At 45.4% G+C, this 144,179-nt stretch overlaps 1 protein-coding gene across 3 annotated transcripts; it reads right to left on the bottom strand.

Moving 5' to 3' along the window:
- Positions 1 to 38,956: 38,956 nt before the first annotated feature.
- Positions 38,957 to 107,141, bottom strand: ZBTB2 (zinc finger and BTB domain containing 2). Of its 3 annotated transcripts, none has more exons than XM_069608134.1 (4): positions 106,709 to 107,141; positions 82,946 to 83,086; positions 75,639 to 75,820; positions 38,957 to 43,453 (listed from the first exon to the last, which is right to left on the bottom strand). In XM_069608134.1, exons 3-4 carry the CDS (start codon positions 75,809 to 75,811, stop codon positions 42,088 to 42,090), a joined length of 1,539 nt encoding a protein of 512 aa, XP_069464235.1. In that variant the 5' UTR covers positions 75,812 to 75,820; positions 82,946 to 83,086; positions 106,709 to 107,141; the 3' UTR covers positions 38,957 to 42,087. The 3 variants fall into 3 exon arrangements, with proteins under 3 accessions (XP_069464235.1, XP_069464236.1, XP_069464237.1); XM_069608135.1 differs by lacking the exon at positions 106,709 to 107,141 and adding an exon at positions 105,986 to 106,175; XM_069608136.1 differs by lacking the exon at positions 82,946 to 83,086.
- Positions 107,142 to 144,179: the final 37,038 nt, after the last annotated feature.

Raw genomic sequence — 144,179 nt, forward strand, 5'->3', positions numbered from 1 at the left:
CGATGTCACCCCCCAGGCAAGGCCCACTGTTAAGGCCATGTACACCAGTCTGGGTTACACCATTCTGCAAGATCAAGAACTAAACTACAGCTGCAGTTCCAGATGGCTGCCTGAATTGCTCTACCCACAGCGACCCCACCATGGAGAAAAAGGCTGTGCCTAGGGTAAGCACTGCAGCCACGTGGCTTGAGGAAAAGGAGCACTTGCCCCACTTAAAAAGGGCACCTACATTCTGTCATGTCCTCAGATCATTCCTTCGGCCATGTCCCGCCAACCACTCAGATAACCACCTTCTCCCCCCAGTCACCTGTTTCCAGGGGCTCACGCAGGCATTCCAGTTTGGCTCGCGCGCTGGCGAAGCAATCGCCATACACCCTGCAGTCGCGCTTGCGGCCGTTTCTCCATTGGCAGTTGCCATGGAGATTAGGCAGCCGCTCGAGCAGGAAGACAAGTGCTCGTTCCGTTGCAACCCGATCACGTGACGTTGTGCGGTCATGTGCCCCAGGCTCACGGTCACGTGATTCCATTCCGTGTCATATGACCAGGAAGTAACTGTATTTAAGCCGGGCAGTGCTGGTATACCGCGCTTCACAGCTGTTTTCCTCGGAGACCCTGTTTTTGCTGAATAAACCCGCTTACCTGGCTTCCTTGAATCTGGCTCTTGTTTTTGGACTTCTTGTGGATCACGTTCGGCTACGGCGACTTCGGCTCTCCTGTTTCTCACGGCTTCTGACCTCGGATTGAATCACGGACTTCTTCTGGATCTTGCTCTTTGTTCCTCCACTGGATTCGGACTGCCTTTCCTGGCTTGATACCTTGTTTTTGCTCAACGGACACCTTTTGGATTTCCCAGGCCGCATCCTTGTACAATAAATCATACTTCCCAAGTGGTAGTTGTCACCCAACTATCGAGGGACCACAACACTCTTCAGGTGGAGATTGGCTAAAAAGAAAACATCCTGACCTATCCTTTAGGGTGGATTCCTTGCCTACGTGAGTCCCGGAACCATCCCTCAGGTCCATCTTCCCTTTCATCAGATATCTGGTAAGAAACTGGCCATTCTTTGTTTTATGCATATAGTACCCTGCTTGCTTGGTATTTAATCATTGTATTTTTTACAGCTGCCTTGGGGCTCCCAGTACTTCGGTTCCGGCCTCGGATCTCTCCACCTGTGGCCTCAAAGGTTGCACAGGGAGTGATTAGTGATTCTCCCTGTGCGGCACTTGGGGACGGAGGTCTCTTATATCTTCACGACTATCAACGTATAACAGACTGTGAAGCCTGTCGTGTAAGATATGGAGGGTGCCGCCGAAGACCCCCTGGCCGCTGTCATCCAAGCACTTACGGTACTACGGGCCGACATGGTGGCTGCTAATACTGTAGTTCATCAGCGTCTCGACCTATTACAGAGCGCCCAACACCCCTTACCCGCAGATCCGGAACTCGGTGACGCCAATCCAGCACCAGCACCCCTTGCACACCCACTCCCGGCTCCCCCAGCACCCGTTCCGGTGGTTCTTCCCTCTCCCTTTCCTTTGGCCGCCCCTGAAAAGTTCCATGGGGACCCGAGGAAGTTTAGGACTTTTCTTAATCAGTGCAAACTGCATTTTTTGTGCCGGCCCCTTGCTTTCCCGGATCCTACCACCAAAGCGGCGTTTACTCTGTCCCACCTAGCCGGTACGGCTGCTGCTTGGGCAAACCCCCTGTTAGAAACAGATCATCCAGCCCTCTATGATTTTGACCAGCTAGTATCAGAAATGTCCAGAGTATTTGACACTAGATATAAAGCTCAATCACATGATCTAGAATTGCTGGACTTGTCCCAGGGTAAGGGCTCCCTCATTGAGTATATCACACGATTTAATCAACTGGCCGCTGAGACCTCATGGCCTGAAAGCAAAAAAGCGGTTGTATTCTACAGAGGGCTAAGCGACCCTATGAAAGACGCTCTAGCCGTGGTACCATCCCTACCTGTTCAGTTTCCCGCTTTGGTGGATTTAGCTCTCCAAGTGGACGCACGGCGTTCTGAACGCAGGGCTGAGGCCGGGTTTTCCCAGACTACCAGCTCTGCCGTTACTTCGTCTTACAATGAGTCCGGTGAACCTATGCAAATAGGGGGTGTTAGGAGTCCCATCACCTCAAGAGAAAGGGAGCGCAGAAGGGCTGAGAACGCCTGTTTTTATTGTGGCTTGGGAGGTCATTTAGTAAAGGAATGTCCCCGAAAGCCCAAACCCAAGAAGCAGGATTTTCGCCCAGCTCGATCCTAGATGCGGGGGTAGGATCGAGTTCTCCATGCCCTTCCCCGGATATCACCCCATCATTTGGTCAAATCAGGCCTATACAAGTAGAAGCCACCATACAGCCTGCCCCGGGTATCATTCATCCCGTACAAATCACTATTGACTCCGGGGCCTCTGGTAACTATATTGACATCACTCTAGCCCACACATTAAACCTACCTTTGATCAATAAATCCCGACCCGAACCAGTGCAAGCAGTCGACGGGACAGAGCTTGTTTCTGGCCCCGTCAAGCAGCAGACCGCCCCTCTCACCCTGAATATCCAATCAGTCCATAAAGAAACCCTCCACTTTGATCTAATATCCATGCCTCAGTTTGGCATCATCGTAGGAATACCCTGGTTACGGGAACATAACCCGCACATCGATTGGGGAACAGGACACGTACATTTCGAATCCGAGCTCTGTCAGACCTTTTGCCTACCTATGGACAGAGAAACGGACACCCCAGCATTGGCCCTTGGTGCTGTTGCCCAACTGGCAATACGGGGCGACGAAATTCCCCCTATTACACACATAGTGGGTTCAGTCACCAATCACATACCTATGGACTATCAGGATTATGGTATGCTATTCGATCAGGGCTCCTCCGAAGTACTCCCTCCTCACCGCCCATACGATTGCCCGATTGATTTGGTTCCCGGGGCGGTGATACCTTCAGGCCGTATCTATTCCTTGTCCCTGTCGGAGGATCTGACCCTCAAGGATTACATCGATAAAGCGCTGCGTCTGGGCCACATACGACCGTCTAAATCATCTGCAGCAAGCCCCATATTCTTCGTGCCCAAAAAGGAGGGCGATCTTCGTCCTTGTGTTGATTATCGTCGGCTCAATGCCGTCACTATTAAGAACCGTTACCCAATCCCACTCATTTCTCCTCTTTTGGATCGGTTGACCCATGCCTCCGTTTACACCAAGTTGGATTTGCGGGGGGCTTACAACCTCGTCCGCATCCGAAAGGGAGACGAATGGAAGACCGCCTTCTGTACGCGGTTTGGCCTTTATGAGTATACTGTCATGCCTTTTGGTTTATGCAACGCCCCGGCCACTTTTCAACATTTCATGAATGACATCTTCTCGGATATATTAGACATGTTTGTGGTAGTGTATCTTGATGATATACTCGTTTTTTCTCACACTCTGAAAGAACACATACAACATGTACGGGAAGTGTTGTCCCGGCTGCGTAAGCATTCACTGTTTGTGAAACCCGAGAAATGTTTGTTCCATGTATCCAACGTGGAGTTTTTGGGGTTTAACATCACACCTGGTGGCCTAGCCATGAATCTCACTAAAGTACGAGCGATCCTCGAATGGCCAACACCTAAAACCCTAAAAGCCTTGCAATCCTTTTTAGGTTTCGCTAATTTCTATCGGCGTTTTATCTCTGGGTTTTCTTCTCTTGTATCGCCTCTCACATCCCTTACCAGTCCTCTTGTCCCGTTCGAGTGGCAGGAAATACACCAGCAGGCCTTTGAGGCATTAAAAAACGCCTTTACCACAGCCCCGGTGCTCCAACACCCCGACCCTGATCAACCATACGTTGTCGAGGCGGACGCCTCTTCTTTCGCATTGGGGGCGATCCTGTCACAAGCCTGTCCCACTACCGGGCGGCTTCATCCTGTAGCTTTCCATTCACGCAAGTTCAACCCTGCAGAAACCCACTATACCGTCACCGAAAAAGAGCTACTGGCGGTAATGGACGCTTTTCGTACCTGGCGTCATCACCTGTTAGGGGCCAAACACAAAGTTACGGTTTATACCGACCACAGAAACCTGCAAGACCTGGCGGCATTAAAATGCGTAAACAGCAGACAGGTCAGATGGCACCTGTTCTTCGCCGCTTTTGACTTCCAGATTAAACATCGTTCTGGCTCTGAGCATAGCAAGGCCGACGCTTTGTCCCGCTCCCCCGGAGGGGTTTCGTTACCAGTGTTCCCTGATACACTCATACCTCGGGGACATGTTGTCTGCACTTGTACACCCCCTATGATGTTATTGGAGGAGATCCGTTCGTGGGTCAAAAAACACCCCGACCAACTGTCGGAATGGGATCCCTCCTATCACAACGGTCTGCCATATGTACAGGACCGTCTAGTTCTCCCTACCACTGACACCAGAAACTTAGCCCTGGAGTGGTCTCATGATGCCCCGATCAATGGACACCCGGGCCAGGCCCGTACCCTAGACCTCTTGAAACGCTGGTGTTGGTGGCCTTCCATGAGACGTGACGTGGCTTGTTACGTGGACTCGTGCTCAGTCTGTGCTCAGGGCAAACATCGTAGGGGTCGTCCATTGGGTCTTTTGCGCCCCTTGCCTTTGCCACCAAAACCCTGGCACACCCTGAGCATGGACTTCGTGACCGATTTACCCAAAATCCATGGTTATGACACTATATGGGTGGTGGTCGATGTTTTCACCAAGATGGCCCGTTTTGTCCCTTGCCGAGGAATTCCTTCTGCCACTACCTTGGCCAAGCTGTTCTTTGACTCTGTTTTTTGTCTTTATGGCCTTCCATCTGTCCTAGTGTCCGATCGTGGCTCTCAGTTCACTTCCCGTTTCTGGCGTGCCTTGGTCACTTTGCTAGGCATCGATGCACGGTTCTCCTCCGCTTACCATCCGGAAACCGATGGTCAGACGGAGCGAACAAATCAATCCATGGAACAGTATCTGCGTTGTTTGTTGTTACAACAGCAATCGTCCTGGTTGCAGAACATCCGGTATGCTGAGTTTGCCTATAACAACGCTACACATTCTGCAACTGGTTTCTCTCCATTCTACACCATGTATGGCCAGCATCCCCGAGTCCTTCCTGTTCCCGACGTTTCTCCCTCCGATAACCTCGCCGCAGCCACTTGCGTTAGGGATATGGAGTCCCTCCATGCCCAGGTCCTCATTCATTTGCAGGAAGTGCAGGCTTCCATGAAGGCCTCCTCAGACGCTAGGCGCACCGTGGCCCCTCTGTATCCCGTTGGTTCCCGAGTTTGGTTGTCCTCCCGGCACCTCCACTTGAAGGGTTGTCGAAAGCTGTTGCCCCGTTTTGTGGGTCCCTATGTTGTTTCCCGGGTCATCAATCCGGTGGCCTATCGCCTGGTTCTCCCATCGTCCTGGCGGGTTCATCCTGTGTTCCATACTTCCCTCCTCAAGCCCTGTCCCTCCTCGACTCGTCTTCGCCCTTCTCCTGCCCCTGTTTCCCTGGATTCTCCTGATGTTTTCGAGGTCTCGGATATTCTGGGTTCACGTTTCCATAGGGGTCGACTGCAGTACCTGGTCGATTGGTTAGGTTATGGTCCGGAGGAGCGTTCTTGGGTCCCTGCCTCTGATGTCCAGGCTCCCCGATTGGTTTCTCGTTTCCATCGGGAGCATCCTTCGTGCCCACGAGGTCGTGGGCCTTTGGGGGGGGGGCTCTGTCATGTCCTCAGATCATTCCTTCGGCCATGTCCCGCCAACCACTCAGATAACCACCTTCTCCCCCCAGTCACCTGTTTCCAGGGGCTCACGCAGGCATTCCAGTTTGGCTCGCGCGCTGGCGAAGCAATCGCCATACACCCTGCAGTCGCGCTTGCGGCCGTTTCTCCATTGGCAGTTGCCATGGAGATTAGGCAGCCGCTCGAGCAGGAAGACAAGTGCTCGTTCCGTTGCGACCCGATCACGTGACGTTGTGCGGTTATGTGCCCCAGGCTCACGGTCACGTCATTCCATTCCGTGTCATATGACCAGGAAGTAACTGTATTTAAGCCGGGCAGTGCTGGTATGCCGCGCTTCACAGCTGTTTTCCTCGGAGACCCTGTTTTTGCTGAATAAACCCGCTTACCTGGCTTCCTTGAATCTGGCTCTTGTTTTTGGACTTCTTGTGGATCACGTTCGGCTACGGCGACTTCGGCTCTCCTGTTTCTCACGGCTTCTGACCTCGGATTGAATCACGGACTTCTTCTGGATCTTGCTCTTTGTTCCTCCACTGGATTCGGACTGCCTTTCCTGGCTTGATACCTTGTTTTTGCTCAACGGACACCTTTTGGATTTCCCAGGCCGCATCCTTGTACAATAAATCATACTTCCCAAGTGGTAGTTGTCACCCAACTATCGAGGGACCACAACACTCTTCAGGTGGAGATTGGCTAAATAGAAAACATCCTGACCTATCCTTTAGGGTGGATTCCTTGCCTACGTGAGTCCCGGAACCATCCCTCAGGTCCAGCTTCCCTTTCATCAGATATCTGGTAAGAAACTGGCCATTCTTTGTTTTATGCATATAGTACCCTGCTTGCTTGGTATTTAATCATTGTATTTTTTACAGCTGCCTTGGGGCTCCCAGTACTTCGGTTCCGGCCTCGGATCTCTCCACCTGTGGCCTCAAAGGTTGCACAGGGAGTGATTAGTGATTCTCCCTGTGCGGCACTTGGGGACGGAGGTCTCTTATATCTTCACGACTATCAACGTATAACACATTCGGCACAGCCCTGCCTGGGCTGCTTTCAACACCGACCCGCCTTTACTTGCACTCGATAGGCTGATGCCAGCATTGAAAGATCCAATCACTGGGAGCCGGCAGGCAATGCCGGCCTCCAGGCAAGGCCCACTGTTCAGGGCATGTACCGCTGTCTGGGCGTGAAGGGGGCTATCGTTACAAAAATATCACTTTTGAAAGTTCTATACTCTGTTCCGTGCCATGCGATGATCGTCTCCCTTTAAGAGAACCTGCTATCTTTTATCAAGGCTCTCCAAGGTAAGGAGTGCTATGTAACTTTGTACCAACGTAGGCAATATCACTTGGCAGCGGGGGCGTTAAAGCTGAATGAGCAGCTAACACCTACCACATGTCTGCTGCCTTTACCGCCTGCACCTCCACGTACCATTTGAATCAACCATTGTATACACCAATGATGTATCACCCAACCGATTGGGCACGGTTTCTCCAGTGTCTGTATCATATTACTTTTTCCATATTACTTTCTGTGCCACTGTTTCACTGTTCCACCACCATTCTTCGTGGGTCGCAGTACCTTGAGCCTGCCTTCAACCTACCTACGTGACATGCCAGCATAACGTCCTGCAGCTTTGCGCTACCATGATGTACGTGATTATGCTGCTCACCATACTGAGCTCATTTTCAGGCTGCCTTCGGCCACCTCTTCTTCGTCTCTCATCTCTGACTGTCTGTCTGCTATCCAGGAGTGATATGCCGCCAATGATCTCTGCCTTAATGCCAGCAAGACTGAGATTCTCCTCATCGGCACACCCTCTTCCTCCTTTCCTGTCAATATCTGGCCGGCCTCTCTTGGCCCTCTTCCTGCTCCAACCTGTGAGGCTAAAAACCTTGGAGTCATCTTCGACTCCACACTCTCCTTCTCTCCTCACATCTTTGACGTCTCTAGGAAGTCTCACTACCCGCTGCACCTCCTTAGAGGTATTCTTCCTTTCCTCTCCTTTCCCCAAAAGCTCACCGTTTCCAGAGCTCTGGTTTTCTCTAGGCTGGACTACTTCAACAGCCTCCTTCTAAATCTGCCTGCTTCTATTCTCCGACCTCTGCAACTCCTCCAGAACAGGACTGCGAGACTTGTCCTTGGCCTCAAGCTCAGGGATCGTATTTCTCCAGGACTGAAATCTCTGCACTGGCTCCCAGTGGCTGCAAGGATTAAGTTCAAAACCCTCTGCAATGTCCACAAGACCTTCTGGGGCATGGGACCTCAATACCTTCAACTCTCTCTTCCTAAATATGTTCCTTCTCAAGCTCTTCACTCACCCGCCTCCAACTCCCTCAGGGTCAGTCGTTTCTCCAAGCAACGAGTTGGTGGTAGATCTCTTTACTCGGCTGGTGCCTCCCTCTGGAACAGCCTCTCTGAAACTTGAGAACTAGCTCTGGTTCCGGAAGCACCTCAAAACCTTCCTCTTTGCTTCTGCTTTCTCTCCTCTTCCCTGATGAATTTCTGGCTGAAACTGTACTGGTTACCTGGCCACCCTCTGATCTCGGGCCCAGGCCCTCCTCCGCCAGTAACACACCTACACCGCCTCCCTGGCAACCCCCGCACTTGGGGACTGTTTTCTGTATCCGTACAGTTCCCCCACCAGCACATGACACCTCCTGATGTCTGCACTTGCCACCAGCAGGCCCTACTTCTCTTATTGTTATTTATTCTATTACCTCATGTACTGCACTGTCCCCTTCCTACTTCCCACTCCGCACTTTTCCTCTTCCCCTGCACTTGCGCGATCTGAATGACACTCGGCCTAGTAGGATCGCTGTCTTGGTGTTCCCTCTGTTCCCCCTCCCTTGCTGCGTCGTGCCTTGAAACACTTGTGTATAGGCGCGTAATAACTTCCATATAATACTGCTTTATTCTGAAACTATGCAATGGCGATCTCTGCATTAGCTTACTTTGACTCCTACCAGCATATTCACTGATGTAGCCCCCAACCACCTGGGTGTGGCATTGCCAGTGTGTGACCCTTATTGTTCCTTTATTACCTTACTGTGCTTTGCAACGGTACATCCAATGTAGCCCCCCACACCCTGAGGTGAGGCTTTGCCAGTTTGTGCACACGCACTAATGTTTTTTATACTTACCAGCACATGTATACCTGATGTAGCCCTCTGCACCATGAGAGGCTTTGCCAGTTTGTGCACCCACACTAATGTGGTTTTCTGCATACTTGATGGAGCCCCCCCACACCATGAGATGAGGCTCTCCAAATTGTGCACCCTTACCAATGTCGCTTTTTACCTACCTGTAGCTCCATACTTGACGTAGCCCCGTACCATCAGGCGTGGCTTTCCCAGACTGTGTGCCTACACTAAATGTGTCTTTCTGTGTAGCTTCACACCCGATGTAGCCCCCCCGTACCATGGAGCATGGCTTTCCCAGACTATGTACCTATTCTAATGTTGTCTCTCATGCATTTCTTTAAATTGGCAGCTTCCCCCGTACCATGAGGCTTGGCTCTGCCAGTTTATGCACTCAAGATCTACTGTATGTTTGTAACCGTATGTCTGGTAATGCACTTGTATTATCTCACCTCACACTTATGTAACTAGCACCCTGACGCCTGAGGGTTTGGTGTGCTGCTATAAATGCAAAAAATAAATACATAAATAATGAATACAAATAAATAAAGATGCACAAATCGTACAGACTTCCAACACTGAGGAAAAAAAGAATAGGTGGCAATGGGATTTTCCCAGACACCCACACGGGAAATAAGTATGTTTCTTAACCGGGCCCAGCGCCTCACCAGCCAAACTGCCAAACTGCAAGCAACTTGTCCTCAACTTGCGCAAAGCGTGATGCCATCAGTATTTATGCTGCTTTGAAGACAGCAAGTGAGCTCAGTGTGCAGAGCTCTCCAGAGTGCAGGAGACACAACGACCAGAAGGGCTCCTGCCAAGCTGCTGAACTCCAAGCAACCTGTCCTCGACTTGCGCCGAGTGTGGCCAGTATTTATGCTGCTTTAAATACAGCAGGTGAGTTCAGTGTGCAGAGCTCTCCAGAGTGCAGGAGACACAAGCATAAAGGCTCCTGCCAGGCTGCCAAACTGCAAGCAACCTGCACTGAGCACGCCAAGTCAGTTACTTCCATAGAGATGTGTTCGCACAATCAGCGTCAATAGGTCAGGTTGGTGTTAAGATGGCTCTACACCGCAGGTCCAGTACCTGCTCGGAGTGAGTCAAGCACGGTCGAGCCAGCTCAAAAAGCCTCTCAAGGCAGGAGGCAGGCTTTGGGCTGCAGAGTTGCTAGGAGACCCAGTCCAGGGTCTACAGGGGCATGGTGATCCCTGTGTTCTGCACAGCCATGCCAGGAACGCTTGCCAGAGAGCAGCTGCAGGGATCCTTTACCTCCGGTGAGCAGGATCCTGGTTTCAGTGTTCAAGCAGCAGACACACCTTGGTCCACAGCAGTTGCTACAAATATTCCCTTTGGATGGTTGGGTGGGGGAGCAAGATAGCATTTTCCTAGGAGATCTCTGCCTTCAGCTCTATGTCATAGGACTATGGATCAGTCAGGGCTCCAGGTCAAATCCCGCTTTCAGAGTCCAAAGATGATTCAACTAAGGGGAGGTTCTGATTAGCAGATCTCACTCAGAGGCAGAATTTCGGCATCATTTTATTGTTAAAAATCAAAAATGATCCAGCTATTTCAATTCTGCAAATTGCATTCCATCACAGTCAACTACATAGCAGTCACACCCAAAACACCACTCTACTTGGTAGAAGAATTCCCCACCTGTGGAGGCCAGAGCACTGCCAGAATCCACCATAGCACCAGTCTGAAAACAAAGAACTACAAGAGTATTAATAGGCCTTTTCCTGCGACACACCCTGCCTCTGGAACAAGTTACCAAGGCAGATAAAACAGCCCCTCTCCATCCTACACATCAAGAAGGATTTGAAGACCCTACTTTTTAAGGAACATCTCACCAATTGCTAATTGCTCCACCCATCCTTTTTCTCAACCTGTGGATTCCCCCCCACACACACTATGACAGCCTTCCCCCAAAACATAAGAGCTCCTCTGCTAGACACATACCCTACTTGTAACTCCCTGGATGCATACCTCACATGCAGCACTCCACTGCTTCCCAACTCGGTTTCGCCTTATAAATCCCATACTCAGAAAGGGAAAACCTTGCACCAAAAACCGGACATGCCTTTAGCAGTAGTGGTGACTAGGAATGGAAATGCATGATCATGTGATGAAGTGAATGACCTGCAGTACAGTAAATGTACCAGATTCCAAACTTTAACAAGCCAGGATCTATGATAAAGGATGGCAAAAAGTGTCCTACCTGGGTGAAAGGTGGTACAGAGTGCCCGTTCCCTGATTCAACAAAAAACTATGGACATGCTCCATGGCACCTTTAGAAAGTAGCCCTTTTGAAGAATCAAAATAAACTGCAGGTTAATCCCTGAGGCATGAGGTTTGGAGAGTTGTGTTGCTACTGAACTGGATATCAGACCCACAAAAAACATCCACCTCTCTATGGCCATCTGTTGCCACTCTTGTGGTTATGCCAACTGCCATGTACTATGACCTCCTACACTCAGGGCTGCTGTTCTATGTGCCTAGGTAATGTCTTCACATATTCTATTAATGCAGAAAGTCTTTTCTATTCAGGGGCACTGCCAATTTGTAGAGTATGTGGGAGAGAAAGGAACACTTTCCTGACCCAAAGGAGATGCTACCATATTAGTAAAGTGATCCACCCTGTGCTCTAGTTGATACCACTGAATGTGATGGCAAGGGAAGTGTTGTGACAAAATGCTTACAATGAGTAGCCATAATTACCATAAAAACAGACATACCTCTTGCATGAACGCACAAGTAGAAGTAACACAGTCCGTTACTCTTTTTATTTTTTACTCGTAAGAATGGAAAACAGTGATCGCTGACCATGCTACAGTAATAAGATCCCAGGTGGTGACAAGACCACACTACAAAGTCAGAAGCGGAAAATGCTGGGCCTCAAGGTGGAGCTAAATTCGAATGGCCAATAGGTTGAGGTCTTCCCACTGATTGGGTGAAGTCCTGAGAAGTCTGGGACAGGGAAGAGGCAAAACAGAAAGCGAGACGCGGCGGAGATATGAGAAAGTTGAAGAGGAGTACAGTAGTAACTTGCCCTTACTCCTACATCCTGTCCCTTTTCCTCCACAACATATGGGCAATTACAATGCACTACCCACAACCAGGAGGATCATTCCTACCTCTGTAGGAGACAAAATTCTTCAAAACTGCAAAATGCAAACACATCCACGCAGTAGTGCCTACAGGAAGCAGACTGGGAATCCTACATTGCTGCGTTACCAATAATGCCCAAAAAAGCATGATGCTGAAAGGAGACGGCCCCAGCCTTTGCTCTGCCCGAATGCACAAGCTAACTCTTAGGTGGAATTTGCTTCTGGATCCTATATGCCTCCTGAATGCCTGCTACCATCCACCTAGCAATAGAGGCTTTGGAAGCCTTTTTTTGGGGGGGGGTTGACAATATTATTTCTTCATTTATGCATAGCGCAGAGACTACTTTCGGGAGACAGAAGGTATTTGTAAGTAGCACAAGCTTGTGAAAAACAGTGCATGGTTCAGTGCACAGGTGTTTGGATCTCAATGACTTTCCTGGATGAATCAAGGGCAATCAACAGCAAGTCTTCCAAGTGACTAACGTAATACTGACAGATGCCAATGGCTCAAATGGCTTGTAAGCGAAGGCCAAAAGGGCCACATTTAAAAACACAAAAGGGGTGTGGCCACCGAACCGCTAATTAAAGTCTGCCGAGGCACTCGCGTTGCTCTTCAGCACTGGATTGGCAGAGGAAAACAACATACTTCGAATTCCTGTATGCCCTGATAGTTGCTGAGTCCAGCAGGTATCCGCCTGTACCCCCAACTGGGCCAGATGGGTAGAAAAAGATAGTATGTCATCTAGTGAGCATTGAAGTGGGTCCAACCTCTTCTAAGCTGCTCAATTACAGAATAAAAAGAAGACAATGTGTGTACCGGTTGTAGGCCGACTTTTCTGACTTGCTGAATAATATGCACATTTTCTCAAGGCAGGCCCCAACGAGGCAATATCAATCACCCCAGGAACAGCAAAATAGACTGGAGAGGGTTGAAGAACGGTCCCTTCACCTGCTGTGACATGTCCTGGATACAACATGACCAGACCCTGATCAGGCAGCTGCTTCAAGTCTGAACACCACACCCTAGTTGGCTAGTGCAGCACCACTAAGTTCACTGCGCATTCCCTGGACGACCTGAAACTGATGACCCCACTTTGAATGAGAGCCATCAGAGGAATTGCTTCTAGGCTTCTGTGACTCCCCCCCATCTGAAACAGCTCCTAGAGAGCCCATCCCCTATCCAACCCAGGAGGCAAACAAGTGCACGTGGCAAGGATTGAGTTGTGTGGCAAATAGGTCTATTTCTGGGTGATCACAAAGGTTGAATATTTCCTGAATTGCCGCTTGATGGAGTTACCATTCATATTTGGCTGCTCTCAGCCTGCTGAGTTTTTCCACATTCCGGCTGAGATCACCCAAAATGTGCACCGCCCCAAGTACAATCCCCAGAGTGATATCCCACTCCCACATTGGTTGTTAGTAGCCAGAGGGACAGGGAGCTGGTCCCCCATTTTGTTCATATAAAAACATTGATGTGGTGCTGTCCATGAGGAGCAGCACTGCATTGTCGAATGAGTGGAAGAAAATACTTTGAGTGCCAAAAATATTGCATTGAGCTCCAGAACATTTATTTGCTTTTTTCAAGTCAGTCCCTGAAAACAGGCCTAGTGCTCCTCCAGAGTAGGGCCCCAGACCTCCAGAGAAGGGCTGGTGAGCTGGACTGAAAGGCACCCCCAGCCATTAAGTCGCACTCTTTCTGCCATCAATGACAATCCCCCCTTCAGGCATGGGGATGTCCCCACCCTGTCTGACTGGACACCTGTCTCTTGGTCCCAAACTAAAGCCATGTGAAGCAGAAACTGGCCCACCTTGAGCCTAGCAAGCAAACCTGTCAGACTACATGGTGTCAGGGGGCCCAAAAGATGTCGAAACCACAAAGCAGATTTATGGTCCCTGCAAAAAAAACAAAAAGTAGTTCACTGCACACAAGATATCCCGCACGTCTTCAGGAGGCTGAAGGGGAACCCGACTGAAGACTGTCCCACCTGAACCCAACGAAGGTTAGAGACCGAGTAGGTGCTTGCTCCAACATCTGCCAAGTCTGTAGCTTCTGCTGGTGGCCTGGCCCTGACAAGACAGGCATCCAGGTATGTATAAACATGCCGGCCCTCAGAGAGCAAGCATGTACTTTCATGAACTTGGTTAAGACCAGCAGGACTGAAGGGAGGGCAAAGGTTAGGACTCTGTGGACAATGTCATCCAATCATATGATATGTTATTCATAACGTGCTTAATACTGAGAGGTTTCTAAGTGCGGAAATCATTGAAAAGTATAGAAATTGGTGATGAGGCTCCCATCTCAGGACGTAATGGCAATACTTGTCTAGGGCAGAAAGCCAATACCCTGCACAAAAGGACTGGGCAACCAGGGTGGGTGTCACCATCTTGAATTTTTCTGTAGGTAAGAAGAGGTTGAGGAAGGAAACATCCAGCACCAATTACAGACGTGCCTGGTTCTTTCTTGGCCAAAGCCAATATTTGCACATAAAATCCCCCGCCCCTGTCCGAGGGAGAACCACTTTACAGATGGAAACAAGAGGAACTGTGGTACTTCTATGAGCAGTGCTATGAAACCGAATTGCAGAAGAGAAGGGCGTGAGGGGAGCAAAAATCATTTGTATCCACCGAAAGAAGCCAGTGGTTAGAAGAGAGGTGACTCCAATACTCCAGATGCAGAGCAAATCTGCCTCCAACTGGGGAGCTGTGGACCCAGGCACAACCATCATTGCTTTTTGTTATCAGACGCCCGGGAGGAGGAACACTTAGATGTGGGTCCTGTACGTTGGCTCTGGATCGGGTGATAACCCGTTTTCAATTGACAGTACGTTAGGTTCTTTTTCAATAATATTGTACACCTTTTAGGTTTTATGAAAATATTTAATTTTATTGTGTCAGTTGTTTACACACGTTCGTTGGTTGACATTGGTTGTTACTATTGTGACATACATCCTAGTGCGTACGTTGTTCTCAATACAAATCATGAAGCTACATGCTTAGGATTTTTAAGTGCCGACACGTGTTTCAACCAATGCTTTTTCTCAAGGCAATTTAGGTAAATTCTGCATCCCGTGCAGGTGTTGCTGGTCAAAGTTGTTTCAATAGCGACAACCAATGTCAACCAACGAACGTGTGTATACAACTGACCCAATAAAATTCAATATTTTCACAAAACCTAAAAGGTGTACAATATTATTGAAGAAGAACCTAACGTACTGTCAATTGAAAACGGGTTATCGCCCGATCCAGCGCCAACGTAAAGGAGGGTTCCAATCCCAGCAAACAAACGGTTTGAATACAGATTTCTCCCAAACAATTGAAGGAGCTTGTCCTCTCTGCTCAGCACTGGCGTGGAGGACATGGAGTCACTGAAAAATTAAGTATTTGTGTAAAGTGAGGCCACCACCGATGATGGAGGCTGAGGTTGTGCAGATAAACTAAAACACTCCGAACCAGATTGTACCTGGCTTCAATTTTCCCACTTGTTCACTGACAAGTGTTGATCTTCTGCCAAATCCCCTGCCACAGACAGCATGTATTTTTATAAGGATTGCCCGTCTGACCCCCTAACCAAAGGGGCCCAGGATCTGTGCTTTGTAGGCTTGTCCTTCGGAGGCACTGGAATGCCCAGGGATTCTGCAAGTCTATTGAGAAATGCCTTGGTAGAGAAGGGGGAAGTCACCCTCTTCCTCAAAGTTGATCTCTTGCCAGCCTGAACTGTCTAGAAGGGGGTTGGGGATGTTGGCACAGCGCAGGCATAGTTTGGTGACAAAAGGTCCCCTAAGGAAACGACACAGGATCTGCTGGAGGCAGCTGTGGGTCTGTTGGAGGCTTCAGAACCTGGATATGGGGTGGTGGGGGGCATGGAATCTGGAGGAGGTGGGGACAACTAAACATTTCAGCTAGTGTTTGTGTGATAACCTAGACTCATGCAGCATTCAAAGATCAACTCTTCAGAGATGTTATTTGCACCATGCAGGCCACAGAGGACAGCGTCCAGGCAGCCGTAACAGGCCCCAAATGGGCCTGCCTTCCAGGACAGGCCTCAGAGTTGGCGGTGCACCACCAGAAACCAATCCACCCTCTGGGAGAAGTCGTGCCTGGGTGTCACTGGGTGGGCTGATTATATGCTGCCACCCAGTACGGCTACTCAATTCAGTCGCCACCTCTGAAGGAGCAGATTTGCACAAGGAGAGCACATATGCATCACCTTAGTGTGAGTTACTGCTTTCCCACCATTCTGTAAGAAGTAGGCCGCTATGCGGAAGAGGGATTACGTAGGAAAACATCTGGTTCGAAGATTGAAGAGAAGATCAATTAGAACCCTCTGGACAGAGTTTGGTACTCCTAGATACTGCGGCCGAACCCCAGGAGGGATGGTAACCTCGGATCAATGCCCAGAAGTCTCCTTCCATGAAGACACCGCACTCTGTGTGGACACAGTATCAGAGCTTGAAGGCCGCACTGGGTAAGTCCCGGGAAGACAGCCAGATGACCTTTCAATGCAAATGCTGTTATGAGCCATATGAAGGGCCCAAGTGGGGGGGCCTTGGTAAAGAGTGGGGTGCTTACCTTCTCTGATTTTGATTTCCTACTGGCAAAGGTCTTGAGAGGGTTTGCAAAAAAAAGTCCCACTACCGGGCTAACATTTTCTTTAAAGGTCTAGGTGTTCACGCATCAAAGGCTGCGCAGGAATCACACCGGGGGGTCAGGGAACAGACACTCCAAGCAGAGCACTTGGGGATCCTACACCTGGAAAGGACCCCCTCCTAGGACCACACCTAGATAACTGGACAGACTGATAAGCGCTAGCGAGACTGAGGCATTGGCAACAAGAAACTAAGAAAAACAAAATACAGGGAAAAAAGAAGCAACACAATATGCTCCCATCAGCATAGAAAAGAGGTAATATGGGCGCATACAAGGTTAGTAGGGTGTGTGTGCATGCATCTGCCTGCAAATTTAATGGGGGTGCGACGGTAAGGCAAGGGTGCTAAACTGGCAGTGCAAAATGGCTCTAGTCCCATCCCATGGTGGGGCCGTCCAAAGACTAGGAGGGAAAAAGGACAGGGCGTAGGAATAAAAAGGACTATAGTCTTATGAGGTTCTTTTTTAAAAAAAATGTTTTTATTTGTTATTGGTTCAATTACAAAAAGTAGAACCTTTACAAAATGTATAATAAATACAAATTTACATCATAATTCCTATCCAATTTACAACTCAATTAAAACTTCCTAAAACAAACAGATGTCATTACATTTCAATAAAATCCAACAACAAGTCCTTTTGCTATTCAATCTTTCTACAAGCTAGTCGTAGATCCAGATCTTAGTTTGACCTAAGCATCAGATGATTCCTTCTTGTCCCTAGCAATGTTTAGGTCCAAGAGTGAATCCAAATTACACATATATATATATATTCCAACAATTTAAAATCAGATTACATATAATTTCTAAAAAGGTTTCAAATTCCCTAAACCACAGCATTCTGAGAAATATTCTCATCAACAGGTTTTCAGTCATTAGCATGGATTGCAAGTTCTTTCCCTATAATTTTGCAAAAGCTTACTAATGCATATATTAGTGGTTTATGTGATCCTTGCATCATTCTTGCCCACAAAAATTTTAAGCAGTCTTCGTATTGGATATCCAGAAACTGCATCAGTAATTTTGTTCTAGTAATCTTAAAACGGGGGCAGTATAAAATCATAGTTTCATTTGATTCAGTACATAAGGCAAAGCGACAATTGCTTCTATTTGTTTTGTTCTCTTTTTCCTTCCAATTTACAATCCTTTCTTTTGTGTAATATAAATTAAATGTGTACCATAAGAATGCTTTTCTACTGCGATTACATGGAAATAGATTAATATAGTCGTATCTAGGAATACGTTTCTTAATATACACATTATACTCCTTATACATTTTATATTTTGCAATTTGTTCTATAGTTATATGCCAATCCATTTCAAATAATTTTTTCTTTGCATAACCTGGTGGTCAATGCACATCATCAATCGTAATGTGCAATTCATTCAATATTGACCATATTCTAGGGTGATAATGAGCAATTGAAACAGAACTGGTAAATTCTAGAGTTTTTTTCATATCAACATATAAGGAATTCTTTGGAGGAAAATATATTTTTGCGTAGTTTGTGACTAATCTCCATTTCCATCGACCCGATAGCGCCACTTACCCTAATTTGTGGCATAATATAGCATTAGGTAAAGACATTGGGAGGTGCATAGCGGATTTCAACAAGGTACCCTGTAATTGATCTAGGATCACACTCATATCGCATAGACATATATCCAATGAGTATAAAATTACACTTTCAATTTTAAGTGTTAAGAAGTCGATACGTGGAATTAATGAAAATGTGCAATATTTCGCATATATCATTTTCAATTGCGATAGAAGTGGTCTACTCTTGCATTTTATTAAGTTGGACCATGCCTTGATTGAATTTTGTTCCGATAGATTGTATCCCAGATAGATCGTATTTGTAATACAGGGTATCATAGTTTCCAAGATCTTCCACTGATATCTTCCATGTTTTTGCTTGGGGCCGAATTTCATAATAGCAGTCTTTGCAGGATTAGGAACTAAATTATGATCCATGGCAAATTCTTCAAATAGCTGTAGTTTTAATTGGAGTCCTGTTGGAGTTGGATCAAAGATGATATCATCAGCGAATACAATCCATTTTAGTTGAATAGCACCAACCTTCACAGAGAATACATTTTTCTCATGCCATTTCTTGTCAAGCTCCGAAAGGTATAAATTAAAAAAAGTCACCACAAGATTACATCCTTGTTATAGGCCCGCTAATTGGCTTGGTGGTTCTTCCTTCTGCTGTTATTTTTATTTTATAGGAAGTATTAGTATGTAATTTAATAAACCAATACAATAGCACCTTTGGGATTCCGATAGTAGTCAATTTCTTCCAGAGCAGGTTCCGCACTACATTGTCGAATGACGATGTCATATCAATCAGGGCTATGTAGACAGGGTTCGAGGTTTTCTTTTTTGCTCCCGCAATTACATGCGCCATGATTGTGGCATTTAGTATGGTACTCATTCCTTTCCGGAAGCCGGTTTCATATTTAGAATATAGGGCGTTATTTTCAATGTACTTTTCAAGGTCATATAGCAGGAGGATCGCAAAGATCTTCACCTCCGTGTCTATGAAGGAGACAAGGCGGTAGTTCTGTGGGAGGGCAGGATCTCCTTTTTTGAAAATAGGAACAATGTTCGAAGTTTAACCAAGATGACGGGGTAGTTCCCGAATTGATAATGGTTTGAAATTTTGTTTTTAAGAGTACAGCCCATACGTCTGGATCTGCTTTATACAAGCATGGTGGAAAACCATCCGGGCCTGCCGCTTTAGAATAGGTGAGTCTGGAAATAGCCCATTTGATATCGTCTGTTGACCAATCCAGCAGCAAATCTCATTGTAGTCTAATAATATTTGTGGGACATTTGTAAATTTATGCGGGAGCTGACATTTCTCTGTAATGTATTCTTGCCATATCTGTTCTGATATACAGTTTGGCATGGCTAATATCACTTGTTTTCTATTGCTTTTGATTGTGCACCATATCGTGTGCGTGTCATGTGCCGTTATGGCTCTTATTAATGTGCAGTTACCTTCATAGTACCTTAATATCCATGCATGTTTCAGATCCTGTTTCTATGCGCCCAAAATTCGGTTTGCGCAATATCTGATAATTTTCTGCAGTCACCGTTTTGTTTCTCCGCTGCCTCAGAGCTTTGTTATTTTCCGGCTTCAGTGATTTGCAAGTATGGATGCAAATGTTGTTTGTCTGATTGTTTTTTGCTGACATATACTAAGGCAGCTTTTATTAATCCCGAATATAAGTCTGCCATTTCTGTTATCGATTTTCCTTTTACCTGATTTGACTTTTCAATTTGCCATGCTACATGTTTGACAAAGCGGTTACATAAGCCCTGGCTCCACCTAATAGATAATTGAGGTCAATCTATTTTTGCCAATACTACGGAGGGATCGATTTCAAGCGATGGACATTTCAGTTTCAAATTGGTGGAAATTTGAGCATGGTCGCCATGTACTATTTGATTAATTATTAATGGCGTAGTTATTGTTGAGAGATTGTGTGTTATAAATATAAAATCTATCGTAGAGCTCTTTGTGACCCTTATCCATGTACTCCTTGTATTTCTAACATCGGTCTCGACCATGTCCATGTCCCAATCACTTAGGAATTCTATCCACTTTTTTCCCCTGCTCCTAGACAATGCATTAGCTTTTTTTCCTTCCTCCGCATTGATTTTTCTGAAGTCAGAGTTAAAGTCCCCGCCCAATATTATCTCTGCAGCTTGGTATTCTTTTGTTAAAGTTTCTAGGCAATTGTCTACTTCATCTAATATAATTTTCGTTGATGTAGTTGCCGGGTTCCAATATGGATACTTACATATATTTGTATTCAGCAGTATCCCCAAAAAACTCCCGGATTCCCATATAATCTTTGAATTGAGCTTTAAAGAATTGTCCACAGCTATCGCTAGGCCTCCATATGGGCGACCTTGGTTTATTCTAGTAGCAAGAGAGCAATGTATGGTGTATCCAGGCAGAATGAAAATGTCAATTTTCATGGATTCCTGCATCAATATAATGGCTGGTCGATCGTTATTTGATAAGGTTGCATGCCATTTCATTAGATTGAGGGATCCGCATGAATTCCATGAAAGAACTTTTAGTTGGTTGCCATTATATGGCTATGTTGTGGTCGACATTTCTTTACCTTTGAATATTGAGTTCAGCATTGGTTCAAGCCAGGGTATGCCTTTTGTGTTGGCTGCTGTGTTTAATAATTCCTGAATTGCACGATCTACACCACCTTGTGGGTTCTGTGCTAATCCTACAGTCTCCCTGGTCTCTACAACAGAAGGGCTTGAGTATGCAATAAATTCTTTTGCATCTGCCTCGACTTCAAAGGTACTTAAAATAATACCTCCGTCTTTTATTCCATCTATGCTAAACCACAGAAATTTCATTACTGCTTCAGAGGTAAGATAGCATATAGCCATGTAGTTGTTTTTTATTGCTAACGAAACTCTTAGAATATCCTCCGATTTAATCATCCTTAATTGTGGTATTTTTGTAAGTAATGCAAGGAGAAATGGTTGATTGATACGGTTATTTCCCAGAGATGCTCGATTACCTTCAAGACCAATGATGTATGATTTTTTGCTTTCAGCTCGTTTGTTATGTGCTGAGCCCAAATCCGCTACAGGTCCTTCAGGTAATAGTGTTTTCATAGAATCAATCCCTTCCGTGCAGGCCAATCTAGATGGAAGGACCTTTGATAACATTTCCGTATTAATGGTTCCATCATATAATGCTTTCCGCAATATTTCCAGTGTTTCGTAATGATTGGTTGGAGAGTCGATCCTAGTTTGAGCTTCTGGTTCAGACTTACTCAATGCTGGACCGAATGTTGATATTCTCTTATTATCAAGTAAGGATTGCAGAGTTTGAGCTTCTGCTATGGATTTACTCAGTGCTGGACCAGGTATTGATATACGGTTATTGTCAAATATGGATTGAGAAGCGTTGGTGTTCATTCCCAGTTTTTCCATCTCCTTATCATTAGATTGCAGAGAAGGACCATTAGCTAAGTTTCTTATTTTACCTCCTCCATTCACTACAATTGAACGTTTTTGTCAAGTCTCTTTATGGTTCGCCATTTTTCCCTTTGATTCGTTAAGGCATGCTTCACTATATGATTTCCTTATAGGCGTCTTTGTTGTAGGGCTTTCGTCGTAGGAAATGTTAGCAATTTCTGTTCTGGTGGTATAACTTCTACCACATATGGGGAAATAGTTATCCAGATTGCTTTTCTGTCTGTTCGGTAAAGTAATTTCTTGGATGTTAGGTATCGTACTTTTGTAGGGTTCTTTTTGTATCTCCGGTACTATTTCCAACCTTTTCAAATTAGGATTGTCCTTTCGATTTGCTTTGATGGTTGTTCCTGTGTCTTTATTTTTAGACATTTTTTTTTTTTTATTGGCAATTCTTTTGGTTTCATCTTTGGTGTCAGTATTAAAGTCTCCTGGCTTTCCTTTGTCAATTGATGGAGGTCTATGTGATCCTCATCCATAATTTCTATTTCTGATTCTCCATTAGCTGCAACTAGAGTCACTTCAACTTTGTTCTTAGTTCCTTTTAGGAAAGGAACTTTTCGTCTTTTTTCATATCTTTTTACTGCTCTTAAATGTAACTTTTTAGCGCACCGAGACATAAAGAAGGAATTATCTTCATTTGATGGGGCTTCTTTTTCCTTTTCCTCTTGCTTCAGCTGATCTAATACTTTCAGCAAGGCTGTAGGACTGTACGGACGATCATTAGGCTGAGCTAATTTCGAAAGTTGATAAGCGATTGTTGTATTAATCTCCTCGACTGATGCTTTAAGTTCTTTCAATTCCTTCTTGCAATTGCTGGAGTTGAATAAAGGTGAAGTAGGTAATGGAGCAGTGTTAGGTGGATGCAGTACCGCCAGGCATCGTTGAATATTTTTATCCTTATGATCAGGGAGAATGGTTATCTTCTGGTTCAACATGGATTCATCCTTGATATTTCTTAGGGTGTCAGCTGCCATTATGAATCCTTCCATTCTGTCCATGTTGGAACATATGTGCTGTAGCGTTGCTTTTATTTCCTTTAGTTCCAGATGAGTCAGGGCATGCCTTTTATCAAGGAGATCTAATATTTTTAATTATCACAGGAAACATTCCGAGGGATCGCTGTTTATTGTCTTCCATTGGACAAGAGCCCACAAAAAATTTGGGCTGGGAAGCCTTAATATGCACGTCAGCCGATTCTGGGGAATATATTAAATGCGATGGTGGTAATTCTTCATTTATATCTTCCACTGGTTCTTTGTTTGTCTCCATATCTCTCTGATTTCTCGGATATTGCGATGATAATGACATTTTTCTTTTAATGGAGCCAAATACCAAAGGAGTTAGCATGCCTATAGAGCGGCTCACTTGTTCATCCATAGCCACCATTTTCTTCATTGTGATTTCATGGTGTTCTTTATCCCGTATGTAATCAGCTGGTGATTCAGTACAGCTGCAAAAGTCTTCAACCGCTCTCCGAGCTTCAGGGCTATTAAAATTTCCGCACGAGTAAGATTCCAATAGCACAGAGATGGAGGTACTAGTCGGATCAGTAGCATGTATTATGGCTACATGTGACGCAAGTCTCATGTGATCCGTGATTTCTTTAGAAGTGCTCAGCTCGAGTTCCTCCAGCACTGCAGGTTCAATGTAAGATGTTCTCCCATGACAAATCAGGGAATCGATGCTTGTTGATGTTAATGGAACTGTTATAGCCTCATTACACCGCCCACTTTGCAAACCGCTTGCCATCTCTTTTATGTAAAGGGCCGTTATAGTAAAAATGTTTGTTAAATTTATCTGATGGTGTGCTAATAGTTATTGTTTTTGTAAAGCATACGTCATCAAATTACAGCCTTAGAATAGCCACCGGAAATGGGAGCAGTGTGGGCAAGTGAAAAAAGAGGTTAGTTTTTACCTTACAAGAGTAGCTCCCAATTCTCCCATTATCATCCCCCAGATAGAGCATGCAAGGGAGGATAATTCAATTTATTGAATTTGTTTCTGCCGGACCCGACCAACAAACCTGCAAGCCAACAAACAGCAAACAGCGCTACTTGATGCGCGTGCACCCCTGCTGATAAAGGCTTCTGGGAAGTAAGGGGCGGGGCCACCTAGAGAATGGTAAATATAAATAATGTAACAGATATCAGAGTTATATATTATTTAGAGGGTACATCTTAAGAGTCCTTGTATGAGTAAAGTATATGTATACCCTTAAAGTCCAAGAAAAATCCAAGAGAAGAAAACAACGTGATGGTCTCACGGCGTCCTCATGCACGGACCGGGTCCAGTGTCAGCAAACAGCGCTACTTAGAGCACTTACTTGATGCGCGCGCACCCCTGCTGGTAAAGGCTTCTGGGAAGTAAGGGGCGGGGCCACCCTTAAAGTCCAAGAAAAATCCAAGAGAAGAAAACAATGTGATGGTCTCACAGCGTCCTCATGCAGGGAGGTTCTTTTGCAGGTTCACCTGTGTTTGGCAACACAACATGCATCCTGTAATATGGCTTTTACCTTTTCTGTATGTTCAGTGACAAAGTTACACTTGGAAACAATCAAGATGTCTCGACAGTTCTGAACAATTTTCAAGTACAATAATTTCTGAGGATGGCCACACTGCTATCGTTTGGAAGTAAAAGAACTCTTCTTCAAAAAGGTGACAGTGACAGATGATCCTCAAAGGCAAAGTTTTGGGAGGCGATATAGAGCCCAACAAAGATGGTCACAAGCATGTAAGCTCCCGAGCTACCTCATAATCCCAGAAAAACAATCCTGCACTCTACCAAACCGCCACCACAATAGCCAGTGTGTCATCTGCCATGTGAAGTCTGCAGGAACAATGTGAGGGTGTTTTGCCTCTCCACACTGAGCTGCCTCAGAGTTCTGAGGCATTACGGAAGACCTGCATGGTCCCTGCGGTAGTGCACATTGGGAGCAGGCGGAGGTCGAGTCAGAGGGAGGGACATCCGGGAGCATCACTGAATCGGCTTAGATGGAAAGCGAGTGTCTGTGTCCCTGGCATTACGGGCCTGATGCAGAGGTTCAATGGGTGCAGGGGAGATGCTATGCAGCTCTGTGGCTGCTGGGAGAAATAACAGTGGTCAGGGGTCTGTGTCTTGTGCTTGTCTGAACCACGCGCAGCAAACAGGGACAGCAGCAGGCCACTGGAGTAAACTGTAGTGCCAATGCCCAGGCAGGTGAAGCGCAGGTGACACCGAACGAAATCCTGAGAAAGAGGAGAGCATATTGGCATGAACGCGAGCATTGCAGGGGGATTTGACTACGGAGAAGGACTTGGCTAGATTGCAATTCCTGTGATGCAGTCTGATTACGGAATCTCGTTGGTGTAAGGGGGCACAAGGAGCGTGGCTTTGTGGGGTGCTTGTGCAGTGTATTTGTGTCTATTTGGCATTGGGACAACACAAGGCACACACAGATTTGTCTCTGCAGTATCCTTGACTGAATATTGGGACAAGCTTGATGCGCCTGTTATAACAAGTAGATGCACCTAGTGATTGGTGTATTGGATGTAGCTTTAACTGCCAGCACACCATTCAAGAAATTAGACAGTGAAGGTAATTTTTAGAACTGTAAGTGAGGTAGATGTTATTTGCTTGGTCTTACCTTTGGTTCCTCTTACTACAGAATTTTGAACTGTAGCATGGGGGTATATGTATTTAGTATTCTTTTGACCCTATTCTCAAGTATTTTCCCCCCATTTTTGTATTTTAGGTACATCCATTTTTGAGATGTGAAAATTGACCCATTATACACAGTGTTGAAGCAGTCTACAGCATATTTTACAGAATGATTCCCCTGAAGAATGTTCACCCGTTTGAGGCTTTAGAAGAACAGAAACATGTTGGGAATTATTTTTACAACATATGTAGAATGTTTATTGTTTTAGTTACTTGTCTGTTGTGTTTGTGTAATCACTTTAGGAGCTTTTAGACGATAGGTCGAGGTATTAGGTTATTTGTTCCACTGTGTCCATGAATAAATTGATATTATATATTTTTTGGTACACTACAGCTTACAGTCTATTTTTTACGGACTTAGTATGCCGGACAATCAGGGATTTTTTTTTTTGGATGGAAGGGTCCAGTAAAATTACCGTTTGTATAATATTATCTCCTTTATAGAAATATATGAATTTATATCCTGTGCCATGCAAATGTCCAAGATGGGTAAAACAGGAAAGCAACAATCGAAGTTGCAGTTCGAGACGACCTGTCACACCAAGAGCAGCAAAGTGGTGGAAGACTTGCCATGTCGAGTTCACTGTCATCAACACTTGAGTGGGGTGTTAAATGACATTAAAGTTATGTTTAGTTAACTACAATCTAGTATACAATCGCTAGATGGCAAAGTGGACACATTAACATGCAAAGTAGACCACATGTAGGTTAGACTGGACAAACGCGGAGAGGGGTTAGACAAAGCTGAGACAAGGCTATTGTGGTTGAGGATGAATCTTCTGCGTCAAGAGAACTCATCCAGGTCAAGAGGGCTCTCAAAGAACTGGTTGATAAACAGGAGGGTCTCAAATCCAGATCCAATAAGAACAACTTAAGAATAATGGGAGTACCTGAACCGACAGATCAACAGTCAATGGAATCACTGATGAAATCAATTTTATGTGAAAAACCTGGGGATGAAGGCTTCTCTACAGTGTTTATCGTTGAGAGGGTCCATCGGACCCCCAGTGGTAACAACACGGTTCTTGGTGACCCAGCCCAGTCGATCATAGCCAAAATGCTGACCTACCGGGACAGGGAGCTTGCTCTCCATAAGGCCAGGGAGAAAGGTGCATTGACCTATAAAGGTGACTCCATTAAACTCTTCCCGGATTTCTCCGACAGGATCCAGGCGTCTCGGAAGACACATATTGACATTTATTTTAAAAAGGCTGAGAAGAGGGTCATGAAGTATGCAATGCTCTTTGCTGCAAAACTCAGGGTGGAGCATAATGGAAGGGTGCTGTTCTTTCAATCTCCGGAAGACAATGCTTTCCTTGAATCATTGCTGAGGGCTCCCAGACAAAGCGTGGTGGCGGATTCTCTTTAAGAGCTGATGTATAATGCTGGCAGGTGGAGAATGTTGGGAGTTATATATTGGTGGTAGTGTAGGGGCAGAACCTATTGTTGGTCAGGTCTGATGGGTTGGTTGGGCAATAGAGTAGTCCTCAAGCGGTAGCTCAGTACAGGCTTTGTTTATGGGTGGGTTGGTGGTCACTGGCATTTTGGGGTAGCCAGTGGAGATGTGAGGGGTTGGGAATGTTTTGGTAAAGGAAACTGTGGTCTACGAGTCTGCCTTAATCATGCTCTTAGGCCCCATTCTTTGTAGGGTTGCTCCGAGGTGAAAGACATTTGAGTGGGATGTAATGGAGTCTTGGGAAGTGCAAAGACCTTTTGGGTATGCGGGCGATAGGTTATGTGACTGTGCAATGGCATGGCTAAGGGGTTGCCATGTAGGACCTGGAACGTCAAAGGCCTGAACTGCCCTCATCCAAGATTCATAGGGTATAGCTATATATGAAAAGGCACCGAACAATTATAGCTTTTTACAGAGATGCAACTTGCTGCCTCTGGGGAAACGCTCTTTGGGTGAGGCTGTACTTTTCATTTTACTCCACGTATTCTAGAGGCGTTTATACATTGATGCAGTTCTGTAGGGTTTCATCTAACAGATGTGATGAGAGGTCAAGAGCGTTGTTAGTTACTTGGATTGTGCACAGGGAGGCGATAACCATGGTCAATTATTATGGTCCTAACATTGATTCAGTGGATACTTTCGAATGGATACACCAGCAAACGGCTAAGTGTTCTTCTAATGTATTTGTGTGGGCAGGGAGACTTCAATGCAGTGATGGATCCTGAAATAGATGGAACAGCTAGTGCTCGTAGACCTCCCCTAATTTTGACCAGTAAATAAAGGATTTGTGTTGGGCCTGGGAACTGAGTGACATTTAGAGGGTTAGGCATGAGATGTATAGTGGATACACCTTTATTTCGAAGGTACATCGGTCACCGTATCGGCTGGACTACTTTTTGATTTTGCAGAGTGATAGGATGGGTAACTCAAGTCACAATATTAGCTCAGACTCTATCGGATCATTCACCTGTGGTAATGGTAGTTGAAATTCTTGAGAAAATGTGTAATAGACCAACAAGAGTGTTTAAAAATGAACGTGCGTCACATCGGTCACCCAGGTTACAGGAATTTCTTTTAGAGAGAATGCAGATTTTGGTCAATCTCAGTATTATGGGAAACCTTTAAAACACATGGTTAGAAGGGAGTGCATATCGAAAGATCGGGGTACTGAAGGTAGTTAGGAAGGAACTGGCAGATAGTGAAGCCAGGATTCAACAAATACAAGCGGAGTCAGGCTATTTGGGCAACCCCGTTAAGCAGAAATCTATTAGTGATGAGCTGGACAAATTTCACAATGCAGCTAACAAAAAGTGAAATTCCTGATGAGGAGGACTTCAGTTCAGCAATAATGAGAGGGTAAACGACCCAGTAGGCTTTTAGCAAGGGCATCAAAAGCTGATACCCCGAGAGCACATTTCAGTAATTAATGACAAACGGGGGATCCGAAATATACAGAGGGAGACATTGTTCAGGTGTTTTGGCAATATTACACAACTTTTTTCCTCACAGATTCATGTTTCTCAATCCAAATTAGATATGTTTCTTGACCAAGTGGTGCTATACTGGTGTGGTACCAAAGAGAGAGACTGGTTGGGTCAACCCATTACGTTGGAAGACATTTTGCAGCCGATTAAAGCACTGTGACCACAGAAAGCTCCAGGGCCCGATTGCTGTACAGGTGAATTTTATAAACAATTTGCAACAATCTTGCCCCACATCTCCTAGAAGTGCATCAGCAGGCCTTGCAGAATGGGAGACTGCCTGGGTCTATGAGAGGGTGTGGTCACCATACTGTTTAAACCAGGGAAGGCTGCAGGTGAATGTTCTACTTACTGCCCGATTTTGCTTATTAAACTAGAGAATAAGATCTTTGCCAAGTTGTTAGCTGGAAGACTAGCACCACGGATGCACAAATGTGTTAAATTGGATCAATCTAGCTTTATCCCAGGGCAGTCTACCTCTTACTGGTTGCGGTGTATATTTTGATTGTTGTCAGCGTCAAGTCCAGATGGCTCTTTAGTAGCTGCACTGTTGGGTGCTGAAAATGCATTTGATTTGGTAGATGGCCCTTCTTTTTGCAGTACTGGGAAGGATTGGAGTGAGGGAGAGGTTTATATAGCTTCCTTGTTCTAAATACCAGGATCAGAGTAAACGGTCAACACACTCCACTAGTTCCTGTAGGTACAAGATAGGTGTGTCCCCTTTCACCTTTAGTGTTCCCCTTGGCAATGGAGCCATTGGCAGAATTAATTAGAGACAAACATCTACAAAGAAGGATCCATGTGTACAGCCTTAAGTTGGTGGTGTCCCTATATGCGGATGACATGGTGATATACGTGAAGAACCCGGAGTCCAACTTGTTGCCTATCATGACTGATGTATTAGAATTTGGGGAATATTTGGGATTGAAAATAAATCCTACAAAATCTGTACTTTCTCCACTCAATGATCACACTGAGAAATACAATGACGGATTAGATATTCAGTGGCACATGGATTGTACTTGATGCATGGAAATTGACATAGCCTATTCCCTGGAGATTCTATATCAACGCAATTATGGAATGGTATTGGAGCAGGCCAGGACGGTAGTTGGGAGGTCGATGGGACTGCCCCTCACTCTATACGGAAGTATTAGAATGGTCAAAATGATCTTGCTACACAGGTTATGTTTTTTGGAACGTACCGCTGGTGTTACCTAAATCCTACTTTAAAGAGGTGAAAACAGTTGATTTAAATGGGCAGGTAATCATTAAGTGGGGGTAATTGGTGGCACCACTGGATAGAGGGGTCTGGCGCTGCCGTATTTCGAGGCATATTATTAAGCAGCCCAGGCAGCGTTTCTGGCATATTGGTTTACTACTGATACAGACAGGGGTCATGTGGGGAGAGAACGATATTATTATTATTATTATTATTTAACGAGCCATAGTGACTCAGTCTTATCCAAGGGCAGTTATCTGTCCAAGCCAAACATTTTTTTTAGAATTTACATGTAGGACCTGGGTGCACATCAAAGTTAAGGGGAGGGAAGATGTCCTCTATTCTCCTAAATTGCCGGTTACACATATTCCAAGCATACCTTTGACTATGGAGACTGGTTTCACACAAACTAAGGGGACGTTGGGTACCCCTCAGTTTCAAGATTTTTTTCCTGCGGGGCAGTTTCTCTCTGTGGAGGCATTCAGGGAGAATGGGAGTGTCACATCCTTGGATTTATTCTTATACTTTCAATTGAGCGATTCCTTGAGGAAAATATTCCCAACAACTCCAAGATCACCAGAGGTGACTACTATTCTAGACGAGTTGATATGTATAGTTGATACGGGGGCAACGTGTGCCTAGTCTGTATGATAAAACAGTAGCTAGTAGGGTGACGTGGGCAAAGACATCACAAAAGAGAATGGGAGACAACATTGGGTTACACCATCACTGGCGAAGTATGGCGATACTGTTGCACACAGACCAGGGAAGTGGCTATCAATAGTCGGTTTAAGCTCATAGATTTTAAATACCGTCACCAGTTCTATTATTCACCCACGACTTTGCATAAATTCTTTCCAGACACACCTGATGACTATGTAAGGTGTGCAGCTTCACCTGCAGATTTTTTTACATGTGGCATCGAGCTGCCTCAGTGTTACACTTTTGGCAGGATGTCTTAGCTATAATCAGTGTCATTACAAAGGAGAGGGTGGACCCCACACCAGATGTGGCCTTGCTAGGGTACAACGGACAAAACGCTGGTCGCGTGAGGCGGCTGACCCGATTGTTGCTATCTAACAGTGGTGTGGTTTTGAAAATTTAAAACATAACTTCTCTTTTTCATAAAATCACACAAAGAATCCTCAACAAATATACCTTGAGATGTTACATCATTACTTATCTTGTGGCCAACCAAATTACCCTGGATGGTAAGACATTTTTTTGAAGGATCTAAGGAGTTATGTCTATATGTACAAATTGGGGACTTCATGCTACATTGTACTGTGGGTAGGGGTGGATTGCTTGGCTGATGTTTTCTGTTGTTGGTTTGTTTGTCTTGACAAATATATATATATATACACACACACAGCGTTTGAATCTTTGGCTTTTATGTGCTCCGTTATCATTCACCTCTGAAAGTTCGACAAATCCTCCACTACGAAAGTGTACGCTGTTGGGCTGTTCCTGACTGCTCATACTGCCTATCTGAGAAGTTTGAAGAGTCTGTTCACTGTTACATTGAAGAGCACTAGTCGGCAAGGAGAAGCCATGTCTTTGCAGAAACATGCAAACTGTTTAATACGTGGACTCAAACCCGCCCACCAACACGCCCCTGCAGCTCTCCATTGGTTCAGCGTTTCTTCATTACTCCGGTGCATGCGCAGCCTGCGCGCGCATCTGGAAGTGTACGAAAGTGTACGCTGTTGGGCTTTTCCTGACTGCTCATACTGCCTATTCTATGTCGCCTATCTGAGAAGTTTGAAGTGTCTGTTCACTGTTGCATTGAAGAGCACTAGTCGTCAAGGAGAAGCTGCATCTTTGCAGAAACATGCAAACTGTTTGATACGTGGACTCAAGTAAATAATGTACGGCTTGGTGCACGCCTCTTTTAGGGTGCGCGCTTCTTGGTTTTGGTGTTTTCTTTTTGGTTTCGGTTTCTGTTAGTGCTCTTTTCTGTATTCAAAAACCTCCAATATCTGTCGTGTCTTTCCCTAGACCCGCCCGCCGACACGCCCCTGCAGCTCTCCATTGGTTCAGCGTTTCTTCATCAATCCGGTGCATGCGCATCCTGTGCGCGCATCCGGAAGTGTACGCTGTTGGGCTGTTCGGCTGGCGGGGGTCAGTGTAATTTGTAGATTCTGGTGCAGTAAGTGTGTAATAATTTCGTTTTCTTTCCTCAATTGCCTGTTTTACTTGAGTGGTTAAACAGGGTTTTTCTAAGTCAACTATGAGGAAAAATAAACTCCCAGATATGAGGAAAGATGCTGGTGAGGATTTCTTTACTGCTGTTAGCATGAGACGTGCCAGTCTTGCGCAGGCTGCAGCTCTTCCATTACCAAATGTTAATGACAAGGAAGAAGCCCCGTTACAATGTGCGCAAGACTGTTTGCCTGATTGTAAAACCATTGAGGATCAAATGGATCCATCACAACCACTTTTTGTTGAATTGGATTCACCTGATCCAATCAAAGTTAAAGAAAAAATATCTGATAAGGGAGGCACCTCTGCTGTGCTTGATGTATCTAAAGCAAGTAGTTTCAGTTATGAAAATCTCTCAGATTTTCCATTTACCCTGCCATTGGATGAGATCAATTCAGCTGCTTATAGTGCTGGGAACACGAATGACTCAGTTCCTTCTGTAGTGGGCTCAGACTTTGCAGCTATGATGAGCATTTTCAATAGACTGCTGCTGTCTGAATTGAGAAAACAGACAGCAGCAATAATGAGTTTAGCCCCAGAAGTTGGTAAACTACCCCTGAAATTAACCGAGTCATTTGCCCTTGTTTTTAAGGCTGAAACTACCAATATGGTGTTCAATGTGAAAGGCAGTAATGTGGATAAAGTGAGTACTCGGCCTGACAACTCTCCATTAATGGATGAGATAATTACAATGTCCTCAACTCAGGAAACGGATTGGGGGGGGGGGGGGTGACCATAAATGATATTGCTGAGAACAAAGGACGGCACAATGATGTGCAAAGGGTTGCTAGAGAAGGGAGTGCCACCTTAGAGCCGGCAGTTAATGATGACTTTGGGGTAAAATTATCCAAAAGACATGGTAAAAAAATGGCCAAATTAAGAAAAAATAATAATAATGAAACTCTTAAAAAATCCTCACGGAAATTTATGAGGGATGTTGACTTGAAACACACAATGTTAGATGGGGAGGAGGCATCTTCTGACTTCAAATGTCTTGACCATCCAGGGTAATTTGGTTGGCCACAAGATAAGTAACAATGTAACACCTCTAGGTATATTTGTTGAGGGTGAGGATTCTTTGTGTGATGTTATGAAAAAGAAAAGTTATTTTTGAAATTTTCAAAACCGCACCACCGTTAGGTAATAATAACCTCAATCATGTGTGGGGGGAAAACCTTCACTGTGATTGCAGGGACACTAGTGTTATGACTGCAAAGAAACTGGTTGACTCGGCCAAAACGGGTTTATCAGGGTTTCAACGGGATAAATCTGATGAAATCACTGTGAATACGGGTCTGGGTAATGCAGACTGGAAAAGAGAAAGGAGTGTTGCAACCTAACAAGTCAACTGTCACTGAACCTATATGAAATGTTAACTTATCACATGTACTACTTTCTTCTAAGGCTGATTGTGAGGCATATGCTGGTCCAGAGGTCACGGATGGTGACAAGAAGGAAAATGAATTACGCCAACTTATCCTTAAAGTGCTTAGGGACAACCTTTCCTCAGAACCTAAGCGTACTTCTGTAACTTTATCACCCGCAAGGAAGATCCAAGAACTTATCCCTGAGACCAGTATAGGGAACGCCCCTGAAGGGGTTAGAAATGGCATTTTTAATGCTAAGTCTAATGATTGGGATAGTGTTAATGAGCATAAGGCAACCGGCTATCCCTGAGATACTTGGGCTAATGCTAAAAGCATTATTTAAGGATAAGGGACATGTATCCTTGAATAGACCCTACATTTTGTCATTACTGGCGACTATCCATGAGCTCAGCTTAATCTCTTCATCGGCTATCAAGCTGGTGGATTTTATACATAGATTTAGGTATGATTACGTATGCCTCGTTATTCCTTCACCTCTGGTGAGGTCGCTGCTTTTAAAGGAGGCTGAACAATTACAAGTACGTGGCTTTGATATATATGAATATAAATCCTATTTGCCACCCGTCCAAATAATGCTACAGAAGCCAGTGAAACACGACGGGGGTTATCTAGATCAAAACTTAGGTAAAGAGACTTCTGAGCAGAATCTGGTTTGAACAAACAGGACTGGAGTTGGTTGGCATTGTCATTAAGAGAATCTAATGATACGCTCAAGCGGTTGGGTAAGCCCTGCTAGCACCTTCCACAACTTAAAATGTGTGAGTTGGAACTCGAGAGGTTGCCTCAATCTTATGCACAATGAAAAACGTATGTGCTATTTGGCTCAGTTTAACCTCATTCTTATACAGGAGACTTGGTGCAGAGTTCAGTTGTGTTGGGAAGGCTTTACTGTTATTTCTGCCTGTGCCTATGGTACTAATAAGGGTCGTCCCAAGGGGGGGGGGGTCTGATTATAGCCGCCAAACAAGCTAATGGAGTTACAAAAATGGGAGAATGGTGCTTTTCTCACTATTTTCTTGTGGTCTCGTTCAAGTTGGGGGTTAATGCCGATTGTTTCTCTGTACTCATTAACATGTACTGGAATCCTGGCAAACTAACTGATCTTCAACTTGAGAAAGAACTCATACATTTGGGATCTTTAATTGAACTATGGCTACAAACAAACCAGGGAGGGCAGCGTATAATTGCTATTGCAATCGTTTATCTGGGGATGTGGCTCTTGCCAATTCTGGCACACAGGTTAGACTCGGGGGGGGGGGGGGGTAACTCCAATTTACGGGGGAGAATGTGGACCCATTTTGCAGAATCTTGGGGCTTGGATCTCCTATATAACGACTATTATACATGGAAGGCCAGAGGCTTTGGATCAATTATCGATTATGTCTTTCTCTCAGTTGGCCTGTATAAAGCATTGTGTAAGTTTGAAGTTAAGGATTCTAGTAGTAGTGACCATCGTTTTCTTACTTTTGAAATGGCAGTTAACTATCTTAGACCGACAGCGAATATGTACACTCATGGTGTGATGGGCAACCCTAAGGGGAATAGAATCAAATGGTGCCACAGACAGAATGTTAAATTCACTGCCACCATGGTTAAAGACTATTATATCGTGCCTGATTATCAATGTGTAGAATGCTACTCATCTTTAAATTTTACCAACTATATTAAATCTACCATGAATAATTTGTTTGTACATTCACACATGAACATCAATTCAAACATCAGTAATAGACATTTTACGAATATTGCTGTTCATGATCGTAAGATTACCCTTAGGAAAGAACTTAGACATTTAAAAAAAAGCAGGTTTACCTCACTGCGATGCTTTGACCGAGAAAAAGAAAATTAAACAAAGATATAAAAACTGGTTAATCCATCATAGAGGAAGCCATTCACAACGTGATGGGGAAGTAATGTTAAATGCTCTTCGTGGTCACAATTGTACGAACTTAATTAATGAGCTGGAAAGACCTGAGAAAGATGTTGCCTTGAACGCAATTAATGAAGACACATGGTTGGGTCACTTTTCTAAACTATACACTAACAATAACAGTTCTGAATCCTTCAAAATTTCAGATAGTCCAAAATGGTTACTGAAAGGTACTGTGGAAGACATAATCACTCTTATTAATAAATCAAAAAATGTGGGTGCTTCTGGCCCGAATAATCTGTCTAATAAACTACTGAAACTTGACCCAGTCATTTCGGCTAATGTATTTGCATGCGCTTAATATCTTACTATATAAGTGTATCCCACAATCATGGAGAGTCTCAATTGTGATTCCGGTTTTTAAGAGAGGCTCTCGCTTGTGTCCATCAAGTTACAGGGCAATCGCGATTGCTGACCCGGAGTCCAAAATATTTTGCTCTCTTGTTTTATTAGAACTACAAGAATGGATTATCGAAAAATCCATTTTAGATCCAAAGCAAATAGGTTTCAAAAAGAATATTGGAACCGATTATGGGGAACTAATATTAAAATCTTTAATAGCCAAGTCTATGAAATTAGGTAAACGACCCCTTTTTGTTGCCTCGATGGATCTAAGCTCTGCTTTTGACCTGGTGGAAAGGAAACTACTGTGGCAGAGGTTAAAAGATCTTGGAATTCCAATACATCTACTTGATATTCTTATTGCCCTATATACTGACACAAGGCTGAAAGTCTGATTAAATTCTGAGGGCCTACTCTCTAAGGAACTTATTATTCCCAATGGTCTACGAAAAGGATGTATGCTGGCTCCTAAAGTATTTAACTTATATGCGAGTGGTGCAAATGATGCCTTAAGTAGTAAAGGTCTGGTGTGCCCCCAAGTTGAATAATGTGTGTATGTCATGGTTGGCCTAGTGGACGATTTCCTATTGATGGATAATACCAAAATTGGTCTCCAAAGATTATTAAAAGCTTTTGAAATGTTTATATTTAATTTACAACTTAAAATCAATCCATCAAAGACAGTAATTGTCAGTTTTGGTAGATTAAATAAGAGAGAAAATGCCTTTTCTTGGTACTGTGTGGGATGATTAAAGCCCAATCTACATTCAAGTACTTGGGTTTCTATTTTTCTGAGGTCGACTCTGTCATCTTGATAAAAAGCCAGCTCAAATTAAAATCTGAAATTGCTATTAGACAAATGCGTGCCATCGAAACCAAATTTGGGAAATTCTTAATGGTCCCCTTAAGAGATTTCTACCTCGTTTGATGTATGGCATGGTATTATTTTCTAATGGGCTGCATGAGTATTTGAATTACATAGAAGGTCAAATTTGGAGTTCTGTTTTATTTTTTTGCCCAAATGCATTCCTCTCTAATTGATCAAATATGAATTTGGTCTGAAATCACTATCTACCCATGCCACCTGGAAAAGAATGTGTTTATGGAAAAAATGTAAAATAGCACAGGATTATACCTTATACGATTGAGCCTGTCTTGAATCGACTAATCCTTTTATACATACTCTCCATGCGGAGACCATGAATTCTTTAGCAGTGCTAGGTATGTTAGTCACATCACTCTGTAACAAACCGGACAAAATCAGAGTAAGCCTTATGGGCTTTGACTGGCAGAAAACTAAGCATAACATTTTGGAATCTAAATTATATAAATCTGCATGCTCCACGTGGAAATGGTTTCCGGTCATGGAAGGATACTTGACTCAATATCCTAGTAAGCGTTTGCGCAATGATTTTATGCGTTTTCAATTCAATGTTTTGCAAATTAATCAAATCAAATATATCAGAAAATGCAACTCTGATAACTGGCCTTGGTGCAGATTTTGTAAAAAAAGAGGGGTTAGTTGAAACTTTGCAACACATCTTGTTGGTTTGTCCAGGACTTAAGTCTCAAAGGATAAGGTACTTTGCTCAATTTGTAACTTCAATTCACGATGTAAACAGAGATTTCATATGGTATAGAATTCTTCTAGATTGAAAATTCGGGTGACCTCCTTTTTGAGAAATGTGTATGAGCTTACTTAAGGAAGCTAAAGAGTGTTATTCTTCCTTACGTTTTATGCAATGGGTGATTGATGCTGAAATTTGTAAATTTATATGGGTTTTTTCTTATGTTCTTTTAAGTAAGTTTTTATTATGTAACAGAATTATTGAACAATTAACGTGATAAATTTAATTTTAAATTGTTCTCAGATTGTGTATGACCGAGGTTAGGTTGCCATCTTGCTTCTTATGTGTTTTTCTTATTGAGTGTTAGAAATTTTCTGTTAGATAATATTTATAATTGTGTGTTTTTATGGCTTATTGTAAAAAAAAAAGTATACACTATTCGATTTTATAAAGGTTTATAAATAAAGCAAACAAAAAAACAAAAAAAAAACTCCAATTAAAGCCAAAGGATGAGATGATGGCTGCTTCTACATGAGCTGTTTGAACAACAATTGTTGTTGTTGTTAATGCAACAAGGCCACTTGGCGTGCATTTGTGGAAGCTTGTGCGTGGACATCAAATGATAAGTGGATGCTAAGAGATGCTCTTGAGGTAAAACGCACCGATGTGACCAATTAGCTTTGAAGCCTCTGGTGTTGAAATAAGAGTGTGGGCCAATATTAGTCAGCAACCCTGAAATAAATTTCACCTTAACCATGCACATGGTTTTCACCTTATTATCAAAATCAAACCACTCTATTTGGAAGTAAGAGGGGTGACTAGGCTTCAAAGAACAACATTGGGAATGGAGAAAAAAGAGGGTGTCTGACAGAAGCTGCAGTGAGGTAATCCCAGAGTAATTTACTGTCCAGCACACTATATCTGCCCTGCCAACTGGAAGGTGGATTTTAACTTTCGATTTTACAGCTTTGCATTTTCGCAAGTCCTGTATCCAACCAGTTGATGGTTGGATGGCAAAAAATGGATTTATTGGTAAGCTTCTTCCTTGGGAAGAGAACGCAAAAGGTGAAAGGTGTCTTCTTCATTCCAATCTCCCAGAAACCCATGACATACACAACCAAGACAAAATACAAACGGTAAACCGGCATCAGCATTTTTTAAGGAATGCCACAGCTGATCACTACACATTTTACAGCGACAGCAAGTTGATTAAGGGGCTCTTATCTAGGCCATGAGGGTCCTATGGCAGACACTTCCCTGCGATACCAGCACATATTTGTTTTAAGTGTTTAAGACACGTGTGCTAGAAGAAGTATGCAAGGCATGTGCCCATCTATGAAAGGTCATGTTGCAGCTGCATATCACTGACCCAAGATACCTCCAAAATAGTGTACTCTAAAATACGTGTTCAAACGAGGTCACATTACAAAACAAACACCCTAACAGCAGGGGAAAAAAAGACAATATAACTTTACAGATATAGAATACTGTTTTCAACATCAAACTGTAGGAATGGAATAGATGCCAGACAAACAATTCTCAGACAAGAAATCTACTCTAGCTTACCCTGGACTTAAGCATGGAAAGTGCTATGCAATTCACAAAGAAATTACTAGTAGTGACTTTAATTTACTCCTAGTAAATCAGGAGTATGCCAGAGTAAATAATAGTAACTTCTATGTGAATCAGCCGCACATCATGTGTATATCAATCGTTGAAAGAGGTAAAAAACCTGCTCCAACCCTCTATTTTGAGTTCAGCACTATACAAGAACAGTAACATTTTAGCACTGTTCGGCAGACTCATGGTTTTATTTTTCAGTTTCACAAATGGCTTTCTTTTAGTAGCGTACAATGCTCAAAATAATCCCAGAAATCGCCACATTCCAAGTGGAGGTCATAAGAAATTAGAAAGGAGCATATATTTCCACATTTTAGACAGGATCAGTAGTGGTGTTCATAACCCGACACCGCCATGCATCTACTCCAAAGAAGTCTCAATTAAACTCGAACAATACAAGACACTTCATCCATCTGTTACAAATTACATTCCACAAAGTTCGGTTTTTATTTGGAGATACAATGTATAAAAAAGTACAAATCTGCAAATGTAATATACATAAATGGACAAAAACCTTTAGCTTAAACATAGGCTTTGAAATGTTCTGTATTACTGTCAACCCCTTACCCTTGCTTTACTGTCAACTGCATGGAAATGATTTGCAGATACATCTGGCAAACTGTCAATTCATCAACATTTTTGAATGCTTTTCCTACTGTTTACTTGGGTTAATATGTATGTGTACAAAGTAAAACCGTTTTTATTCTCTGCTGAAAAGTTCCAGAAGCCTCAACTAATCAAGTTGCTGTCCTGGACATCAAATAAAGGCAAATAAAGGCACTATCTTGTATCTCGACATTACCCCCTAGCACGCCCAGTATACTTTGCCCAGTCCTTGTCTGACTTTGAAAGGAGTGGAAAGGTAGCCAGCACTGTGATCAAATCTTAAACTGTAGGCCACAGGGGTACAGAGAATACAGAACAAGGTTCTCCAGAAAGGTAAAGTTACAAACAATTCAGGAAAATATGGATTTTAGGGGTCATCAGAAAGGCCATTTATAACCAGCATAATTGGCAATTCTACTTAACACACGCCTCTGCTGTTTCAGCACAGTGTGCACATAGCATGCTGAAAACTCAGTCGACTAGGTTCTTTAACTCTGTAAGTAAAGAGATTTAGAGGAAAACGTGCATGATGTCAATATTGCATTTTCTTGAAAATTATGCTTTTTTTCTTCCCACAGGGAAACCTGAGAACTGTTTCTTGCTCCTAAAAAAGATCAAATTAAAAAACCAAACACTATGCTGATGCTAACCTTTGGAAAACTGCAGATACACTTCTCATTGCCTTATTAATCCTGCATTGAAAACATGGAACACATGGTCCAAATCAAGTAATAACGCAGAACCCCATCTGTTAAAAGCTATGAAAATGTGTTCTAACATGGGATGGAGTGCCTATCAAACAAATAGGAAAACAGCTGTATAGCTGAAATATTTTTCTACATCTAGGCTTAATATTATACTGTAAGACCCAAATTGATCTGGTTCTTTAAAACTAAAATGGATTTTAAACATATGAGCAAGGAGTTCCAATATCTGGGTGGACAGAACACTTACAAGTGGGGGAAGGAAGAATGCATGTTCTCTATGCTGCAGATCCTTCTCACCATTTACCAGCTATGATGTACAGAACTTCACAAGATATCAGATTTTACATACGCTAGGGCTGGAAGTTCAAAGAGGCACATTTTCGTTCCCTTTTTTCTGCCACAAATAATAAACAACCCTTCTGTTAGTCGTTTAAAAAACACATCTTTTCATCAGAATATATTTCTGCCAGATAACCACAAAACTTGCCATAGGCACATTAAACCTTATAGCACTTTAACATTACTTTTCTTAGTTAGATTTCAAATTTTAACTTTTAGAGGTAAAAAGAAAAAAAAAAGAATGTACGTCCAGTTGGTAACTGAAGACACAAATAATAATGTGATATGTATTTAAGGAGTACATTTATTATTCCAGGAAGTTATGCTTTTAATTAGCCCCTGTTTTTGAAATGACTACAGACAAATTAACGTTTTTTTTTTTAAAAGAGGAGCCCAGGAACAGAAGTCTGCTTCAAAATCATAGCACTCGTTCCCATTTTAACTTGGCAATGTTAAAGTCCACGACTTACCACACAAACATTAAATTGTAATACCACATTAAACAAAATAATAGAATAAGGCAGCTGATAAAACAGATCAACAATTCACCATTGTAAAGTGGCATGATAAGTACTATGGGATGAAGAATGATCAAAATAGTGTCTTATTTTCACTTACTGTGGTATTTTTAAAAGTTCCTAAAGAAAAAAAAAAGTATTTATGGCTATGAATGCCCCCATTGATACCAGTCTTATTTTAACTTGTGGCTTTCCTACAACTTCAACGCTTCAAACGTTTTGTACATTGCACCACATGAGGTTCTGAGGATATGAGAATTAGGACATTAAAAAAAAGATAATACTGTAGCTAGAAAAAAAAAGTTCACAAAAGGCATTAGAAACCTTTCCTGCTTGGCTCATTAAAATGTCTCTTAAGGATAGGAAAGAAATAACAAAAAGGACTTGAACGTACATTCCACGTTTACAACAAAAGGCAATTTTGAGATGGTATATGCGTTTTACACAATACATAAATGCAAGGTTGTTAAAGCAACAGGCTACATACAGCAGTTAAGTTCTTAATAGTCAACTACATGACATCAAGGGAAATTGCAAATTAAAAGAAAACACAAACATACTCCTTTGAAATTCACTGTAGCCAAACAGATAGTTTTTCTTCATGACATGTGAGGCCAGCTCTCTAGTTACACAAAGGAAAGTCAAAACTAACAATAAACACCCGTGCCAATGTGGATGGAGGAATAGATATAAAATGCCAATTTAGCAATTAAGATTACATTATGGCTAGTTAAGTAAAGTCATTTCAACAAAATAACTTTCCCTAAAAGGTAATGCCAGTGATGGAGGAGAACATGAAACTTCATTGAACTGTCACATAATATAGAGGCCCTGGCACACTCCTTCGCCGTTTTGCTCACCTTGCTTTTCACCTAGCACTCTGCAGCATTTGCTGGATATTCACAAAAGGAAGACATCACAAGAAAAACAAAAAAAACAAAACATTGCGTGTATAAACACTCATACACTCCAACCAAAATGTTATGTTCCGAATTTCTTTTAAGTTTACATTTCTTTGAAGGTTTTATTATTTCTAAAAATCCACAGTTCACTAGCACTGTTGACACGGTTAGCCAAATGCTCTGTACAATTTTCATCAGAGTAAAACCCACTAGATTTTAGAAACATGAAGTAAAAACCTATTTTTCTGTGTGGCGAGACGGCAACAAGCATTTTCCAGATCACCCACACTAAGTAGATGTACATTTTTCCAGATGGACATGGTTTCAGTAAATACGTATAAAGGAATAGGCAAAATATATTGAGCGTGTGCGTATATATTTATTACACATACATATACATGACAAATACTCTGTATATAGATATGTACATATAATTTATATGTGACATATATACATACACACACGGCAATCTAAGCTAATCTAGCAATACAGTTTCCTCCTCCCGCTTGATGGAGGTTAACATTGGGTTGTCATTTTCATTGGTTTCAGAGTCCCCACTACTTAAATGGATGGATTTCCCTTCATCGTCTAAATCAAAGGCATCAGAGTTCTGTGGTTGGCACGTGTGTTTGACCACTTCATTGGGAGTTGAAAAAGTTTTATCGCACATATTGCATTTATAGCGTTTGTTTGTCTGTACCATGTTGTCAATTTGGCTGCTTTCATCAAAATTACAGAGTTCCAGAGTTTGTCTGTCCACTACGGTGTATGTGTCCGAGCTCTTTAGGCACACATGCCTGGCAGCCTGATTGGCTCTGCAAAAACTTTTGTCACACGTGCTGCATTTGAACGGCTTGCCTGTGTGTATGTACATATGTTCTCTCCAGTGGCTCTTCTGAATGAACTTGCGGCCACAGATGGAGCATTCATACTTGCGCCTCTTCACTTCTCGCTCCAGGTCCACCTGCTCTAAGTTATCAATGTCTGCAATGTCTGTTGGGGGTGGTGTGTCTGGTGGCTGCTGCCCATCAATCATCGGAGAGTCCGAATTCTGAGCTAGTTCACTGTCACTGAGCGCTCCACCATCTGTAGCATCCATCGAATCTTTTGTCAGGTCAGCAGCATTGCTACAGAAGGATGGAGACATGCTAGCATCAACCCGGTTGGTAGAGGTGAAGGGTATTCCCGTGTGAAGCTGAAGATGATCACGCAAACTACTTCTCAGATTGAAACGCCGGCCACACAGATGGCAGGCATAATATTTTGGAAAGCTACCATTCCTTTTCATAATACTCGGCTTTACGTGAGCTATTGTGAGTGATGAAGGTTGGTCTTCAGATGGGGAGTCTTCCATACTATTTTCCTCCAGAGATGGAGCGGTGGGAAGAACAGATGTCAGATCTGGAGACATAGGAGGCTGCAAAGCATCAGACGGATTTGTGTTTTTCTGGGTGGGTTGTGGCAAAATCGTGCTTAATCGAGATACTGAGGTACTTTCTGGAACTGGATCCTGAGTCATTCTGGAGGGCTGTTGTCTGGTCTCCCTTCCCAACTTGTCCGCAGCTGAGGCAATTTTATTGGGGTTTCTGATCTGATGGTCAGCAATTTGAATTCCGTATAGTGAAGATGCCAAGGGGAACACTTGATCAGGATGTGAGAAGCCTCCATGGCTAGCAAGGCTTGCCTCTTGAATGAGTGGGTATGCATGAAGAAATTTTATGCCCTGCTCTAGGCGAACAGGATCAATGAGCTGTGGGGCCATCTTCCCAGTGTACATCAAATGTAAGAGATAGCTGAAGATGTCAGGCTGTATATCAGTTGGTTTCAAACGCACGCATTCACTGCAAGGTAGAAACAAAAGAAATTGCTGTCAGTATGTAGCATAAAATAATGTTTATTCATCATCCATTAGTAAAAAACACATTTCTTGAGAAATAAATGCAACTCAAAATCAGACAAGGGTAATATTAGGTTTAGCAATGACACCTTTGGGTTAACAAATAAAACAGCTTTGTATAGATCTATATGTAGATAAATAAAGAAACATTTTGTCCATTAGTGTCATCCAACACTGCCTGTATCTGGAAATGTGATAATGCAACAAAACTACATTAGAATAACGTACCCCCATTGGGTAACATTATTGCACGAAAATATCGGTGGAAGACTGGCAAGTGCAGCTATACTGGATACTTACTCACCAAATTGACAACATGGTTGGGAACCATGGCGTTAGTATGACAAGAAAGAAAACTGCCTTCCTAAAATGAAACGGGATGTAAGGTTGGGACGCCCACATAGAATTAGTGCAACCTCACATGAAGGTAATAAAATTGGAAACTGCAGGTTCGGAAGGAGGTGGCCAGATCTGCTGCAAAGTTTTAAAGTCTTCGGTGACCCACAGTGTCTACACCGACCATCGTGCCAGCTATGCGAGGGCTCGACCCCACAGGAGCATCGTTCCCCTGCTGCAAAGCCAGCTGGTCTTTAAATATTTATTTTTCTTTATTTCAACCTTAATTTATTGTCTCTGCCACTGAGTGCGCTGCCTGCCTCTCCGCTCCTCCCTGTTGCATTCCCCTTGCTCTGATCCCCCTCCCTGCCCCTCTTTTTCAAGCTCCTGCCCACCCCGTCCCCATTGGATCTAGCAACTTTCTGGAAGTGCTTTTAGCTGAGAGTTACAGGGCAGCCTTGCCCTGTACGCCAGGCGCACGGTCCACCGATACAAACAGAAAAGGTGGCAAGATTTGGGATAACAGCCAGTGTTGCACTTCCTAAATCCTACCACTATCTTATCACTACCATGCGATTCTCACCACTGTCCGAAATCTTTCTGCGCTCCACAGCTAGCCAATGTATTGCAGTAGATGATTTCTGAGGACAGCCAATGCATTGAGTTTAGATGAATTTTGAGGATAGCCAATGTATTGCCTGGGGTTAAACATTGTGTCACACTTTTAAATAGAAGGCTAGCCTACCTGAGACCACCTGTCTGGACTCTTCTACTACCTGCACTACTCAATGACATTCTGCACAACACCTGTGCTTTTAGAATGCAGCCATCCCGCATACTATCTCTCTCACATACTCTCCAGACTACCGCTCTGCACCCACCCTCATGCCTGCTCAACATGGGTGACTAGCAGGGATTTGGCCACCTCTACCTACCTTCATATTGGCTAAAATGCATGCACACAACTCTCTGAACAATTTCCTGTACTTGGACTTCGGTCCCCAAGGGCGTTCAACCTGCAGTCCCTTGAGACCATACCAATGATGAAAGGCGCTATACAAATGCCCATTCCATTACAAATCTACATATAAGGCATGTGCCCAATAGGAATGCTGGGTGAAAATTAAAAGCAGGGAGCTTTAGTGTTAAACAAATACTTGTAATTCACTGAGTGGAATGAATCATTTCATCGATGTTGTCCTCTTCCACCTAACAAACTTGGCGGGAAGAGAGTTCACAGATGACCATGCTGAGAGGCAGAAACGCAACAATGCAGACCAGACAACAGTTAAGCAAATATATAAAACAAAAGTACCATGCTGCTGCTCTTAGGAATGCTCCCTCTTGGCGAAACATAGGGCGAAAACATCTTCAGAATTCATCTGAAGTAACCAATGTGGCTATTCTGCAAATTTTACAGATTGACAGATGCTGCCGATGCTGCTTTCTTGGGAATTAAAATTGCAAACCCGTTACCAGTGAGAAATATAGGATACCATCCATCTTCCTGCAGTGTCTTTAAAACATTGCAGCCTGGGATTAAACCGTTATAAATCACAGAGGGTGGATCATATTTCCTACACTTTTTTCCCCCCTTTAAGATAAAAACCAAGTGCTCTTTCCTCAATAAAGTCATCCAAGGTATCTTCAGAAGAAGTGAGGTCTGGGCAGCAGAAATACTTGGATATAGCTCTTAATTAATTCCCCAGAGGAAAACATGCTAAGGGTAGGGTGTGACAATAGCTGAAACAATAACACTTGCTAGGATTTCCTGTAAAGGAAATAGTAGCTATGCAAGAGACACAATAAAATAATCATTGGCAAAGACAACAGTTTTGGTTTTGTTATAGGCCTTTGCCGGGCACTACCGCAATGATACTACCAAACTATAAAATGGTAATAGGTGGAAAATTGTGCAATTGCCTGAACATAGGATAGCACTGCCTGGCAAATCCCTATTTAATACCTACGCAGGAGCAAAGAGTATTGCTGATGTCAGTGTTCACGGGTCTCCAGATAAAGAAACCGACCCAAATCAAGTGGTTGAAGGCACACGGTTAAGAAATGTGTATTACTTCAGCAATACAATTACAGCTGCAATGAAACCATTTGTTTATGTTTAATGCTTATAACGCGCCGCAGCCCGTAGGCATCAGGATGCACACAGAACACGAGACAGAAAAAACTGATAACATAACACACAACAGAAAAGCAAGCAGCAATGGATAGTGAATCAACTGATCCAAGTCTAGATCATTATTCATCAGGGGGTCTAAACAGTAACGTCTTGAGCCGTTTGCGGAAAATGGGGGGACCCTTCTTTGTACGCATCTCGACTGGAAGATCATTCCAGGCGAGTGTAGCTATGACCGGGAAAGTCTGTCCCTTGCCACGCGTTCTTTTAACCTTGGGACAAACAAGGCGATAGGTAGTACTAGCTCTCGTGGATCTTCCCTGCGTTTGCTGGTTAAGGCAGTCTTTTAGGTAACTTGGTGCAGAACCATACAGGCATTTATGCGTCAAAGAATTTTAAACTTAATTCTGGACGTGACGGGCAGCCAGTTCAGTTCTCTCCTGGCAAGAGTTATATGGTCTCTTTTGGGAACATTTTTAACAATGCGAACCCCATCATTTTGCAAGGTTTGGAGCTTTCGTATGCTATTCTTACCTGCTCCTCCTGAAAGAGCACTGCAATTGTCTATGCAGGGCATTACAATTGCACTGACCAGGGTTTCACAATTCCTACATGTGACATATGGTTTTACCAATCTGAGCAACCTCAGTTGATATTGGGATTTCTTTGCGACGTTGTCCACATGTGTTTCTGCTCCCAGAGACTGGTCGACAATCACTCCCAGGGTTTTGACTTTGTCCAAAGTCCTGATGCAGTGGTCATCAATAAGGAACTCTGAATATTCAGAGCCCAATCTCATCCTAGCTTGGAAGGATCTGAAGACCAATAATTCTGTCTTTATCATTGTTAAGACAAAGCCAGTTGGTTGTCATCCAGTTTTTCTATATTTGATATGTACTCTGGATTTTGTTACTGTCCTCAGCGTAGTCTCTGCTCAGTTCTATCAACTGCTAAGTATCATCGGCATAGTTTGTAAATCTGGCCTCAACTTTGTCCAGAATGTTACATAAGGGCACAAATAGATGTTAAAGAGTGCCGGAGAGAGACATGTACCCTGCGGAACACTGCAATTAGATGGTCTTTGCAAAGAAGTTACCTGGCCCCAACAAACTCCTGTCTGACAAAAAGGACTTCATCCACTTTACAGCTGATGGGGAAAGAAGGCCCACAGAAGATAGGGAGACTCAGAAATCTGCTTAGTAAAAACGATGGGCAACGTTTGATGTTACTGCTTGATAGAGCTAGCTGGGGAGGATGTGTCAGTTGGGAAGGGACAGTTAGGTGGTGGGAATGACCATGGGCAGTCTATGGGTAGCAAGCAATCAAACACCCCATGGCTGAGTGCCCTCCTCACATGCCACCTGCCTCCCAGCCGTACTCCAATGCAATAGTTCTGGCCAGTGGTAGAAGTGTACGCAATGAAGTAGTGGAACTACTGCTGGCCTGCCCCCGCTCCCCATAAACCCCATCGCCAACACACCTGCTGTTGGGAATGTTTACTGCAGTCACTGAAGTTCAGGTTTCAACTTCTTCCTACAATTCTGTTTTAAAACAAACCATTCCGGAATGGTTTATTTTTCAAATAAAAGTATGGGAACAGTAAACAAAACAAAACCATAGCAATGGAGCACCGATCCCAACCGCTTCGACCACTGGTTCTGGCTTACAAGTGGAGCTTATTTGTCGAATGAAAATAAAGTAAGGACTAGTCTTATTTTGTACTAGTGTGGTAAAAAGCACTTGTTTTTTGGGACAATCTTTCTTGTTTGATATATCTGAGATTTGAGTTTACCAACAAGCCAATAGATGACAAACGGCATTATCCTTTCCTCCCCCTACCTACCAACCACTCAATTTCTTTCACAATGCATCTTCTCGGTTGAGTGGAGGAGAGGAGATGTGTTGGAGTTTAGGTGGGCGGGGTGTCACTCAAATAAGTTTCTATAGCATACATAAAACTGATTGATACATTCCTGAATGGTGAGGGTCCAGACGCATACTGGCAGACTTCTCTGCATATTCCAAACACTGCTGCCAAACAGTGAGGTAACAAAATACACAATTTGCAGAGATTGCTGCAATTTGTTCCATGAAAGTTGCCATATTTTAGAATCCCCTTTGAGAACCATCGGGCCCTCTTGAAAAATGTATTTAAGAAAACCCCCTAACAAGATTAGCCCCAATGCACAGCGAAAGAAATAAATGTAGCAATTAAATGCTTCCTTGTTGTTTCGAAAATTCAAGTGTACAGCTGCAGAACCAACAAGTTATATGGCAAAGGCCTACCGGATTGCAGTGTGTCAGTCCATAAACAGTGTCCTACTGGAGGACTACCAATATTCTTTCCCTCCATAAATCAATTTAAACAATACTAATTTAATTATGATTTATAATTTCATTATATCTCCCTTCATTTGATGTTTGTTCGCACAAAAATTAAAATCAAGATCTAAGTTCAGTCGTTACATTTGCGTCTAGTGAAAATTAAACAAAGACATTCATGTAGATTAATCAGAAATTATCTAGCTACAAAGAATACACATTTTATACTACCTGCGGCTGTCCAGATATTTTTGGACTATGACTCCCATGATCCCTTAGCAGTGACTATGCTGGATAGGACAATGGGAGTTGCTAGTCCAAAACATGTGGAGTGCAATAGTTTGCAGAGCTATGGTCTGAAAAACTAAGCACAGACTATAACGATATCAGTAAAGAAACAGTGACAAGTCCTCTGAAATCGTACCAAATTCCCTTTAAGACAACAAGGAAAAGTCTGAAGAGGAAAGAAAAATAGCCAATGCAATACCTCAACAAAAAAAAACACTGTGATGACAAATGCAATACCTCAACAAAATAACCACTGTGATGCATCTCAAACATCTGTTTTGCCCCGGTTACAAACATGTACAATTGAGATAACCCTACCAGTAACCAAGAAAAGGTAGACTTTTTTTGGGACAAATTGAAAATATACTTGGATATAACTAATACCACTTCAAGCAAAGAACCGTTTGAATACTTAGTCATTCCTAAAAGTAAAAATGTAACTCAATGTTTGATTATTCCTGTTTTGAGCAGTTTTACTATGAAAACAACTTTAATACAAAGGACCAAAAAGTTACAATAAGACTTGTAAAGAGGTATAAACTATTCACGCATTATATATTAAACCCAAATTGAATTATAAAACCTGGTGAGAAGGATGGTGCTTCAATAATCATGTGCACCAGTTACTAAAATGCAGAACGTTAGGTTCAACCTAAACAAGAAGCAATGTATACGACATGCATTACTTACCGTAAAAGCATTTCTGATGGTTGCATCGGCTTAGATTCACATGCTGTGCATAGTCCGACATCCAGTGGTCACTGCAGAGTATTGCATCTTGTGTTTCGAAAATCGAAAAGGGGACGTCGACATAAGTGTGTCTGTAATACTATCCCTATAGTGACGTGTAGTGTACCCAAAATCCCTCACGCGTCGAGGTCCCTCTGTTTGTATTTTTTCTGCCACGAGGGTGCCTTATGACTAACGTGAGCGAGTACAGAAAAGAGAAAGAAATAAGACGTCTAGGTTCCTTCCATCCGAGCAGGGAGGAAGGGTGGGCGCATGTGAATCTAAGCAGATACAACCATCAGAAATGCTTTTACGGTAAGTAATGCATGTCTTCTGATGTTTGTTAATTTGCTTAGAATCACATGCTGTGCATAGACTAGCGAGCAGTACCCGGAGTTGAAGGTGGGTTGTGAGAATGAACATTTGTGAAAAGATGTCTTAGTACTGCTTGTCCCACCTGAGAATCAGACCTAGAATGAATGTCTAGACAATAGTGTTTTGTAAAGGTGTGTACAGAACTCCTGGTTGCCGCTTTGCAAATGGACTCTAGGGGAACACTTGCAATGAACGCTATGGATGCCCCAGTGCCTCGAGTAGTGTGCGCTCTAGGCTTGAAGGGCAGTTCTCTCTTGGCAAGAGTGTAACAGAGAGTGATGCACTGGACAATCCATCTAAATATAGTGGATATGGAGACTGCATCTCCTTCTCTTCCTGCCGCCACTGAGACAAAGAACTGATTAGTCTTTCTCATATAAAACATGACCGCTCTGCGCACATCAATTGTGTGCAGGCTCTTTTCTCCCAAGTTTGATGGGTTTTGAAAGAACGTTGGTAGTTCTATTGACTGGTTGACATGGAATTTTGAAATGAACTTCGGTGCAAACCTAGGGTGTGTGCGTAGAACCACCTATCTTTGTGAACTGTTACAAAGGGATCCAGTATAGAGAGCGCTTGTAGTTCACTCACTCTCCAAATGGAGGTGATAGCAATCAAGAAAGCAGTCTTAAGAGTGAGATCCTTAAGGGTTGCTTTATGCATGGGCTGGAAGGCGGAGCCCATTAGCATGGTTAGTACAACATTCAGGTCCCATCCGGGAGCGGGTTAGATTTAGGAGGGTGAATTCTTTTCACTCCCTCCATGAAGGCTTTAATAACTGGAACTTTCCACCATGACACCTTTTGTTGAGACGCAGTGTAGGCGGAGAGTTCAGCTAGGTGAACTTTAATAGAATTAAAGACTAAACCTGAGTCCAACAAGTGAGTCAGGTACAGAACAATCTATGTGGGTAGCAGTCAACAGGGTTGATGTTCTTTGATTTACACCAGATGACGAACCGTTTCCACTTGCTAGAGTAGCAGTAACGAGTGTTCGGTTTCCTTGCTTCTCTGAGAATGTCCATGTATCTCTGTGGGAGCTGCAAATGTCCAAATTCTATGACCTGAGTAGCCAGGCTGCCGAGTTCAGGGTCTGTGGGCATGGGAGCAGCGTTTGGCCCCTGTCCTGTGACAGCATGTTGTACGGGCAGGGTAGTTTCACTGGAGGAGACAGTGACATCTCCATCAGATGAGCGAACCAGGGTTGGCGGGCCCACTTGGGGGCCACCAGTATCATGGTAACTGGTTCCTGGTGCATCTTGTGCACTATCTTGTTGAGAAGGGGAGTCGGGGGTGGAGGGGGGGGAAAGCGTAGACAAATTTCCCTGACCAGGTTATCCAGAGACCGTTCCCCTTGGAGCAGTTCTGGGGGTACCTGGAGGCGTAATCTTGGCATTGGGTGTTGCGAACAGGTCGATCTCTGGGAAACCCCATTCTGCGAAAACTTTGGAGACGATGTCTTTGTGTAGTCGCCATTCGTACTCTGCGGGCAGAGGAAAGTCTCTGCTGAGTTCGTCTGCCAGAAGATTGAGTTCCCCTGGTACATGTTGAGGTAACAGGAACATGTGTTTGAGAACCCATTTACAGATGTTCTGGCACATCTTGGACAGTCCTGGAGAGCGAGTGCCCCCTTGCTTGTTCAGGTAGTACATGGCCGTGGTGCGTTCTGTGAGGATCAGCACTGTTTTCCCTTGTAGGTCTGTCTGGAAAACCTTCAGTGCTTTGAAGACCATCAGCAGTTCCAGCAAGTTTATGTGTTTGGACACCACACAGAGTCTAAACTCTGTGCAGTCTGATGGGATAGGCGAGCCCCCCCATCCTGTGAGGGATGCGTCTGTGGTTAGAGTGGCTTCCACTGCGGGGGTGGCGAAAGGTTTCCCCAACACTAGGTTTTCCTTCGACCACCATCGCAGCGAGAGAACCAAGGCCTGCGAGACCACAACTAGATCGTCCCATTGTCCGCTGGCTTGACACCACTGGCTGTTGAGCCACTTGTGCATTAGGCGCAGGCGGGCATGAGGTACCAAATAAATACATGACGCCATCATCCCTAGCAATCGCATGGCCTTGCGTACCGTCACCTCTCGTCCGGCTACATATTGAGGGATCTGAAACTGCATGTTTTGGACCCTCTCGGAGAGAAAGACGAGGCCATCCTTTGTTCGAATTAGAGCCCCTAGGAATTGCTTGACTTGGCTGGGGTCTAGACTGGAATTCTTCTCGTTGATGGAGAAGTCCAGGTGGAACAAAAAGGTCGACAGTCTTTTGGGCATTTTAGAAGCATGTTTCGTAAGAATCCCCTGTTATGAGCCAGTCGTCGAGGTAAAGGTAGACCGGAATGGACAACCTGCGCAGGTGTGCCGCTGCCACTGCCAGTACCTTTGTGAATACCCTTGGCGCTGAGGCTATGCCGAAGGGTAGCACTTTGAACTGATAGTGTTTGCCTTCTATCATGAACCTGAGGTATTTCCTGTGTGCTGGCAACATTGAAATATGAAAGCATGCATCTTTCATGTCCAGTGTTGCCATGTAAATCCACCTGTGTGAGCAGGGGTATTACCTCCTGCAAAGTCACCATATGAAATTTCTGAGGTTTCACGAATTTGTTCGCTGGGCGCAGATCTAATACAGGGCGCATGGTTAAATCCTTTTTGGGTACAAGGAAGTACACTGAATAAATACCCTCCTTTACCTGTAATAGAGGCACAACCTCTACTTTTTCCAGGAGCAGTTCGACTTCCTGAAGAAGGATGGAGAGGTGTCCCGGTGATAGGCGTCTTCTCCTTGGGGGTCTGAAAGTTGGTGATCAACTGAATTCGATGCAGTAACCGTGGGCTATTGTTGACAGTACCCAGCGGTCTATGGTAATTCCCTCCCATGCTTGCAGGAATGATGTTAAGCGGCCCCCGACCGGAGATTCATGGGAGGGGACCCGAACTTTCGGGTCATTTGGTGTTGGTAGCCGGGGAGCCTCTGGGAGTGGAGCCCCGACCTCTTTTCTTGCCACGACGTTTTCCTCTTTGAGCATACTGTCCACTGGTTCCCTGAGGGGAGGACCAGTTGCCGACGAAGGTGTATTATTGTTGTTGATTTTGTTGTTGGCCACGAAAAAAGCGCCTGTTGCTATAACCTCGCTTATTAGGAGGTCTTGTGATTTGGTCCAGGGTTTTTAGAGTTTCGTGTTCCTTCTCAGCTGTTTCCAGTGCGTCATCAACCGCCTTGCCAAACAAGTTTGAGTCTTCAAGGGGTTTGTTGATGAGGGACGCCTGTGTTTCTGGCTTGAAACCTGAGTTTGAGTCAAGCATGTCGCTTAAGAAGTACACCTTGGACTAGTGAACGGCCAGCCGTCTCCGCAGCATCTAAGGTGTTCTTGATGATGTTTTGGTTTACCTGAGTACCTTCTGTCACAGTGGCCAATAAACATGTTCGGATGGGCTCAGAGGCTTCTTGTAGGCCTTCGCGCAACAGTCCCCATTGGGCATCGGCGTAGCTAGCCAACAAAGTTGTATTGTTGGCAATATGCGTGGCAAAAGCTGCAGAGGATGTAATCCTCTTCCCTAAGGCATAAAACTTCTTAGTAGATAGCAGAACCCCCGCCCTTTTCCTCGTGGTGGTTACTTCCAGGGAATCATATGGGATCAGAAGGTGAGGTGCTAAAAAGCTTCTCGATTCTTGGATTGACCCCTCTGACCAATGCAGGTGTAGATAAAGAGGGAATGAGGCATCTCTTGACTGAGGCAAGAAGGGGTATGGCTTGGTTAGCAGGTGGTTTTTCCTTAATTATTTTCTCAACAAAATCTACTTCTGAAGTAGTTTCACCTGTGTCAGTTTGAAAATGTGCTGCTGCCTTGTGTAGCATTGCATTGAAAGTGGGTTGATCATCCACAGGCGAAGGATCTCTGACCGGTGTGCTCTGAGGAGAAGGCAAATCTAAAACATCAGGGTCTGTAGACGCCCCTGGTGACTGCCAGGGCTGTGGTTCACATATGTCTGGGTCTTCCTCAAAGTCCCCTACAGGGTCTTGTAGATCCTCAGTATTTAGGAAATCTTCCTCTTCCTTAAAATGTGGATCCTCTTCAGTGAGGTCATATGTAGTAATGTCTTCCTCAAGTGGGTCAAAACGTCTTGAGAATTTGGTCCTAGAGTCTTCAGGGAGCCCCTCCCTTGGCCTTTTGGGTTTAATGTGTTCAGAAGTGGACACAAACCTATCTAGCCTGTCCATACATGATTCAAATCTTTCCCTAGTCGACTGGGATAGCCTGAACGGTCTAATGGCGGAAAGGCTTGCTCCTCCGCCTCTAGGCGTCGAGATCTCTCCCATAGAGTGGAGGATATACCCCCGTCGCCCTCTGAGAACCCTTCTCGAGGGCCCGGCACTGGGTACGTATCTCTGGGTTTTCCCTTTGACGTGGGGGGAGGTTCCGGCGTACCCTCCGTAGATTTTGGCGTCTCTCTGACCTTCTGAACAGGCCTTGGTGACTCCTTCACCAGCCGTTTCTGCGCGTCTTTGGAGACTATTCTAGCTATGCTTTACACGACTAGTTTCTCCGGCGAGGGCTGGTCGTGAATAGTTTTCGGTGGAGCCGGAACCTTACCGTCGACAGACACCTTCTTACGAGGCGTTTCGACTGACGTTTTGGTAGTAGCGCCCTTATTTGAAGATGGCCAGTTGCTAGGAGCGAATGCGGCTGCGGGGAGGGCTGGCGACCCTTACGGTCGGTGGAGGCTGCCGGTTGATTCGGCGTCTCCATTGGCGCTCAGGCCTTCTACGATTTACTCGACGAATGGCCATGGGTTGTGTGTTTAGTGATTTTTTTCGTGTGCGTCAGCATCGCCGGGGTGTACATCCCCATAAGTAGGGCCGGAGCCGAGCTTTTCGGGGCCGGGGACAGACGCGATGGAGCGCTCCATTGATAGGTGGTCAACAACCTCTGTTACGGAGGTAGCGTTATCACTATCCCCCTCGTCACACTCGGCGGCAGCGGCCGCCGTGGGTGAGGACTCAGCCTTCTACATGCCGTAGACTGCCCACCTTTCCATCCTGCATTCCTTTAAAGTTTTCGGACGATGGAGTTTACAGGCCACACAGCCGGCCTCATTGTGGTTGAGGGGTAAGCAGCGGTTACACCGCTTATGCTTGCCCTTCCACGGAAATTTGCCGTTACGAGGGCAAAATCTAAAAGGAGTCCTCTCCATAGCTGAGGATGAAATCAGTGATAACGACATGGAAGGAAAGGGGGAGAAAGGGAAAGGCATTCTAGAAGAAACAGAAATGTCCGCAACAACCCCCTCTCTCCCTACTGTGTAGGCCGGCGAAGCCGGGCCACGTGTTCGGCAGAGCCGATAGGATCGCCTCCGTCGAAACCACCGCCGAAGATCTTGACTTGGCAGAGAAGTTGAATGGCCATCGAAAGAGGGCAGGAGGCGGTTGGATTTAAACAATAACTAACAAATCGACCAAGGGTCGAATAAATGGTAAATGGCAATGTATCTTACAAGCTCCGCATAAGCGACCAGTATTCTGGGCGAAAAAAAAAAAGGTCAGAGGGACCTCGACGGGTGAGGGATTTTGGGTACACTACACGTCACTATAGGGATAGTATTACAGACACGCCTATGTCGACGTCCCCTTTTCGACTTTCGAAAAACAAGATGCAATACTCCGCAGTGACCACTGGATGTCGGACTATGCACAGGATGTGATTCTAAGCAGATTAACAAACATCAGAAAGGTTAATAAAAGAATAATTCAATCAATTATTAAAACCGTATTAAATGTGTAAGAGCGAGGCTGGGAGACTCATATGTAGTAGATTGTGTATACCTTACAAGATAAACATAAAAATATTGTTGCTATGATACAGACGTGGAAACTATGTACATTTAAATAACTCATAGGGAATGTATGTAAGCAGTAAAGGGACAACTATTAAGCATATCTAATGTTTCTGCATGCAATCCATTTATTTTATTTAACTCCTTACAAAATTCTAAAGCTTTCTGGCATCTTTCTTTAAATATCTGCCACCTCGATGGGCTCAGCAAGGACACTAGTGCAAACAAATAGTTGCATTATTTTTTTAATCACATACTTTTCCATTGGGTACGGAACTCTAAATTACTAGCAGTCCTACTGGATACCATTCACCCCAGAATACAATTTACATCTGTGATTGTGAACCATCACTAAAATGCTTAGGCATGGAGGAAATTTATACAGTCAGGAGCATTTACCAGTAAACTATTCTCTCAATCCAGCAATCGCAACAGCCAACTGCAAATATGAACAAGATACAGGCTGGAAAAAGCTGTGCAAAATAAAAATAGCTGCCCCTATAAGAAACTTGAAGTTGCAGTTCCCGATTTCACCACTGACGGTTGAATTCAAGTATATGCTTAAATGGGGATGATTGGTGGGTGTTGTGAAGGTGGGAGAACCTGCACTAAGAAGGTCACGTTTTCATTTCTCTTACATCCTGGCTATGCCTCCTTCTCAACTGGTTGGGACCAGACTAAAGAGCCTTAACATGGACAAGAGTGGAGGAGACAGCATATACGCAATTCAAGCAAACCAGTTGCGGAGCACCTCTTGGGCAAATTTGGCATCTTTCCTGGTGGATGCATCCATAGCTTAGTGCTTGCAAAAAGCGAGGTGAGTAGCTCAAGTAGCAGCTCTACAAATTTCTGGGATGGGGACATGCCTAATAAAGGCTACTGATAATGCCTTGGCTCTTGTGGAATGAGCCCAAAGTCCCTGCGGAGCCGCGAGCCCCTTCACATCGTAAGCCTTTGCGATACAAAAATCAACCTAACCCGCAACAGAAGCCTTGGCAGCTTTATTACCAGGGGAAGGAAAACCATTAGTAATAAAAAGATGGTCTGATTTCCCAAATGGTTTAGTTAAATAAAGCGTTATTATGCAGGCTTTCCTCAGCCACGGAAATGCAGCCTGGGATGAAAAACAGGAAGGAAGATTTCTTGATATAGATGGAAATCAAACCACTTTTGGTTTAAAAAAAAAAAGAAAATAAAAAAAAAAGCATTGTACTGTGTGGCAAAGAGGTCGCCCGATGGATGGCACCACTTTTGGAAAATCATCACGACTGACTTTTTCAGTTCCGACTCCTGTGGAGCAGATTCTAGCCTGCTGAGCTTGTCCACCAAGACTACTTCTTTCCCTTCAGATGGAACGCCAACAGGAAAATGTGGTTCTCCATAGCCCAATACCATATGTCTGCGAGGACACAGAGTCCCCTCCAACCACCCCCCCCCCCCGTTTGTTGACATAAAACATTGCAGTGGTATTGTCTGTAAGTATTTTGACCACCTTTCCCTGAAGGGAGGGAATAAAAGGATTTTATAGCATAAAAAATTAAGAATCGCTCTTAGTTCCAAGAAATGTATATGATCTCTCTTTTTCTGGACTGACCAAAGACCATGAGCCGTCAGATCTTGACAGTGGGCTCCCCACCCGTACTCCTGATGAGTCTGTTGTAAGCACCATCTGATGAAGGAGCTCAAAAGGGAAATCCGATCAATAGGTTTTCCGGATTGTTCCACCATATCAGGGAGTCCTGAACGCGACTCTGGGTTGGAATTTTCATATCCTGAGAATCCAATAGCTGGTTACAGTTGGTGGCTAGATGCCACTGAATGGTCCTCTTTTGTAGCCTTGCGTACGGTACTCGATTGATGCAAGACGCCATCAGTCCCAAAAGTCTTTGGAACCACCATGCCGAAAGAAGTTGATGTGTTTTGAACACAGAAATGAATTGTTGAATTGCAGGCACCCAATTCTGATGGTGGGAAGGCCTTTTCTTGAGTATCATCCAATACCGCTCAAAGAAACTGAATCCTTTGAGAAGGAATGAGTGTTGGTTTACTGAAAAATCCAGATTGTTAAGCGTTTCACATGTCGGTTGCGTCTTCTGTTACAATTCCTCTGGAGATAATGCTTTTAAAAGCTAATCGTCCAGATATGGATATAGTTTTTCCAAAAAACTCTTGGCTATGGCGGTTTGGTCTAACTTGGCGACATATTCTTGCTGGTTTTATCCTTTTATTAGAAAATAGCTGTGTTGTATGCCGACGGTCGCGTCTCACCGGGTATTAGGATTTTGCCAAGAAAACCCCCCCAAAAAAAGGAATGTAGGTAAGGTTAGGTAACCCGGAAGGAGACTGCGCCCAATATTCAAAATTGAAATATATTTATTGTTGTACAAAGTGCCCTTTTATGATGACACGTGTTTCGGTCTACCATAAGACCTTTTTCAAATCAGGGCTATTATCCTTCGAGCCCTCGAGATTTTTGCGGTACGCGATCAGACGCGGAGACTGAGTCAAGGGATCTAACCCAACTTAATATGGAACAAACTTGCCAAAACTACACAGGGGCATTAGAGGACTTCGAAGGATAATAGCCCTGATTTGAAAAAGGTCTTATGGTAGACCGAAACACGTGTTATCATAAAAGGGCACTTTGTACAACAATAAATATATTTCAATTTTGAATATTGGGCGCAGTCTCCTTCCGGGTTACCTAACCTTACCAACAGATATGGATATAGATGCACCCCATTCAACTGAAGGTGAGTTGCAAAAGTCCACAGGACTTTGGTGAAGACCCTGGAGGCTGAATTGAGTCAGAAAGGGAGGCAATTGAACAGATATTTAAAACCCATACGTCCTGGGTGAGGTTTTCCCATTGATGAAGAAAACTGGAAATCCTTCCTGCTACCGGGGATGTATGCTCCTTGATAGTAATTGGAGCAGTTGGAACGTATATCCCCTGATGGAAGTCCAACTTGAGAAGAGGTAGTTGAGGAAATAACTCCCGACTACGGCTGCGGCCTGTATCTCTTCTTTGTAACAGAGGAAAAATAGGATTTAGTGGAAGCCGAAGAACTATTTCCCTGCTTTGAAGGATTTGAAATTCTGATAAGGCCGTCACTGAGATGGAACTGAGTGATTAAGCCGCAGTAATGCTAGCTTTGCATTTTTGAAGAACCACATCAGTGGAAGGGTCAAACAGCGTTTTGCCATCAAAAGGCAGGTCTAAAACCTTATCCTGAACGTCTTGATGAATGAAGTGGCTGCCAAGTAAGTGTGTCTACACATGCAGACAGCGCCTGTAAGGAACAAGTTATTTACCTATAACTATTGTTCTCCAGCATGGATTCACCTGCTCATGAATATTCCCCATCATCAGGCTGGGAATCCTCGGTAAAATAAAACAGTTTCACTTTCACTCTAAAACTATATTTCTACTCTAAACTAATCACCCTACTACTGCACCCCCATCCCCATCCAATGACAGTCCTCTCCCTAAGACCCGCCTCTGGCATCCATCTTCAGATTTGGTAAGCACGCAAAGTGGCAGTATGACCCAGAAGAGCCGCAGCGGGTATGGAGGGAAGGTAAGCATGTGAATCCATGCCAGACCCATGCTGGAGAACAAAATTTACAGGAAAGTAACTTGTTCCTTCTCAAGCATAGGGTCTGGCATTAATGCTCATGAATAACGAATACACAGTAGTACACAATACACAACCACGGGAGGTGGCAAGGCTCAACATAAGTAATCAACACTTATCCCTGGATAAGGACTCACCTCAGGCGAACAGGTTGCGTAGCACTGCCTGGCCGGATCTGTGGACTCCTCCCTGGTATCTCTGTCGATGCAGTAGAACCTCGTGAAGGTATGAGTGGACCTCCATGTCGCAGCCCTGCAGATGTCGAGCAGGGGCACACCAGAAATGAACGCCGTTGTCGCAGCAATTGCTCGGTCCGAGCGGGCTCTCAGGTGGCCCGGCAGAAGTTCCCAATCGTGGCAGGAGCGCAGTTCCCTGCTGAGGGAGTCTGCAATGGTGTTCTTGATGCCTGCCAAGTGTAGAGGGACGAGGAACACCCCCTGACCGATGGCCCAGTGCCACATGTCCTGAGCTTCCCTGAGAGCGCTGGCAAACAAGTTCCCCCTTGCTTCCTGATGTATAACATGGGGTGTTGTCCGTGAAAATCCTAACCACCTTGCCCCTCAGAGACGGCAGGAAAGACTTGAGAGCCCAGAACACTGCCCGTAGCTCCAGGACATTGATGTGCAGATCCTTCTACTCTGGAAGCCACAGACCTCTGGCGTGTAGACGTCTGTTGTGAGCCCTCCAACCTTCCAGAGAGGAGTCCGTCTCCTGGTACGGCAGTGTCTGAAATCCCATACCCTGGGCGATGTGGGAGCGCACCCTCCACCATTCCATCGCCTGCCGGAACTTCTCATTGAGAGGTATATTGTCCGCAAAACTCCTGAACACTTGTATCCAACATGCATCCAAGAATTCCTGTAGGTGTCGCATCTGCAACCTGCAGAGACGGACGAGGTAGCTGCATGATATTCCCAGCAATGACTCGATAGCCCGCACTGTGGCCCTCTTCACCGACGACAGACGTTGCACCTACACTTGAATAGCTTCTAGCCTCTCCTCCGAGGGCAAAGCCAGGCAAGTCACTGTGTTATGTCTGGCGCAGAGGAACAGCGCGTTCTGTGATGGCGTCAAGCAGGACTTTGGATAGTTTACGGAGAACCCCAGCTCTGTCAGTAGGCGGACGGTCTCCTTTGTGTGCTAGTCGGCTAGCTCCCCCGAGCGGGCGCGTATCAGCCAATCGTCCAGGCATGACTATACGTGCATGTGTTGCAGACGCAGATGGCCCCCACCGGGGCCAGGCATTTTTTAAACACTCTCAGGCCGAATTAAAACCGAATGGAACGGCCCTGAACTGGTAGTGCTGGCCTTGCACCACGAACCGTAGGAACTTTTCCTGATGTTTCCTGTGGATGTGGACATGGAAGAACGCGTCCTCTAGATTCAAGGACGTCAAGAAGTCCCCTTCCTCCAGTTGGCCAAGCACGGGTTGCAATGTGACCATCCTGAATTTCTCAGACGGCGCAGGTCCATGATGGAATTCCACCTCCCCAACCCCCCCACCCTCCCCCCACCATCTTCTTTCTTACCAGAAAGTATCTGGAATAGACTGCGAAGCCCCAGAATCGTTGGGGAACAAGCTTGATCGCCACTTTCCATAATATGGCTCATATTTCTTTCAGGAGCTGAGGGATGTGAAGCTCCTGACGAGACACCGCCGGGCTACAAGGGCACCTGCGTTGGCACCTGCGTTGGAACTCCACACAAGTGGGGGAAATCGACGTCCCGGCCGGTTGAGGCCTGTGGGCACAGGTTCCCTTCCCTACGGGCAATGCTGACCTCCGTAGACGTAGGCCTGGGAGCGACCTCTGTAGGCTTCCTGCATGGACGATCGAGGAGGCTGTCTGTATGAGGAGAATCCATTGGCTGATCTGCTCGATTTACCCCTGGGAGGAGCGAAAATAAGACAAGCAATGCGGTTGAAGAGTGCCAAGGGAACAGGCCATCTCCGTAACCGTCTTTATGGCTTGAAGGGATTCAGCGACAGCCTTGCGGAACAGATTTTCCCTGTCAAATTGCATGTTCAGCACCTTCACCTCATTGTCCTGCCAAAGGTTTGTGGCCTTCATCCATCCCTGCCGACGAAGACCCACTGTTTCGCATCTGCCAGAAACCAGTGTCAGCGATGTCCACTGCCACCGAAATGGCTTGGTCCGACGCCATGAAAGAGGGCGAGGGCTTCCATCTTCTTGTCGTCGGGGAGGAATTCCAGGATGGGTCCAGCTTGTACAAAAGCTCCCGGTCATATCGAGCCAAGATGGCCAGAGCATTAGCCACCTTGATCGTGGATGCCGCCATGTAAATCACTCTCTTTCCCATGGCGTCCATCGTCTTCCCCTCGATGTCCGGGGGGCCGATGACGATGAAGTTGGGTTAGCCGAGCGTTTCATTGCGGGAGCCGACACTACAGAGTCCGGCAACGGTTGCAACCTCAATCACTTGGGCGCAGAGTCCAGCACACTATAGTTCTTCTACTACCTGTCTCGCTTGGTTGGAGCTGTAACATGGGTTATTCATGAGGTCTAGGCCTTCCTCACAAATGTCATCCAGAAAGGGCCCCTCCATGATAGTCTTCCTCTTGGACTCTCATTGCTGACACAAGAAGCCCTCTTTCCTGGTTGACCAGGCAGTAGCTGGAACAGCTTAGAGGCCCTGGAAATAGTGGAAGGATCCAACCTCGTCTGGTGGAGGGACTCTCGGAGGGGCGTCCAGGTGCAGTGATTCATTGACAAAGTCCTCATCTTCGTCGGTTCCCGTGGCAGTCGCGGCTGTGTCCATGCCAGTGTCTCTGTCAGCTGGTGGAGTTGGAGCCTGAAGTGGGGAGGAGGCTGATGTGGAGGCGTCCGATGACGCTTTATCTTCTTCCGCAGTTGCTGGTCAGGAGCCTACGGCACCACCATTGTCGGTGCTAGGGGTAAGCTCTGCTGGATCTCTGTCTCCAGGGTGTGGAGTCTCGACAGGATGTCCATTGATATATCCCTCAGTTGCAAAGGGAACAATGGACCGGTAGGCCCTGTGCCACCGTCGTCCTCGTTGACCGTATGGACGGACTATTGGTCGTAGTCCATGGATGATTTGTTAATGTTAAAGGATATTTGCACCGCGCACTCTCTGTCCATCGGTTGAACCTCAACACTGGAGGGCTGTTTTGGAGCCTCCTAGGCCCTTGCCCCTTTTCCTCCCTAAGGATTTTGAACCGAGATCTGAACCGGTCCCGCCAGCCTACGCCAGGGGCGCCTGCAGTCTTCGCTGCTGCCTCTGCGGTCATGTCACCCCTTGGAGGCAGGACCCTTTGGCCTGTAGGAGCCACCCTCGTAGGATCGGCACCTACCGCTGCAGTGGCCGTCTAAGTAGGTGCCGACGAAGTGGTCGACGAGGACTTTGGCTGCGCTAATTAAGCTTGCTTGGGCAATGCGGCCTTCTTCTCTTCCTCCGGCCTAAGCTTATCTGATTTCTCCTGATTTCTCTTTGAGGAGGAGCTCAATGGTAGAATATCTAGGGAAGCTAAAGGTGATATTGATTGCGGCCTATCCAGCCTGGGACCTGCATAAGCGGCGAACCCGATGGGATCAGACTTGCGGTTCTTGGCCTTTTCTTGGATCCCCACGGATGGGGCAACTTCAAAGGACTTCGATCTCTTCACAGAGGGAGACCGCTCTTCGGACCGGCCGGTCCTGGGTGAGGCAGGACCCTGCTCAGAGCAAGGGCCTTGTTTGAATTGAGCCATGCCGCCAGCCTACTATGCCTGTTTTTCGTTGTCTTCTTTGAGAAGCCCATACATAGCTCGCACTCTTCTGCCTGCACCCGGACTGCAAGGAGGTAAAGACATTGTAGATGCTTGTCCTCTACGAAGACGTTTCGTAGCACGCATTTGGTGCAGAGTCTGAAGAGGGTCCTTCCCTCATTTTTCTCCTCTGTCATGGTCAGAGAGCGCGAAGTGGGCCCAGGTGGCCTTTGAGAAACTTCAAAGAATTTTCACTCTTGAGGGGCTCAAAATTTCACTAACGGGTCCCCGTTATCGGCCGATGAGAAAAGAGCAAAGAGGCTCTGGTGGAAACAAAATTGAACTTTTCGTGGAAAAAACATACATGTAGTTCAGAGAGCAACTCGAGGAATCCCAACACTGAAGCGTGCAATAAAAATCTGAAGATGGCTGCCAGAGGCAGGGCTTAGGGAGAGGGTTGTCACTGGATGGGGGGGGGGGGGGAGGCAGTATGATCCAGAGGACCGCCATTGGTTTAGAGGAGGAATACAGTTTTAGAGTGAAAGTGAAACTGTTTTTTCTTTTACTGAGGATTCCCAGCGTAACAACTGGGAATATTCATGAGCATGTGAACCCATGCCAGACCCCATGCTGGAGAATTGTCCTTGCTGTGGTGTCCGTTAAATCTTTAACAACCTGAACTTGTTGAATGGCTGCTTCTCTTCCTTCTGAGACCCAGAAGGAAAATTCATCAGCGACCTCTTGAGGAAGCAGTTCTGTGAAACGATCCAGGTTTTCCCAATTTAAAATATTAAAACCTGCCAAGACAATGGCTGAGTTGACTTGTCTGAGCTGAAGAGAAGCAATGGCATATGATTTTTTCCCCCTCTTATGCCTCCCAGGCCTTGGAATTTGTATCCAAAATGGTACCTAAAGCTGCTAAAACCACAGCAAACTGTGCAGGAAGATTACCCATGAGCAAATAGGGTTCATCTTTAGGCACTTATTTAGTGTACAAGGATTTGAAATATGAGCAGAGTTGGGGGCTTACCCCCAATGAGCCAAGCCCTGCTGTATAACGAACAGTTCCATAGGAAGAGGGGACTTAAGTCTGTTGAGAAGGACATTTTCCAAAGACACCTGCAGTTTTGGGTATGTCTTTTGGTGTAATTTGTAAGGCCTGCATGGCCTTTGCCACAATGTCACAGAACATCTTGGAAGGAGAAATAGATGAAGTGTCATCATCTGTGTCTTTCAACACCTTTTGTTCCTTATTAGGAGGAGCAGTGCCCTCCCCTTCAATTGAAGCTGGTGTTGGTAAAGGAGCTGGCTCTTTGGGATCCGTTCCCCGTGAAGGCAGAGAAGGATCCATTTTAAACTTCCAGAAAGGGATCCAACGACATAGTCACAAGGACGATGTTGGTCATATCGTTAGCCATTTATGAAGGTTTGCTTTGGGTTTCTTCTAGTCTCAAAGGAGATGTTGAAGAGTCAATCCTGTTGAGCAGGATTGTATATATGGAGTACAACAGATCTGGGTATCTGTATGTTGGTTAACACCAATTGTGAAGCCGAATGAGCTGTTGGAACCTGAAGAGGTTCTGCCAAAATGTCCTCATTCTCAGGCAAAAATGTGTAACAATTTCTGGAGTATTTGCCCACACTGGAGCACAAAAACATTCTTTAGGAGGCGCTGTGAAGTATTTTGAAGAATCAAAGAGTCCGAAATTAGAGCGATATGCTCATTTTGACTCTCTGGTCCCGAAGTTGTAATGGGCATTAGAAGATTCTTTGTTTGTGCCTCTTTGGAGAGGCTGGTACTGAGTTTTGAACAAGAATGTTTATGCCTCTTATGTGACCTTTTCTCTACGGAGGCAATGACAGCTGCAGTAACTGAAACGGAAACCCAATTTTTCTTCGGTGCCGATGTAATCAAAGAATTAACTGCGGTAGCCAACTTCGGTATGGATGTAGGCACAGGAGAATCAGTTGGTACTGAAGCAACCCTGCAGGCTTTTGCCTGTTTTTGGCATCTCTTGCCCGTTCGGCTAGCTGAGGCAGATGAGCTCTTCCCTGTTACTGCAGTGATTTTGTAAAGGGAGAACAAATCTTCTGGTACCGGGTGGATCTTTTCAGATCCTCCTGGAAGTACTTATTTTTTCCCACCAGGAGGTGCTAACGTTTTCCCACCAGGAGGTACTCAGGTGTAAGCACCTAGGGTTTCCCCCAAACAGTCCTGTTAATACCCTGGAACTGGGGTGGCGGTTTTCTCGTGGGTGCCGAAACACGTACCCCACCTGCAGTTATGGCCCCCCTCTTACCAATGACAGCCTCTTTTCTGGTCCTTACGAAGGAATGGATGCATTGCTTCAATCCCGTAGTAAACGGCATAGATCAGAGGGAGGCACTGCGTTGTATGAAAAAAGACAAACCAATTGCATGGAAAATGGGATGGACAGCTAAGAGGTAATGCCCCAGAAAAAGGGGGAGTCGCGCAGCGCAGCAAATTCTGACCCGCCCAGTAGACGGAAAGTAGGAACTGGTTGTGAGCAGTTGGTGATGCAAGGGTGAGGTGTGGGGCCGGTGCACGTAGGCACGCACACTTGGTGCGACGTAGTATCACCAACTTCAAGTTAAAGGGCCAGCTATCTTTTTAAGCCAGATGTTTCCGACCCGCTTGTGGATGCAGGCGTACCCAACCACTTTGGGAGGAGGGAGAGCCTGGACATAAGAGATTCCAAAGACAGGTTATATCCATGCTCAGACATTGAGACGCTTCTTTTCAGCCAACGTCATAGGAGAACAAAGAATTCTCTGATCCTAAAACAACAAACAGAAGAGATGCAAAGTAAGTCTGCGGCCCCACGTTATAACTCAATGATACTTGGAAGCATAACTGCAGAATAAGTCTACTTCTGAATTTTGTTTTAAGGCGCCACATACATAGAATTAGAACATAAAAGGAATTTGGAAGATATTACAATGCTCCACCCTTAAAAAAGAATTTCCAACAATACCTACAATGACATAACTGCAGCATAAAAACATGCTATTAGCAAAAGGAAAACAAGACATATAAAGAAAAGAGTTGCTTCGTTCTTTTGCACCAACCTCCCACATGCATCCACTTTCATTTACCGCCTCAACACCCAATCCCAACTACCAAACTGTCCGACTTCACCACCAACAACCACAGCTCCACCCGCACCAACTACCTTGGTGATTTCAACCCAGATAGTCCCTCAATTTACACCTTTCCTATAACCTCACACACATAGCTGGCAACAAAGTGGAGGTTTTGATTTCCTGCAAAAATCGAACCTGGGTATCATGGTCTGACCACTTTATGATCCCCCATCTCTCTCACTCTGCCACAACACACACCCACACACCACCTGTCACACAACTCGCACATTACAAACGCAGCCCTCACACCACTCACACCACTCATAGCATCCACCTCAAACACACCCCACCATCGACCAGACAGTAGACCAAAATGCCCCCCTCAAAACACAAAGAATCCACAACCAACTCAACAATCCATGGTACAACAATTCCCTCCTCTCCATCCAACAGGAAACCAGCCACCTTGAAAGAGCCTGGCAAATGTACTAATGCCCGTCCACCAGAGCACCCTTCAAACATTGCTGCTACAAAAATATGATGGACAACCCATCGAACGCCAAAGCCGCCCAATACCTCCACGAACACTATACCTTTTAACATAATTAAAATCACTCTCCAAACTACCATTCACCTCATTATGCAACTTCCTCATGGACTACTTCAACTCTAAAATACACATCAGACAATCCCTCCCACCTGCAGTTGCACTTCAACCCATTACTCCGATACCTTCCAACAGATGGGACACATTCCACTCCATCGACCAAGACATCCCCATAGCCAAAACAAAACCAGCACACTTCCTGGATGACACATGCCCACCTCAGGCCGCATCAAATTGCACCACAACCATGGCTACGCACTGGGTCAACGCCATCAACTCATGTCTTTCACATGTATATCTCCTCAAGAAGCAAACTCCAGACCCCGCCATTCCCACTAACTACAGGCCTATCACCACGGTACCACCCCTCCTCAAGATAATAGACAGAGTAGCATACCTAGAAAATCCAGCAATATCTTGAAACTAACCAACTCCTAGGTACCCGCCAATCAGGATTCAGACCGCAGCACGGAACAGAAACAGCTTTAATTGATCTTAAAGTACAGATTGATGAACTCAATGACAAGGGAAACACTGCATGCTACTCCTCCTTGATCCGTTGGCGGCCTTTGACCTGGTGGATCACACAGTCCTGTGCGAAACACTTGGCATCGGCCACCCACTTCTCAAACGAGGCCATAGCCTGGATCCAATCATTTTTGGAGAACCGCACAATGAGAGTTTTCTCCTCATCGGCATCAGCAGACCCTATCAAAATAACTTGCGGTGTACCCCAGGGTTCTTGCATCTCGCCAACCCTATACAACATATTTACCAAGCCCCTATTTGACAAATTGGACAGACTGGGTGTCACCTACACAAATTACGCAGACAACACTCAGATCCTCATTCCCCTTTCGGGCAATTTCGTCTCTGATATGGCCTTGGTAATATATCGCATCATTCAGGCATGGATGGCCACACATGGACTATGCCCGAATGATGATAAAACCGAAATCCTGCTCCTCGGATCCGTTGCCAATCTAAAAAAACTCAGCCCCAACTACTCAGCATTTAACATCGATGGCAATATAATCACAGTTGCCAAAACAGTGAAAAAACTAGGCTTTCACCTTGACTCGGCCCTAACACTACAGAGACAAGTTAACTCCTCAGCATCCTTCACGGCCTACACCTGTAAGCTCATAGGGCAAGTAGAGCTTTCCTCACCCAAGCTAGCTGCATCATCATTGCCAATGCCCTAATACTCTCCAAACTTGACTATTGCAATGCTCTGTACTTGGGAGCCAACAAATACATCATTGACAAAATTCAAAAATTACAAAACAATGCCCTCAGAACTGCCCTCAACCTTCCCTCCAAAGAACATATCTCTAACTATAGAAGAGAACACAAATGGCTCAAAATCTGTGACAGAATTTCACTCAAGACAGCATCACTTACCTTTAAATGTCTTAACAACGTTGCCCCCCCTACCTGGCAGCAAGAATAGTGAGAAAAACTTCCACTCGCCCCACCAGAACTGTCAACTCCTATAGCCTACAAATTCCCAAATTTAGACTAAAAAGAACAGGCGGCAGCAGCTTCCCAGTTAATGCAGCCCAATACTGGAATGCTCTCCCACTTGACATTAGAACAGACCAGTCTTACTACAGCTTTAGAGAGAATATTCTCAAATGGCTACATTCTAATGACCCCCGAGATTAACTATTGATCAATCAACACCTATGAACCTGACTGTACATATGTATATTCTGTAACTGATTTATTGTGATGTTATGTTCATATTTATACTGTGCCTTGTAATTAAGTAGTTAAGCAATCTTGTTTTCCTGTTCTCTGTAGCGCCCAGTTACCTTTGGGTTTGGCGCGCCATACAAAATCAATAAACAAACAAACAAAAAAAACAATCCCCTCTGCACCCTCCTTCTCCTCAAGAAACCATCCCATGATTCCATATTCTCTGAACAATACTGTCCCCTCACTATCCTGCCATACACGCCCAAATCATGGAATGCTTCGTCAAAAGCCAACTCCAACAGCACATCATCACAAACAACCTCTTCAAGCCCTTCCAATTAGGATTTTGACCCGGCCACAGCACCAAGACTGCCACACTTCACATCCTGAATGAGCTCCAAAATCTCACTCTCTAAAGACAAACAGACCTTCTCGTAGTTCTCAACCTCTCGGGCAGCCTTCAACACCACCAACACCATTCCTCTAAATATCCAATCTCATAGGATGAAACTCAAGCACTGTTCGACTGGTTCATCTCCTTCCTTCCTCACTGACAGGACACACTGTCTCCATGCCATCCTATTGATCCACCCACAGTCCGGTACGTGTTCAACAAGACACCCCTTATCTACCCTCCTGTTCAACCAATGTGTTGAATCCAACCAACAGACTAAACAACCACAACATCAATTTTGACCAATATGCAGGCAACACTCAAATACAATTCCTACTCTCCTCCCCCTCAAAATCTGTCTCACCACCAGAATGGCCACGCGCATTACTCAAACTCAACCCATCCAAACTGAATACCTCTGAATCTACTGCACCCCCAGCTCAAGCATAAACCCAACCTCACCTTAGTTCAAAGAACACCGCATAGACAACCCACACATATGCCTCTCAACACCCGTCAAATACCTAGAGACTCACCATCAGTCCCCACCGATCCTTTACACATTACATAGCTGCCATTACCAAAACATGCACCCTACAACTAGAACTCCCAAACAAGACACATCCTTTTCCTGGACTACTTCTGCACCACATTACAAGCACTCGTTGTGTCCAAACTGGTTTACGCAATCCTCACTGGACTCCCCAACATCACCCTCACCCTTCTGAAAGCGATCACAACCCAGCAGCAAGACTCATCCTGTACCCACCCAACACCCCATCTCTCTCCCCGAGCTCCACTGGGTTTCCATAGTCCAGAGAATTGCTTTCAAAGAACTATGCATTGTATTCAAAGCCATCCAGCTCAACACCCCATCCTACCTTTACAACAAACTGAAACCCATTACCCGCCAAAACAGGCCAACCAAGATCCCCAACATATTCCCCTCTGCAAACTTAGCTGCTCACATAAACAAGCATTCACCCAGTGGGCATCCAAAGCATAGAACATCCTACCACACCACATCTGTACCGCACCCTCCACCATCACTTTCCAAAAGCCTCCAATACTGTTTTGCCCGCACCTAATCCAACCTGACCAACTACTGTGCCATCCTTGGTCTATCCTGTTTTGAAAATATTTCAACTTCTTTTCACCCCTCCCCTTTTGAACTGTAAGGCTCTGCAAGATCCTCTGTGCAGGGCCGTAGCAGGATAACTTGTCTTAGAATTAAACAAAATAGTCACCAAGAAGAAATCAGAGCTTAGACCCACTCTGGATTTTACGAAATCTAAACCAGTTTTGTTTTCATGGGGGTCTTTCACATGGTAAAGTTGCCTCAGATTTTGGACGAGATGCAGATAGACAACTGGATCTCAAAGATCTTGTTTTGATAGCTCGGTTATTGAAGAGCACAAGAAGGTTCACCATCAATAATACAGTTTGAATGCCTCTCTAAGCGTCTGCAAAGGATTTGGTTTTTGTCAGAGCAGTACATCTAAAACAGTCAGGTGTAAATATTTACCAACAGCCAGACGAGGGCTGATTACATCTGCGCCTTTCAACCAGCCATTAAATCTTGCCGTATTCAACACCATGACAGACTTGTGGTTTTTCCAGAAACCTTCTAAAGGCAGTCCTTTGGGCCATGAGGAAGACTACATTCATTGAAGCATTCTTTGAAAGTGCCAAATGGGAAAGCCTTTCCTCTGAAAGTCAGCATATCATCCATTGAAAATGCTATCCTGCATTTCTCAAACCATACGCTCACCACAACATGGTGCTTCCATAGACTTCAAGGCCCCATTGCTTCCTGTTGGAATACACACAAAATCAGAATTGTAATGGTATGGGGCAAAGTCTGGGGCCAGTCAGTTGAATCTCACTTTCAGAGCAGTTCTATTCATGCTTTGTTAATTTAGTCTATCCCATGGTTAGATCAGGAGCAGAATCTTCAAAAAGGAGTCTTCTTTCCAGTCTCCCCTTCATTATATTTCTACCAAACCGCATTCCTTGGAATTTGATAGGAGACTATTGTCAGGGCATGAAGACACATTCTGTGGGTCGTTCAAGACATTTTTCCATCAAATGTACTTCTTAAAAGCTATCCTTCTACCGCGGAAATGCTTCCTTGCCTAACACCAGAACAAGGTTGTTCAGGTGATCAAATAGGACTACAAAGTTCAAAGGAGATACCAATTCCCTTTATTCCTGCAACTTAGAAATAGAGAGTTGGGACCTGGCACTTCAACATCACTGACACTTTTGGCTGTGTATTTGGTGAGAAAGAGCAACAGCACAGCAGACTTTGTCACACGCCACAAGAGTGGACCCTCAAACCTTCAGTGGCCCAAGGCTTTCAAACTCTGGGTCATCTACAAATAGATTTATTTTCCACACACCATAATGCCTATAGGCACCTTACCTTGGCCTTTACTCTCTAGAAGTTGTTCCCTTTATGGATTGTTTTAACAAAAACAAGAATATCTTTCCATGAATCCTCAAAGTCTGAGACCTTTTTGGATGTTCATAATCAGTCGAGGAATTAAGAATGATGAGGATTATGATTTGGTTGCTGTAACCGTCATTGTTGACTTTGGTCTCCTCCAGCTTTCAGGCGACAAGTTCATAATACTCCCTCCAGAACAATATCTCCTTATTCAGCCAGAAGGTGCACATTATCCTGCCTTCACTACCATTGCTAACCTGGGTACCAGAAAATCCGTTGATGCCCACTTATGAATTTATTTATGAAGACATTCTTAAAAAAAAAAAATAATAATAATATATAAATAAAAAATCAAGGCTGCAGGAAGCACAAACACAATTAAAAGCAAATGGATTTGCATGAGTTACTGGGATGTGGCATAAACAATTACTCCCTTTTTTCTGCTTTGACAGGGCCATGACGTTTATGACCTATTTGACCAGTGCACGGATCCTCTTTGGCTCCTCAAGTACTATCTTTCAGCCATAACTACATTTCTAAATTCACAAAGACATTTTTCATTTTTTTCTAAAATGAGGCAATAATGCGCCACTTTGCTGTCCCCATATATCTTTACGTTGTAGTAATCCTGCTTCTCAATGGGATTTAAACTTTGTGCTGGCTTCGCAAATGCCTTCAACCGTATGGATTCTTGCAACCTAGATGCCCCATCCTGGACGACTGTCTTGTGGCTGTAGCATCCACCAGAAAAGTAGATGCAACCTGAGCTCTTTCCTCTACAGACCTTCATATTGTTTTTCACTGGGACAAATATGCATTTCACATAGTTCCTTCTTTTATCTCGAAATTAATTATTTCATACCAATCCATAGATAATTTGCCCAGTCTTTCTGTCTAGAAAACATGCTTCCTCGGCTGAAGAATCACTTCGTAACTTGAACATTTAAAGAGCTTTTAAAATGAACTTAACAAAACCATTCGGAACTACAGATCATCTTTTCAATGTCGTCCTGCAGTTAGTGACGCACATCATTAAGGTGCATTGCTTCCTGCATTTCTTGTTCCTATGAGCTGCAAGCAAATGTCGATCCTTCAAGACGTTATGCACATGCCACCAAAGCACAGCAAGCATCAGTGGTTTTTCAGAGACACTGCCCTACTTTAGAAATGTGCAGGGCAGCCACGTGGGCCTCCCTCATTACTCCATGGATGCTTCCTTTAGAAAGCCATCTCTTTGATTGGGCCTAGTTGGCATATGCGGTCATACCTTCTACGGGTATGATTATGGACACTAACAAGTTTGGTAAAACGGCATAGCAGAATTGAAGGGAAAATTACCTTAAAGATGAATCTTGTTCTCATTTCTTACACTCCCTCCTTAACACCCCTCCCCATCCTTATATCGCTGCAAGCATGTCTTGCTTCAAATGTACGGCACTTAATCTATGTAACAAGGAGCAGTGGTCAGTGAACCTCTCAGGGTGTGACCAGTATAGAGAGAGATGTGGCAAGTCCATTCTGAAAAGTCTTAAATGGACAGACACATACTTTGTGGCCTTCTTGGTGGGGTGGGGGGCACATCATCACCAGTTTTTGAAGGAAGGATAGCAAGAACTAAGGGAACCGAAAATCATCATGAAGGTAATTTTTCCTAGTAATGGGGTTCTCCAATTGTTCTCACTTCACTCTAACATGGAAGTACCACTTCCTCTTACCATTTGGCCTACGACAGATCATTTGAGCATTCCAACATAAGCATACAGTGTTTTGAGTATCGTGTGATCGTACAAGAGTGGCGTTTCTTTTACAGACTCCTGCAGGCATATAAAGTTAATATTTGTCCTGGTTTTCAGCCAGTAGGATTAATGGCATGTACAACGTATTGCCTTTGTTGTAGTGAGTTTGCTTCAAGTGGAGCAGTGCTTGTATTTGCCTTTCAGTGCCCAAGGGCTCTAGCTCGCCTTTTACCACTTGTATTCGAGTATAAACCAATACTAAACCTGTAGAGATACGCTTACTTTCAAGCGCTCTCGGTTTACTGTAAATGTTTTGTGGTGGTATTAGTTCTGGGAGGTCAGGGCTCCCTTTATAGATTCCCTCAATCACAAATTAACAAGGCTTCCATTAATAAACTAGCTTCACCTAATAAATATTGATTGCAACATGCCCCAATAGGCCATTCTGGATATTACCACTCTGCACTGGGCTTTTCCAGTAACACATCTCATGCCGTTTTTGCCTTATTGGTGAATTTCTCTTATCTCTACCGGCATGTAACAGGCATGCTGGATACCTTCCCTTTGCAAGTGAGAGGGTTGACATTAGAAGGCATCCCTCGCAAATAACCCTTCATGTTTTAAAGGCAGAGTCAGATCTGCAATTGCAGTGCTGTAGGGGCCTTATATTGTTTTGAAAGAATGAATGGCCTTGTCCTGCTTTTCAACCTTTCCCATACCATGTGTCCCCAGCCCCTCCATCCTTGGTCCCCTAGATGTAGATTAAGTGGGCTTGAATGCCACCAGCTCAGCAGTAACGGTGGTGTTCATGGGCTATAGAACAGGTGTCTAAGCTTTGAAGCCTAAAGCATCTGAAGTGACGGTAGAATGAAAACTTGAAAAACAGACATCAGGACTTCTGTAGCGGAGCTGGCGGCTAGCTATCAGGTCTGCTTTGCAGTCCCAGTCTACAATTACCACTCCTTGGGGGAAATGGATTTCTGCAGCTGCTCTTAGTAGGCAGAATCAGTGTAAGATAGGAAAGAGTGTGTGTTGCAATACCGTATACACCCATCACTGCGCATACCAACTGCGAATGCAAAACATTTGAATTTCGACATTCCAATTTCACCCCATATTTATCTGGAGGGTGGGGTAAAGTAAATAATAGATGTGGAGTGGCATGGGGAGTCTTGTGGGTGCTCTCCCCCGTGTATATATGGGTTTAAGAGGGGACGGACGAAATTTGACATTTTTGTAATTTGCAGTAAAATATTTGCAGTGATCACATGGATCTTTGTAATAGTTCCAAAACCACTGCATCATACAAAGATGAGAAAACATGGCTGAAATAAGGACTTCGCCAGAGGAAGGAGAGCATCCCAGACCAGATTCTCTAGTGGAGAAGTGACCCAGTTAACTGGAACAGAAGGCGAACAATGGAGAATAATTATGTTGGACCCTCCACTGAATGGCCTTACTTGACAATTTGAGACCGATTACATTTCTAGCATGAGGCGCGACCTTGGGGACACTCTAATGAAAGACTAAATCTGCTCAGCAGCACAGACTTCAAGGCACAACTTATTTGGCTTACATGGGTTGAAAAAAGGATTTTGGCTGGGGAGAACTCGACTTTGAAAGCCAAAAGGCAGCAGACCGGACCCGAGTACAGGTGAGATGGGAGGCAAGGAGGGCTCAACCCTTTAAGCACGTCAATAAGGAGCTTTAACTACAGCCGGAAAGACATTTACAGAGGATTCATCTGAGGCAAATCAATCCGGGGGAACATGAAGACCAGATAAGGGAGAAGCAGGTGTCGGATTTATGGAGAAAGGATGGCGTTACCCCGTGAACTTTTGCCCAAGTTACTTTATTCATGCATGCTTCCAGAATTAGAAAACCCAAGCTCGGAAACGGCCCACAAGTTCAGCCTACAGCTTTCAGACCATCACCTTAGTGCTGAGATGGTCCATGTACAGAGCCAGATAATTGGTCACTGAGATTTACCCCATCTGTGCCCTTGGTGAAGGATGGAAACATGGGTTACGGTCAGATCTGACGCTTCTGCCTTGTATTAACACAGCTCAGCGAGAACCTTGAAGTGATGAAAGCAGGTAAATATCAAGCGTGGTCTAGGTCACCATTTTCTGTGGTAGGTGGGGCAGTATCTATTAGAATCAGCTGATGCAAACAGACAATGGGTCAGGACACGCGTTTAGAAATCATGGTATATGCTCCTGCGCTGAAAGGACAGTGGAAAAAAGAAAAGGAGGAAGGAGAGAATGAGGTGTAGGGGCCACACAAAGGAGAAGGTAAGTTACACTAAGATAGGCAAAATAAACATGTCAAAGCTAATGGTCAACATGAGAGGGAGCACAGCTACTCATTGGGATGTGTCGGGGTGATATGTACAATACCAAGGTATGCACAGCTTTGTTTTAAAAGTCACCATAGCAATGCAGCATCTTGACACTTGGCAATAGGAGAGAGTCAAGATGTAGGTGCAACAGACAGCAGGCTATTACATTTTAGTTTAGATTACACCTCATATCTTGAAATCACACCAGATATATTCCTGCTTGGGAAGCCTTGTAACATATTAAATACAACTATTTTTCATCTACGAAGTGGAGACAGTCAGAAAAATATTGTTAGTAGTTTATGCCCAGGAGCTTTACAACGATGACATTTTTTTTTAATGAACCCTAAAACAAAAATCACAGGTTTGCCCTTGTTTAGCAACTCTTACATTAGCTGGCATTTTTTCAAGATTACCTGGTCTGATGAACAAACAACATCTTAAAGTAGTTGGAGAATGAGGCAAGGACGGATTTATGAGCCTTGAAGTAGACATCACCAATAGCAACCGTGCAATCGCAGAGAAAACCAAACTCTCTTTGAGCATTTAGCTGCTGCAGAAGAATAAGTCCATGGTTGGCCAAATCCATATTTGCAAGCTGTAAAGCAAATAAAGTCATTTGAATGCCAGCAAAATGTCAAGATCACCCAGTGCACAGAAGCTTCATATTTGTAGACTACAAGACAGGTATGACAGGTATGCAGAGCCAGACCCTGTGTGCAAATTCCACATATGAAAAAATAAAAGTACTTCTTGAAAATATTACATTTGGCGATCCAATACACAATTGTTGCGCTATTTACTGAAAAACAATCAGAATATTGAAAAATCAACCAGATAAAAGCATGCAGGTGTGAACTCCTGCCACACGCAAGGTTAGTGCTAAAAAAACAATATTAAAATGCTGCTCTAATATTGCAGGGAGCGGCTAATAACACGATTCCCAACCTGCTAAGGTGCAATTACATTTATTCATTGAACACAACTTTGATCACAAGGTCATTGTGATTCAGTTGGCCCATAAAAAAGCTATACATTTCCGTGAAAAGAAAAGCAACATTATGGTTGCAACACAAGAAAATTCAACCACTGCCATTACTGATCATGACCTAGCCTCATATGGCAATTCCCTTGGAAAATTGATTCTTCTATTTAGATAAGAGTATGTTTTGCTGTTCCTCACATGAGATGTAAAACAATAGAAAGTATTTTTTTCTCTTGGCCCTCGCACGAAGTATAAATAAGCACTTTATTTGTTTATGTATTTTTCGTTTTTGAAGCTCTATTCAAAGTTTGGTTGAGTACCAAATCATTTTGTGGCATCATGAGCAGTTCATAGTGGTAGCGCAGTTATGGGTAAGTTAGAAACAATAAATGACCATTATTTTGGGTTTGTTTTCGTGTGCTGCTACATAAATTCCTTTTTTTGGTTACATTAGTTTATTTTTATTGCTATTGTGCTCTAGCACCTTGAAGCATCTCTTGTGCTAGATGGCATTACCAATAAAGATCTCGGACTAAATAACCAGGCAGACTCAAAGAATACTGCAAAGTACTACTTTATTCTCAATTTAATGACGTGGGCTGAACTGGCAGACATTGGACTGATGCTTGCATATATACACAACCTTGATTACACACAGAGGTTTTATAGCCCAATATGCGTCATCCATGCCTTCATCATTGTTAGGGAGAATTCTCTGTTTAGGCTGAATTTCCTAACCTAGTCAGTCCCCCAGCAGCTTTGCTGGATTTTTGGGGTTTATTTTTTTCTCCTGCCAAGAGTGAGACTCTTTTACCCTCACTCTTGGACATGATTTGAGTGTGTTTTCTTTGGATCTAGAAGTGTTTAATGGGCTATGGGGTCTTTTACTCCATAGGGTTTCATGTGTTTTGGTGATATGTGTTACACAGCACCCTCAGTGCAGTAACACAGGGGTGTCATAGTGACCCCCCAGTATAGACTCCATACCCTGGGCCTGACTACTGTCTCCCAGGGCATGTAAAGTCACCATTGACTTTACTAGTCTTAAATTCTGAACAGAACCAGTACCAAACAATCATATTGTGGACGTACTGGCTGGGGCAATTCGATTGCCCCAGGGTCTGTTAGTCGAGGGGGCACGTCTCCGTCCCCCCTGATCGAGTTTTGGCTGGTGGCAGTGGATACTTTTTATATTCAACCGCGAATATTTTCCTATGGGAATTCCCATTGTTTTAGGCTACTATCTTTATTTAATTATTTGCGGTAGCCTCGAACATACTGCCGGTTTATTTAATTAATATTAATTCTCCGGTTGGTATTTTTTGCCAAAACTTGATTCTAAAATGGCGTTTGTGTTCTCTTCTGTGACTCCAACCCAAGTCGAGCCCTTTGTTCCACTTTTTGGCAGGCTTCTCCACAGAAGCCCTCCAAAGTGGTGCCACTATGTCTGGAGTACTTAGGAGGGGTGGAGGGGAATTTAGGCACCCTGGACTGAGTTGCCTAGGCAACTCAAGTCGCACTCCGTCCTGATTGGCCCAAGCATGTTTGAGTGACAGCTAGGCTGAGTGACTGGGGGTTTGCTGCATAAAAGCAAGGCTTTGCGGACTGGAACTTCAGAAGTCGCCACAAGACCTAAGAATCCGATGAGGGAGAAGCTGAGCCGACCTGCCACGACACCACTACCGGTGGAGCCCTGCTGGACCGTCTCACCACTTTTTCCCCAACAACAGAGGAGATCTCCCGCCGGAGAGTCTTCTTCCTTTAACTGGTGGGGATAACCAGTTTCACCGTCTTTTCGCTTTCCCGACGTATCTCGTGGCTGCCTTGCCCGTGCCAAGCACCCCGGCAACTGGGATACCACGTTTTACCACGACCGCGAGACAAAGGTACCACCTTTAACCGGAAAACTCTGCGGCTGGTTTCTGCCCTGGTAGTGCAACGACCTTCATCTTTCCTCCAAGTCGAGATCTTCTCTTCCCCTGCACAACGACGCAACTTGCACCCACTACCAGGAACAACTGCCACCGCTGGAGGATCCTTCCCACTTAAGGTACCGTGTCCCGCCTGGCTTCCCTTGCTACCGACTGTACGGGGTAGATTTAGCCCCCGGCTTTCGAACCTGGGTTAGCCTGGGACACCTTGGCTAAACTTTTCTAAGCCTCTCTAAACGCTTTTCTGAACCCTCTGCAAGACTTTCTAAGCCTAGTGTAACTGTGTGATCTTGGGCGCATTTGTGCTCTGCTCTCTCTCTAAGAGTGGGCCCAGCCTTTGGACTTTGGCTCACCAGTGACTTTTTGCTCTCTGCCTTGCTAACAGTGTTCTGGAATCGTAGAGTCGTGTACCTTTTCATATTCTGTCTTTCCCCCCCCTTTTTTTTCACAAACTTATTAGAGTGCAATCTAGTTAAGCGCTCACCTCTGTATGAAAATAAGTGGTGTTTTACTGTGATTTTCTAATAGGGAAAAAGGGGTGTATATATCATAATAGTAACTGTGTTTAGAATATTTTACAATAAGAGTGCTGGAGTGTTTCTACTGTGTGTTTTTAAATAAATAATTATATACTTTGATACCAAAGCTCTGGTCAGTGTTTGCTTGTATTATTGTATCGGAGTGCCTATTGAGTATACTTTGCATACTCCCTAACTCTTCTTGAGGGAAGTCTGACTGCTCAGCCACAGCTACCAGGTAAATCTGGGTGGTACAGACTGCTACCAAGTGGGTTTACTGCCAACACCTGTAGTCTTAAATCTTTTGCAGTGGTCCCTAAGGGAACTGCACAGGTTTCTGCCTAACAATCATACGTGGCATACTGTATTAGAAGGAGGGATTGGTTTGAGGAACATATCTTCTTATAGAATACATAGGGGTTAGTACACTATTGTCTGTCTCTCATCTGGGAGGCATACCTTGAACAAAATGGCAGCAGATTGGTATATGCAACATTGTATAGCAGGTTGCTCCATAGACCTACTGATCACCAACCTTGGACTTTCGGCTCAGCTAGCAGCACAAACAAAATGAAACCCGGGTGCTTGAATCACATCAGATTACTCCTCATTTTCCAAATTAGTCCATCATCTCTCATCAGTCAGGCCATGAGCCAACATTTCCCAACTGTAGTTGACCTTGTAGTCTGCTCTCTGTTCTCGGACATTCAAGGGAGTGAAAGCACATCACTATGTTCAATCAAGGCTCCCAGGGGAGCACCGGAGACCCAAAGTGAAAGCCACAGCAGGCAGAAACACAACGCCGTTGTGTTTACATGCCGCGTAGTGTTTCTGCCTACAGCTGATTTTCCATTTGGGGCTCTCAAGCCCCTGCGTTGTTTCTGCCTGAATCTGCTTTCCCATTTGGGGCTCTCGGGCTCCCTGTGGGGATTCAGGCAGAAACAACGCAGTTGTTTTTCCGCAGTGGTGCGTTGTTTCTGCCTGAATCTGCTTTCCCATTTGGGGCTCTCGGGGGAGCCGGAGAGCCCCAAATGGGAAAGCAGATTCAGGCAGAAACACAACGCGGTTGTGTTGGAAAACGCTGCTGTTTTTCTTTCCGAGTTTCTCAGGATCCTCTGAGCCGGAGGAGCCTGAGAAACTTGGAAAGAAAAACCGCAGAGTTTTCCAACACAATAACGTTGTATTTATGTTTGCGGTCGCTTCAAAAGCGACCGCAAACATAAATACGTTTTTAAAGCTGCAGTTTTATTTCTAAGTTTTCCGGGCTCCTCCAGCCCGGAAAACTTAGAAATAAAGAAATAAAACCCCAGCTAGTGCTTATTATTTTTTTTTAAATAAATAGCACTTACCGAGATTCAGCTGCAGCTTTCCTGCTCTGGTCTCCGGTCCCCGTCCTCCGCGTACAGCACTAATGAAGGGAAAGCCACCCAGCGGTAGCTTTTGTTTACTACAGCTGGCTGGCTTTTCCTTCATTAGTGCCGCAAAAGCAAAAGCCAGCACAGGAGGGCATCCATTTCACAAAATGGATGCGCCCATGTGCTTGCTTTTGCGAATTTTGAGCTTGAATAGCTCAAAATTTTACATAGGAAGTTTTAAAAAAGAGAATGCTAGTATTTTTTTTTATGTTGCCTATCTATTTTTTAAATAAAATGTTTTACTAGACCATGCCTTTAATGAATAGCCCTTGTTTTCGACTTCTGAGTCACATGCAAGAGACCATGAATTGTGTCCACGTCGACCTCTTATTTATTGTTATTTGATTTGGAACAGCCTCCCCGCCTCTCTGAAAATTGAGGAGAGCCATTTCCGGTTCCGGAAGCACCTCAAGACCTTCCTCGTTGCTTCCTCTCCTCTCCTGCACTTGTGCGATCTCAAGGTCACCTGACCTAGTAAGATCGTTGTATGTCTTCCCTCTGCCCCCCACCTTGCCTCGTCGCGCCTTGAAACACTTGAGTATATGCGCGTTATAAATGACATATATCATTAAACTGAGTGTCATTGCTCTTCTTGGCCTCTAGAGACTTGCTCACTCCATCATGTATTTTTATACACTTGTCCAATACTTGGCTCCTGCAGATGTTTTCTTCTTCTTTAATCTAAGAGAAATATGTCTCGTCCATGGCTTATCAGTCGGCCTGCCTTTGTGCTTTGCAGCTATTCCTTAAAATAGCATGCTCGATTCCAAGCCAACATACACACTTTTATTTTGCACAAGAAGATGTTCTTCCAGCGTCTCTGGACTCTTCAACCCTGATCGGTTTCTGAGGGAACTGAATCTTGACACAAGCAGACGTCCATTTTCAAATTATGATCATCCTAGCCACATTATATATATTCCTCTATAGCAAGCTTCTATATGTCTTTTCCACCTTGCGTTACTGCGTATTTACACTTATTGGTCAACAGGTTACTTTGGATTCATGATTACTTTTATTATTTCGAACATGTTTCTCTTGTCACTTCAGTTACATTGTCTCTCAAGTATTTTCATATCGTTTCAGTATGGCCCCTGTATATTTGCTTTATGACATCACTCTGCTATCATCAGGTTTCACCCAGCGCTCCATGATGTTCAATGGTGCGTGCGGACATCCTTTGACACTGCATCCTTCCACACTTTCAGTGCAAGGGAACATTCGGTACAGCTTGAGTGCATATCATCTCTCAAACTCAATGCGGTATAGGAACAACACATGGGGTTCCATACAGAGCTCTTCTCCTACTGTTCCAATATGACGGTGCTGAGGGGGCAGGAGTTAGGGATAATGCATCCAAATCTACATTATTGTATATCATAACTACTCTAGCCACCTTCAGCAATGCCCTTGCCCGCTAAGTGGCCAATCGGCCGGGAACCCCCCCATCATGCGTCTGCGCCCCACTGTCATGCAAATAATTACAGCCCTCTCAAAAATTTTACCACACTGAACAACATTGCCTCTTAATGAATTAGGTGTCCTGGATCTGGGTTTGGCACAGAGACACCAAAAATAAAAAACAAACCCCAGACTTTTTTTTTTAGACACAAATCTGTCCATCGGTTCGAGCTGTAGGCACAACCAAAAACGTGCCATAGCTAATAAACGGTAAAACAATTTTTTGCAGGCGACCCAGTACTTGTAACCCCTTTTTACTACAAACAGCATGAAACTTTCCCAAAAAGTTCAGAGCCAGGTCTATATTTTTTGCAACGTTTTGTATGAATTTGTCAAAGGGTGCTTAAGTTCTACGTTTCTCAAAAAGTACTTTCTATAGAGGGATGGGGTCCAACTTAACAACAAGGTCACTAGCTCTGACCCAGATACAGATTATAAATTAACACGCATTCTCCCCCACCCCCACCACGGGGTACCCTTGACTCCTACACACTAATCATGGCACTCACACAGCATCTTTTCAGAGAATGTGAACACCAGTCACAACACAATTCAGAAAAACAAAAAATAAATAGCTTCAAGAAAGGATAAAGAAATGCAAGATCCCAAAAGATTATTACTTTGAATTCAGACTCCGATGCACCAGGAAACGGATCATCCTTTCATACCATTGACAAAGAAGATCCTGTGCCCGCTGGTTCTTTACTACCATCTGGTTGCATCGAAACCGTGGACCACAAGGCACTTCTCAAAATTGTGGCCCTAGGAATTCGTTTCAATGTGACTTGCGATGGTCTGCATAGTTCATTGCTAGCTGACACCAACACATCTAGTTTGGCACCAACAGATTCAACTGACAGCCCACATCCTGCGGAGTACAACAGGGATCCAGCCTCTACCCAGTCATCTTCAAATTGCTGCATACAACAGTTAGTTCTGGCCAGCCACAACAGCAGGAGTAAAAAATAGGCCAATGACGCACACCTCTATCTGAATGCAATTATTGGTGACATCCCATGCCTGCATATCTGACCCCACCCCTTGTATATACTCTGATTTCACATTCCTATTAGAAACTGAGTTACAAGGAAACCAAATTCATCCAGCAAAAACAAAGGCAAAAGCTGGGTATGCGAATTGAAGCTTAATGAATTGAGATCAGTCCATCCCCCAAAACGCCCAGCACCAGGACACTGGGATTTAACACTGACTGATCTCTTGTTCAAGACTCTCCTCCCCAAGAAAAGAGTAGCGTGGTACCAATGCTGACGTTTACACAAGAACAACCAATCCATCGCATAATCAGACTTCAAAATCTATTGCTCCAAAGAAATCTGACGCGATTTATTTTTGTTTGCAGTGTGCACTGTATACACCATCATTATTAAATGAGAAATAACCAATAAAACTCACTGGCTAGAAGGGGTTCGTCTTCCGATTCTGATCCCCTCAGTGGGGTATAGGCAGCATAGCATCAGGTACTTTCCTCAGAGGGATATAAGACTGCTCTACTGTTTCTTGGTTCTTTAGCTCATACTGTGGAACACACAGTAACTGTAAGGATAACATTAAACATAATTAATTACACAATGTACATAGATCAACAAAGACAATGTATAATTCAGTCAACTATCATTTTGCGGGCCTCTCGGAGAGCATGCACTCTTGTCTTCTCGGTTCCACCTCCCACCCCACTCCAATGTTTTACTGCAGAGCCCGGTTTCTGTGTGCCACTTACAATTATCTAGTGCACTGTCTGACCGTGCTTCTCCTCTTCCTTGGTGCACACGCTTGGCCTTTGATTTTAACTACAGTGCACACGTCTCAATTTTAAAACAATAGTAAACTAACAGCAGAGTCTGCTCCATGTGCTCCTTTTTCCTATTAAAGTGATTGCAACGTCTGGCCTCTGCTTCCGAAAGCAGCGTCTGGAATCTCTCCCTTTCTCATCTTTTACACTTCAGGGCAGAGCTGTGTACTTCTTTCCCCCGTTACACACGGACTGCAGGGCCTGAATGTTCTGTCTGCATCATTGCTCAACATACAGGTGACAGTCTTTTGCAGAACTTACATGGTATTTACATGGTGTATAGGCGCTTTATAAATAATCAATTCAATATTTTAGACGAGCTCGCCCTGTAAAATAAGCATCAAGTTAACTAATATCGTCACTAGACAATATTAAAGTGATGTAGAGGGACCAGAGTTGTCACTGGGGAGGAGGCTCAATGTGAAGGATCAGGCCAGAAGATGGGGGCCAAAAGTGAAAGCAAGACATAATGTTTTTGTATGACGGTGGGACAACAGCAAGCAAAACAATAGTTACTGCGTAGTTGCTTATATTTAGACTACTAAAAATCAAGTTAGTGGCAATGCTTAACAGTTAGTGATTGCTAGCTATTTGCCATTTTATGACCAAGTAGTAGAATCAATCAAGTCATACAGTCATATTATAAAACAGGTATCATATACTGAATACCTACATTTCACTGAATACCATTTCACTGAATGATAAATCTTCAACTTTTTTTTCTTCGACTTTGGTTGGGTAAGTGGTTACATTTTAAAACATAGATGGGGCGGGGGGAGTAAGGGTATAGAATAAGGTAGCTCAAGCAACATGAAATCATGGCCCCTCCAACAGGAATGGACAAATTCACACAAATATGGTGTTGATCATAACAATGTTCTTCTTTCCATTTCTATCTTTACTCTTCCATCTTTCTTCTTCCCTTTAATTTGCTCACTTGAGCTCTTGTTTTTCCTGCCTCTTCGCTTGGTCTCCTCTTCCCCCCTTTCTCTCTCCTTGCATCTACTACATTCTTCTGGTATCTTTATTTCAGTCTTTGATCAATTTATTCTTCTTCCTCACGCATTTTTCTAGCTCTCTTTTTAGTCCAATCATTCTTTATCTTTTTTTTTCTATCCTTCATTTCTGTCTTCTTTTCATTCATTTGGTCTCTGGTTAAGGTGAGACAGGTGCTTTAAGTGCCAGTTTGTGCTGTTTTTACCACTTCATTGTTAAAAGAATTCCATCTGCCCCTCCCTTCCTCCCGACCGGGTTCCTAGTGTTTCCCCCCCCCCCATTTTCCCTGCCTCCCCACCCTCCCTCCGACCCCGATTGGCCAGCTATGTGTTCCAGCAACCCTCAACCCACCGCTCCACTTTGGTTCCTGGTTAAGGCGAGCCAGGTGCTGTAGGCGCCAGTTTGTGCTGTTTTGAGCACTTTTTGTTAAAAGCATTCCATCTGCCCCTCTGTGCTCCCCACCCTCCCCCGACCCTTATTGGGCCATTGCACATCACAGTAGGGCAGCCCTCTGCCTGTTGCTGCTCCGGCGAAGGATCCAGAGGCAAAGGACAGCTCCTGAAGAAGCAGCAGCTCCAGACTGTGTTGGCCATGTTAGCCTGTGGCGCCTGCAGCCATCAACCAGCAGCGACTGACAAGGTAGGTGAGGTTTGGACAAGGGGGGACTAGCAATTACTGCTCCCCATTAGACTGTACGACCCATTTTATTATCATATTATCCTATCATTACATTATTTAAAAACCTGTAGTCAGTTGCGCATTTATATGTTAGCCACATCCAAAGTCTAGGCCAACCGTCCATGAACCATATCTCGCACCGAGATAGATTGTGATAGTCAGCCATATCCTGCATCTATTTATTTATTATTTGTAAAGCGCATGAGCAGAGGCTAACTAGCGCTAACATGACAGACAAAACACCAACACAAATTCATAAGCACCGAAATAGACCAGAAGTCAAATCGTACAAATAAAAGTGCTCCCAGAGTTTTTTTTGTGTTTTTTTTCTTTTTTTTACTTGGGGAGCGAATGGCATAACCTCAGATCTGGTGGGAGGATGTTCCAGTTTTTCAGAGCCATATAACAAAAGACCCCTGCGCCAAGTCAGACGATTACAAAAGGTATCCTGGCCCAGTGCCATATAGGCATGCAGAAGGAGATCCTGCTTGCTATTGGGAGCCAATGTAATGCACGCCTAGCCACTGAGATAGATCTCTCTTTCGTAGGCCATCCACTACAAAGGCATTGTTTTGTACAATCGCCTTATTTCTCCCTTGTTAGCTCCCTGCGGTATGCTAGAGCCGTGATCCAATTTGCTCCCACGTGACAGGAACTGTCTCAGCTGTACCAGGAGCTTCAAATAGCAAGAAGTGGTTTCACCAGACCACTCACATGTGCCCTCATGGTAAGCTCTTGGTCAAACACTACCCCCAGTGTCTTAACTTTCAAAAGGGGAGCAATAGTGCAACCTGCTATCTGGAATTTCTGATAGTCTGGGCTGAGTTTCTTCACGTGTGCTGATGTGCATGTGTGATCATCAGCTCTGTTTTATCATCAAGTGCCAAATCATTCTCCACCATCCACAATTGTATGATGGAGTAAACCGAGTTGATCGCCTGAGTGTCCCTGACGTAGTCTCTGTGAGTGGGATAGACACAAGTAGTATCCGCATAGTTTGTTTATAGCACTCACTTACTGTCCAACAATTCAAAAAAGTGACATGATCGATGACAGACAGGAGCCTTGTGGAACTCCACAAGATACCACAAAGTCCTGCGACTTGAGGCAATCTGCAAAGACCCTGGCTGTGCGGTCTGTCAGAAACGATTTCACACAGGTAGCAGCTGAGGTTGAAAAATGAGCAGATTGTAAGCCTGGTGATCAGGTTAGCAAGATCCACCAGGTGGAAGGCCGCTGAGACGTCAACAAGTATCAGGAGGGCTGTGCCTCCTTTCTCTACGATGTCTAGATAGATTGTCAGGTAGCAACATTTGTCCACTGTTGTACTCGCAGCAAAAGGAACTTACCCCCCCCAACCCCCTGCTATCCCAAACCTTATAACTACTGCCGGCATTGCTATATCCCCATCGAGGCGTTTCACTGTCTTTCCAGACCTCCCATATCCAGGTGCTACTGTATTTTACAGTCTGCCGTTGTATCCTCATTTAGGCCTCTCTCCCTATATCCAGTGTCCCAAATCTAGGTGCTACTGTAGTTTACTATTTACCATTGTATACCCATTTAGGCCTCTCTCCCTCTATCCAGGTGCTACTGTATTTTACTGTATACGGTTACATCCCCAGTTAGGCCTCTCCCTCTATCCAGGTGTCCCCAAAGTAAGAGCTACTGTATTTTGTCTACCTGGTGCAACCCCATTTAGGCATTTCTCCCACTATCCAGGTGTCCAAAATCTAGGTGCTACTGTATTTTACAGTCTGCTGTTGTATGCCCATTTAGGCGTCCCTCTTTATCCAGGTATCCCAAATCTAGGAGCTACTACGTTTTACTGTCTACTGTGGTACCCCCTTTTACACACCCCTCCTCAATCCCGGTGCCCCAAACCTGCTTCTTATACCTTGACCGGTTGCCCAAGGACAGGTAAGCACACATCTAGTGTGGTACCCTAATTGGACGTGCCCCTTCTACTCAGTCATAAAACCTGATGTACCCTTCCCACAGGTTAGATACCATGCCACACACTGACCAAATCAGAGCTCCATGCTGGCGCCCAACGAGACACACCACACCCTAACTCAGCCATCCCGAATGCACGAGCCATCATCCCAGCCTTCCACCTACCACCTGCTGCACCATTCAAGTAGATCTCGTGCTACGAGCGGCAAGATGAAGAGCAGGAGCAGAAAACATTGACCCCCAGAATATTCCAGACCGCCCAGCAACCCGGTACACCAACCTTCCCATCCCACCCTTCCAGCTAACTACTCACCTGCACCCTCTGCTCACACCTCGCCCAAGCAACATAGCACCCCGCCACCAACACGTTTCCCTCTATTAGCGCAGCAAGAGAAGCCCTGGCCAAAAACCCAACAGTCACACCAATCTTGTCCACACATCATGGGCAGCCCAAAAGTCACGCAAAGGCCCAGAACAAAAATACGCCAGACCCCTTTTTGCTTCTCCCGTTCTCCAACCCAGATCCCAAATCCTGCCACATCACTATAGGGTCCAACCTCCCTGCCGGCACCCAACCCAGTCCTTGCCCTATTCCCCTCTTCGCCCCCCCCCCCCCCATGTCCAACTCCAATTCCCCATGAGTCCTCCCCACACCCTTCACCACCCACCCCTTTGTCCCTACCAACCTCTTTCCACCCAACCCCCCTGCATCACCTAGGATCCCCTGCCCCCCAACTCCCAGCCCCCCCATGCCCCCCCTCGTCCATTCCCACTCCTACCGTTCCCAATCCAACCTATCCAGCTCTTGCAAACACACCCCACCAACTTTGCGCCCTCATCAACACCAGGTCAATCTCCAAAAACAAATTTCACATCTTCGACCTCATCACAGAGGAAAATTCAGACGTCCATTTCATCACAGAGACCTGGTTTTCTGACAAGTCCATTGCGCACAAGGCCTTCCCACCAGAGTACAATCTTGTTCGGAACAGATCGCTATGGGGTGGAGGACTTGCAATACTACACAATCACCAATTCCCATTAATAAGGACACCTCAGCCAACACCACTGACTATGAATCCCTTCTGGTAAAACTCCACCTCTCACCCTCCCCCTTGCACAGCTTCCTACTCATCCCTGGCTACAACATTAAACTTCGAACATACGCTCTGCGATGCTCTGACATATTCAGCGTATTCAATCTGACAAGGCATCTCCACACCCACGCACACTGGAGGTCACACCCTCGATGCGATCTTCACCACTGCAAACATATCCACACTGCCCTCACACCACCTATCGTGGACCGATCACTCAGCAATCTTCCTCCAAGTTACCATGGCCACAGCAGCTCACACCCAAGGTCACGCCTGACCTCCACCAACCCCTGCACCGCTTATTCCGCTATGGAATAAAGTAGTTATCACCCCAGACCTAGCCAACTCCCTCCTCTCCTCTCTCCCAACACTATCCCTCCAGGAAGGGCCACCCCCCCATCAAACTTCGACTTCTGGCACTCAAATGGCCTTACACCCCTCACCCCAACAAAATGGTTCTCTCAGAGATCAGGACCCATACCCAGGTGGTACACCTCCAACCTCAAATCACTAAAAACCCTCAAGGGACAGACCTAGACAACCATCCCTTTAGCCCAGAACAAAACCGCCCTAGCAAAATTAACAAGAGCATACAGACTTGAAATCAGAAAAACTAAGAAATCATTCTATGGGAACAAAATCTTAAACTCTCGGAACCCGAGCAAGGAACTGCATAGAATCGTCTCAGAATTCAACTCCCGGGCCTGCTCCAACCCACGCCCACCCATCTCCCAATCCCTATTTGACACCTTATCAGAACACTTCCAATTTAGAGATGATGGCCGAGTGTCTTCCGATAGCGACATTGTGGAACACATGCCCCCACCCACAGCCCAACCCCCCCGCCTGCACCCCGCCCGATACAAACTACACCTCTTTCACTCCAATTACAAACCAGGAGTTCCTCTCACTCCTAGCACAAATCCGCTCATCGGGCTCCCCGGAGGACCCCTGCCCAAAAACATCCTAGCCTCAACCTGTGCAGGCAGTATTGCACGCTCAATCCTCACCCAATCCCTAAAATATGGAACTTTCCCGGAATCCCTACAAACCACAATCATGAAACCCCTCCTCACAAAACCTACACTCAATCCTCTCCTCCCCCAGAACTACAGGCCCATCTCCAACACCTGCTTCATGGCCAATCTCATGGTCTGCACAGCTACCAGCAGCTTGGCCTTTTCACTGAAGCCAACGACCTCCTGGACCCTGCGCAATCGGGCTTCAGACCGCTCTGGGGAACAAACCACCCTGGTGTCCGTCTGGGACAACCTAAAAAGAACAGCGGAGGCAGAAGGCTGCACTGTACTCATCCTTCTAGACCGGACCTCTCTGCCGCCTTCAATCACACCATCCTCCTAGACAGGCTACACTGAATCAATAACAGCCCTCTCTTGGATTTCCTCTTTAATCTCTAATTGTTCACACATCATGCTCCTCCACCCATTCACCTCCACCTCACGACCAGTAACAAAAGGGGTCCCACAAGGAGCATCCCCATCTCCCCTGATCTTCAACATCTATCTAAACCCTCTGCCCGCACTCATCTGCTCCCACAATTTTACCTGCTACAACTATGCAGATGACACGCAGATCATCCTTAAAATCCCCAAATCGCCAGGCCCCAACCGTCCAGATCTGTCATACCTCTCGGATATTGAGAACTAGATGACCAACCAACTCTTCCTCAATCCTGGGAAAACTGAAATCCTAGCCTACGGGAAAACAGTGCTCCCCCAACCAATTTCCCTGGCCGCAATCCATAGGTCCCCCACCTCAGTGGAAAACCTTGGATGCAGACTGGACACAGATGTATCCCTCTCCCAACAAGTCAACCCTGTTTCCAGAACCTGTTTCTTTCACCTACGCATCCTAAGGCATATCTTCCCTTACCTCACCTATACTCACTGTTTATCCGCCATCATCTCCATCATCCTCTCTCGTTTAGACTACGCAAACTGCCTTTACCCTAGGCAGACCAGCGTTTCAGCTAAGTAAACTGCAAAAAATTCAAAATGCTGCAGTCCACCTGCTCATTAATCTACCTCCCAGAGAACACATCAGGCCTAATCTGAGAGTCCTCCATTGGCTCCCTATTGGCAGACACACTACCTTTAAAGCCATGTGCATCACCCACAACACAGGGCCGGAATACCTTCAAGATAAAGTCACCCACTACCACCAGTAGGACTCTCAGATCTGGCACAGCATCTCTCCTAGTAGTGCCATAGTACAACTCCTCCAGACTCGGCGGATCCTCTTTCTCCGCCCAAGCTCCGATCATCTGGAACTCCCTACCCCTGCACATTTGCAATATTGCCAAACACCAGGCATTCAGAAAGGCCCTCAAAACCTTGTCCCCCCCCTTCTTGAAACCCTCATCCATTCTACTCTCTCGATAGGCGAGCAGAAAGGCTGACACAAACACAACAACACTCCTATCCGCCAACACCCCACGGATGCGGTAGCGTTCGCAGCAGCACTCTGTAGCTAACTGTCATCTTCCTCAAATACAGCACCCCTACCCACCAACACCCATGGATGCTGGCAGCATTCAGAGGCACACTGTAACAAACTATTGTCACAACCGCCCCTGCCCCCCCCCCGCCCCATTCCGGTCTAGCAGCACACAGTCATCCACACTGAAACCCCTGACATACCCCAACACCTCTGCTATTAGTATACAGCGACAACCAATGAAAAGAGATTCAGTCTAGCTGGGCACACATTGAATCTTCAGCACTAGAACTCTATCCTAAACCTCGAACAGCACCCACCTATGTGCCTGTCCTCCGGGCTGCTTACTGGAGCCTAGCCAGCCCACCCAAGTACTAACCCGGCAAAAATGCACCCAAGCATCTTTAATTTAAACTCCTAGAACCTTCTGCACATGCAGTCACCAAGGGTGTTAAAACCACAAAGGGCATTGAGGCCATACAAATGGGGATAGGGCGCTATATAAATAACAAATACAATACGATTCCTGACTCAGTCTTCTCATTTCTCTTAATCTATATACCCCTAGCTTGATTTACCTGTCATCAGTTATTTTAGCATTTTCTTTCTTTTGCTTTCTGTGCCTATCAAAATAAAGGATGTCATGAAACAAAAGCCCAAAGGGCATGTCTATACTCCATGGTGTGCAGCTGCTCTGGGGTTCGACACACACAATGCGTTATACAATGCTATGCTCCATGATATAAGACTCAAACAGTTCCTCTGTGGTGCGTTAGACTCCTACTATTAGGAGAGATGGTACTACTAGTAGTGAAATTCACACTACATTAGTGAGACTGCTTTTAGGTGCAAGACTCGCATCCAAATAGTGGGACCATTCGGTAAGGTGCAAGATTTGCACCCACAGACACACAATCTGCTCCAAGATAGAAGACTGCCACCCAATGAGTGAAAAAGCCTGTGCTGTTACCTATACTTCCAACCTTGCATATACTAGCTTCCCATTTGTGCCCTCTACCCACCTTGTATGGCGCTTTAATGCTTTAAAGCTAGGCTTGGAATACATTAATCCAGGGCATACATACAGACCATGAAAAAAATATATAAGTGTATATCTAGATGTTTGCCTTAACCAATCCCGACCATTGATAGGTTTTTCACTATTGCCACGTAGTATGACATCACACTGACACATAACTGAGTAGAAGAATTGTATTTCTTGTGGCGATAATTGAGACTGACCGTACGTCCGTTGATGTTCGTTGTAACCTCCCTGTTTTAGAGAATTGTTAATAAAACAGTAACTTGCCATCTTCTTGAGTTTGTCCGGTTATCGGGACTCAGAAATATTCTGGTGTAATCCCATCCATTACATATGCACGTTCCAAAGGGCCATAAACTCAACTGGTTTTATTTTTTTATTTATTTACTTTTTTGATTTGTAAAGCGCACTACAGCCCAAGGCCATTGAGGCGATGTTGCAAGAAAGTGTCTTAGTTACAGGTACAAAGGCTTGCTCAGGGGTTACAGAGAGCAAAAACCTAACATAATGGTTCACAGGGAGGCTGAAATAGCAATTAATTCTAAGGCAGAGGTTTTATGAGCTGCATCTTTGTACTGTGGGTTTAAGATCATGAACAGATAAATGGGAGATCAGCTTGACCAGTGGATTTATGTTGCCTAATCTAAGATTTCAATCTCCTAGGCCTCTCCTGAGGAAAGGAATCTGGATACCTGGGAAAAAGTTTCTCTGAAAATCTAACAGACCTGGTCCAAGGGCAGGATGGGGGGCAGGAACAAATAACAAATGACATAAATGTCAAGGACTTCACACTTCAAAGACTGTACCTCTGCCAGGCTGGTCATAAATATCATCATCCCTGAACTGACAGCTAAAGAACAAAAAAAATACCAGATGCTCCGTTATTGACTGCAATATGAAGATAGAAAAGGAAAAAAAAAAAAAAAAAGGAGCATACACATTTTGCTATTTGAAATTGCTACACAATGCAGAAGCACCACATGACAGACACAGAAGCCAAGTAGAGGGGACGCAATCGGCAGGTCCCTCTACTACCCCATACTTCCTTTCTTAGGGTACCGGATAGTACCCGCCCGTTGGGCACCAGGAGCTAAGTCAATTGACAGGGCATTCTAGGAGCGGAAGCAGGGAAATCTAAGCATGCATCACATGGCTGGACAGTTTCAGTTTGGGGATGTTTTGTTGTATGTTGGGGGGCGTGTTACGCAAAGGGATGGAGAGAAGCCTGGTATAAGAGCATGTAGTCCTAACACGAACACAGTCAATGTCTGAGGCAGGTCATCGGCCCTGCAGGAGCTTACGAGATCTATTACGCAATGGCCGGAGACATCAAAGTCATGACCTGGAACATCTGGGGCCTAAACAATTATGGCAAAAGGCAGAGGGTCATCACGTACCTGCGAAGACACAAAGTGGGGATCACGCTACTCCAGGAGACACATCTGACCAAACACAAGCAGAGTAAACGGGCAGAAAAGTTTGGGGTGGCGGGTTCTACATATTCAACGTACGCCAGGGGGGTCCTCACCTGGATAGCTCCATCAATTCCCCTTAAAGTTCTACACACTAAGGTTAATGACGAAGGGAGTATGGTTATCATATATGGTATGCTTAAGAACAAGGAAGTATGCATATTTAATACCTACGCACCCAACCACGATGCTACAAAATGTTTTCAGTCACTATATGCAAGATTGGGACTGTATAGGTATGGGGTCACGATTTGGGGCAGAGATTTCAACTGTACCATAAACCCCACAATAGATAGATCCGACTATCGGTTTAAAAGACCGGCCCACCAGCTAAAGCCTTAAGCACCCTTCTGAGTCCATTTCAGCTAGTAGATATATGGAGAACTCTTCATAATAGTGTCAGAGACTACTCTCATTACTCTGCCCCACACAAAGTACACACAAGATTAGACTACACACACAATGGAATTTGTAGAGGCGGAATACCTAGCTAGAGCCCTGTCAGACCATGCCCCACTTCTAATTAAATGGGTGATTACCGCCCCTAGACCACCTATACCCAACTGGAAACTCAGGAGTGAAGCGTTGTTGGATACAGCATTTAAAGAGCATGTAAGGAAAAGCATGATAAGAGTTCCTAGAAGTGAACGAGGGCAGTGTTAAAAAAAAGTGGGCACGATATCGGAAACATAAGGTAGTGCTCAGAGGAGAGAGTATAGCCAAGGCAGGGGGGAGTCCGTAAAACCATCACCACGGAAATAGAGGAAACAGAATTATACATTTCCGAAATAGAAAGGAAGAATAGTGCTGGGGAAGATCACTTAACTGAGGAAATTAGACTGAGGCAGAAGTGCCTGCCCCAATGGGACAAACTAGGCAAGTTTAATTACGCAAAATATTTAAGAGAGACGTCATGCACAAGAAGATAAACCAGGAATGATGCTAGCTTGGTTGTACAGGACCAATAACAAGCAATACCCAATATACTCAATTCAAACTCCGGAAGGCAATGTAGAAAACACGCAAAATGGTATCAACAAAGTTTTCCAGGAATATTACAGTGAGCTATACAAGGACTCAAATGTAGATCATGGAGAGATACACAAGAGGCTCTGGACCTCATCACTCTGCCATACCTAGATGATCAGCAAATAAGTATGCTGGATGAGCCCAGAACCACAGAAGAGGTTCTAGCCACAATAAGATCACTATCCTCGGGTAAAACCCCAGGCACGGATGGGTTGCCAGGGGAATATTGTAAAGAATATGCTGGTACCTTAGCCCCAATCCTAGCCAGAGTATACAATGAGGCATACGAAACAGGGATCCTCCCCGAAAGTATGAAAAAGCCTTAATAATTGCAATCGTCAAACCAAATCAAATTGCTACAGACTCCTGTCTTTACTAAACCAAATTCTTATTGCTATACTAGCAGATGGACTCCGGAAAGTAATAACACAGATCATACACCCGGACCAAACAGGATATGTTCCTGGAAGGAACATTTCCTGGAACTTAAGAAGGCTACACCACATTATAGACCGTACAAGAGACAGGGCGGAGCATTGCGCTGTGGCTTCGTTAGATGCGACCAAAGCATTTGACTCAGCACACTGGGACTGGCTTTATGCTACAATGGTCAAAATGAGAATCGGAACGCACTATGACATGGGGGAAACTAATATACACCAAACCAACAGCAAGGGTCAGAACAGGTACCACTTTGCAGAAAGGAACTAGACAGGGTTGCCCACTCTCCCCAATGCTTTATAGAATTGCGGTCAAGCCTATTGCAGCATTCCTGAGGCAGGAATACAGGGAAGCGGCAATAGGCATGGATGGGGTTGAGCACAGTGTCCATGTACGCAGATTATATGCTATTATACCTAAAAAACTCGGAAGATAACTTGCAACATGTGTTGGAGGGGATCTACGTGATTTGTCCACGGGTAAATTACCCGCGACGGAAATGTTTGCAATACAAAATGTTCTTACATTTCCCATGCAAACATTTCCACTACAAATCACACAGATTCAAATACACCCCCTCACACACACCCACACCCCCTACTTACCTTGCCTTCAGATGCGCTGTGTCACTGCGGCGCCGGTTCCGTTTCACTTCTGATAGGGAGCTGGCGCTGCAGGGTCCTTTTCTTTTCTTTTGCTTGGGTGAGCTGCGGGGTGTGCCCTGCAACCCCTGCCCACTATACTGTATAGTATAGTGAGCGGGGTGTTGCGGGGGACACCCCTGCAGCCCCCTTTTTTTTGTTCTCTTCTGGTGGGGGGCTGTCCCCCGCAGCAGGGTGTTGCGGGATGGATACCCCCCAGCCCCACCGAAAACACCTAAACACATACCATGAAAAGTTCAAACTTTTGGTAGGTAGAACTTTTTGTGGTGTGTGTATTAGGTCTTTTGGTGGGGTCGGTTATTTTTATTCAGACATTTTGTCCTATTCCGTTAGAGGTACTGGACAACTTTGGCATATTGACTTGGATAGGAATGAACAAGAGTAAATCCTGCCTCTTCCCGCTAGCAAAGTTAGCTGCAAATAGTGACAGTGCTGCCGGCCCTGCCCCTGCCATGGAGCAGTACCTCGTTCAGATACGTAGGGTTGAATATACACCACGATCCCAAGCAAGAACATGTACATAATACAATACAGGCTAGAGACAGATTAATTAAGTCAATGCAATTCTGGAGTTAGTTACCCTTGTCGGTCGTAGGAAGAGCGGCCTTACTAAAAATGGTTGCACTACCCAGGCTAATGCACTGCTTCGGAAAAATCCCATATAATATACCAAAGAAATTCTTCTTAGATCTAGATGAGGAGTGCTGGAGTTTTTTATGGAGGGGTGGAAGACGGAGTCGCACTCAACACATTGGAAAGACCTTATGCATAAGGAGGGCTAAAGATCCAGAACTTTGAGCTGTATTTTCTAGCTTGTCAGCTGCAGTCCATAGTAAACTAGATGGCTGATGACCCCACGGTGGATTGGACGCTCCTACAGCCAGCAATAAAACAGTTACACTTGAGGGACCCGATATGGGTTGCCCACATGAGTTGAACGCTCACCCACAACTAGTGAAGTTAGGCATACAAACATGGTGGAGGACCTGCAGAATTATGGGATTCAAGGACCCAATTTCGCTGCAGACTCCGCTGTCAGACAAAATGCAGGCAGGAGTGTGTGCACATTGGGAGACCCGTGGTGTCGCAATAGGGGACTAGAAAAGTGAAAATAAGCTGCTGGAATGTGAGGAATTGCAGGCAACTACGGGTGTACATGAAGGCCAATTCTTACTACATAGAGCCATATTATGCACAATAAAGGGAAGGTGGCCAACTGTTACGGAGGACATAATAGAGTGCAAAGAAATAGAAACTTTCATAAATATCTCGGAGAGGCATCCCATATCGAGACTCTATGAGGTATTGATTGAGCACAACTCGAAGGGAGAATTGAAGTGCAGGAGAAGATGGGAGGAAGAATGGGGGAGGGGGGAGTCCTTTGCAGATAAAGTATGGCCAAAAATAGTCTTGTATCACAAGAAAGTCTCTAGGAATGCTAGGCTACAGCTGCTTCAATTATACATAACAAAAAGAGCATGCCTAACGCCAAAAGCAATAGCCAAGTTCAGGGGGCAGACAGACAGGTGTGCCCCAAATGCAAGAAAGAAAACGCTAGTATGACACACGTTTTGGGAATGTGATATTATTCAGGACTTCTGGGGGCACATTGCAAACAAAGTAGCCTCTGGGGGCATTAAACTAGACATACAATCCCTGGAGGCATGCATACTGGGGCTCTTTAAGAGAGGCACTAAACAGAAAGCCATGGGAAAGATGAAAGACCTAATATGTGTGTTGGCCAAGTGGTGCCTAGCCATGCAGTGGAAGGCAGGGAAAGGCCCGAGTATCAATAGTTTATGGTAAGACCTAAGGAAATGGGCAACAGCAGAAACGGGGGGGAGGTGGGAAAGGGCGCTTGGGGAGCAAAATCAAGAACTTGGAGCAGACATAATGCAGTGGATTGCCCTCACAGTAACATTCAGTCAGAGCAGGGGTGAATGTGCAGACTGGTGGATGCAAGACAAGGCCGGGGCGAGCGTGTCCAGGACCAAAACTGAAGGCCGGAAAGACAATTCACAGGCAATTGGGGGTGGGGTGAGGGAAGTTGGGGATGGAACTGGACCACATACACTTTGGTGATGATGTATATAACATTGCATTGCACTGTAACCCATATATGTTTTAAAAAAGTTAATAAAGATCTTTTTTTTTAAAGAAACAAATGAAAATAAAGGGCTTTTAAAAGTTACAAAGTAACGTACTATTTGACCCCTTCATTCTGAAAAGGAATGCCACAACTAAATAATTATTTGTGTAAAACGTTCAGCTTGAGATGCTCTATTGGGTGAAGCAAAACTATGTTTCTAATGCTCAGGGCCTAGCCATGCCATTTGAAGTGTTCCATTCAGTATGCACGGCTCAGAGATTCACACTAACTGGGTGGGTTTCACTCCCCCTTCAGTGACAAACTCCATTTCCCTCTGAATTCGGAGGCAGAGCGTGGGACACACTACACAGCAAGTGAGAGGTTATGAGGCGATATTGTCAGTTAATTTTCGCTAATGCCCCTCAATCCAAAAATCTAGACCAATATCACAAAGGAAGGTGAACATGTTCTTCTGGTAGCACTTTAAAGGCACAGGACATGTTAGTTCCCCCTTATTGCCATAACCAGGGAATTCCATTTACCTCCTTTTGCCAACCAGATTGCCTCTGTTCAGTAACTTGCACAAATTAAAGCTTTGTTTTCCCTCTGGATTGCCTACTTCAGAAGAATTCTACCCCGCTGCGATGTCGCTTTGGTGTTGAAGGCACACATCCCCACCAAGAACCTCCATTTGGACCATTGAATTCAACCTCCGTTTATTTTTCATCTTGTAGCCATCACCCCTGCCAGACACTGTGGGAGATTGGTGGACATATTTTCTTTATTGTTTTTTGTCTGGATTTTAGAGTTGGGGCGGGCATGTCTTCAATTCTAGATCTTGCACTTCTCCCGAAAAATAACCTTCCTTCTACCAGTCCCATGAAATTGTGTCTCTTGTCCTTTTTCTCCGTCTCTCACATTGGACTTGAAAAGAGAAAGGAGCAGGCATGCCCGGGAAATTCTCTAAGGGCATTCATATCTATCAAGACACAACATGACCATTCAGAAGATCCAGTAAGCGGCAGGTGCAATTGGTTTTGGAGAGTTGAGGGGCAGCAACGTGAGTGTTCAGGTTGTGGACACTGCTGAGGCTCACATCGGAACTTCAGTCTGCACTACTTTATATTAGGGTTTGACTTAAGATCGCCAGTCCAGTACTGTTTTTGTAGTGATTAATTCTTTAATCTAAAACACAAATATCCTAGGTTGTAGTATATCGTATGCCCTGTGGCCTTTTCTGCAGGTAAAAAATAATAATAACCTACACTTACAATACCCTCAAAAGAGTAACGACTCACTAGGAAAAAGGAGTGCAGAGAATAATGCTCATATTATTGCTATGTAAACTATTATAGTAATGGCCGTTTGGTGTTGCAGGGCTTTGCTGTGCAGTTCATTAGCGTATACGGTTGCAACTTAGTTGCTTGCCGTGACAAGGCACGATAAAAGCAATAGGTGTGCCATAGCCATGTTAACAACACTGCTCCCCAGCACTGGAACCCTGAGCTGTCCCACTGCATCACCAGACAATATACTAGGAGTATAATTGTATCAGATTTGGGTTATTTGACTGGTAGAATTATTTGTGGCGGAATTCAACAGTCAATTTCGCTGCAAATACGTTTTTGCTGCAGCCAAACAAAACAAACCTATGTCCCCCCCAATTCAGCTGTACTTCTCTCCACCCCCTCACTCACCTTTTCTCCGTCCGCCGCCTCTCCCATGGCGACAGATCTGTCCCTCTAACGCAGGTCGTACCAGACGCTGTAGGGTCCCTTTTTCCTTTCCCCTCGGTGCCCCGCCTCCAATATTGAGGAAGTCCTGGAGGCCAAGAATACTGAAAATGGGGAGCCGGGGACACCCCAGCAACTGCAGGTTCGGTATATATATATATTTTTTTTAAATCGATCGAATGGTACTGCCCGAAATCGGTCAAATGTACCATTCATTCGATTTTCTTTTACGGACAACTTGGCTTATTACATTGTCTCCCAATCCGCCCTTCTGCATGCCAGGTTTGCAACATACCTTAAAGGCATACAAAGATTCATAGCAGCCAGTCCTAACCTTTTGTTCGTAACCCACATTCACCTTTTATAAAGGGTTTATTCAAGACTGGGCCACAGCCGGCCTCCCAGCTCGATTGTCTTGGGTTACGTTTCTAGAGTTTGCCCCATGAAAAAATGTAAACCGCTTGGATAGCCCTGGGAGGTTCACAGTACATTACTCGGAGGACAATCCTTGGTGCAGTTGACTGGTGCAGTAGAAAAATAAATAATATATGTTTTAAAATCAGCTCTAAAATAATGTACAGAACATCTCCGACATTAACTTTTTGTGTTCTATTAGTTTCTTTTAGTGCTTTGAAACAGCCCAAAAGCTTTAGTGGGCATGCAAGTAAGCAACATAACAGTATCGGCTTCCGTTACCAGTTTCTGTGAATACCTTCTTACTTCCCGGCTCAGGACTTCGCAGCTGTTCCATTTGAGGGCATGACATAGCACCTTGAAATTAAAAGGGTTGCCTCTGCTTTAGTGTTGGAGGAGTATGTGTATGTGGGGGTGAGTGGGCTTTTTAACTTTTGTCTTTCCCTCTCCAGCAAACACACATAGAAGGAGGCACGCGCTCATGCTGGCTGCCTCTGGAAACCCCTTAAAGGGAAAAAGGTATTCAGAAATATTTGAATGAATTAAAATGAACTTCTCTGTGCTGCTTGAAAAATGCCCATCAAGGGGTTCGTGTTGGTGCAAATTAATGTGGGCTTCCATAAGGTTTGATGTAATCCCACCTAGGTTTTGAAAGGGTGTGGGGAGGGGATTTGCCTGCTTAGCTACTCCCCAATTCCCTCCCCCGTGTATACTGCTGCTGGGGAAGTACCTAGGTCTTGGTGTCTTCTTTGTATAAAATTCATGTGTGCTTTGACATGTTTTAATCCAAACCTGCCGTTTGAAGTGAACTTGAGAAAAAAGTGAACACTTGTTAACTTTTTTTTAAATTAATGTAACTCTCAGTCTGCTGTGATAGTAGTTTAACCCCCACCCCTCTACGCACCTCACTCACTCTGGTAGAACTTCCACCTCTTTCCATCAACGGGTTTTACTTTAAATCTTCCTTCAAAATTTCGATTTGGTAACCAAAGACCATTTTTACAGGGTTTCGCTCATTTTTTGTTTTATATATGTGCATATTTTTGTACCCCTCCTTCAATTTCAGAACACGACAGTTTTGTTATACAGGCACATTATGAAAGCGTGACGCAAGATTACCCTGGTGTCGACTATTGACAAAAACAAGAGGAGGTAGCTGCAGCCCGGAATGAATAAGGTAAAGAAGCTGGATTATGCCGATTAACTCCCAGAACAGCCGCATTCAAACCTTTTTTTTTTTTTTACTGAACACCCTTGTTTCCAGGCTCCCCGCAAGCTTTAACTGCTTATATATTCTATTAAAAGCAGACACAGGAATCCCTTCTTAAAAACACCTTGCACCCAGCCCAGACACCCTTCATCCCTTAGCACCCCTCACCCCTCGAAACCACCCAGTGGGTCAGCCCCACAGTTTGATGAGCTCTGGCCCAGCATAAAGCCAAGTGTAATCCAACCTACCACTCAACAATTTACTAACCACAAAGCTCCTTGCAAGCCTCCAGAACTTTCAGGACGCCCGTTTCAGGGAGTTGCTCCCACTGGACCCACAGACCAAAACCCATCCCACCCATATACCAAAACCCACCCCACTTTAGGCATGGCCACCATCCCACTTTAAGCATGGCCATAGTGCCTACCCTGCTTTCCAGTCTCTGGAACCTGGTTGTTTGTGACTCAGGGGGTAAGTTGAAGTGTGCGCTCCTGTGGGCATCACTTGAATAAACATAGGCAGTTTAGGAAAGCCACACAGACTGTGCTTAAGGTACCAGGCAGCCTCTGCTTACCAACCTTACAATAAAACAGATGCCCTGCTTGACCTCTATCCTTAATGTGAAGGTCTCCTTTGCCTTAGCTAGCCACCATTAACCTTACCTTAAATGTAATTCTCTCATATGGCGTTCCAGTGGCTGATTTACCAAGTCACTACAAGCCAGGGCAGTTCTTCACATGAGACCAATCTGGTATGGCTTGGGAGGAGGTGGGAGAGATAATTTTTTTCTATCTTTAATTTTGTGTCCCAAGCAATCATTCTGCACACAGTCAATTCCCGGCTCTGACAACTAAGTCAGCAGGAGGGATTCCAATATGGAACTCTTCAGATGACCTCAAGGATGCCCTCTTTTAATAATAATAGGTATCTGTAGTCCAGATCATCTTGCCCCCAAGACATGATAATATCACTACCTCCTGGTACAGGCCTTCATGAAAGTTCTCCAGGGAAAAAAGGGAAGCTCTTGTCCATTCTTTGATAACATTTTCTTTTTGGTCAAAACATTGAAAACTATACATTCATCTTAACTATTGCCCATCTTACTTTTTAATGTTCCTAGATATTGGATAATTGTTTATCAACAGAAGGCTCAGTGTGAACATTATGGAGGCAGGGGAGCCTATGCAGTGTAACTGCCCTAGTATCCTTGCCCTCCCTGAATCCCTATTAATCTAACAAAACAAAGGGAAGTGTACCAGGCTGTGTCTCCTTTCTAGCCAAGCTCTATTAGAGGTCTGGGCTACCGGGGAAATGTTTCCATCTGGAAGTTATTCAGGAAATAGGGGGATTCTGTCTGCAGTGTCCGGGAAGAGAACTGGGTGGCTGTCCTGTAGCTCTTACCATGGTGCTTCCTAAGCACTGGTCCACCATTTTATGACCCCCCCTACCCTCTTCCTAATTTTCTCTTTCAACCCCATGTTAGCAATAGGTTACTTCTTTTATCACTCATCAAGGATTTAACTGCTGCAAAGGGTAAAATTCATCATGAGATCTGCCAGGAGATTTTAAGACCAATCAACTGGCCCGAATTGCTTTTAAAACAGAGCAAAAATGTGGATTTTGGCAAAGTTTTGGGAGAGTTTAGGCAAAACTTAAAGCTTGCCCTGTATGTGGACAGCTTAATAGGTTGACAGTTACATTGCATGTGCATATTCCAATCTTACGGTATTTGTCCTCACATGGACGAGGTATTTTTTCTCGCCAGACGAGGTTTCTAGATAAGTCTGATCTATGAAAGCCTTGTCAAAACAGGTTCATCCCTGTTCCTCCAAAACCATCAAGGACCACATTGACTCCCTGGCTCCTGCCCTGGCCGACTTCTGCAACCACTCCTTCGCCACTGGAGTCTTCCCTCCCCCCCTGAAGCAGTCCTTTGTGCACCCTCTTCTTAAGAAACCCTCGGCCAACCCAGCCTGCCCGGCTAACTATCACCCAATCTCCATCACTCCTTTCCTGGGCAAACTCTTGGAAAAGCTAGCCAGCTCAATCTTTACACTAAATCTGTTGGTTGTCTCCATGATCAGTCTGGCTTCAGAGCTACCAGAAGCACGGAAACTGCACTACTGAACATCCGCGAAGACCTGCTCTCCAACCTTGATTCCAACACCCCCTGTGCCCTGATCTTACTTGAACTCTCCTCTGCCTTTGACATGGTACACCATGCCATCCTGCTCAACCATCTCCGTGATAACCTGGGGATCACCAGTCAGGCCCTGTCGTGGCTGACTTCTTTCCTTTATGACCGACCCTCCCAGGTTCAACTTGGGTCCTTCCTCTCCTCTATCTCTACCTGTGGTATTCACCAGGGCTCTAACCTGTCTCCCTGGCGGATGACACCAGCTCATTTTCAGGCTACCCTCAGCCACCTCTTTTCCATCGCTCATCTCTGACTGTCTGCTTTCCAGGAGTGGTGTGCCGCCAATGATCTCTGCCTTAATGCCAGTTAGACTGAGATTCTCCTCATCGGCACACCCGCCCCCTCCTTTCCTGTCACTCTCTTGGCCCTCTTCCTGCTCCCACCTCTGAGGCTCAAAACCTTGGGGGTCATCTTCGACTCCACACTCTCCTTACATCTCTGACGTCTCTAAGAAGTCACACTACCAGTTGCACCTCCTCAGAGGTATTCTTTTCCTCTCCTTCCCCCAGAAGCTCACTGTCTCCAGAGCTCTGGTTCTCTCTAGGCTGGACTATTGCAACAGCCCCTCTCTAAATCTGCCTGCTTCTACTCTACACTGGTTACCTGGCCACCCTCTGATCTCGGGCCCGGGTTCCTCCCCCGCCAGTCACACACACATGCACTGCCTTCCTGGCAACCCCCGCACTTGGGGACTGTTTTCTGTATCCCTGCAGTCCCACTACCAGCACTTGACACATGATGTCTGCACCTACCCTTGCACTTGCCACCTGCTGACGGTACTTTTACTTATTGTTTATTTATTCGACTATCCCATGTACTGCACTGTCCCCTCCCCCTTCCCCCTTCCCATGCACTTGTGCGATCTGAATGACACCTGGCCTAGTAGGATCGCTGTCTGGCTTCCCTCTGTTCCCCCTCCCTTGCCTCATCACGCCTTGAAACACTTTGTATAGGCGCGTTATAAATGCCATACATCATATCATGGATATGTTTGTGCCACTAGTTGCTTCCACCCCCTCAATTTATCCCATGGCAAGTTATTGTCAGAATCACAAATTGCTGCAACACACAATAATAAGGCTGGGTGTTTGATGGAACAAATACAACTTTGGAAATGGAGACACTAGGTTCAGTGTACATTCTTGAATGACTTGCCAGCGGCATCCCATGACATCACATTCAAGGGCATAGGATTGTGATGCTTAATTTCCAGGGATGGGAGCTCAGTCATGAAGCATTCAAAGTACTAATGAGTGCTAAAGCCACTAATGTTACATGCGAGATTGGATTCACTTTGATAATAAAAAAAAAAGTGGCAGAAACCTCAGTAAACATTGCACTAGCTCAACCATCAGCGACACTCCAGGAAGGAGCGTGAGAGCAGCTGAATAGGTTGAGTCTCTTATCTACAGGCACATTTCTAATGACACTGGTGCTGTAGTACACACAATATTCCTCAATATAACAGATGCCTGCATACCTTACAAAAGTGTATTTCTACAACAGCCCACACATTCAGTTGGAAAGATTTGTCTGCGTTTAAGAGTGATCCAGGGTTCACTTAAAGGAACGTCATTTCACTGTGCAAATGGCAGATTGACCTTTACCACGGAAGCATGTATGCCACCTGGTTGGCTATTGGTGTGGTGGTTGTCAAGAACCAACACCCAAACAAGACTGCCCAATCGTCTATGGGGACAGTAGGTAGGCATCTAACTTTTAATAGATTGGAGTCAGTGGTGCTGTGGGAAAAGGCAAAAGCTCAAAATGCAAAGTGATCAATTTTGTGAACTTTGGGCGATGCACAACTGGCTGCAAGATCAATCAGAAACATACACTGAGGTACTAGGAAATGAAAACAATGATGCAGAGTCCACAATAGTGGATAATAAAGACCATGACTCTACTCTTCACCTAACCACCACCACACACTGCCTGTATACAACTCTCTCAAAACTGCCTGCATGTAATGTGTAATGTTTGTACCTGATCTGTATTTACGCCTACGGCCATTCAGATGCCTCATGTAACTAAGCTCAAAACACGTAACACGCCTCGATGCCCAAGGGCTGTTTGCGCGCTATACAAATTTAAATAAATATAATGACGGGTGTGGCCAGACGTTCATGGGGAAGGGCTCCGCCTGGACGAAATATATGAGATTGAATGAGCACACTTCAGATTTAAATGGTGCAATAGAATGCCGCGTTGTGTTAGCACTCGTACACCTACTCCCACAGCAGATAGTGGGCACACCGCCAATCGTTAGGTCCTAGGAAGTATAGACATGGGATGTTGGTGGCAAGAAGCCATCCCGCAAATATAGTATTGCAACTGTGGCATCGAAATGGTTAAAACGATCGGTTGAATTTCATGTATTCATTATTTACAAAGCATCCCAGCAGGAGGACAGGGCACTATTCCCGGGTATTTAGAAGTTCATACGTAGGACGTTTTGAAAGGGCGGCATATTGCGTGGAAGAAGACGGATTATGTAACATTGTTTTAAACCAAAGTGACAAAATTAAAAAAAGCTATGGTATATCACACCGAAAATTGAACAGCGACAGCACAGGTGCCCTTTTCTTTTATAATGTCTATAGGGCAACGAAAGGAATACTTCAGACCAACGGAAGAAACGCCTGATGCTACACGTTAGGCAAAATATATCGTTTAAGCCTTTTCCAGGTGTCTTAGTTACCCTAGGGAGCAGCATACTGCAAGGTCACGGTACGCTTGCTTTGCATTCTCTTTATGGAAGCATTATCAGTCAGACATTACGTGACTACCCACGTACTGAAACTGTGATTAAACACGCATTGATTAATCCGACGATAATATGTGGTTTGTTCGGCCCTTAAGAGATCATGTGTCTTGCTCTTTTTAACAACTCTTGTCAATATGTCCTATACTATCTCGCCCTAGCAGTCTGCGCACCGACATCGTTTCCTGGCTGAAGCGGGGTGTGTGCCGTGCACGCAATGACTGCCCTTGTAGTGCTCTGCACACTCCTGGCTAGGAGGACTGTGTTGTCTTCCTGGTAGTGGCTGCGCTGTGATGCAAATGATGCACGCTCAGCCCGTCAGCCTCTGGCCTCCCATTGGTCGCGGCCGCCCAGCCACCTCGGCGCACAGCGCGGCCCCCGCCCCCACGAGTGCTCACTGACTGACCTAGCGACAGCAAGCCGGGAGAAATGAACAGGGAAAGCGAGGACCCAGCCCCGAGAAAGGAAGCGACAGCCGCCACCCAGCCCGGGACAGGAAGGAGAAGCAACTGCGCCCCCCGTGCGCCGCTTCCTACCGAAGCACCGGATGTGCCGCCGCCGCCTCCGGAGGGGAGGAGGCCGCACTTCCGCCGCCCGTCACCACAGGGGGAGGGGAGCACGCGCTAACGAACAAAGATGGCTTCCCCCCTCCTCCGTACCCCCTCCCCCCTGCAGCCCGCATGGCGGTGGCGAGGCCTTCTCCCGGGGGCCGAGAGGCAGGCCAAACTGAGACTCGGGCCGCGACCTGGGGTGCCCCCGGCTCTCGGCGCCGGGCCTCTTATGCCAGGGGAGTGGGGGGAAAGAGTCCTGTAAAGAAGTGGGAGGAAGTACGAGGTTAGACCCCGGTTCCCGTACCTACCATAATGACGCGCAACACCCTAACACCCCCCCCCCCCCCCCCCCCTCACAGCCCCCCAAACAAGGTCTCGGCTATGAGCCGCGGCCCAAACACGCGTCCGGTTACTATCCTCCACCCTACATTTAAAATCCCAACCCAGAGCCCCGGTTCACACTCCCGGGATTAAGCAGCCCCAACAACGCCCCCCAATTACAAGCGCTCCGTAGCTAGCCTCACTCAGGCGGCATAGAGCGCCTGGTACCAGGGCAACGACACGTGTTCCAGACTCACCCCTGTTATGTCCCAACACTCAGCCCCGGTATGCCCTCACGCTCTTCCCCGGGTGACCTCCCGGTGCCGGTCCCGTGATCCTCCTCTTTCACTGCTCCCTGTTCTCTGCGGGCGGCGGCGGCTACTGCCGGTGCTGCTGCTCCGCTCCCGTCCGGTTGCGTTAAGGGTCACATGACCATCGGCGGCGGGGCCCCTTGTGCAGCAGCAACTCCTCTCCCGCCGGGAGACAGGGCTGGCGGCGAGAGGCTGTGGCGGCAAGCACCCCTCCCCCTCCTTCTGCCTCCAGCGGCAGCAGCATCCCCGCCAGCAGTACAGAGCTAGGCAGTGGCAGAACACACGGCGCCGGCACAGTCCGCTCACACTGCCTTCAAATGTGACATACCGCGTGTGCACCGATATAAACACACACCTCCTGAAGCACAAACGGAGCGCCGCAACCCCTGCATGTCATAGTCAATATATACCCGTTAACATTTTAATTGCAACCAATTTCACTTCTTCATTTTAAAGAAAGTTCTGTGTTCACTTTACCCCGTGTTTATAAAACAGAAGTCCCCTTGACATATGTGATTGATATTCCACTGCATCGAGTTTTAATTATCGGTGTAATTGTAGAACATCTTATGTTTAGTAGTTTGTCATTTTTTTTGTACTGTATTATTCGAGGTCACTGCTTGCTGTTTAATGAAATCTTATTGGAAACGGATAAGTCTGTCAAACACATATTGACCAAACTTTAATTAGGAAAGTTGGATGTCACAGGACGTATTGATTTTTATTTGTAACTAAAAGCAACTGATACACACATGCAGATGTTCAGTTTTCGGTGTGTCTATACCAAACCCTTTGTGTGGATAATTTTCATTCATGTTATTAAACAATCATAGCAAGTAAGTCATTTTTTTTGGTTAGCACTCAATCTTTAACCTCTTCATTTCTTTCATCTCAAGTCAGGGTAGTTGTCCATAAGCAATTTCCTTCCTTACTACTAATCTATCCTTGAGCTATTCGCATGCCTTGCCTTACCTGGATGATTCAGCAGCTCATTATTCGCCCATTCAACACTATTACACTGCAGACCCTCCTTAACTTCTGTCCCAATCAACCTCCTTCACCTACTCGCTCCCCATCAATGGAATTCCCTACCTCTGACAACAAACCTTCTCCATCTGGCTTGAAGACTGCACTGAAAAGTCCCATGCTTTCCAGTAAGGACATTCATGCTGTCGCATCACTCCCTCTCTGATCTCTCATGCTGACCTTTAAACATGTACATAGTTGCAGGATTCGTAATTGAGATTCATTGAGCAGGAGCTAAAGCCAGCTCCTGGTTGTCGGGCATCACCCAGTAGGCAGGAGCTACCGCAGGGGAGCCGCGAGCTGCCAGAGATGCCTCTTTAACATTTTGTCTATTTTGAATGAACCATTGTGTTTAAATGTGTATTAGACATGTTTTAATTCTTCTTTATCAACATTCTCAGATACTTCAAGTTAATGTCACATAGATGTTTGGAAGGCACCAGTTGGACCTAAGAGCCCAAAGTAGCTCCTGGTAGCTGTTGGTTTCAGATTCTAAGTGATCCGACCGTGGCTGATTTTGCAGCGGCCAGAATGTTCGCATGAGAAAGGTGCGAACTACCAAAAGTTTGCACCTTTTGTCATGCGAACATACTACGGGGGCTGCAGGGGTTTCTCCCGCAACCCCCGCTCACTATTCTGTAAAGTACAGTGAGCTGGATGTTGTGGGGGACACCACTGAAGCCCGCGTTTTGTTTATTTATTTTTTGCGGGTGTGCTGCAGTGGTGCACTATGCCACGCCGTGTAGTGAGCGGGGTGTTGCGAGAGACACCCCGCAGTTTTTTTTTTTTTTTTTATAACTTACCTGCAATGCTACCACCAAAGGTTCGAACCTTTGCTGGTAGCATTTTTCGGTAGTTTTGTACAGTTGGACCTTTTTTTTCCAGTCTGATCGTACAAAACCTTGGTTTCAAGCTAACAGACTCTACTATGCTAGAAGCAGGATCTAAATAGCTCCCAGCTCCCCTCAATTTCGAACCCTCTAGTTGTAAATACTGGAAATAATCTTCCACTGTATCTCAAATTATTAATCCTGTAGTAGTTATGCAGGTGTACACATTTTAAATTGCAAGCTAGTAGGTGGGTGTTAAATCACCAGCTCCCTCACTTCTCCATGTGCACAGAGCACACCATTTCTTACTTGCCAGAAGTCAATTATTGCATGCCAGTGGAGCATGCACGTTTTCAGGATATATGCAAATGTGTAACTCTGCCAGTGCCGCTCCCTACTACACATTATCTGTCCTACTTTAATCTGCGAATGATTGCATAGACAGATGTACAAGCTCATGTTGATTTATCCATTTTTGTAACGTGATTGCAACGTGAGCATTTTTTTTTCAAATGTAATACATTCTATTTCACTTCCTTGTTAAGACCTATTCCTTTTTAGTTTGGGCTATTAGGTGCTGTTTTAGTGCTACCTGAAAGGCAAAACTATTGAATTAGAATGCAGATGGGGGAAATACAACGCTTGTAGGTGTTGTTTGGCTCTTTGCCCACCCATTGACTGCCAATGCTAATCCCTATGGCCATTTCCACCCGATTTCTGACCAACACACCTCTCCTTGTGGGAGCTCTTTCAGCTCCTTTTAATCAAGCCGTACCATCTAACATTTCACTTGTTTTTTCAAAGCAGACTTCTGAGAGTTAATTACTTAATTGGAGTTGTAAACACACTACTGGTGTAATCAAAATGCCTTAACTAGGTCTGCTTTTAGCCACTCGCTTTATAAGAACTAGGCGTGTCCTTCTGAGTAGTCCTGTTGAAAACAAGCATTGGCAAAGCCAACAGTTTTGCTGTGTGCATTCCTATTAGGCATTTGCCAGGCACTGCTAGTAGATGCGGAGCTACTCGCACCATTTTGCACCTGCTACCATCAATAGCTGGTTAATACCACTATGGAGGTCCCTGGGGAAGTGCCTTTCCCATGCTAATGCTTTGGATCTCATTGGCCTTGTTTTGTTGATTAAAACATACTACTAGTACTAGCTGCTTTCAAGCACATTGAGATGCTAAAGCATTCCGTAAAGCCAAGGTTCAACCATTCATAAACACAGAAGTGTCCTCCAGAAATGATATCTGTTTTAATACATGGTTTTCCAGGTGTAACACACTACTTTGCTCATAATATTTCAAATTGCTGGAAGGTTTGGGAAATGCCTTTAAAATGTTGGTTATCAGAACATGTATGTATACCCGGGTTGGGTGACTGCCCCGCAATGCTATTTCTAGCTTGGTTATTTTTATGAAGGGCTTGGGTTTTTAAACCATGTATATGATTAATGCAATCATTTTTGTGCACAGTGTGAATATACACTTGAGAGGAGATTGGTAAAGATCCAATGCACCAAGGAACACAAGAAGTCCAAAAGTATGATTACATGTCATATTGGTAGCTTGCTCAGCGATTGGCACTGTGAAGGAATGGGGGTTAAGAAAAGTTGAACTGAACAATAAAAAGTGGTTATAGTGCAGAAGAAAGAGGGGAACGCTTATACATAGGCTACATATTGTGGCAAGTGGAGAGATGGAAACCCAAGCGCTTGTACCTAAAACAGTTATGGGAGGCGGCTGCAGGTGAGTGTAGGGTGTGGGTAAACTGCCAAATAGTCCACCGTTCTAGAATGCTAGTTTACCAGTTACATTCACACTGCACACAAATCAATGAAGTCCATGCATTAGTTGCATATGAATTAATTGCTTGCAGGTCAGCCTGATGCGTGTTTTGAGCTATGTGCTCTTCCTCCAAGGCTTGATCAGTCCCCCTGCGGATGTGTAAGCTGCCGAAAGGTTCGAATAAGTTAATGGATGGACGCAACTGCGCAATAATATAGTGTTTGAACGAGTGTTACCCTACAGGCAATTACTTTTTGTGATACATTTTGGACCAAGACTGATGAAGCCTCAGAGGAAGAGCACATAGCTCGAAACGCGTGTCAGGCTGACCTGCAATCAAATCGTATCCAACTAATGCATGGACCATTGATTTGTGCGCACTGTGAATGTAACTGTTAAACTAGAACACTTACATAGTTCCTTCTTTTTCCTTTGAGGTGGGGGTGCTACTCCTTCTACCAGATAGACTATACAATTGGGGAATAATCCAGAGGTCACATCGTTCCCATAAATGGTGAGGGAGCAGACTCATTGGTACATTTATTCATTGGGTATTTATAATGTGCCTGTACACAATGTGTTTCAACGCAGGGGGCTGGGGGAGGCAGGGATGACGAGACAAAAAATATTCCTTCTAGGCCTTGTGACATTTGGATCATGCAGTGGTGCTGGTTAGGGTGGAAGGGCCGGTGGCTAGGCGAGTGCCAGGGGAGGCCAGGTAGACAGAGCCAGGGGAATGCAGAGACTGTAGGGGGAAAAGAGGTCCACAAGCTAAGTAAGTGCGAGTCAAGGGGTCGGTAGGGCTCAAGGGTGCTGGCCCAGCCAGGCTAGTGCAAGGGGAGGAGGCCCGATGGGCAAGTGTAGTTGGGCGCTTGGGGGGGGCTCAGGGGAGACCAAGTGCAGGGGTAGACTGAACGAGGAGGGCCTGGTGCCCTGTAAGACACTGAAGGAACCAGGTTGCCAGTCAAGTGGCAGAGGGGGACATTAGCAGGGGAGAGAAGTAGGAAGAAAAAAGGAGGGTCTTGAGAAGCTTCTGGAACTTAAGGAGTATGTGTATGAGGCAGAGTGAGCTCAATGAAAAGGAAGGAGAAGAAGAGGCATAGGGAGGTTGAGGATGACCCTTCTTCTGTGCAAGTCCTGCCTGCATACATGCTCCAAAGCCCATAAGAAAAAGGAAGGGCTTCTCCAAAAAGGAGGTTAAGCTAGTGGTTAAGCAGGATATACATGAGCAGCAGCAAGTCTGAGGGAGGAGGAATCCCTCTTCCAAGCCGTCATCCTTTTCCAGCTAAAGCACAAGTTCCTCTTTGTCCACATCATCTTCTCCATCAGAGGAGAATCCAGACCCTCTAGGGAAGTACCTTGGCAGGGAAGAAGCTGCAAAGATTATTCCCCAGATATCGGAATCCATGGGTTTTGTGGAGCTGCTTGGTCCGGGTCCATCGATTGATCCACAAATTCGCCAATACAAGCATCTCCCTAAGTTGGGGCTTACCCTGATTTCAGTTATCGGGTCCAATATCCTGGATGAGTGGAAGGACCTGGAACACATTCAGATGCCTAGGTTCACATCAAAACTTTATCCATTGCGAGGCAAAGAAAAGGCAATGCCAGAATCAATCCTTTCTAGTCTGGTGGTCAGGTCATTGATGGCTGAAGAGGAGGCTGCGGTCAGGGATCGTGTGGACAATACGACCGTTTCAGTATTCAAAAAGGCCTATTCAGGGCTCTTAACCCTTTGGGCCAATACCTATGGATCCTACAGAGACAGTGCTGAATGGGATTAACAAGCTTTTCATAGCTATTGAGGAAGTCAATGTTTGTGCACCCATTTTGGGGTGATGACGAGGTAGGTAGAGCTGCTTTCGGATATCACCTATGTGTGTGGCGGGGGCAGGGGGTCAGAGGAGCTGCTGTGGGTTCTGCCTTTTCTGGGCATTGCCATGTGCACACATGGAACTGGCATACGGATGGGTCCCAGAGGGCTATTGCGCTAAAACTTCCTTTTGAAGACATTAAGCTGTTTGGAGACACCCTTGTAGAAAAAGTCCATACAGTGTTGAAGGCAAACAAGCATGGATGGGGTTACAGGCTGGAACTTGCTCAGCTGCCAGTTCCATCAGGGGCGGTGTGGATGCCTTCCACACAGTCCAGCGCCAAGAGGATGGTATTGTCCCGGGGTATCCCCTGTTTGCCTGTGCAAGCAAAGGGTGTGGTGTTTGGTACCGCAGGTGTGCAAGATGCTGGCCGACCGTCGGACCTACACTTCGGCCTCACAGATGCAGCATACCCTAATTTCCGGCTATGATCACAGAAAGGCCAGATACCGGAGCCCACTAAGGCGAAGCCTGTGTAGGCAAAGGACGCAGTGTTGTGCACCGCAGATGTTGGGTGCTGTGATATGGTGCCCCATAGGCTCCACATCCAGGAACACCAAGCTGCGCCCCTACCCATGCCCGCAATCATTTGCATTAGGCAAGAGCACTCGCGCAACTTGTCCTAGGACCCAGCATCCTGGATTACCAAGCTACGTCCAGGCCCGCAACCCCCTACATTAGGCAAGCGCACTCATGCAACTGCATCCTCGAATTTCGAGCTGTGCCCCGGCTCCTGCCCAGGCCCTCAAACCCCTGCACTAGGTAAGCGCATTTGTGCAACTTGCCCTACAGTTTTCACCCCTCTTGCGACTAGACGCCATGGCACCCACCTGCCTACCCACACCCCTCTATGCATCAGGAACCAGCGCCTCCAGCACTGCACCAGTCGATCTTTACCCACAAACAACCAACATCTCCTACTGCACCATCACCCCCATCCCCTCCAAAACAAGCTCCTACGCTTGCACACCTGACCTTCCAACGATTTAAACCTGCTTGCCATATCCGAAACATGGTTCCACCCAGCAGAAGGCCCTGCATTATCTATCGCTGTCTTCCCAGGATATGCCATCCTGCGCAGTGACAACTCACAGTAGAGGCGGCGGAGTAGATCTAATCTACAAAGACACCCTCGCAATCGGGATCACTAACTCCAGCCTAATGCCAAACTGTGAAATGCTCTCTACCAAGCTCACTCTCTCACCTACCAATACTGTCTCCTGCCTGCAGTATCACTGACAGTGAAATGTCTTGTCTGGCGGGGTCTATTGTTTACAGTAGGGCACCCCTCTACGGGGACACCATTCATATGGTATGAGAATGTGGTTTGCAGGAGCAAGAGAAGCTGGTCTCGCTGCAGCTTCAAGGGAGACTTGCTGCTTTAATCAGGAAGCACAGAGCTATGTATTGATCAGAGAGACCCTTTGATCAACAACAGTCAGGAAGATGGGTGAGACCTAGTAACATAAGAGAGTGTGCTGTGAGAAATCTAGGGGTATTATCCCATTAAGACCCTTCTATTCAGGTGGTCAGGGGAGAGACACCGCTCTTGGATCCCAACTCTCTGGGTGAACGAGCGATGTAGAATCACCTGGGTAGGGGAATCCGGGGTTGCCTTCATGGGAATACCCCAGGCGAAGTGCAGTATTCAGATGGGGTGATCGAAGAGGAGGAAGACGTCCTGGATGCCTTTGTGGGATAAATTGATTCCTGTCACCCTAATCCAGGTTTCATTTTCCTTAATTCCAATCCCGTCATCCATGACCCAAGGAGGAAGGAAAGAGTAAATTGCCTAAGGTGGGGTAGAAAGAAAAATCCACTAAAACAAAGACAGAAGTCTGATATTAATATCCATTCATCCTCTACCAATTTAGATCACATGGAATACCATCAAGACTCATTTTGTATAATCAACCATCGGGAATATGGATGTGGGCAACTCATCCCCTTGAGGAAAACCAGGCTATAGGATTTCCCTATGTCCATTGTCGACAACATGGGGAAAGTAAGGGAAACCTACTATAGAAAGAACTCAAGTTGTCCCACTAAAGAAGTCAGGCACGGCCAGGCATTCAATAATGACCATTCACACCTGACTCCACTTGACTGTTTTTTCAACTATAAGGTGTGGTTTTTCACATGGAGGAGAGCGTAGCTGGGGCTGCTGTCTGGGGACGAGAAGCTAAGTAGCAGAGAGCAGCAGGAGTGGAAGCCAGAAGGAGAACAGCATGTCGAGACGCTGGCCCAGTGGTTGAAAGGGGCTGCAGTGTGATTTGGGAGCCGTGCCTCCAAGGAGCTGGAGTAAGGCAGTCTGTATTCTGCTGGTGATGTTCGGCAGAGTCCTTGTTCCCTTTTGACGCGTGCCGGTCCCAAGTGTGTCTGAGGGGCAGATGGTGAGACCCTGACCTCAACCCTTTGTATCCAGAGAGACCGCTTGTCAATGTGATGCTGCGCAGTGAGAGAGAGCGAAACTCGGGAGCGTGCATTTGACTGAAGAGGAGCAGGAGAAAGACATTGTTTAAAGCAGCACGAAGCGGAAAATGAGGTAAAGTGTACGAAGGACAGAAAAGTGTAAAGGATAATCAGAATAAGAGAAATAGAAGGAAGTTACACTAGCAGCATGGAAGACAAAGGAGGATGTTGTGGTATCGGGGCGAAAGTAAAGTGAAAGAAAGGCATTTGAACAGTTCAAAGAAGGAAAAGTGAAATAAAGACTTTTAAAGAGTGCAGAGTGTGCACGGTAAAGAGAGGATAGTGTGCAGGAAGCACGAGAATGAAACTGACGAGTGCAAGGGTTCATGTTGAGGGAAAAGAAAGTATGTAAGGTGTGCAAGAGGCACGATGAGAAAGCAAAGGAAGGTGCAAGAGTGCACAGTGGACAAAGAAAAAACATAGGGAAGGTGGAAGTGTGCATGAGGAAGAAGCAAAGGAGAACAAGAAGGATTGCAGGAAGCACCCGAAGGGGAAAGGTTAAAAGAAGGAGCAAGAAATAAAGAGAGGAGTTACAGATTGGAGTGGTCACGCCTAGCAGGAGTAAAGAACCAGACGGTTTCGGTTTTGAAAGTCTCTGATTGTATCCCACAAGTTAAGTATATTTGAAAGAACTGTATCTGAATGGAGAGGTACATCCTGACAAGCTGAACTTGTGTTCTAAACCTAAGGGGGCCTAAGCGTGGGGAAGGGAACCATGAAAGTCCTAACAAAGTGGAATATTTATTATTTCAGGATATTGATGGAAAAGCAAAGTGCACCCTGACAAAGCTGAATTTTGTGTTGGAGACTGAAAGGGGCCTGAGCTTGGGGAAGGGAACCCCGAGAGGCCTAACAAAGTTGGAGACATGTTGTTTTGGAGTGTTGAAAGTATTGAAGTTTGGGGAAGGGAACCCTGATAAGTTTCAAAAGGAACTGTTATATTTCTTTTATGGTGTTTGGAACTTGAACAAGTTGAAGCTTGGGGAAGGAAACCCCAAGGAACCAAAGACGCTGAAAGTATTTGAGAATATTGCAAGGGCTCTGGGGAGAAGGTCTTACGAACAGCCCTTTTTGATTGAACTCATTTTGTGAGAAGACCACCTGAAACCAACCTTGGTTTCCTATTTTTTGTTGAATCACTGTTTTCTTAGACTATCCATCACATTTTTGTAAAGAGTGAGGACAAGCATAGGTTTAGACACAGTCGGACTTTTATTTTGCACTATCAGACAACAATGGCCTTTAGAAACATCAGTTAAGGGAACCATCCCTTTAGAGTTACGGCCAGTTGGGCATTAAACCAACCCAAGAACCTTTATAAATAAAGGTTTTGAAACTAACAGCTTTGAGTCTGTGTCTCTCTTGATACCATGCCTGTCCCACAGTGCCCAGAGATCTTTATTTTGAGAGAAGGTTTCATCCATTTCAGATCTGGGACATACCTTGTTCCTGTTTCACCCCTTTAATGTTATTGTTGCAAAGCACTCTGGTTATGGCCTCACACATACAGGAGATTGTTGGTAGGGACCTCCAGATTGGTTCATTAAGGTAGGCTTAGCCTACACAAATCACTGTGGCCCACTTGGCTTTAAAAGAGGGCAGAGGCCCTATTTTGGCAGATCACCTGAAGGCTTCACAAGGAGCAGCAAGAAAAACGAATCCTTGGACCCTGGCTAAAGGTACAGTCTGCCTTACATATTCCACCAGTGAAGGAAGGCCAGGACATCTAAAGAGGTAAGATCCCTCCCCTAAACATCTCCCAGGGAACAGATGGAGATACAGATCTCTGAGGACACTACACAGCTGTGTGCCGACCACCTTAAAGGACTACACAAACCCATTGAAGAAGCTGGGAGAAGTGCCTCGACGAGCATCTAATGAAGTCTGCCTTACAGGACATTTTTCGGGCTAGTCGAGTTCCTTGATCTGCAATCGACAGCAATGATGACTTTGTCAAGCTGCCATCACTTAAAGACATCCGAGACATCTCAACCAGTGCTTCATAACCACCGATCAGCACTGCGACGATTCCTGACCCCGAACTGCCATGTAGGCCTGCCTGCAGCCATTCGTCCAGCTCCGCTCCCCAAACCGTCTTGCCACCTGATACCCACAGGTGACTTCCGTCTCAAACTCTGTCAGAGAAGCCTGCAAAGTGCCCCGAAGCCGACTCAACCCTGTCGAGCACCAAGAACACCTACAGCACAAGGTACATTGCAGTTCTCTACCCCTGGTCCTTCCCAGAAGGCCCCTAGAGACACTTCTAAGATCAATTGCTCCCTTTATGCTGAAGCCAAGAAACCTTAAACTGTCGTGGTTAGTAACCATACCAACTACCCTCCTGTCTCTATCCAGAGCGCATCCCTTTTCCTTAAACTGTCTGTCCTCTGCATTCCTTTACAGGGTGGGTTGTATTTCGTAGTGTTCCTAGAACTATTTGATGTCATATAAATAAAGTAGATATTTTTCATATAACCTTGACTGGATAGTCCCTTTTATCATTGGGTAATAATTGTATTTTTCGCTGTGTTGCAACTAATCAACGATCCACGACCTTTTGGAGAGCAGCAGCAGCTTGAGACGTCCAGCCCCTCTTGCCTTGTAAGAAATGCCAGTGCTCGAGCGCGCGTTCATTAATAACGCTGCTCCCCATTGCCTTCACACTGCCTTAAAGCCCCAACTCGTCAGCTACAGCCCAGAGGGCCTCATCTCCTACGGCTCAATATTCCTGCAAGACGCCATTCTACGTGTTCAACTGGAAATTGCTGCTTGCATTTCCTGTCTTCTGGTTGCCAAGCAACCATCCCTGAAGCCCATTGGTTACAATACAGCTGATCTGCCGAGGTCCCAGCCGGAAGGCGTCAGCCGGCCCACCGGAAAAAGGCACTGGTCTGTCCATGCGTGGCCATCGGCCATTGCCCAGTTAGGCTGCCAGCCGGCCACTTCTAAGGGTCCTCTCACATAGTGGATCTGAAACCACTCCTACCCCATCCGCAAAACGGGATCTCCCGGAACTTGACTTACCCCGCTAACGTTACAGAGCCAGCTGCGCCCGGACCTTTTTCTCAACATCCCTGCCTGCTTACTCGGCAAAGGTAATTGTGATCTATGAACATACCACAACCTAGTCCCTGGATACACGCATCTTACATGTATTTCTGTTTCTTACTACCCTTTCATATGCTGTTTGGTTCTAGGCTAACAAGTGCACTAAATAGCTTATCTATTGTACCTGACGTTGCCCTCTCCACATTTAACACGTGCTATGCAATTATGATCACCATTGTTTCTGCCTGTCTGGGGATTAGCCACGCGGTTTCTGATCACCTTGCCTCAGTTCATGTCTAATACTAGCCCCATTACAATTTGATTATCAGTGCCCTAGGTATAGTTTGCATTTAGCACAATTGTAATTTGATTATCAATGCCTCAGGTCTAGTTTGCATTTAGCACAATTGTAATTTGATTGTCAGTGCCTCAGGTCTAGTTTGCATTTAGCACAAGTGTAATCTGATTGTCAGTGCCTCAGTTCATTATAGCAGTGCCAAGCTTCAACTGCCCTGCTCTCACACGATACCACCTACACCCTTCCTCCCTGCACTTCTCACAGGCACACCGATCCTATACACGACGATGGCCACATTAGCCCCCATCTCTTCTCCCAGCCTTACCACTACCGCACCCAAGCCAACACAGGTAGGACAGGCCACTACTCTCCCTCTACACATCCACATGAAAAACCATAGGCTAGGCACCCGCTTTCTCCACATCTCATCCACTTGCAAAAAGCACCTAGGAAAGCAACCCCATCACTTGCCCTTACCTGCCACCACCCCTATGCCAAGAACCCTATGCGTCACCACCAAGAATACTAACCCTTCAACTAAAACGGGTAACAAATTCAACATCCAAATCCAATGTGCACTCATCAATGCACGATCCATGTCAGCCCATGCCACAGAGATTCATGACCTCATCACTGACCTGGATCTAGACGCCCTAGCCATCACAGAAACCTGGCTACACGAAGCCCCTGGACCAGCCTTCTGCCAAACCTCACCACCAGGCTACACAAGTTTCCGGCAAGACAGCACTACCAACAAAGTAGGAGGTGTCGCCCTAATCATCAAGGAAACCCACAATTCCAGACATATGCAATCTGCTACTGGACTCGAACTCCTGGACATAACAGCCACCAAACGAGTAGCACTAATCGAATGGCAATCATGTCCTTCCGTCTCCTCACAACACCCCCACCTGGCAATTGCAAAACGATATAAAAAGGCTATCTCTTCTGCCAAAGCATCTGCTTTCAACCTCAGAATTGAGAAATCTAACTCACAATCCACAGAGTTGTTTGCTATCTTCAATGAACTGGTCGTTCCTCCTACCACAACGCAACAAACGGAGAAAGATGAAACATGGTGTAATAACATCCAACATGCCATGCTAGACAAAATCAAAACACTCCAGGAAAAAATCAAGACAAAATCAATTGAACAAACTGCCTAAGGTCGCGCCTCCCCTCTCAAAGTCTTCAGCCACGGGTCCAGCCTCAGGGGACCCACACGGCACAAAAAAGCCAAAACCCTTTGCCTTTAAGGAAGTAACCATACCAGAAGTCCTACTGATTAGGAAGCAAATCAAACCATCTCTCTGCCCAACTAGCTTAGTAAAAGACTGTGCGGTCGCACTGACCACTTTCGTCACCGCCTTTATCAACTCCTCTTTTGCTTCAGACATCGTCCCACCCTCCCTCAAGGTAGCTTGGGTCCGGCCGCTTCTAAAGAAACGTACCCTTGACCCAGACTCTCCAACTAACTACAGGCCAATCACTACCGTTCTGTTCTTGTTGATAAATCTGGACAAAGCTGAGTATCTGCAGATCCAGTCTTACATGGAATCAGACAATATCCTCAGTAAAAGACAATCTGGCTTTCGTCCTCGTCACGGCACAGAGTCAGCTCTGCTAGACCCGAAGAATCAGCTACTTGAGACCATGGACAAGGGAAAGTCTTTGCTTCTCCTACTCCTCAATCTCTCGGCTGCCTTCGACCTGGTCGACCACAAGATATTATGCAATCACCTTTCAGATACTGCTCATTTCTCCCAAGAAGCCACTACTTGAATAACATCCTTCTTGGAGGGCTGAGCCATGAGGGTCTTTTCTGACCCGGCATCAGCCACTTCCTCCCCCGTTGGTTGTGGAGTCCCACAAGGATCCTACACATCCCCCACCCTCCATAATCTTTTGACTCTACCCCGGTTTAACCCCTTTAGTGCCACTGACGAGCCGGCTCGTCGGTTTTGGCACTCTGTTTTGCTCGATCCCTGCAACGCATAATCCAACCCCCGGGCTATGTGAGGGGGATGGTCCCCCCCTCACTGCCAGGGGGCTGGATTACCTTCAGTTTCCCGTCGGTGTGCGTAAAGCACGTCGGCGTGAAACCAAAAGTAAAATCACTGCAGCTGCCGTTTTCGGCTGCTGCAGTGAAGAAAGAAGGTAAGAGACCTTCTTTCTCCGCCTCGATCTCCGGCTGTATTTCAAGCTGGAGATCGAGGCGGGTATCGTTGGAAAGGGGAGATTCTCCCCTTTACAACGATACCCATTGTGTGGCATTGCTGCCCGCGGATCGGGCGCAGGGCGCGCGATCCGTGGGCAGCAATGTCATCGGATCAATGCAGATCCGTTTGTGATGCGGGGGGTGCTGCTTACTAGGTAAGCGGCCCCCTTCCCCCCACGGCCCCAATGCATGGGGCCACAGCGCCAGAGACCCCTGGGGCCAGATGATCACTGCCCCCAGGGGTGAAAAAGAATGAAAACATTCGAGGGAAGGGGGGGAGGTGGGAGGGGTTCTGGGGCCCACTAGGCCACCAGGGACAGAGGAAAAAGTGGTGTCCCTGAAAAGGGGAGGTTCTCCCCTTTCCAAGAACACCACTTATATGACGCATTGCTGGTCACGGATCAGCAACCACTGGACCACCAGGGAAACGTTTGTGACGTGGGGGGGCTGCTTCAAGTAAGCAGCCCTCACCACCCCGGCCCCCAAAGCATGGGGGCACATATGTGCACAACCCTGGGGGCAGATGGCTGATCATCCCCAGGGAAGGGGGGCACAAAAAAATAGAATGGGGGGTGGGGGGCTTGGAATTTTTTTTGCCCACATGAAATGATGGTGGCCCTCCCTCTCGCACACCAAGTGGAAAGGGGGGGCACCCCTTGTAGCCCTCCCTGGGGGCAGATTTATGCCCCCAGGCGGGAGTACATGAGGTGGCCCCCCCATCCAATTGGGGGGGGGCACCAGGAATTAGTGTGCAGGCCCCCAAATGATGGGGCCTGCAGGTTAGGCCCCCCCTGGGGGCAGATGGCTGATCATCTGCCCCCAGGGAAGGGGGAAAAACAAAAAAAATGAAAATAACTAAAGGGAATGTTGGGTGGGATTGGGGGAGGGGGTCACTAGCCACCAGGGATAGATTTTACAGAAATGGGGGGTGGCCCTCTCACCCCAAGGGGAAATGGGGGCACCCCTTGTAGCCCTCCCTGGGGGCAGATATCTGCTCCTAGGAAGGGGCATCTGACCCCAGGGAGGGCTGAATGAGATGCCCCCACTGCATTTAGTTTGGGGGGGTAGAGGGTCACCCCCCATTATATTAGAAAATTATCTGGCGGTTTAGGGTGCCCCTCAGCCTGCTCTAAAGTGTAGTGTACCATTTTTTCATTTTTTTCTTTGTTTACGAAACTTGCCTTGGTGCAGAGGGTCACATTGGTGTGCCAACCTGGCACCGGGTAGCCCAAACCTTACTGCCCCACCCATTGGGGGGTCTGTCCCACCATTTTTGGGGGCCCTCTCCCCCCTCACCCCAAATGGGTGGCGGGGGCACCTCATGCATGCCTCCCTGGGCCTTCTACAAACGGCTGCGCGAGGTACACCCCCCCTCCATTTGGGGTGGGTGGGAGAGGGCCCCCAAAAATGGTGGGACAGGCCCCCCAGTGGGTGGGGCAGTAAGGTTTGGGCACCCCGAGGCCAGGTTGGCACATCAATGTGCCTCTCTGCACCAAGGGGAGTTGGGTTACCAAAGGAAAAAAGTGAAAATGGTGGAACGCTTTTTAGGGGGGGCGGTGGGGCACCTCAAAGGGTCGGGGAATTTTCTAATGGGATGCGGTGTTGACCCCTCCCCCCCACCAGCAATGGAGTGGGTGCCATGTCATGCAGCCCTCCCTGGGACCAGATATCTGCTCCTAGGAACGGACGCCTGACCCCAGGGAGGAGTGCAGGACAGCCCCCCCCTTATCTATCCCTGGGGAGGGCTACATGAGATGGGCCGCCCCTCCAATTGGGGTGGGGGTGGATTCCCACGGGTGTCCTCTTTTGGGAAATGCATGGGATTCCCTGTTTTCCTTGCTGGCTTCGACACCCTAGGCCCAAATCTTTAGGTTGCCCACATGAACAAAATGGTCAGTGGCGAAAGGCTTGGGGTTCCCAGTGGGTTACCCTTTTCCTTTTGCACCCCTGGTAGGTGCACCCACACGTGAGGTACCGTTTTCATCGGGACACGTGTGGGGACGCGGGAAGGTAGGCCATGTGTTGTTGGTGGGTGGCCAGAGCGAAATGTCTGAGAATTGTCTTCATTTCCAGCCAATTTCAGAGACATTTCCCTGTGTCCACTCACCGAAACACATCGCCAACAACAGATGTCATAACTTCTCGCGTTCCCACAGGTGTCCCGACGAAAAAGGTACCTCATGTGTGGGTGCACCTACCGGGGGCGCAAAAGGAAAAGGGTAACCTGCTGGTAACCCCAAGCCTTTTGCCACAGCACAATTTGTTCATGTGGGCAACCTACAGATTTGGGCCTAGGGTGTCGAAGCCAGCAAGGAAAACAGGGAACCACATGTATTTCCCAAAAGAGGACACCTGTGGGAATGCACAGAGGTCTGACTTGCGCGAAGCGGCCCATCATTTATTACCCAGAACCCCAGACAAAGTGAACATTGTGTTTTTTTTTTTTCCCACCAAATATCAAACTTTGTCGGGTATTGTGGCTGATAAACACTGGGGCAATTTGCGCAAGGCAGACCTCTGTGGATTCCCACGGGTGTCCTCTTTTGGGAAATGCATGGGGTTCCCTGTTTCCCTTGCTGGCTTCGACACCCTAGGCCCAAATCTGTAGGTTGCCCATATGAACAAAATGGTCACTGGCGAAAGGCTTGGGGTTACCAGTGGGTTACCCTTTTCCTTTTGCGCCCCCGGTAGGTGCACCCACACATGTGAGGTACCGTTTTCATCGGGACACGTGTGGGGATGCGGGAAGGTAGGCCATGTGTTGTTGGCAGTGTGTTTCGGTGGGTGGCCAGAGCAAAATGTCTGAGAATTGTCTTAATTTCCAGCCAATTTCAGATACATTTCCCTGTGTCCACTCACCGAAATACGTCACCAACAACAGATGTCATGCCTTCTCGCGTTCCCACAGGTGTCCCGACGAAAAAGGTACCTCACATGTGTGGGTGCGCCTACTTGGTGCGCAAAAGGAAAAGGGTAACCCGCTGGTAACCCCAAGCCTTTCGCCACAGCACAATTTGTTCATGTGGGCAACCTACAGATTTGGGCCTAGGGTGTCGAAGCCAGCAAGGAAAACGGGGAACCCCATGCATTTCCCAAAAGAGGACACCCGTGGGAATGCACAGAGGTCTGACTTGCGCGAAGTGGCCCAGAATCTACTACCCAGAAACCCCGGCAATGTCCAAATTTGGGGGTAAAAAACACAATTTCTAGACATTTCACTCTGCGCAACCACCGAAACATGCTGCCAACAACAGATGTCATACCTTCCCGCGTTCCCACAGGTGTCCCAACGAAAACGGTACCTCACATGTGTGGGTTCACCCATCTAGCCGCAAAGGGAAAAGGCTAACCCACTGGTAACCACAAAAGGGTTTGGGGAGATAACCTACAGATTTGGGCATGGGTTGTCCAAGCCACCAAGGAAAACTGGGAACCCCATGCATTTCTGAAAAGAGGGCACCAGTAGGAATCCACAGAGGTCCAACTTGTGCAAAGCGGACCAGAATGTTTTACCCAGAACCCCCGACAAAGTGAAAAATGTGGGTTTCTTCCCCACATGTCTGACTTTGCGTGGGTGTCTGGGTAATAAATTCTGGGGCGATTTGCGCAAATCATACCTCTGCGGATTCCCACGGGTGTCCTCTTTTCGGAAATGCATGGGGTTCCCTGTTTTCCTTGGTGGCTTGGACACCCGAGGCCCATATCTGTATGTTGTGCCGGTCGGCAGAGCGTCTGAAATTCCGGTCTGAAAACAGACTTGGGGTTACTTGTGTTTTAGGCTTTCCCCTTGGCGGCCAGGTAGGTGCACCCACAAATGTGAGGTACCGTTTTCATCGGGACACCTGTGGGAACGCAGGACGGTAGGCCATGTGTTGTTGGGTGCGTGTTTCGATGGGTGAGCCGAGCGAAATGTGCGGAAAATGCGTTTTCTTCCCCACATTTCGGAGTTTGTGGGGGTGGCTGGGTAATAAATTCTGGGGCGATTTGGGCAAATCATACATCTGTGGATTCCCACGGGTGTCCTCTTTTCGGAAATGCATGGGGTTCCCTGTTTTCCATGGTGGCTTGGACACCCGAGGCCCATATCTGTATGTTGTGCCGGTCGGCAGAGCGTCTGAAATTCCGGTCTGAAAACAGACTTGGGGTTACTTGTGTTTTAGGCTTTCCCCTTGGCGGCCAGGTAGGTGCACCCACACATGTGAGGTACCGTTTTCATTGGGACACCTGTGGGAACGCGTGACGGTAGGCCATGTGTTGTGTTTGTGTGGTTTTCATAACGTTTTGATCCATTTGCTGGTTCCCTTTGTCACACAACCCTTTCATTTCCCAAATGTGACCTACATTTAGTCGCTGCTTTAGGCACCATACACTTTTTTGTAACCTGTTCAAGTCACCTACCCTTGAAAAGGCCTGCCTGTGCTCTTTCAAAAAATGTATGCTTGTCGTTCCTCACCACATTGGTTTTCCCGATTTACACATGCTAAGTGCGTCTGTTCAGGCCGTGAGCATAAAACTCCTGTGTACCATGGCTCAGTGTTTGGCTTGTGGTATTGCTTGTTTTGTAAAACACTACAAAAAATGTGTGCTCTCCTAACTGCAAGAGTCGGGGAATGTAGCGGAGCATTGCTTTTCTCAAAATTCATAGAAGTCATTGCTGTACCAAGCCAACCATGTCCAACACATACCTTTTTTTTTTTGGTCATTTTTGCCAAATGGCCAAAATCTCCTACCTCTCACAAAACAGTTGATAACCACATCAAAATAATTTATTTTCGTTTCCACTCAACCTGTTCTTGAAAGCCAGGAAATTGGGGAATTCAGCACAGCAAACCATTCGTTCCTAGCTCTTACAAGGAAAGAACCACAGGCTTTTTTTGGAAAAAACCCAACATTTTTGCCCTATTTGCTTATTTTCTCTCACCCCCCTACAGCAACCTAGGATTCCTGGGTGGCATTACGACCGCCTAAATGTGGGGAAAAAAGGAGCCAAATTTGGCCGAGATATCTCATGTAACAAATAAGTTACAAGCCATTGAATGGCCACATACCGAAATCACCAAAAAAGGCCCTGGCACTGGGGAGAAATACCCATGGCACTTAAAGGGTTAATGACTTAGAAGAGTTTGGCATAGCATTTACCAACTATGCAGACGATACTCGAATCCTGCTCCCACTATCAGGCGACTATGAGGAGGATCTCAACACTCCCCAGAAGACATATGCAATCATCCAGGCTAAGATGGCGACGAATGGCCTGTGTCTCAATGGGGAAAAAACTGAAATCCAATTGGTCGGCTCGAAAGAGTCCCTGAATAAACTAGCCAACAAATACACTTCCTTTAGCATCGAGAATACAGTAATCACAGTCTCTGCTTCAGTAAAATTTCTGGGTGTATACTTAGATTCCACCATGTCAATGTATAGACAAGTCAGCGCCATTTCATCATCAGCAGCCTTCACAACAAAAATCATTAATGCAGTAAAACCTCATTTATCGTCAAAAAACGGCCTCAACATCGCTAGAGCTACCATTGGCGCGAAGTTGGATAACTGTAACGTCCTGCTCCTAGGTACATCATCCAATAACATTAACAAATTGCAAATCATGCAAAATAATGCTCTCCGAGCTGCTCTAAGTATCCCCAGGAGAGCGCATATCTCTCAGGCTAGAAGAGACGCCCACTGGCTTCCGATCAAAGAGCACATTCTGTGCAAGGCTCTCACCATCACACATAGATGCCTTTCTCAGTCTGCCCCTTCTTACATAGTGGAACGAATACATCATGTGCCATCTCACCGACCAAAAAGAGACCAATACGCTCACCAACTCTCAGTCCCAGTCAACAGAGCTAAAGCCGGTGGTACCAGTTTCGAAGTGTTAGCTCCAAAATCCTGGAACGCCCTACCACTCCTACTCAGAAAGGATAACTCTCTCATGGCGTTCAGAAAGGCGCTAAAAACAAAGTTATTCAACTAAGTTTGTACCTGAATGTTGTTCCCCTGTAACCATGGAACATCCCTACTGCATTTTGTGATCTTTTCTAGTAACCTCCTCAGCCCTGGCTGATCAGACTTTTTGTTAAGCTGTGCTTAAGTGAATATACTGTAACAGTGCCACAATTTCTCAGGGCCGCTGTGCGCTTTATAAATTGAAATAAATAAATAAGCCTGCCGTTCGGTCCACGTTACCAAAATTGGACAATGAGCTTTATAATTTTGAAATCTCTCCTTAGTATTGGCCCCGAGGCCTCCTTAGGTAGGCCCTTTTTAACACGTGAAGGAGATAGATCTCAATGTCTAAACTCTAAATGCTACCTTTCTTATCCCCATTACATCGGCTCACCGGATTGGTGAGATAGGGGCTCTTCTCTGTTTTGAGCCATACATTATGGTCTTGCTAGATGCTTTGGTGCTTCAATGTGATCCAGACTTCCCAAAGTTGTGACCCGGCTCACAGGTCCCAGGGTTGGGGTTTGTCAGCCTTCTTTCAGAATACTTCCTCTCTGGAGGAAATGGCCTTTTTGTTTGGACTTATGGAGCGTGGTCTTGGAATACCTGCAACAGACTGCGTCTATCAGGAAAATGGACGGTCTGTTGATGACATTTGGTCAGCAGGTGCTGGCCACAAAGTCTCAGTTGCAACTATCCGTCGATGGATCAGATTGGTAATTTCCATGGCTTACGCAAAAACTGGAATGTCCCCTCCGGGGAGGGTTCAGGGTCGCTCCACCAGGGGTGTGGAAGTATCCTGGGCAAATGCTCATGGGGTCTCTGCAGGAGATAGGTAGGGCAGCCATGTGGGCAGATCCCAAAACTTTAATAAAATAATACCGGCTTAATGTACAGCATGATGTCAATGGGTCATTCGGTGTATGGGTCTGGAGCTCGGGGATCAACTGAGGTCCGACTCCCTAAGTTCAGGGTTAATAAAGGGGGCGGTTTGTGTGATTTGTTCTCCTGGGCCTTTCCTAGGATGCATTAGTATACCTCACAGGTAAGTGCTGGGTTGAGGACGAGGAGCATGCAGTTAATTTTAGGATTCCTTACTGGTAATCCTCATTACTCCGAGTCCTACTCTTCCTCGTCCCAGTACTGACTTCCCGTCCTGCGCTCCTATGCTAGAAGGGCCCATCATCTAGGTGAGTAAATTAAAACTGGAGATTGTGGGTACGGGGGAGGTACTTATAACTCTGGAGAGTGAATGGGTGGGAGTAGAAGAAGTTGGGAGAAAGGTCCTGTCGTGGAGGTTGGGGGCCTCAAGTAAGTACTGGGATGAGGAACAGTAGGACTAGGTGAAATAAAGACTGCCAATAAGAAATCGTAACACTCTCCCATGGAGAACTGTACAAAATGAGGCAACTGAACATGCACTGGATCTCTCCAAAATTGATAGATGAAAACCCGGGAGGCTTTGCCAAATCCAGGCATCTTCTGATCTCAACCCACAAGTGTGTGCAAATGGGCTGTCTGGAGTTCCTGTTTTGATGACCACTGCAACTCTGGTTTAGAAGTCTTGCTTTCAGCTGTCCCAATATTGGGACACACCCCTATTTCTTGGAGGCATGTTTGTTCCAGCTGGAACAAGGTTGGTCGAGCAGTGAGGCAACAACTATTTTTTTGTAATTTTTTAGGTTAAATAAACATATTCAACAATAGCAATACATGTAATCAAAATTCACAAATTAAAAATTCTATTAATTAAAAACAAGAAGTAAGGAACAGTACAAAATGTTACACCTTCCCGTTACCAATTAAAGTTTAATACAATCCGAATGGATAAAATGCAAACACATATAATTAATCCCTAAAAAAAAAAGACAATTACAATAGACATCTCATTTAAGATCCATTCTAAAATTGCTATTTGCTATTACAACTCTATTCATGAAAGCTTGTGCTGTGTATGCTGCTTTGTCCTGAACTATAGGACATGGGGATGGCCTCACAACAGCTACTGGCCAAAGCTCTTTCTAGGTCCCTGGTTCTATTAGTGGTGTTGTTCCATCTATTACAAGTAAGAATCTTCCCTCCTACTGGATACATTTGGGTAAGATTGTCTGCCCCCTCACTGGGTGCTCAAGGTTAGCAAAGCTTATTTATTTAGGGTTGTTGGTCTCGCAAATTCCTCTAGAGTCTAGGCTACAGACCCCAGCTAGAAGTACTCCTCATGTTCTTCTTGTGGCTTGACCCCTGCTAATCTCTGCGCTGAGGTTCTCAGTAGGCATCCTACTCTATCTTGACCCTTCACCTGGGCCTGGCTTAGCTGACCCTGCCTCCTCCTCCTACACTTCCCTCATACTAGGTGGCCTGCTTGGCTTTGACAAAATCAGGCTATGCTCCTCCGCTTCTTATTCTCTATCTCCCTGCATCACTGCTTGGCCTTCTTGACGTGGCCAACACCAGTTCTGCTCTTGTGGTCTTTCTCTGTTACCTCTCACTATAACACTTTCTCGGGAATGCAGTCCCATCATCCACAAATTCAGGAGGGTTGTACCTCTTTTTATGCAAGTGCTGGATGAATGATTCAAATAGTGACAGATCTGGTTTGTGTGTCCTTTCTCCCATTCGATTTGTACAATGTGGTTGTCCTTTCCTAATGGTTTAACCTCCTCTCCATAAATGTAGTCAGGATTTGTACTTTTCTGTAGGTGCTGCTATTTTCTTTATTAGGGATCGGCCAATGACCCTGTGGCAGTAGGTTAGCAGAACCCTGTCCGCCAAGTTGGAATCAGGCAGCATCAATGTGATGGGCCAGGGACCCGGTACTCCGGCTTTTCTATGTGCTTGTGTCTTCTGCTCTCTGCAGTGAGTGGAGTTGTTTGCTGGATTCGATTCTGTGACCTGCCTTATAATTCTTGGTTGGATCTGGTCCATGGTCCAATGTCAAGGCCTGGGCAGCCTGTGATTGTGGCTTGCCTAATTTTGCTCTGCGCACTGACCCATGGACGTGCACTGAGCCACCAGGAAAAACACCTGCTGGTTCTGTAGGTGTCGTACATATATTTTGGGCTCGATTTTCTCTGGGATTTCTTGTGGGTATCGGGACTGACCCCTTGACCTAAAGATACTGTCTTGCTTTTCCACTCTTGAAGCAGACTTCAACCTGAAGGACATGGGATCCTCTTTCTACTTTGACACTAGCTGTACCATCGGATCATTCAAGGAAGGACTGGGGGAGCTGTAGGGTCTTATCCTGGTATTTCCTCTAGGGGTTTAATCAGGAAGCGGGTGGCTCCTGGTGGCCCCTAGAGTTGGCCAGCCTTGCTCTTCTGGCAAAAAACGGGTGACATTACGCTGGCTAAATAAAGAACATTGTAATTGTGCAAAAAAGTGCATAAAGCTTTGCTTTCAAACATTCCTTTTGAGTTGTGACTCACTGAAGACACAGTTTATATAATTCCTGATCTCGTTCTGAAAGACTACAGGTTCTTAGCAAATGGCCCAGACATTGTGGTAGGTTTACTGTCATAATAAGTCACTGTTCTTGCTGAAGCATGAGACCGCATGATATTCAAGTCTATTGAACCTCCTTTCTTATGTATTTGTACTCTTGCCCCCTACCTCCATTTCAAACACGTTGAAAATCTACCCCCAAAGGGTTACCCTGGATTGCCCAAGGAACTTGGTGATTTTTGTCAGTCCAACTGCTAATGAATTCTCCTCATATGATTAACAACCCGCTAAAAATATGCAGGCGTCACTCATTCACAAAACTATTAATCTTGCAGCAATAGCATTTTCTTGACCAGGTGTTCTGTTCAGTGTGCTGTTTATTAGTTTCCACCCCTTGCCTTTTCATTTGGTCACATCACTGTGATAGTCTTATCCTCTTACACAGGTTCTTTAAAATGCGGCCCCGTTTGAGATGAAAAAGCTGCTTTTGCTCATGGAAGCACGTCACCCTTGTTCATTTGTCTGCTACCTTGCAGATTCGTACCCTTCTTTCTAGCAACAATCCTGGCTTTGCCCTAACAGTTTTAACACACAAATAAGCACTACCATTTACAAAATTGCTTTGCATGAATGAATATCCATTTAATGTCATTCCCAGTGCGAGATTGGAAGGCATTGACGCGGCCTTCATTTCCACCCCTTCAAGATTCTTCTCTGCAGTAATATGAAGCTCGGCTAGTAGTTCCTCATTTATTTGGCAGGCCAAATACCTGCTTTTTTGCAAGATGTAGTGTTTTTTCTGTGTGATCAGAAGTTTCTTTGCTTCCCAGAAAAATATTGTATACATGCTTTCTATTTTAAAATATTATAACTACCTAATATAAATCATTACATTGTTTAGGACCTATACAATTTGTATCAGTGGGAGTATTTACCCATACATTTAGTTTTCACGTATTCCACCTCTCGGCGTCCGATGACAGAGAGTTTGAGTGTAAATGTTTTTTGTTGCTTTTTCCTTAAGTTCATCTGCCCACGTGAATGGTTATTTTGTCAAATTTTCTTCGCTTTGGTTAAGTGACATATTTTTACAAATCCTTCGTTTGGAAACATTATTGCTGGAATTAAAGTTTCTTGGTCGGCGATAACGAATATATTGCCAGTGTATGGCAGAGTTCCTTCTTCTGAGTAGTACACTTTTTACTTTTTGGTTACATGCAAAATAATGAGTAAGGGCATGATTGGTGTGTTAAAAAAAATAGGCGTTAGAGGGCAGCCATGTGACACAACCCTTCTGTCTTTTTTTATTGAAAGCTGGCCACCTATCTTTATTTGAGCAGTGGTGTTCTTGTGACTCTGAAGATGTGACTCTTCAGAATTAATTTGTTGGAGCACTGCCTCCAGATAAATCCAGTTTACATTATCAAATTCGCTTTTCATATCGATTAAAGAGTGCTGAAGACTGTTTCTTCTTCCTTTGCAATTTTGAAAATTGCAATGCACGAGGTATTGTCCATGCCCTGATGTAATGAACCTCAATTTGATGTCTGCATACTTTTGAGTCTCGTTATTGTGATATGGAAATTACTCTGAATACAACAGGATGGTCGTTTTGTGATCTTTATTAAAGGATTACTACAGTTTTTCAGATGCCCCTCAACATATCTCAACCCTCCTGTTACTAACACGTGTCCTCATGCTAGACCTCACCCTTATGGGGATAAGCCGCCACCCTATCGAGGGCATCCTGTCCCCCGAAATGACGGTTCTCTACAGCAAGGGGCAACCTACTAACTATTCTATACTACCACCATGGTAAGTCTAAAAGCCATGGCCTTCTCTAACTGACTTCGTCTCAGAATTTCTAAGGGTCTTCACTCTACCCCAAACTCTCTCTCTCTCTCCACTCTTCCTCTGATTGTCTCTCTCCACTCTTCCTCTGCTTTTCTCTTTCCCAGTTTCTCCTTCAGTCTCCCTCCAATCTTTCCTCCCCCAGTCTCTCCTCTTATCTTTCTCCAAGATTCTCTCTCAATTTCTCTCCTCCAATCTCCCCCGATGCTCACTCTGTCTCTCTTCGCAAGAAATGTCTCCCTCCCTTTCTTTCATCCCCATTCACTCTTGGTCTCCTTTCCTCTACTTCTCAATTAGTACCTTCTTCTCCCCTCCAACATCTTACAGCCACTCTCTCCAACAAAACCTCCCAGTACTCTCCTCCACAAACTGCCAACAACTTCCTGCTCTCTCGTCTTGCCTCTACTCCATCAACCTCACCTGAACAACCCACACCTAAATCTGCCTCCCCAACCTTTCCCCCAGTTTATTATAGCTATCCCAATCTCTCCTCTTCCTAGATCTGGTGTGGTTCTGTCTACCTTTCCCAATCCCCTCCATGTTCTCTTCAAAGTGTCCATTTTCCTGTGTAGTTCTTCCTGGGACTGCGTCAGCTGGGTGCAGCATCTGGGAAGACTAGAGTCTGGTTCAGCCATTTTGGAATGGCCTCTCTCTCACAGAGCCACAGTCCTCCCCATGACTGCTGCTGGGTTCTCTCTGTTCGTTTCCCTTATGGTCTCACAGGTACTCTGCATGTGCGGATTTGGGTCTCAGCACCCCCTTGGTTACTTTGTATTCCTGCAGTGTTTCCCCAGCTCTGGTCCATCTATTCGGTAATGTGCTGCATGTTGGGTTGTGTAGTTCCTTTGGGTTATAGTTCTGTATGGTAGGACATCTGCTTGCTAAGACCAAAGGGACTCCAGAAAAGGTGGACAGAGGGTGCTAGACATTGAGAATGAGGCACCAATCACTCAGCAAACCTTCATAGTCCTATGTGAAAATCTCGCCTGGGAAGATGTCGCCAGGTAAGTGATTTCTTTCTCTCTGCACCCCTAAAAGCCTTCCCGCACATATTCTAGGACTGGTATTAATTAGTATTCGAATTCCAGTCCTAGAACATTTGGGAAAAGTGCTTGATTTTTATGGGAGTACAAATTTGGGGAAATGTTGCCCCCTGGCAACCTTTTCCCAGGCAATTTTACCACTGTATACCGCACCATGGTGTCAGGGAGCTCACAGACTGGTGTTTCCTCACCATGCTGTCCCATCTTCCCTGGGATATGTCTGCCTTTTGCTATTACCTAGTCGGCGACCCACAGTTGGCTGGACGTGGTCCCATGACCAAGTGACAGGAGTACCCTCTGACCCTATGGAGACGGGGGAGCTAAAAAATTGATGCGTATAGCCGATCTTTGGGGCCTGGCTTGGTTCTAGGAGCCAAACACGAGCGAGCCGGCAAACAATGCATACCTTTCCATCTGCATCCACACCCTCAAACTCAAAACCCATACCTATCATCCTGCCTCTTCAACCCTCACAACACAAACCTAATTCCTGGTATTCTCTTCCATGTTCCCCACAACACAACCTCATATATGATGTCCTGCCTCTATACCCCTATAAAAAGAAACCTATACCTGGCTTCCCAATTGACAAGACAAAGTGAAAGGTTCCATGTGTTAATATCCCCGGAAAAATATTGCAATACAAAAATATCGCCATATTTTTGCGGCGATATTGAGCCATGGACTCTGTGGGGGACACACCCGCAACCCCTGCACTATTTTTAAATGTGCGGGGGAGACCCCCGCAACCGCCGCTCCCACAAATGATCCCTCCCAAAAATATTGCCCTATGGCAAGACAAACAACCATATGTACGGTGATATTTCTGTTGGGGATAATATGTAGGGATACCCAGTGAAATTAAATGATTTGTCTCACATCACACACTTTCTGTAAAATGATATGTAATCCCTATCTGCGCTTTGGACACTTGTTCACATCTTCTCATCTCCAGCTGATATATGTGTTATATAGTTTTAAGGAACTAAAATAATGCTCTGTTTCATAAAGATGACTTAAAATTACACTAATCACAATATAAACCAACCTGACCAATATATAAACCCTCATGTTAAGCAAAATAGCGAATATAGCTTTTCTTTCAGCATCCTCAATGGAACTGTACATGTACCAGAATGCATATGACCTAAACAATCCCCTTTTCAAAACGGCTACTTGTTATGTTATGTTAAAGGTTCTTATACCGTGCGCGGTCACCACCTACGTGGTTTCTTGGTGCTCTGGCAGATCTGTAAAGCAAAGGGTGGGCAGGTTGGTTAGTAGGATTGAGCGGGAGAAAGGAGCAAGAGAGCTTTGAAGTGCTGTTGGCAGCTTTAGTTTGGTTGACACTGTTCGCTGAGCATAGATGTGTTTTTCGGTTGGTAGCCGCCATATGCTGTTGGGCGAGTCTGTGTGGTTTGTTTCTTTGTTGTGGTGTAGTGAAGTGCGTGCGGTTGTTGTGCTGTAGAGGTCTGATTGTGTTTAATTCAGGGTTTAGGAGGGTTATGCAGAAAGTTGAGTTTTTTAGTAGCGTTGGTTAATGGCAGTGTCCTATCCTACCCCATCTTTATTTCATGCACTGTGGCCCAAATCCCTCCCCATTGCACATTCTGGTGTTACAATTACTGCTCCTATGTTGTGTGCAGAGGTGTGGGTCCTCCATAGAGCTATTCAGTGGTAGTTCCTTTTCTACCCACAGTGTTGAGACTAAGTGCGGCCCATATCCCTTCCCCTATAGTATATTATGGTGTGTGGCAGTTACCATCCCCCACAGGTTCCTCCAGGGGGGATGTGTTCCCTGTGCGCTCTGGTACATCATTTCCCAGTTCGGGACATCTCCCTCTCCCCTTTTACCCCTAATGCCCTCTATCAGAAGAGCAATTAAGTCAGACCCATCCCTCTCGCCTGTTTCTTGTTTGACCCCCTTTAGGGAATGGTACGTCTAGGTCTTTCTCCCGTTCAGACACCTCTTTTTCCTGTACTCCACTCCTTTGCAGCCTACTCCCCAGTCCTTCTCAGTTTGTGTACCTTTTCCTGCTGTGTGTGTGTTCTTTCGTTTTCATCACGTTCAGAGTTGAAGAGACAGGTTTTTAGATGTTTTCTAAATTTTAGATGGTCCTTAATAATCTGTATTTCTCTGAGGAGAGAGTTCCAAAGTGTTACTGCTAAGCAAGAGAATGCTGATCCGTTAAGTTTTTTCCTTTTGTATGGTTTCGACTCAAGGCGAATGTCGTTGCTGGATCTGAGTGTTCTAGTCGGCTGGTAGATGGTGACTTTCTTTTGTATGAATTCTGCGCCTAGGCCGTGGATTGCTCTGTGTGTTGCGCACATTGTTTTGAAGGTCGTTTTTTGACTGGGTGCTGGAATGATGTGGTCCTTTCGTGAGAGTTTGACGAGAAGTCTGGCAGTTGTGTTCTGTATACGTTGCCATTTCTTCAGTAAAAAGTTCCGGCATTCTGAGGTTTTGGCTGTTAGCGTACTCTATCCTGGACATGATGTGGGATATGATGGCTAGTGTTTTGTGTGTGAAGGAGAGGAATGGTACAATCTTTTCGATTGTGTGCAGATGGAAGAACCATTTCTTAATTATAGTGTTTACTTGCGGTTCCAGGGTTAGCTTGTTGTCCATTAGGATTCCCAGGCTTTTGCCTACTTTGGATGGTTTGTGTGCTGTTCACAGTTCTGTGGGCCATGGAATGTACTGGTTGCTTCCTTGCATGATGGATGTAATCATGATTTCCATATTGTCTGGGTTGATTTTGAGGTTGTTAGTGTTCATCCATTGGTAGAGTTCTTTGAGACAGTCTATTAGCGTTACACTCTCCCATTGTTCATCGCAGATTTTCTAGACGATTTGGGTATCATCTACGTACTTGTAGCAAGTGAAGACGTGTCTTTTGATGAGGTTGATTAGTGGCGTCATATTGATGTTGAAGAGGAGTGGGGATAACGAGGATCCTTGTGGTACTTCCCAGGTGGCTTGGGATGACAGATTGTTCAAATGTGGAAGTTCGGTTTTCTTGTTGCCCAGTTTTCATGTTATCTGCTTGCACATTATTCAGGTTTCAGGCCATGCAGGCTCCCATTACATCTTTAGTTTTGCATTAACATGCAATTCCTGGCAAGAGATAATCAAAGTACTCTGTGCAAGTAGATGATGCATGCAGTTCTTTTCACTGTTAGTGGGTGGCAGTGTCTCTTTAATTTGCTCTGTGAATCTAATGTGTGATGAGGCGATGCTTGGCTCTGCTCACCTCCAGTTGGTCTCTTCTTTCACAAAGGCACTCAAGCCAACCCAGCCTTCTGTCTGTAACCAGACTAGAGCTGGCTTTGGCTCCCCCGCCTCTATGCCCCTGTCACATTATGTAATTCTTCAGTCTCTCAGCCCATATTCTATTCAGCATATCTGCATCCACGCTTATAAGAAAACTACTGTATGCTAGTGAATCCTTCCCTGGTTTCGGTATTGCTGACACCTTGCTCTCTTTCGGAACATTGTCAAACATATCCCTGTTCTGGTTTTCTTTAAACAGCTTCTCCAGCACAGATGTCCTTTAAAACTCACCCTGCAACGTTTTACCTTTAATTCTTTCAATTGCTTTTCTTCTTTTAGCTGCCCTGACTTGACTACCCAGCCAGCCTGCTTCACTTTTCTGCAGTTTGAGAATGTCGGGTGACTACAGATATATTTCTGTTTATTACTTGCATACATTCTCATAAAAGTATTTGCATTCAGCAGCAATGTCATAATCAGTTGTTTTCACATTTCAATTTCTATTTGTAACCACTTTCATCAAATGTATGAACATTTGATTAATTTGGTAGGTGAGGCGCCCGATACATTTATCTCCACTTATCTTCATGCTGCCTGGGTTTGTTGGAGAAGTTTATAAAAGAGCGAAATCTGCCCTTGCTGTTTGTTTGTTCCTCGAACTTGAGTTTTTCAATATATTTTTAAACCGTATTTTTATTGGGTTTAAATTTAAAACATCATTAGGAGGCACACTACTGTTTGTCATCAGAATGCAGTCAACTCCTGGACAAAGCATTAAAGAAATCGAGCAGTGGCATACAGGATAAAGCAGGTTGCATGTGGTATGGTAGAAAAATCATTCAATGAGAAGTTAATTAGCACAACATATGAATGCAAAGCAATTGCCTAGACATGGCTTGTACATTATTATCCCCCAATCCTTAGCGTGTAATACACATTTTTTATATGTAACCTAAACCCTCCGTTTGCTTCAGATTGCTGCCCGTATTACACTTTATATTATTCACAAATCCCTCTGGGATTCTGGCCGTGCCTACATGCAGTTTAAAAAGTATTCCCCATTCATGCTCCTCAGGTCCTTTTCTTCAAGCCTTTTTGTAGTGGCAACCTTCAGGAAAAAGAAGCTCACAATGAAAACTCTGGATACCACTTGAACTGCTCACTTGAACAACTTCCTTCCCTCATACAGGAGGAACGTCACCGGCAGTGTAGAAAGAAATAATTCACCTTGAACGGTTAGTTGTTGGGTCTTTGTTGCTTTATTCTGCTTCCCAGTTCTCCCCGTTTGCCTCACCATCCTCTAGGCTTATCGTAACTATTGGTTAAGACTCTATGTATTTACTTACACTTCAACATTCCGTACTCTTTCCTCTATACTCCTGGGATGCTCCATCATGGGGATCGGACTGGAGCTAATTTGGTCAGTTAAAACCCCATCATTTGCAAACCATCTGGAGTGCATGTGCGGAGCATAGCTCTGCCCTCGCTCTTAGCCAACTTGCTTCGCCTACCGGTGTTTCCAACTAATCGGCAGGACTAGAGTCTGGACAGCATGCAGGAATTTATATCTGCCTCAACCTGTTTGTAATTTGTTAATGATCCATTTCTTTTCCTTGTGCCTCCTGCCAGCTGCAGGGCTGGCTTACGCTGCCACAACCTGTCCCACATGTGACAGGTATTCTTCTTCAGAGGGTTTTCGCTCGCTGTGCCTCACGTGTTTAGGCATGGACACGCGATGGATTCAGTGTTTTCCCTCATGGATCAACTTGTGCAGTAGGATGAGATCTTTAAGAGACCTCTTTTATTATAGACAGGACTTGCTCCAAAGAAAAGTTGGATTTCCATGCACTCACATCATATAGACAGGAAAATTCTCTGGAACCACCAATTCTTTGGGTGGTTAAATACCATTGTAAGAGAAGTTTGAACTCCTTCAACGATTTGCCACATTTATGATCTCCCTTCTAAACCCTTTCCCCAGTTTTGCAAGTAGGGGAGCCTTTGTACTCTGTCATCCCCCCTCAAGATCAGGATAGAATTCAGAGACCACTTTATAAATTGGGCGAGCCTCTAAGATTGTCTTTATAGATGAGAGTTCCCTGCAAAGCGCCTTTATGTATTTTAACATGAGGCACAGTGATGGATTTGTATGTTTTGGAATCTTGCACTTTCTCGATGGTTGAATTTAATTCTATGTGGGTGAAAATCCAAGAGGGTTTTTATGATCAAATAACTGACTTATTTTCTGCAGACCCCTTTCTGTCATTTAGCAACGAGACTTATTGTTATTCCTGGAGAGAAGTCAGGGCTCAATAGTATGGGAATCAATGGGGAAGGGTAGGCCAATCCTCTATTTGTCCTTCTAATGGCGTCACTTTGGTGGACAGCTGCGGTAACTGTTGCTGAATGGTGAAACCAAGGCTCATGCTCTTGGAGACAACCATATGATCTGATTCAAAAGGAGTTGTAGTGGAAGCCTGTTCATTCATGACCTGCAGTGTATTATCATCTAGAGAACACCGTTCAACAAAACCACTCGTTTGTGATGCTCCTAAATATATTTTTATACATGGAACAGACAACCTGCCATGGTGAAATGGGTGCATTAAACCTTTTCTTGAGATCCTCGGTAATTTTTGGCTGCAAATATAGATTTCACAAAGTTAAGAGGTAATTTAATGGTGATGCCTGGAGATCATGTAACACACAAGATAAAGGGTTCATTGTTATGCCAGCGAGCCTGCCAAACCATGAGTGGGGAAGTGATTGCTGTCTCTCCTGATCTTCGAAATGGCATTTCAGCAATGGAGGGAGGTTTGTTTTACACATGGATTTCCTTTTCAATATCATCTTCGTTTTTCTGTCCACTGCAAATGCTGCAATTCTGAAAGTAAATTGTTTGATGTGATTCAGAAACATTACAGGCATTAGATTGTATGAGATCTGTCTTGAGCAAAACAAAAGAGGGGATGGCTGGAAGGTTTGGAAATAATCCTAACCTCTGGAATTGCTCTGGGCAATCCTCCAGACCATCGTTCATCGCCTGCCAAGCCATTACAAAAGGGCAAAGAACATTTGCAAATCAGGCTTGGTCCAAATAGGTGCAGTCCAGCCCGAACTGCTTGGTCGTATCCCTTCTGCACAAGACCATAAGCATCCCCTTTTGCAATGGCGCAGATTGGCTAAAAAACTGTTGTGTGAATGGTTGCCCAGAGGAGTGCCAGTGGTGCAGATTAATTCAAAACCTTCACCTTTTTGGTTATAGTTTGTCTCCGTATGTGAGAGGGGGTATGCCCAGATGTGGGTCCCTTGCTCGCTGTGCCATTGGGAACCAAGCTGTACCTCACTGGCCCAACAAGCCCGAAACATGTCTGGGGTTGCTTGTGTTTCCGTGCAGAGGGGACCTGGCCTAGCAGTTCAGGCTGGGCTGCTCCCATCGGTGGTAGTACATGACTAATTTGCATATGGCTGGACTCCTTTTGCAATGGCGCAGACGGGCTCAAAAACGGCAGTGTGGAAGTTTGCCCAGAGCAATGCCAGTGGTTCAGATTTAGTCAAAACCTTCCACCCATAACTGTTTTCGTTATAGTTTGTCTTCCTATTTGAGAGAGGGTATGCCCAGACTTGGGGCCCTTGGTCGCTGTGCCATAGGGAACCAAGCTGTACCTCACTGGCCCAACAAGCCCGAAACATGTCTGGGGTTGTTTGTGTTTCCGTGCAGAGGGGACCTGACCTAGCAGTTTGGGCTGGGCTGCTCTCCTGGGTGGCAGTACCTGACTAATTTGCATACGGCTGGATCCCTTTTGCAATGGCGCAGACGGGCTCAAATGGCGGTGTGGAAGTTTACCCAGAGCAGTGCCAGTGGTTCAGATTAATTCAAAACCTTCCACCCATCACTTTTTTGGAGATTTGTCTTAAACTATGAGACCCAGCTGAATTAATTTAATTCTCAAAGAATTTCAGGGAACGATGTTGTGGGATATTGCACACAGCATATTATATCATTGTCAAATACAAACAATTTTTGAACAATGACCATCACTGTATAGATGATCGCAAATCTTCTAGGCCAATGGCTATTAATACAGATTAAAAAGGAAAGGGAATAATGGCATCCTGTTCTAGAACCCCTCGTGTGATGATCTCTGATCATTTACAGTTCCCCCTAATTTGGATCTAGAAGCCTTGAACGTTAGAAAGAATCAATTTAATAATATGGGAACCAAAAATGAATTTAAGTAACCCTGAAATAGGACAATCCTAATTAACATTGTCGAATGGTTTTTCGACACACAGGGATTTTAATATCAAGGGATTTATACACTTAATGGCATGGTTGATAATTTCTATCAGTCTCCAAATATTATCAAAGACTTTGAGGTCACGGATGGGGTGATTATGGGAGATGGTACTACGACCTGCTAAATGATGCAGGGCATGGTGGTATTGCTGGAAGGATTCCCTGATCAACCCAGACTACTCTTGTTACATGTAAGGGACTTGTTGCTTGAGTCCAACAACAGGCCCACCCCTTTTAGGGACCGAGAGACATGCAGACAAATACTTTGGGCTGCAGGGAGTTCTCAAACCATTGCCACAGAGCGGCGTGCCTCACAGGGCAAATCAATAAAGACAAGAGATTACCAGGTCAGTGTTATCTGCTCTACCAACCCTTTGCCCCGAGCCACTGGGCACCTGTGACTTTGTACCAGCGTAACAGGGTAAGTAATAAGATGAACAGTGACGGTTCTCTTTACACCCTGAAAAGGGTCCACACAATTCTGTCAAATGAGGCATGCTGGCCCAAGGAAGAGGAGAAGGAAAGTATTAAATCCCACTGGAGTTGGAAGAACAGCCAGTCTGAGATGTTCGGATTCAGGGAATCATCAGACTGTTGCGCGAGATGACTTTGCATATCCAGAATAGCTTATTCTGGGAAAGCTGGTACCTAAACTTCTCCTCACAGATACTACGGGGGTTTGTCTCTAAGGCCTGAGTTCAGTTACATAAAGAAACAAGGCCCTTCAATGCAGACGTAGCAGTAATAGCTAGTTTGAATGTTTCTCAATTGATTAGACGTAATTGGTGGTTGATTGGTAACCAATTATCTATAAAGAGATTTCCAATATTTGCCTAAATCAATTAACATAACAAATATGAAGGGGCAGACAATTTCTCAACACATAGCTAGACTGTAACGAGGACCAAAAGAAAAACAACTTTGATGCTCCTCGCATTGTGAGGTCAGTAGTCATCTGGTAAGTGCCAATCCTGTGATTATTAAGGACCCTCTAAATTCTTCTATTGCGAGACATTAAAATGGGGAGAAACATATTGTTTTAATTGCCAAATTTTGAATGTTATTTATTGCCTTACTTGCTCATGATATTTGTCCTTTGTGGCCCAAACTATGAGGTCAGCCAATGTTTAATTAGGGAAACATCATTGCAGATTTCGTGCAGGCACATTATTCACAGATAACAAACTGTAAGCAGAAGACCCACAGAGACTTTACAGGGACATTCATTAAAAACATATGTTACTCCAGCCGCAAAGAAAACTTGCAGCAAATTCTTCAAAATGGTGAAGAGTTTGGGAAATAGGCTCTAAGATTGCATTAAGAACATTGAATGAAGGCAAGAATTTGGAACCTGTAGTTCAGATATTTGACAGACATTTCGTACACATATTGCCTGCTCTCAAAAAGATCTATTTGCTAATTATTTCTTGACCTACATGAAGATCTCAACAATCAATGCATGTAAATGCTTTAATGACCTTGTAAGTGCTAAAGATCTGATTTTTTCCACTACAGAAATTCATGAATTTGAGGTTATGCTGATATACATTTTTGTAACTTACTTAGTAATCAAATAACCTTGTTTGTCTACTGCACGGTGATGCATGCTATTCTTGCAATTAGAACATTGCATTCTCACATGAGATCTAATGTAATAATGGCACTACAAAACGTTATTTTCTTCCAATGTACATATATAGACCTGCTTGGCATCAAGACATGGCTGAGTCTGGCCGACATTGTGGAGAGAGAGATATAGTAATAATTCCTCTCTACTTTGGGAACAGAGGAATTAGCTTCTGTTATAAAGGATATGATATGATATAAGGCATTTATAATGCACCTATACACAAGTGTTTCAAGGCGCGACGCGGCAAGGGAGAGGGAAATGAGGGGAGACAGAGACAACGATCCTACTAGGCCAAGTGTCATTCAGATCGCACAAGTGCAGCGGAAGGGGAAGAGGAAAAGTGCACAGTGGGAGCGGGGAGGGACAGTGCAGTACATGGGAAAAAAATAAATAAAACAAAATGAGAAGTAGGGCCAGCTGGTGACGAGTGCAACGGTAAGTGCAGACATCAGGTGTAAAGTGCTGGCAGGGGACTGTAGGGATACAGAAAACATTCCCCAAGTGCGGGGTTTGCCAGGGAGGCAGTGCAGGTGTGTAACTGGCAGGGGAGGGGAACTGGGCCCGAGATCAGAGGGTGGCCAGGTAACCAGTACAGTTTAGCCAGGAATTCAGCAGGGGAGAGGAGGAAAGAAAGCAGAACAAAGAGGAAGGTTTTGAGGTGCTTCTGGAACCAGAGATGGTTTTCCTGAAGTTTCAGTGAGGCTGTTCCACAGGGAAGCCCCAGCCGAGGAAAGAGATCTACCACCAACTCGTTGCTTGGAGAAGCGACTTGAGGGAGTTGGAGGCGGATGAGCGAAGAGCTTGAGGAGAAAGATATTTAGGAAGAGAGAGTTGAAGGTATTGAGGCTGCAGGCCCCAGAAGGCCTTATGGACGATGCAGAGGGGTTTGAACTTAATCTTCGCAGCCACTGAGAGCTAGTGAAGAGATTTCAGTCCTGGAGAGATACGATCCCTGGGCTTGAGGCCAAGGACAAGTCTCACAGTGCTGTTCTGGATGAGTTGTAGAGGGCGGAGAGTAGAAGCAGGCAGATTTAGAAGGAGGCTGTTGCAGTAGTCCAGCCTAGAGAGAACCAGAGCTCTGGAGACAGTGAGCTTCTGGGGGAAGGAAAGGAAAGGAAGAATACCTCTGAGTAGGTGCAGCTGGTAGTGTGACTTCTTAGAGATATCATAGATGCGAGGAGAGAAGGAGAGTGTGGATTCGAAGATGACACCAAGTTATTTAGCCTCGCAGGTGGGAACAGGAAGAGGGCCAAGAGCAGCCGGCCAGAGAGCGACAGGAAAGGAGGGAGCAGGTGTGCCGATGAGGAGAATCTCAGTTATACTGGCATTAAGGCAGAGATCATTGGCGGAACACCACTCCTGGATAGCAGACAGACAGTCAGAGATGAGAGACAGAGAAGAAGTGGCCGAAGGTAGCCTGAAAAGGAGCTGAGTGTCATCCACGTAGCACTGAAAGTTAGGGAAGAAAGCGGCAATGCGTGGGCAAGAAGTGCCAGGTATTGGTTGAACAGCCAGGGAGAGAGGTTAGACCCCTGGGCGACACCAACCACAGGTAGAAATAGAGATAGAGGAGAGGAAGGACCCAGGTTGGGCCTGGGAGGGTCGATCAGAGTGGTCAGCCACGCCAGGGCCTGATGGGTGATACCCAGGTTATCACAGAGACGGTTGAGCAGGATGTCATGGTTGACTGTGTCAAAAGCAGAAGAGAGATCTAGTAAGATGAGGACACAGGGGGTGTTGGAGTCGAGGTTTGAGAGCAGGTCTTCACGGATGTTCAGGAGAGCAGTTTCCGTGCTTCTTTCAGCTCTGAAGCCAGACTGATGGCCATGAAGACAACCAACAGATTCAGTGTGAAGAGTAAGCTGGGATATGGCCAGCTTTTCCAGCAGGTTGCCCAGGAAGGGAGTGATGGAGATTGGGCGATAGTTAGCCGGCCGGACGGGTCGGCAGAGGGTTTCTTGAGCAGAGGGTGCAAAAGGGAGTGCTTCAGAGGGGATGGGAAGACCCCCGTTGCGAAGGAGTTGTTGCAGAAGTCGGCCAGAGCAGGATTCAGGGAGTCAATGTGGTCCTTGATGGTTTTGGAAGAGCAGGGATGAACCTGTCTTGATGAGACTTTAGTAGATCAGACTTTTCTAGAAACCTTGTCTGGGGAGAATATGGGAAAGGCAGAGAAGGAGGGAGGAGAGGTGGCCAAAAAAGGGCCAGAGGAAGAGCAGTGTGTAGGGGGCGGAGGGGGAGAGGAAGAGCGAGAGGACAGGGTATTCTGAGTTTGAGATGAAGTGAGAAGCCAGAGCTGTGCAGAGTGCTCGGGAAAGGACAGGAGAGGTAGAGACTTCAGCAGGATTGGCCAGTTCCTTGCAGATTTTAAAGAG

The sequence above is a fragment of the Ambystoma mexicanum genome, chromosome 4q, assembly GCF_040938575.1.
Source record: "Ambystoma mexicanum isolate Mex_15411 chromosome 4q, UKY_AmexF1_1, whole genome shotgun sequence".
Classification (NCBI taxonomy): domain Eukaryota; kingdom Metazoa; phylum Chordata; class Amphibia; order Caudata; family Ambystomatidae; genus Ambystoma; species Ambystoma mexicanum.

Coding starts and splice junctions, on each gene's coding strand:
- ZBTB2 (XM_069608136.1), bottom strand. CDS start 75,811: ATGGATTTGGCCAACCATGGACTTATTCTTCTGCAGCAGCTAAATGCT. Junction 43,454..75,638: donor TTGTTTGTTCATCAGACCAG/GTAATCTTGAAA, acceptor TCTACCTTGCAG/TGAATGCGTGCGTTTGAAAC.